At 49.2% G+C, this 143,800-nt stretch overlaps 1 protein-coding gene and 1 non-coding gene across 5 annotated transcripts; both read right to left on the bottom strand.

The window, feature by feature from the left end:
• Positions 1–50,982: 50,982 nt before the first annotated feature.
• CARM1 (coactivator associated arginine methyltransferase 1) lies at positions 50,983–129,656 on the bottom strand. Of its 4 annotated transcripts, none has more exons than XM_060236784.1 (16): positions 129,436–129,656; positions 103,151–103,276; positions 101,479–101,585; positions 100,639–100,743; positions 94,657–94,767; positions 89,814–89,991; positions 83,113–83,203; positions 80,246–80,327; positions 78,007–78,092; positions 76,927–77,016; positions 74,411–74,548; positions 71,130–71,219; positions 66,795–66,907; positions 63,808–63,885; positions 53,653–53,724; positions 50,983–52,531 (listed from the first exon to the last, which is right to left on the bottom strand). In XM_060236784.1, the coding sequence occupies exons 1-16, from the start codon at positions 129,584–129,586 to the stop codon at positions 52,395–52,397; spliced, it is 1,755 nt and encodes a 584-aa protein (XP_060092767.1). In that variant the 5' UTR covers positions 129,587–129,656; the 3' UTR covers positions 50,983–52,394. The 4 variants fall into 4 exon arrangements, with proteins under 4 accessions (XP_060092767.1, XP_060092768.1, XP_060092769.1 ...); XM_060236785.1 differs by having other exon boundaries at positions 53,653–53,721; positions 129,436–129,642; XM_060236786.1 differs by lacking the exon at positions 53,653–53,724 and having other exon boundaries at positions 129,436–129,642.
• On the bottom strand, positions 89,679–89,745 carry TRNAP-AGG (transfer RNA proline (anticodon AGG)). The gene has a single exon. It is a non-coding gene; the product is annotated as a tRNA-Pro (tRNA).
• Positions 129,657–143,800: the final 14,144 nt, after the last annotated feature.

Raw genomic sequence — 143,800 nt, 5'->3', positions numbered from 1 at the left:
AAGGGTGTTTGGGGCAGGGATGTCGCCAGGAGTGAGGGGGGGCTGGAGTGCCTGGGTGATGGCAAAGCAGCAGGGGTGCTGAGTCCACCACTCACTTGGTAGCCGCACAGAACTCTCACGGCACTGCAGATCCTGGCAAGCACTTCGGCTGTTCTTTTCCGCCCGGTGGTGTTCCTGGACCCCATCCACGGCATCAGGACCTGAGAAGAAGGAACCAACAAGGCTTGTCGGGGCAAACACCAAGAATGCCTCTCCTGACCTGGGATGGCCACGGGGAGCCAGGATGTGTCCCACGCATGAGCTCCAATGTGTGCCCCAATGGGCTGCCCTGAACATTCCCCGAAAGGTCTCCCCAGAGCATTTCCAGTTTCACTGCTTGCCTTCCCAACCCCGGTTAGGCCCCGTTCAAAGGATCCGAGTACTGAGAAAAGAACTTTCTCTGCTGGAAGCCCTCAAGCTTCGCTACCAGCCACACTAGACACCACTGGGCTGGGTGGACTGGGAGGGGAGTCTGAAAAGAGGGTGTTCCTATGGCCCCAGTCACATGGCCCTTATGCCCCAATAAACAAGCAGCATTCAGGTTCCAGCAGGGGTGGCCTCAGTGATCCTGGCCCCAAGCTCAAGTCAAGGATGAGGCCCCCAACCACTGATAGGGCAGAAGGAGACCTCCATAGCTCCCCTCTTGTCCCTGCTGCACCGCTCCTCAAGGGGCAGCAGTAGTGGCTTTGCCAGGATGTGGCCATCAGTGGTAGGGGTCCCCCCCGCCCAGTCTCTCGAGGCACGGCATCAACAGAGAGAGCAGCAGATGGCAACCAGGGCAGCTCTCTGCATGTGGCCGAGGGTCCCAGTATGTTCCCTGACCCAGCCTGGGTCCCTGGGCAGCTGCCCCGTTTGCTCCATACTGAAGACTCCCTTAAAACCTCAGAATTCTCCGCTGGTGAGAAAGAGAGGACCCCACCCAATGGCTCTGCTGGGACTCAAAGGACCAGCATTGCAACATTCAGGAGAGACGGAGTCTACTGTCAGGAGGAGAACTGGGGAAGACTCCATGAAAAGGCTGGCTGGATTCAGCCCCTGATCTGAGAAGGTGTCAGGAGACAGCACAAACTGATAGGTCAACAAGGACTTTGGAGCACCTCGCCTTGGGAGACCTGTCACTCACTCCGGAACGAGGAAAGGAGGACTCTCCTGCTCTCAAGGGGATTCTTTAACTGAAGAAGGAATGGGCCGTCAACATCTGAATGTGCTGCATGGTGCCTTGTAAGCAGTGGCGTCCCCAGGGAGCCAAGTGCATCTCTCCCTTTGCTACCGGAGGACTGTTTGCTTTTCATTTACTTTGCACATTCTTCAGTTCCTCCGTACACCACATCTATCCTTTCTTTTGCTCTTTCCTTGAGATTTACTACCTTGTATTTTTCTCAGGATTCAGCTCAATCGCTTGGATTTCTGTCCATTAAGCTGCAGAGCTTGGGCCTTCCTCACTTGCCCTACACTTGCCTGCTGAGGCACCATAAGGCCCTCCTTTTCATCCGGCATCTTTCCCTTGGCTAATGCCGGAGGGTCACCTGGCATCTCCCCTCCAGCAAGTCTTCTGCAGCTGGCCCTGCTCAGTGTGGTCCACGACTCAACTCGACTACCCGGATGAGCAGGTTGGAGAGCAGAAAACTGAAGCCATCGATCTCAGTGGCCTCGCAGAGGATGTCCACCTGCTCCATAAACATCATCTTCTGAGCAATGTCCTAAAGGCAAACTGAGGCAAGAATGAAATCACCATGGGAAGATTAGCCCAGAAAGGAGAAGGAAGGGAGACAGTCACAGGGGGATCAATGAACAGCCCCCTCTAGAGTCTGACCAGGATATTGACCTGACAACCTTCAGAACTGCCATAGGGTTGCCGGAACCCCCCCTTGCCCACTGGCAGGGGATGGGGGGGGGGGGTTGAGAAACCTCTAAAGATTTGGGGATGGGCCTGAGGAGGACAGGGCCCTCAGTCGGGTACCATGCCCTAGAGTCCACCCTCCAAAGTATCCATTTTCTCCAGGATGAGATTCTGGGGGATCCTCAGGATCTAACCTTTGCATCCAGAATCTGCTTCTGGGAAGCTTTTAAGCAGGGGCTGAAGAGGATGTAGCCATGAAGTGGCGCCGTGGCTTGAATGAAGGGGAACCCCGGGAGGTCTGCCAGAAAACTCTCGCTGACCGTTGGGTTCTGAGACATGTTTCTGAGGGGTCTCCCCCTTCCATCTCTCCCCGATTCCTGGCTCCTTCTTCAGCCAGCCCTACTTGGGGCTATGGGAAACCTACAGTCTAAACATCCCCAATGTGCATAGAAAGAGGCCAAGAATGTGAATACCTCCTTGACGTTGGCAACAAAGGAGCAGACAAAACTCAGGGCCCCCCTCTCCAGAGCCAGGTCTTCCACTCTTGTAACGGCATCTAATACACACATAAAACAGTTATGAGTCTTAGTGGCAAGGGAGGAAGGGAAAAAGAACAAACTGGTTCTGTCTCAGCTGGAAACTCCAAAAGGCTTTGGAAAGACCCACTTGCTTCTCACCCAGGCAACCGGAGTCTCTCTCTCCCCCCTCCCCTATTTGACTTATACCGGCCATCCATCGCTTTAACTCTCAAGGCTTCCTTCCACCAGAGAATTCTGGGGGATTTAGTTTGGGGAGAGGGCCTAGAGACCCCTGACCCCAGCTCCCAGAGCCCCACTTCTCAGGGTTTCCTGGGCAGAGAAGGACAGGGTTGGATCGGGGGGGGGGCAGGGGGGGTGCTTGCAAGCACGGAGGGGGGGGGAGCCAAATTGGGTATGGAGTCCATTGTATTCTATGAGACCATAAGATAGAATGGCCCATAAGGGGGCATCATTTTTTAATTTTGCCCCCCCCCTCAAAAAACATTTAGATCCGGTCCTGCAGAAGGAGCATGGGGCCAATTGAAGAGCTGAACTACACGTTACATGGGAGATCCATCTCTGGCTCACTGGAAGAGAAAGGGAACCTTAAAGAGTAGCTGGGGAGGGCTACTGTGAGAGGGAAGGGTATTTCAACCCATCCCCCCAAGCTGTCTTCCAAACAGAAATCTCTCACACACCCAGCTATCATTACCATCACCCTCGTGGCTTTTTCCTGAGCCAGAACACAGCTGACTCAGGGAAAAACTGGCTTGGCATCAGGGGGTGTGGCCTAATATTCAAATGAGTTCCTGCTAGGCTTTTTTTACAAAAACACCCCGGTGAAACAATGGCAACAGGGGTGTGGCCTAATATGCAAATAAGTTCCTGCTGGGCTTTTCCTACAAAAAGAGCCCTGAACAACATCATCATCATCATCATCATCATCATCATCATCATCATCATCATTTTATTAAACGTATGGCTTGCCCATCCCTGATTCCGCAGGGCTCTGGGCGATGTAGAACATATAATAAAAACATCAGAGCATTAAAAACAAAGCATACAAATAGAATTAATACATCAACATTAAAAGCCAGAGAGCAAATTTCAATTTTTTTCCCCATTCCAGAATGTCGACCACCTTGTAGGTGGGGGAAAGAGGAGCCAGCAATGCTGTCTGGAGATGGAGGGAGGGAGGGGGCCAGCTGGCTGGAAAACCACTGCTGCCCTCAACTGAAGCCTGGGGGAACCTCTCTCCCCCTAGCATGGCATCTGAAGCTGAGTCCTGGGACACTCCCTCTGTTGCCTGGACTTTGACAGTGGATCATGAAGGCCTGGGACAGAGAAAGGTCCCTCCGAGCTTTGCTGGGTCAGGGATGGTACCTCGGACTTAGGACCAAAGCAGGCGCCCAACTACCAGGGGTCAGCCCCAAAGCCCTCCGAGCTTTTCATGGACTGGCCTAGCAGCCTTGGTGCTCTGGGAGGCAGCTCCCATCAAAATGGCCTGGAAAAGGAGGACTTTTTGCAACACTGGGCCACTTTGGGGTCCAAAGGCTCTACTTTCTCAAAAAGGCAATGTCCACATACAAAAGAGAAGAGTTTCCCCAGAGACAGCACAGAGCTGGGGACAGACAAGGGGTCCTCCTCAGTCTTTGGGAAGGAGAGGCTGTTTTTCTGCAGAGCTCGCAGGGAGGACATCCCCGACAGCAAGGGCTGGCCTGGGAGCCATCCAAGGGCTGAGAGAGGTCTGCAGATCCTCTCCCACTGCAGAGCACCCCAGGGGCGTAGCTAGGGCTTTGGGGGCCCGGGGCCCAAGATTTATGTGGGCCCCCCTACGTGTGTGCACACCGCCAGAAACAGGATATGATGTCACTTCCGGTGATGTCACTTCCGCAAGATGGCCACCACTTGTGAGGGAGCCCTGCTGGAAACAGGAAGTGATGTAACTTCCCCAAAATGGCCACCACTTTTGGGGGGGAACAGGAAGTGGTGTCACTTTGGGGGCGGCACCCCTCCCAAGATGGCACTGCTGGTGCGATCTAGGTCATGTGATTGATAACCTGATTACCCCACCACACCATGTGACAGGGAGAAATGCCACAAGCAGCCTGCTGGCCCAGCTGTTCCCCTTGTGCCCTGAACTTGTGCCCTTGTGAACTTGTTCCCCTTGTGCCCTAAGGTTTTTAAATGTTTTGACTTTTTAACTGTAACAATTTTGCACTTTGTGTATTGTTTTATCGTTTGTTGTGAGCCGCCCTGAGCCATTTTATAGGAAGGGCGGGATATAAGTCATAGAATAAATAAATAAATAAATAAACTTGTGGGACTTCTATATTAAGCAAGCTTACAAGGAAAACAGGGAAAACAAAAACAGGCATACTGATGTGGTTTTCAACAAGCAAAGCTATAAGGAGGTCCCCATGGAACGTCTAATCACTTAGATTTTCTCCCAAGCTAGGATTTCCCTTCCCTTGCCTTTATGCTAGTTGCTACTATCAGATCTTTCCAGGGATCCCTGGATGTCCCATAAGTAAGAATAAGCCAGTCAGCTATTTGTTAAATGCAGTTCTTTATCTATAACTTATAAACATATAGATACACACAATGCAGGTTCCATATAAGAATATATAGGAAACCATATCAATGTTGCCAAACATTTTTTAGTGCCAAAGTCCGGCTAGGAAGCCAACTGGCATGAAGGGTGCTTACCTGAAAAGAGTGAACAGCCTGGTCATAGGAACGGACCAAGGCCCGGTCATCACAGGCTGCACAATCTGCAATCTAGAATAGGAAAAACAGAACGGCTTTTGAGATCAGCTCAAAAACTGGGGACCCAGCAGTTCAGAAAACCAGTATAATCACAGTCACATTTATATAGCGCTTTTGCACATCTAAAGCATAAGAAGAGCCCTGGTGGATCAGACCACTGGTCCATCCAGTCCAGCATCCTGTCTCATAAACTGACCAACCAGTTTCTTTGGAGGACAAACAACAGGGCATAGAGACAGAGACCTTCCCTTGATGTTGCCTCCCCTCAGTAACGGTGGCTAGTAGCCATTGTAGACTTACCCTCCATGAATCTACCTACTCCCCTTTTAGCCACTAAGTTTCACCAGCTGAGCAGAGCAAGCCTTTGCTGATGCATGAGAGCAGCACGGGCCAAAGTTTCGGAGGTCAACTGAAAACCCTAAAAACTCTTCCTCTTGTTCAAATTTCTACAGACACCTTCTTCTTTGCTTTTAAGTAGCAGATAGGGTTGCCAGTCTCCAGATGGGGCCTACAGATTGCTCAGAATTACAACTGGCTGCTTTGGGCTGTGGACTCTATGGCATTAAGGCAGGCTCCACCCTCAAATCTCCAGGAATTTCCCAACCTGGAGCTGGCAACTCTAAATACTATTAAGTCTATGTTGTTTGGCTGTACCCAAACCCGAGAAGCACGTGGACAGGGAACACACGATAACGAAACAAAAAATGTAACTATAAAAATAACTGGATATTATTTGGAAATAGCAACCCCGGCGGCATCCAGTACATCATCAAATTATTTCTTTTGTTGTCACCTAACGGGAGAGACCAAGAAATTCTATCTGGGCTGAAGTGCTTGGGCAGAAGTTCTCTTCTCTCCGTGCATTTGGACGGGATTTAAACCCTTAGGGAAAAAATAGAAGGTTGGCAATTCAAGCTACGGAAGAGGGAAGTCTGGCTGACTCACCCTGGATCCCTGGTCCTGAAACACAACCTCCCCCCTACATTCAGCCATGGCAAGACCCGGGTTCTCCTTCGGCTTTCAGTACAACTTGTTGAAAAGCAGGAGGCGAAAATTAACCGTGGAGAGAAAACTAATGAGTTTCCTCCACGTACGCGCTCAGCGGGAAATGTAGTTTCCGTTCCCCATTTACTACGCGTGAAGAAATAACATTGAAAAATATAGACTACAAATCCCATAATGCATTGCTTCCAAACCCATAGAGTTTCAGAGTAGAAGGGCTATTTTTAAAGTGGCTGCGCAGCACCACCGGGAGCTAGGTGATCGTAGCAACGTGAGTGGCGGCGGCGGGGACGCCAGGCAGCCGGCTTCTGAGGGGCGACCCTCCCCCCCTCCCTACGCCACTGCTGCAGCCACCTTCCATCAAGGAAAGGATTTCTCAAGAAGGCCGTGGAGAAGTCTTCCTAGGTTGGGATTCTTCGGGCACAGGGAGAGACTGGGAAGACTAGGCCTGCAATGCATCTACCAGCCATCTCCAGACAGCGGTGTCCTCAGGGGTGGACTGGCCTTTAAGACCCTGGGGAAGAGTCCGGATGGGCCAATGGCTGGCCACAGTCCCCAGCTAGGGCCATCCTGGCTGAAAGAGTACCATCACTCTGGGCAAGGCAGCTGGGAGTGCCCACTGCCACAATGGATCAGAGAAGCCAGAACACTGAGTGGGCAGGTGTTCCCTGGCAAAGCCCCTAGACCTAGGAGAGGTGGACGAAAAGAAGGGCTGCTGCCCACTGAAGGTGGGGGAGGTTGGCAGGTCCCGGCCGCCTTCTCCAGGGAGACGGGGTCAGGATGTCTCTGGCTGGGGGGACGGGATGTCTCTGGCTTTCCCCAGTGCTCTTAAGTGCCAATCCGCCCTGAGAACACCACTGCCTGGAGGGTGGCATTGTATCTCCCTTTGAAGAATCCAAACTTGGGAAGACTTTTTCCTTGCAGTGCATCACAGATCTACACCAGCTGGTCTTCAGCAGAACCCAAGAATAGAGTAAGAGGTGGGGGGACAGAAAGACAGACACACATGCAAATATTTACAGGAGCGCACCAGGGGTGGATTTTCTATCTCCTGCTAGGGTTGCCAAGCCCTCCCCACAGGCGGGAGAAACCCCGCCCTGGGGACCCTCCCCCAGCCTCCAATCAGCTGGCCAGCTGGGGGACTGACTGGGAGGAAAGGAGGCCGAGGCCGGTGGTGCCAGGAAGGAAGTGGCACTGTGCACTGGAAGTGATGTCATCACCTGGCCGATGCTGCAGAACACTCTGGTATTTGGGCAAAAGTGTATGGTAAAAATCACACATACAGGGGGGCTTTTGCCAAACACCAGAGTGCCTCTACGTCTCTGGCCACGTGATGAGTAACTTCCAGTAAGCACCTAAGATGACATCACCTGGACCTCCCTTGTGATCCCAGTAAGACCCCCCGCCCCCACCACCCATTGCCAGGGGGGCTTGGCAACCCTAGATGCTCCACCCAGATGTTCTTTAATCGCTCCGAAATACTCCCCTGCTCTTTGATGCTTCCGCTGGGGGATGCTTCCACTGCTGAGGTCCAGTCCTGGCCCTGGTGGTGAATGTTGCATGAGGGAGGTGACGAGGAGAGGTTCAGACATCTACAGAAGGGAGAGAAGGAGATGGAACTGGGGCGGGCTTTCGTGAACTCACAGGTCGTCTTGCTGATTTTGCAGGGAGTCACCCCTTCTCCCACCCCCCTGGCAAAGTTTACCTTCTGCGGATGAGCAGCAGGCCCTGAAGACCCGCCGCAGCCATGCCCAGAGGCTCCATCCGGGGGGGGGGCCTTCATGCAGAGCCTCCAGGAGGACGGTGGTGTGGGTGGCACAGCTGCAGATGGTCAGCAGCTGGGGAGGGAGACGACAGGGAGAGTTGAACTCCAGCTTTAGCTGTCCTTGGAATTCCGGGGCCCCCCAGACCCGCCAGACCTGGGGCGGCCCGCTCCCCCCGCCCCCCCCCCTCCCTACACCACTGCCCCTGGCTCACCCCCAATGTCCCCAGATATTTCTCAAGTTGGACTTGGCAACCCTAGTAGTAGTAACCTTAAAAGGGCGGAGCCGCCGCCTCTCACTGTAACAGCAGGCGCGCAGGAGATGGGGGGAAAGCCTGCCCCACAACCCCCCTTGAGCCTCCTTCCCCGGCTTACCCTCTTGCAAGCGGCTTCCCCCGCTACTTGGTCGCGGAGGCGGCGTCGCGTCCCTGCGCTCTGGCCGCGGTGGGGGACCCATTTCTAGGCCCAGGTGGCCGCGTTTCTGCCCCGCCAGCCTCACGCCGCTGCTCCCTTGCATTCCGCATTCTCTTCCTCATTCTCTTTTTCGTTGTTATTTTCTCCCTTTCCTCCTCCAATTGCACGTCCTCCCCCTCCTCCCAAGACCTCCGTCTTCTTTTGAGCCTGGATTCCTCCTCCTCCTCTTCCTCCTCCCATTCCTGATTATTTTCTTCCATTGATCCTGCTGCAGGCTTCTGCTGCTCTATCACCATTGCCTGTCGCTAGGAGAATGAACGAAGGCAGCCCGTTGAGGCTCTCCACCCGCCTCCGCGGGTTCTAGAGCGGAGAGAGAACAAAGGAGAGCAGAACTCGGCAGTGGCGTAGGGAGGGGGGTGGGGGGGCGGGTCGCCCCAGGTCTGGGGGGCCCCCCGCATTGCCAAGGGGGGTCCCGAACAATGGCCTCGACCCTCCTGCTTCCTTCCTCCCTGGCTTGCCTTCGGCCTCCCCGCTCGAGGCCCTCCCCCCCTTCCCCCCCCCCCGCGGAGAGGAGAGCGAGGCACCAGGCGCGGAGCTAGGAGCAGCCTGGCCGGCTCGGCCGAGGGAAGAGGGAGGCGCAGCGCTTAGGTAGGCGCCACGTGGCCCGGCGGGCGGGGACTTTCCCGGTTCTGGCCACCAAATCCCGCCTCCCGGGCTGCCTATACCGGGACCATTTAAAGGTCCCGGTTTAGCCAGCCCCGGAGGCGGTGGGCCGCGGGCGCCGGCGGGGAAGGCGGCGAGTGAGGGAGGGAGCTTTCCTGCGCGTGCACCCACCCTGCCCCTCCCACTTCACCCCTCTGGCCAACCCCAGCCCAGCGGGACTTACAGCGTCGAAGAGGAGGAGCATGCAGCCAGCCACATCCGCTGCCAGAGCTGGTCTGGAGATGTCCACCAAGCGGTGCAGCTGGCTGAGCAGCTTCTGGGCCTTGCGATGGTCCGACTTCCTCAAGCTTCTCACTGCCTCCGCCAGCAGAGGCAGCAGCTTCCGCACCTGAAGGAGACAAGACGTGGCTGGCTCCCTGAAGCTGCCCTGTCGGGGCTGCATGAAGAGGGCCCCACAAGGCTGGCGAGAGGGACAACCTCAGAAGATGCTATGCAAGTCCACATGGGAAGAAGCACCAGCCTCCTGGCAAAACCCAGCAGGAGCACGACAGCACGGCCAAGCCCTTGTTGAGCCTCCGGTCTTTCCAGGGCGACTTTGTGAAAAGCTCCTGCTGGATCATGTGCCGAAAGACACAGAGCTATGGCATCCCTCGCAACGAGGAAGAGGGAGCCTGTTTTTAGCCACTTAACTTCCAGTCATCTCTGTGATACGAGCTCCAGAGATGCCACATGAGTAAGAGCAACAGGAGCCCCACTTCTGCCCCAGCAGCCTGCTTGAGGGGCTCCCCAATGCAAGACTTGACTTCTAGTTCTAGCCTGTGAATGGCGAGGAATGAAAAGCACAGCAAAGAGTCGATGGATGTGAACGGCAGGGAGGGTCTCTCTCACCTGCAGTGGGTCCTCTGCCGCGTTGAGTACACCATCCAGGGCCAGCGAGTGCAGGGCAGCGTTGGAAAGCTGTGCCTTCAGATGGTGGCAGGTGTCCTCTGTTAAGACGGCCACAGAGGGGCGGCGGAGGAGCTAAAAGGAGCCAGAGAAGTGATCTGCTGCCCGACTTGAGAAAAGGAGTCCTGTCATTCCCCTCCTCTCCCAACGAAGACCAGGAGAAGGCAGAGCTCAGGGACTCCCAGGAAGAAGAGACCAACCAGGGCTCAGTCCCTGCTGCTCCCATCAAGCAAGACCAGGAGAGGAGCATCGATGGCCTGGCAGCACTAGGGATACTCAGAGGCTCCCTCCTTTGCAGGGGCTTCTCCTTTCACACAACACAGAAGAACAACAGGCTTCTCCCACAAGATCTCCTCTCGCTTGGACTTGGAAAATGTCCTCCCTCAGCTTCTGGGCAGCCTTTGCAGCCCCAAAGCCCACCCAACCGAGCAACACATGCCCTGGGGACTGAGCAGGGAAAGCCTCAGGTTTTCCATCTCCTCCTAGGGTTGCCAGGCCCTCACCAAAGGTGTGGGAAACCCTGCCCCGGGGAACATCCCCCAGCCACCAGGCAGCTGGCCAGCGGGGGGGGGGGGGTACGGATTGGGAGGAAAAGGAGGCCTAGGCCAACGTAACCAGGAACATGTCGATGTCACATCCACTGTGCCCCGGGAGTGATGTCACCACATTGCCAGCAACACAGGGTTGTCCTGGTATCAGTCAACACTCTATGGTAGAAATGACGTCTATCACGTCTATTAAATTAGATTGTTTTAAAACTAGATACTGTTTTTAAATACTTATTGTATAATTTATTGTATTTGATGTTGTTAGCCGCCCTGAGACTGCTTCGGCAGGGAGGGCGGGATATAAATAAAAAATAAAATGTTGATATCACATTATTTTTGCTCAAATACCTTGTATCAACATCAACATTGGAGAGGAGTGACAAGTGGAGTGCCTCAAAGATCTGTCCTGGGACCTGTTCTGTTCAACATCTTTATCAATGATTTGGATGAAGGAATAGAGGGAATGCTTATTAAATTTGCAGATTATACAAAAGATTTGCAGGGGAGGGATGGTGGCTCAGTGGTAGAGCATCTGCTTGGGAAGCAGAAAGTCCCAGGTTCAATCCCCGGCATCTCCAAAAAAGAGTCCAGGCAAATAGGTGTGAAAAACCTCAGGTTGAGACCCCGGAGAGCCGCTGCCAGTCTGAGAAGACAATACTGACTTTGATGGACCGAGGGTCTGATTCAGTATAAGGCAGCTACATATGTTCATACAAAATTGGGAGGGGTTGCAAACACAGAAGAAGACAGAAACAGGATACAAGATGACCTTGACAGGCTGGAAAACTGGGCTAAAACCAATAAAATGAATTTTAACAGGGATAAATGTAAAGTTCTGCATTTAGGTGGGAAAAATCCATTGCATGGTTATAGGATGGGAGAGACTTGTCTTAGCAGTAGTATGTGCGAAAAGGATCTAGGGGTCTTAGTGGATCATACGCTAAACATGAGTCAACAGTGTGATGCGGTGGCTAAAAAGGCAAATGCAATTTTGGGCTATATCAACAGAAGTATAGTGTCCAGATCACGTGATACAATGGTATCGCTCTACTCTGCTCTGGTAAGACCTCACCTGGAGTCTTGTGTTCAGTTTTGGGCACCACATTTTAAGAAGGATATAGACAAGCTGGAAAGGGTCCAGAGGAGGGCGACGAAGATGGTGAGGGGTCTGGCTCCACCCCCAATGTCCCCAGATATTTCTCAAGTTGGACTTGGCAACCCTAGTAGTAGTAACCTTAAAAGGGCGGAGCCGCCGCCTCTCACTGTAACAGCAGGCGCGCTGGAGATGGGGGGAAAGCCTGCCCCACAACCCCCCTTGAGCCTCCTTCCCCGGCTTACCCTCTTGCAGCGCCCGACTGGCGGCTTCCCCCGCTACTTGGCAGCGCCCCTGGTCCAAGAACTCGCGGAGGCTCCGGCCCCGGTGGGGGACCCATTTATTGGGCAGCTGCCCCACTCGGACGTCGACGCGGAGTAGGCGTCCAAGCCAGGTGTCCGCTCCATGCTAGCGTTGTCCCGCGCTGCAACAGGTGTTTCTGCACCATTGGCGAGCCCGCCAGCCTCACGCCTGTGGGATTGTTGTAGATAGGTGTCAAAGCTGCCTTGCAATCCTCATTAGCATTTTCAAAAGCCAGTTGCTTAAGCAAGAGTTTTCTAGCCCTTGTACTGTCAATTTGACGCTCAACTGCCCTCATTAGCCTATTAACAAATTCTGTATATTGTTCTGTGGCCCCCTGGCGAATATTGGCAAAACTGGACAAGGTATTGTCTCCAGCTTCTGGAATTTTCTTCCATGCCTTGATAACCAGGGCAGCTATCTGAGAGAGTGCTCTGTCCGTTAGCGCCACCTGCTGTACAGCTGTGGTAAAATTTCCTTCCCCAATTAGCATGCCTTGGGTAATATTAATCACAGGATTTGCTGCTGCATTGAGGGCTGCCTGTTCATTTGCAGATTGCCTCCACTCCTCGAGGCAGAGTAGGCCTTGGGCCGGGGGCAACAAGGAACGCAAAAGCATTTTCCAATCAGCTGGAGGGAGACGTTGGAGTGACAGGCTTTCCAGTATAGCTCTAGTATAAGGTGCCTGAATCCCATTGTCCCGGACTGACCTCTGTAACTCCTTCAGGGTCTGGAGTGGTAATGGATCATATCTGTCAGGGACGGGACGCAGTGAAAGCAGTCCTACGGGGCAAATGCATCTCCTTGAATTCGGCCTACAAAAAAAGGAAATTAGAACTCAGTCAACATATACTAGACAACATTAAACTGTTAGAACAGAAACACAAACAGACTTGCTCAAAAAAGATCTATCATAAACTCATACTCGAACGGAAAAAACTTGAGTTACTAGATACCACTACCATCAGGAAAAATCTTCTCTTTTTAAAGCAGAGATACTGGCACAACCACCCCCGTTCATTGAAACTCCTATCCTGGAAACTTAGAAAGGAACTAGGGGAGCGACAAATAAATCTCATTTCAGACTCCACGGGCAAAAGACACTCCTCTAATAAGAAAATCATAGAAGTTTTTCATAATTATTTTCAAAAACTATATACTTCAACCAATCCTTCTTCTCTCTCAATAGATCGCCTTTTACAAGATCATACCATTCTTAATTGCTTATCACAAGACCACCAACACTTTTTAGAGTCACCTATCTCTCCGACGGAGGTGCTGGATGCCATCAAATCCTCTAAACCCAAAAAAACGCCTGGTAGAGACGGTCTGCCTTCAGAATTTTATAAGAAATTTGGTTCTTCCTTAACCCCTCATATTACTTCGCTTTGTAATCTAGTGCTAGACACTGGCCTTATGCCCCCTTCTTAGTCTCAAGCGAAAATAATCCTTATACTCAAAAAAGAGAAAGGCCCCCTAACCACCAAGTCTTATCGCCCCATCTCTTTACTTAATAATGATTATAAATTATTTACGTCCATTTTAACGGCTAGACTGAATAAAATTATTGGCTCTTATATTCACATAAACCAATCGGGATTCATTCCCAACCGAGATATTACTGATAACACGAGACAAACTATTAACCTGATTCAATACTGCAATTTTCAGAAATTTGAGTCCTGCATTTTGGCCTTGGACATTGAAAAAGCCTTTGACAGCGTGGAACCGCTTTTTCTCCATAAGGTCCTACACTATATGGGATTCGGTCCGAAATTCAAGAAGGTTATTAGTTCTCTTTATTTAGATCCATCCGCTTTCCTACAAATTAATGGCCAACAATCTCCTGTGTTTCGACTCGAAAGAGGGACACGTCAGGGCTGTCCCCTCTCCCCAATTCTTTTTGCATTGACCATTGAACCTCTTGCCAATTTAATCCGTCTTTCTCCTGAGATCCCTGGGATTTCAGTTCAAGGCTCATCATTTAAAATCAGCTTATTTGCTGACGATATAGTTCTATATATTTCCAATCCATTGCAATCCCTAAATGCTATTTCCACTATCCTGGACAGTTTTGGGACGCTTTCCGGACTTCGGGTTAATCACTCCAAATCTATTCTTTATCCAATCAACGTCCCTCCCAATTTAAGGAATGAAATAACTACTAATTACTCCTTCCATTGGGTTACTGATAACTGGTCATATTTAGGGTTAAAAATTCCTCTAAACCTTTCCAATTTATTAAAGACCAACTATACTTCCACTTTCTCAGATATCTCCGCCAATTTGAAACAATGGGACAAATTGCAATTGTCCTGGTTGGAAAGAATCCATACCATTAAATCTTTTATTTTTCCACGTTTACTATACTTATTCCGGGCTCTTCCTATTGAGATACCTCAAGGACTGCTAAGCTCCTGGCAACAAACTCTGTCCGCCTTCATCTGGAAATACAAAAAAGCCAGAATTAAACTATCAACAATTTGCCGCTCTAGAGCTAAAGGCGGCCTGGCGGTCCCGGATATTACTCGTTATTACAAAGCCGCCATTCTCTCCCAAATGATCAGGATTTTATACCAACATCCTTCCCCCCCACCTTGGTCTCTCCTTGAAGAGGCCCATTTTACTCCCCTCAAATACTATGAGCTTTTATGGCTCAAAAAGCCAGACCGTCCTCCATGGCATTTTGTGAACCCATTTATTAGAGCACTTCTTTCGGTTTGGGACTCAGAACGCCCTTTTCTTGCTCCAGGCCTTTCCATAATTTCCTCATTTATGGGCCAAAAATGGTTTCCCCTGGCCCAACTCCCTTCTTCCTTTAAAACTTGGCGCGACTCCTCGAAGGTCTTCCTCTTTAACCTTCTCTCTTCCTCCAAACAAATTTTACCTAAAGACAAGCTCGACCAAGAATTATCAAACCCATCACCTTGGTTTCAATACTTCCAAATTAGACATTTACTTCAAGACCCCCAATTGAAACCATCACTTTCCCGCCCAACAACTGACTTTGAATACCTGATTCTCCACCTACAGGATTCCGAAAGATCAAAGGGTCTCATTTCCCAAATATATCGTATTCTCCTATCCAAACTGGAGTCCTCACTTCCCTCCTATACAAATTCATGGCATAAGGACTGTGGGTCCACGCTTTCTCCAGACCAATGGGAGGCTATATGGGAAAGTGAAATTCTACACTCTAACATTATAAATATATCACAACAAAACTTCAAACTAATAGCCTGCTGGTATCTCACCCCCATTCAACTTTCATACATGATCATTTCGACCTCCCCTGATTGCTGGAGAGACTGTGGCCTTAAAGCTTCCTATATCCATTGTTGGTGGGAGTGCCCTAAATTAAGACCCTTTTGGTCTTCAATCTGTTCTCATCTTTCAGCCCTACTGGGAATTATAATTCCTGAAGACCCTAAGATAATATTTCTCAATCACTGGCCTGGTTCCAAATTGTCATCCTCCAAAAGATCCCTTATGGCCAAACTCCTAACGGCAGCAAAAGCAACGGTAGCACAGTCCTGGAAAAACCCCAACAGTCCATCTCTCGACACCTGGCTCCTAAAAGTTTGGGATCACATCGCTATGGACAAGATCCAGGCATCACTTGATACTACTGACCCTTATCAAGCCTATTCTAAATATATAGCGATATGGCTTCCTATCCTGGAAAAAATTGATACAGACCCATTCTATATTAACTCTCATAACAAAAGTAAACTTTACAAAGATTTCCTGTGGTTATAACTCTTCTTATAGTACCGTATTTTGCAATTCTAATATTGGTCTATCCCTTCTCTTCCCTCTTTTTATTTATTTTTAGGTATATGTTTTTGTTGGTTAAGATGTTTTGTTTATTGTCAGTTGTTTTTCTCGCTCCCTTTTATCCCTTTTGTTGTATTTGATTGGTCAAATTCATCAAGTTATGTACACTTTTTTGCATTACCCTATGTTATGGTTGTACAAATTTTTTTCTAATAAACCATTTATTAATCTGAAAAAAAAATATCTGTCAGGGACAGCTGGACCCCCTCCTGCACCTGGAGCTCCTCTTATAACTGGAAAAACAGCTTGCGTTTGGCCCACATCCCCATTCTCTAGCACTGCAGTTTGGAGTGCTGCTGCCAGTTGTGCAGATCTTTGCATCATTGGAGCAAGCACAATGGCATTAGATTGTTCATCATTTATCTCTGGGCCATCTGGTGGCTTGGGAGGTGGTGCAAGTCTCCCTGGTGGGGCTGGAGGTAAGATCTGAGGTAGGGGAGCTGAAGGAATGAGTCCAACCTCCATCTGCTGATTGAATAGGATGTTGGTGGGTGTAAGCCCCTTTAAACAAGCCCTCACTTTACACCAGGTGAACAGAACTTTGGCAGTGACCCTGGGGTGCTCCTGGAAGGCAGTCCCAATTTTACACCAATCCTCCAATTTAAAAGTCCCAGATTCAGGGACCCATGGACAAATATCGTCAATGGCACGGACAAGATCAGAAACCTCTGTCTTAGTTACAGAATGTCCTTCTTTGGAGAGTAAATAATGTATATCTTGACAAAAATCGGCTTGAGCAGCACTTAACGTAGACCCCATCTTCACTACAGTGTGTGTGTGGTCTAACTTGACAATTTAACTCACCCAGGGATCTTGACCAGATGAAGGTAGGCGCCTGAGCCCTCGCCGGGCGTGGGTGGCTAACGAGCAAGCAGTAAATCAAATTATCTTGTCTTGCTATCTCTTCTGAGCCTCGCGCGGGAGCACCAAATGTAGGAACCAGCCTTAACACCTTGAAGTGCTGAAGAAATATTTATGAGGCAATAAATACTCGGGAGACGTCTGAGAGAAAGGATCCAAGTGCACTGGAGATTTGCATGGGAAAAGTCACTCCTCCCTCGCACCTCAGCAGCGCTTTTATTAGTTCTATTACATCACAACATTCCACAACGTTAGCCTATAAATCATCGTGTCTATTCTGCCCAGTGACAGCAGACGCATGCGTACATGGCACAAACATAGCAGGTTTCTTTGAGACTATAAATCAAACTAGGCTGCAAAACATCCCGTCCACATTCTTATCTCTCTCTGTTCTCAAGCTGCATTCCAACACATCTTTTCTGTACTTAAAGTGAATCCCACACACGCCGCTGCTGCTGCCACCTTCCATTCCTCCTTGTTGTTCTCTTCTTCCTCATTCTCCTCCTCATTGTTCTGTTCTTCCATTCCATTTCGCCAAATGAGGGAGACGACAGGGAGAGTTGAACTCCAGCTTTAGCTGTCCTTGGAATTCCGGGGCCCCCCAGACCCGCCAGACCTGGGGCAGCCCGCTCCCCCCGCCCCCCCCCTCCCTACACCACTGGAGCACCCCCTTCTCCATCCCTGTCACAGCCTGGCAGTTCGGGCAAGAGAGCGCTCTTGGAGGAATGTGGTGCTTCCCAGCCAGGACAGCCTCCCCTATTCACACAGGCCTTGGGGCAGCGGGTGTTTTCTGCCTGCTGGTGACAGTCTGGGCCGCAGGAGCTTTGCTCAGGTTCAAGACAGGAGGGGGACTCACCTTCCAGGAAGGGGCAAGGTGCTGGCGGAAAAGGCGCCTCTTCCACATTCTCTCCCCACGCATAGAAGGGGACAGGATTGGGGGTTGCATCTCCCTCAGACATATCTGGAAGAGGCAGGGAAGGAGGGTTCAGAAGGCTGTTGCCAGAAGAGGCAGGTTCACCCAACCAGCCCTCAGTCCCTCTGCCCGCAGAGCACCTTCCCATCTCACCCATCCTCCAAATAGCTCAGGGGGACAGACAGACGACATTCTCCTTTTCTCTCTAGGCTCCTCAAGACAACCCCGTCCGATTGGCTGGAGGAGAGAGAGAATGACCAGCCCAAAGACCCTCAGTCCCTGTCCTGGAAGAATGGGGGTCTAATCCTGGACCACCCACCCAACATTACCCAGTGGAAGGGCACTTCAGTGACCTACGGATCAAGGCCTGAAGGTCCCAGGACAGAGTCTCAGAGCGGCTCACAATCTCCTTTCCCTTCCTCCCCCACAACAGACACCCTGTGAGGTGGGTGGGGCTGAGAGGGCTCTCACAGCAGCTGCCCTTTCAAGGACAGAGTCTCAGAGCGGCCTACAATCTCCTTTACCTTCCTCCCCCACAACAGACACCCTGTGAGGTGGGTGGGGCTGAGAGGGCTCTCACAGCAGCTGCCCTTTCAAGGACAGAGTCTCAGAGCGGCCTACAATCTCCTTTACCTTCCTCCCCCACAACAGACACCCTGTGAGGTGGGTGGGGCTGAGAGGGCTCTCACAGCAGCTGCCCTTTCAAGGACAGAGTCTCAGAGCGGCCTACAATCTCCTTTACCTTCCTCCCCCATCACAGACACCCTGTGAGGTGAGTGGGGCTGGAGAGGGCTCTCACAGCAGCTGCCGTTTCAAGGACAGAGTCTCAGAGGGGCTCACAATCTCCTTTCCCTTCCTCCCCCACAACAGACACCCTGTGAGGTGGGTGGGGCTGAGAGGGCTCTCACAGCAGCTGCCCTTTCAAGGACAACCTCTGCCAGAGCTATGGCTGACCCAAGGCCATGCTAGCAGGTGTAAGTGGAGGAGTGGGGAATCAAACCCGGTTCTGTTGTTCTGGTCCACCTGATTTACTTTTTAACATGTAACATACATGTTCATTCTAGTTTGCCATAAGAAAAAAAGAATTCATTAAATATAGTGGAAGATGGGTTAGGTATATGTAATGTGATAAACAGCTAATATCTCTTATTTGGAATCACAGAATCGTAGAGTTAGAACGGACCTCCAAGGTCATCTAGTCCAACCCCCTGCACAATTTAGGAAACTCACAAATACCTCCCCCTAAATTCACTGGATCTTCATTGCTGTCAGATGGCCATCTAGCCTTTGTTCAAAAACCTCCAAGGAAGATCCAGTGGATCACTCTAACAGTCAGGATGTTCTTCCTAATGTTGAGCCGGAAACTCTTTTGATTTAATTTCAACTCAATGGTTCTGGTCCTACCTTCTGGGGCCACAGAAAATTCCACACCATCCTCTATATGACAGCCCTTCAAGTACTTGAAGATGGTGATCATATCACCTCTCAGCCGCCTCCTCTCCAGGCTAACCATTCCCAGCTCCTTCAACCTTTCCTCATAGGACTTGATCTCCAGACCTCTCTCCATCTTCATCGCCCTCCTTTGGACCCCTTGTTTATATCTTCCTTAAAATGTGGTGCCCAAAACTGAACACAATAGTCCAGGTGAGGTCTTACCAGGGCAGAGTAAAGTGATACTATCACATCACGTGATCTGGACACTATACTTCTGTTGATACAGCCCAAAATTGCATTTGTCTTTTTAGCCACCGCATCACACTGCTGACTCACATTCAGCGTATGATCCACTAAGACCCCTAGATCCTTTTCGCACATACTACTGCTGAGACAAGTCTCCTGCATCCTATAACTATGCATGGAATTTTTCCTACCTAAATGCGGAACTTTACATTTATCCCTGTTAAAATTCATTTTATTGGTTTTAGCCCAGTTTTCTAGCCTGTCAAGGTCATCCTGTATCCTTTTTCTGTCTTCTTCTGTGTTTGCAACCCCTCCCAATTTAGTATCATCGGCAAATTAAATAAGCATTCCCACTATTCTTTTATCCAAATCATTGATAAAGATATTGAACAAAACAGGTCCCAGGACAGATCCTGGAGGCACTCCACTTGTCACTCCTCTCCAAGAGGATGAGGAACCATCCACAAGCACTCTTTGGGTGCGATCTGTCAACCAGTTACAGATCCACCTAACGGTAACAGGATCCAAACCACATTTTACCAACTTGTCAACAAGGATAGTATGAGGAACCTTATCAAAAGCCTTACTGAAATCAAGATAAACGATGTCTACAGCATTCTCCTGATTCAGCGAGGTAGTCACTTTCTACCCCTATGCTGATCCTAGGTTGGAACTTCATACCCTCCTTATATGTTCCCTTTTTGCCATGTTGAGCACCGTTTCCCTCAGAAGAGAAGACTGAGGAAAAGTAGGAATCGAGCAGTTCTGCCCTCTCTTCATTACCTGTTACAATTTCACTTTCTTGCCCTCGCAATGGGCCTACCACATCTTTGCTCTTTTTCTTACTCTGAACATAGGAAAAGAACCCTTTTTTGTTGTTTTTAGCATCTTTGGCCAGCCTAAGCTCATACTGAGGTTTAGCTTTCCTAACTTTTTCTGTACAAGCACTGGTGATTTGTTTATATTCATCCATGGTAATAAGGCCCTCCTTCCAATTCCTAAAGGAGTCTTTTTTTATTTCCCGAGTCTTTAGAGAGCTGTTTATGGAGCCAACTGCATTGACATACTCAACATTTGAGTATGTCAATACAAAAAACATTATTCTGATAACACTATTCTAAAAGAGAAATACCTTGGAATACAGTATGGCTATGGTGAACTGGTGGAGACTAAGAGAGAGATCTTGGAGTTGTGGTAGAGAACTCACTAAAAATGTTGAGACAGTGTGCGACTGCAATAACAAAGGCCAACACTATGCTGGGGATTATCAGTAAGGGAACTGAAAACAAATCAGCCAGTATCATAACACCCTTATTTAAATTGATGGTGCTGCCTCATTTGGAATACTGTGTACAATTCTGGTCACTGCATCTCAAAAAAGACATTATAACATTGGAAAAAGTGCAGAAAAGGGCAACTAGAATGATTAAAGGGTTGGAACACTTTCCCTATGAAGAAAGGTAAAGCACTTGGGTCTCTTTTGCTTGGAGAAACATCAGCTGAGGGATGACATGATAGTAGATTACAAGATTATACATGGGATAGAGAAGGTGGAGAAAGAAATACTTTTCTCCCTTTCTCACAATATGAGAACTCGTGGGCATTCAATGAAATTGCTGAGCAGCAGGTTAGGACAGATAAAAGGAAATACGTACTTCTTCACATGGAATTCACTGCCATAGTAAATAGCGGCAGCTACACGCATAGGATTCAAGAGGGGATTGGATAAACATATGGTGCAAAGGTCCTTCAGTGGCTATTAGCCACAGGGTATAGATGGAACTCTCTGTCAGAGGCAGTGATGTTCTGTATTCTTGGTGCTTGGGGGAGGGGGGTGGCAACAGTGGGAGGGCTTCTGGTCTCCTGGCCCCACTGATGGACCTCTTGATGGCATCTGAGTTTTTTGGCTGCTGTGTGACAGAGTGTTGGACTGGATGGGCCATTGGCCTGATCCAACATGGCTTCTCTTATGTGACACAGAGTGTTGGACTGGATGGGCCACTGGCCTGATCCAACAGGGCTTCTCTTATGTTCTTCTGTGACACAGAGTGTTGGACTGGATGGGCCACTGGCCTGATCCAACATGGCTTCTCTTATGTGACACAGAGTGTTGGACTGGATGGGCCACTGGCCTGATCCAACAGGGCTTCTCTTATGTTCTTCTGTGACACAGAGTGTTGGACTGGATGGGCCATTGGCCTGATCCAACATGGCTTCTCTTATGTGACACAGAGTGTTGGACTGGATGGGCCACTGGCCTGATCCAACAGGGCTTCTCTTATGTGACACAGAGTGTTGGACTGGATGGGCCACTGGCCTGATCCAACAGGGCTTCTCTTATGTTCTTCTGTGACACAGAGTGTTGGACTGGATGGGCCACTGGCCTGATCCAACATGGCTTCTCTTATGTGACACAGAGTGTTGGACTGGATGGGCCACTGGCCTGATCCAACAGGGCTTCTCTTATGTTCTTCTGTGACACAGAGTGTTGGACTGGATGGGCCATTGGCCTGATCCAACACGGCTTCTCTTATGATCCTAACCCTACTTGTGCAGGGGAAGAAGCAGGAGTCTGGGGGAGCGTCTTTGATGCTCATGTTGTGTCCTGCTGGCTGGGCTATTCCTGTAAAATGGGGCGGTGGTGGTGGTGGAGGTATGGTAGAGGGAGGAAATTTGTTTCACAAAGAGCGACAAGACACAGAAATGCGTAGACCCCTTATAATCTCCGTCCACAAAACAGCCGCTGCAGGAGGTGGAGCCAACCTCACATAGAGAGTCCAAGTGCAGGGTAGAAGAGGGGTGATTTTAAAAATACACTTGGCAAGAGAGCAGCAAGAGAGAATAAAGCTGGCACGGTGGTGCCGGCTCTAACTGAAACAATGTTATTTTCATCTGCACAGCCAATTAGATTCCCATTGGCTAATTAGAAGCCCTGATGGGCAAGAGCCCCATATTTGCTCCATTCACTTGCTAAAAGCACTTGGTGGGCATAAACAAAGCTGTTGGCAGGGACCAGGTTGGGGACATCTGGTCCAGATGATGAAAATGTCATCAATAATTGACAGGAGGTGAGGGAGCTGTAAGTTAGTCATGAAAATAGTCAGCAACGTGCTCATGCTGGAATAGACATGGTTAGTCTTTAAGGTGTCACTGGACTTCTGTTTTATCTTACCACAACAGATGAACTGGGTTACCCCTCTGGAATTAACATAATACCGCATTCAATGTTTGGTGTTTCCAGTGTGCTTTTCACCATGAATTGAACATTTCTTTCGTGGGAAGAAGTAGCCAGTTTAGACTCCTTCAGAATATCTGTGGATTAAAAAAAAAGGTAAAGGTAGTCCCCAGTGCAAGCACCAGCCGTTTCCAACTCTGGGGTGACGTTGCTTTCACAACGTTTTCACGGCAGATTTTACAGGGTGGTTTGCCGCTGCCTTCCCCAGTCATCTACACTTTCGCCCCAGCAAGCTGGGGACTCATTTTACCGACCTTGGAAGGAAGGAAGGCTGAGTCAACCTCGAGCCGGCTACCTGAACCCAGCTTTCGCCAGGATCGAACTCAGGTCGTTAGCAGAGCTTAGGACTGCAGTACTGCAGCTTTACCACTTTACCTGTGGATAGGACTTTGCAGTATCTTCCTTGGGGGACAGGCCATAGCTAAGCAGCAGAGCATCTGCTTGGCACGCAGAAGGTCCCAGGTTCAATCCCCAGCAACTCCAGTTGAAAGGACCAAGGTGATGTAAAAGACCTCTGCCTGCAAACCTGGAGAGCTCCTGCCAGTTTGAGTAGACAATTCGGACCTTGATGGACCAGGGATCTAACTTAGCATGATACAACTACATGTGTTCAAATGCACCTGTTGAATCCCAACAGCTTCCTGTCGCTCATTTTCCCATTTGAGGGAAAATCTTTTTGGAAGTTCTCATTCTGCCTGGGATATTATCCCCATTTTGTGCTCATCTGCAAAGTCATCTGCCTCAGGGTTTTCTTTTTAACTTATTTAAATAGAATACTCCCTAGAGATTTTGGGAGGGACTTCACTTTTTATTTTGCTCTGGTTAGGAAAGTGTTGATACATTTCTACCCCAATTCTTTAGTCTTTAATCAATCCCTGATTCATACAATTGTCTACCTTCAACCCATTAATGCTGAGTTTCTTTAAGAACTGTTGGCAGGGGTTGTCAAAATTTTCTGAAAATCTAGACATAGAAGGTTGCCTGAATTGGACTTGAAAGTTAGTATCTGTCTTGCTGATACCTATCAATTTCTGGTCACTGACCATCGGACCAATCTCTCTCTGTGTTTACGCATCCTTCTAACAGGAATAAAGTTCATTTAGATCTGAGACACATGTACGCATAACGCCATCTATGCATATGATGCATTGCAACCAAATACCCCCTCCAAGCTGTGGAGTCTTGCGAGCCAAAACTCTACTTTGTGAATTCTACTTTTCTACTGGCATTAAAGCTGTGAGCTGCTGCATACATTAGTTTGCTCTGGGACCATTTTGCCTGTGCTAAGACAAAAATGTGTGAGCCAGAGGCTAAAACAACTCACTAAAAAAGCTCACACTAACTCAGCTTAGAGGAAACACTGATTGCAACTAATGCCAGGTTTTGATTGCCGTAGGCATTTTTTCCCCTTTGCCTGATTTTCCATTCTGTATCCCTACCCCTACTGCACTGTTTATTGGAGGCCTTTGCTGTTCGTTTGAATTGATTTTTACATTTTGTAATCCACCTTGAGCCTCTGTGACAAAGGTAGACTATGAAATGAAGCCAACAAACAAATGTGGCCTTCTGGATTAACATTCATGACTCAGGAGTTCGAGAGAGATCCTCCTTGGTCTGTCAGCCACACCCCCTACCTGATCACCTCCTTTTGCTGGTCCTCTATTCACCTCCATGGCTGATGGAGAGTGGCTGGTAGTGCATCATGTGCAGCCTGAAAAGTTTTGGGCTACACCCCATTTCCGCTTCATCCTGGACATCTGATTTAGCAGTAGGCTCCACATTCAAGCTTCTACCTAGCTGAGCTCTCAGAGTCTATGGCTTTGCCTATAGATCAGGTAGCTTGTGTCCTGGCTGTTGCAGAGAATTTCAAGCATCCCTTATAAGACTTGGGAAAAAATGCCCAAAAGATCAGCATTTAGCTTCCCTTAAAAAATTAAAAAAAAAAAAAGCTTATCTCATAGGATTTTTCTTTATGTTGTTCAGCTGATAGCTTGTTTTTCTAGCTCTCTTCCTAATCCACGTTCTGTATCTAGGAGGGAGCAACATCAGATAACATGTGGGGTGCGTGTGGAGTAGCTCAGGATATTTTTAATTCCTCAGAATTAAAAGTAAAAGTTTGGCCAATTGTGCTTTAGAATGTGAGGGAACCCCACATACCACCCTTCAGCCCCACAGAACAGTGAAGTTTCCAACTGTCCTTAGAGGCTGATTCTATATTCATGTTTGGGTCTGATTTTCTGAGCTCTGAAATCGCCTTCTAGAAATCCGGAGAATATTTTTTCATCTACACTCAAAATTTTGCTCCTGGACTTCCCTTCCACGTTTGCTTGCTTTACTGGAGGGGAAGAGGGGGGCAGGCTTAAGAGTTCTTCCTTGAGAAACGAGTTTATTGCCCTGTTTCCCAGGAAAGATATCATCTTTATGGTCCTGTGGAATGCGCTTCCTGGAAAACCCTCATTCAAAAGTAGTCTTGGAAAGTCAGGGGCAACTCCGTGCTGAAAACAGTGTCAGAGCCAATTCAGGAATTTAAATGTAAATGACAATCAAAATACTGGAGCAAGACAGAAGTCAAGGCAGATTGTAATGCAGATGATCACTTTTGAAAGCGCAGCATTACTGGATCTTTTGCCCAGTGTAAAATCTGCTAGAGTCATCTGCTTTTCTTGTCTGGCTGGCCTCTTCACCATGGGCAGACTTGTCAGGTGGGTAGATTCAGATGGGTAGCCATGTTGATCTGAAGCAGCAGAACTTTCATTTCTTCGTTGGAACAGCAGATTGGAATATAGGGTTGCCAAGTCCAATTCAAGAAATATCTGGGGACTTTGGGGGTGGAGCCAGGAGACATCAGGGGTGGAGCCAAGATCAAGGCTGTGACAAACATCATTGAACTCCAAAAGGGAGTTCTGGCCATCACATTTAAAGGGACGGCACACCTTTTCAATGCCTTCCTTCCATAGGAAATAATGAAGAATAGGGGCACCATCTTTTGGGGCTCATAGAATTGGACCCCCTGGTCCAATCTTTTTGAAACTTGGGGGGTCTTTTGGGGAGTGGCACTAGATGCTATACTGAAAATTTGGTGCCTCTACCCCAAAAAACAGCCCCCCCCCCAGAGCCCCAGATATCCGCAGATCAATTCTCCATTATTCTCTATGGGAATAAATCTCCTTAGGGAATAATAGAGTTCCTAGCAGACATTTCCCTCCCCTCCCCCCGCTTTCTGACGACCCTGAAGCGGGGGGAGGGCCTCCAAACCGGGGGATCCCCTGCCCCCACCTGGGGATTGGCAACCCTATTGGAATAGTAGATTGCGATGTAACGAGGAGGAGAATGAAACGTAATTTGGAGTGGTAAACTGGAATGTATTTCTTGAGTCTGGGGACAGAGGAGGTACACTAGACAGCTCTGCCTCAAAGAGGAGGATGCTGTAAAGTTGCCTCCATGCTTGGGGAAGGAAGAGACTTCAGCAGGGCTGTGATGCCAGAGTCCACCTTCTAAAAGCTGTATTTCCTCTGAGGAACATGGTCTCTGTAGACTGGAGATAAGATGTAATTCTAGGAGATCTTCAGGCCATACCTGAACATTGACAGGCCTACTGTATCCCCTAAATGGCTACAGTGACGGCAAGAAGAAGAGATTGGATTTATACCCCGCCCTTCACTACCTAAAGGAGTCTCAGAGCAGTTTACAATCTCCTTTCCCTTCCCCTCCCCACAACAGACACCCTGTGAGGTAGGTGGGGCTGAGAGAAGAACTGCTCTTGAAAGGAACAGCTCTGTGAGAACTTGTGACTGACTCAAAGTCACATCAGCTGGTGCATGTATAGGAGTGGAGAATCAAACCTGGGTTTCCCAAATAAGAGCCTGTGCACTTAACCACTACACCGAACTGGTTCAGGACAGGGGCTAATGCTGATTCGATGAAGGAAGACGGTCAATATTGACTCATCGGTCATTGACCTAGAGAAATGAAATACGTGCACCTTGCCGCCCATGTGTTCTTTGGGATAGAGGGATCTCTGCCAGGCTCTTTAGGGGCAATAATCAGTGCTGCCTGTGCACAGCTCCGGTGTTATTCTCACCTCTGTCGCCGCTTGCGGTTCAAGCCGTGGGGGCTGCCGTGCTCCTCTGGGCCCTGACTCTGCTCTCCATCACAGCTTCAGTAGTTCCAGAGGCGTAAGATGCTCATGTTTCTTTACTCTTTGCTCCGTCTGATCTATGAGGAGGAGCACAGGCGGCAGAACATAGCAATACCTTCAGTTTATCTTCAACATGGGATGGAGGAAGGTTTTGGTACATTTGCAGATACAAGGCATAAAGCAATTGATTTATTTATGCAAGTGTCTTGTCATTGTTCACACAGAAGAAAACGACAGTAAAAATGGGCTCCTGTAATAAAACTGTGCACAGCTATATAAAACACAGGAAAATGCACTCCTCGTACAATTCAATATCTTATATCACAGTGAACTTTATATATTTTGTACAACAAAAAATATGAAGCGATATGCAATTACAATGTATTATGCAAATGCAAATCATTCAGATCCTATGTCTCCAGCAGTAGCAAAGTACTGGTAAGTTACTCAGTCCACATCTCATTAAACAAGTCCACTCTACAAAACGAAAGTCCTTCAAACAGAGTCCTCAAGGAATTATTTAGCAAGACAAAAAAAACCCCTCTGAAAGACAATGAAACTCTTAGAAAGACGCTGAAATCTCTTGCTTCTAGAGTCCCTTCAGCATCTTTCTAAGAGTTTCATTGTCTTCCAGAGTTTTTTTGTCTTGTTAAATAATTCCTTGAGCACTCTGTTTGAAGGACTTTTGTTTTGTAGAGTGGACTTGTTTAATGAGATGTGGACTGAGTAATTTAGCAGTCCTTTGCTACTGCTAGAGACATAGGATTTGAATGTTTTGTATTAATGGAACAATTGCATATAGCTTCATATTTATTGTTGTACAAAATGTATAAAGTTCGCTGTGATATAAGATATTGAATTTTATGTGGAGTGCATTTTTCTGTGTTTTATATAGCTGCGCACAGAAGAGGAAGCAGTAGAGAGATCACCAGTAATGCGAATGAGCCTTTTGTGGGCAATGTCGAGTTTCTATCCCGCTACAAAGTGAATGAATGTGGAAATCTGGTAAACTTTTGTATCTATAAGAGGATGTTTTACATGGTTTGACCTAAGCTGAGGCATCCCAATACTTGGGTTTGAGTCCCTCAGATATTACAGTTATCTCCTTACCTGCTTCCCCCTTGTCTTAAGCTTTTATATGCACATTTCCTTCCTTATGTAAAGCATTTATTAGTCTTCTTTCTCCCTTGTGGAACTCAAAGCAGCTGATACATAAATGAAACTCAGTAAGAGAGCAGCAATTATAAAACCCACAGAAAGACACAAATTAAGAAGTCCTCCATAAAAAGTTACCTATGTTAGATGCCTCTGCCCCAGGATGGGAGACCCACACAACACATGAATACACAAAGCTGCCTTCTACTGAATCAGACCGTTGTGCGAGTGATTAAAATGAGAGTGATTAGAATGTGGGATTAGCTGCCGGAGGATGCTGCGATGGAATAAACAGCTTTAAAAGGGGATTAGACAGATTCTCTATGCCCGGCTCTTGGCTGTTCAGAGGAACTAGCTGGCCCCTGAGAGACAGAATGCTGGACTAGACGAACCAAAGTGGCCATGCTTGTGGCCGCCACAAGTATAATTTAATGTATTGATTTAATGTTGTTAGCCGCCCTGAGCCTGCTTCGGCGGGGAGGGCGGGATACAAATAAAATGATGACGATGATGATCTTGTCAACCTCTATCATGTCACCCCGCAGTCGACGTTTCTCCAAGCTAAGGAGCCCGAAACGTTTCAACCTTTCTTCATAAGGAAAGTGTTCCAAACCTTTAATCATTCTAGTTGCCCTTTTCTGGACTTTTTCCCAGTGCTATAATGTCCTTTTTGAGGTGCGGCGACCAGAATTGCACACAGTACTCCAAATGAGGCTCTAGTTAGGGCTGTGGCAATCGCCCTCAAAAGTCCCGCCTCTTCTCTGAGGCGCTGACCCAATCCTTGCGATGTTGGCCTTATTGTCAGCCAATCAGAGCCCATGGAACTCCACTGGGTGGGAGGGGGTGAGCCAGCCTCAGCTTCAGAAGGATGAAGAAAAAACGGTTTTTCTTTGGGGAGTGGGATTTTGCAGCTCTGGAAAGGAGTGTCAGCTTAGCTGGACTTTTATTTTGCTTTTTCTAGTTAGGAGTTGGGGATCTGTTGAGGGAAGAAACCTTGTTTCAGTGTGACAAATAAGCATTCCTCACTGATGTGTGCAGGTTCTGTGGAAAGGCGCTCTGTGAGAGAAAAGAGCAGCCTAGAACCTTCTGAGGTAACCTGGCCAGAGGAAGGGGAATCCAATCTCCCCTCAGGAGTTATTTATACCGTTTGAGAGCCAGCTTTACGTTATATGCGCTCCCTTTTCTGACAGACCAAGACCAAGCTAAAAGTGAACAACGAAGGTTTATTTGTTGTTCACCTCTAGTTTATTTATTTATTTGCTTTATTCGGTTTTTAGCCCGCCCTTCCCATAGAGCAGGCTCAGGGCAGGTTGCATCATCAACAGTTGCATCAATCAACAGTTAGGAACCACTTTAAAATATATAAAAATCTAAAATTGCACAGCAGCAGTGGAGACTGAAATGGCAAATTCTGCCTCACAAGCATGGCCTATTGAGGACCTACAGCACTGCGATGGAATGAAGGGGGGAGGTGATGTCCACCGCCTCAGCTGAAAGCCTGGCGAAAGTTTGGTCTTGTCCATCTAGGGTTGCCAATCCCCAGGTGGGGGCAGGGGATCCCTGGTTTGGAGGCCCTCCTCCCACTTCAGGGTCGTCAGAAAGCAGGGGGAGGGGAGGGAAATGTCTGCTGGAAACTCTATTATTCCCTATGGAGATTTATTCCCATAGAAAATCATGGAGAATTGATCCACGGGTATCTGGGGCTCTGGGGGGGGCTGTTTTTTGAGGTAGAGGCACCAAATTTTCAGTACAGCATCTAGTGCCTCTCCCCAAAATATCCCCCAAGTTTCAAAACAATTGGACCAGGGGGTCCAATTCTATGAGCCCCAAAAGAAGGTGCCCCTATCCATTATTTCCTATGGAAGGAAGGCATTGAAAAGGTGTGCCGTCCCTTTCAATGTGATGGCCAGAACTCCCTTTGGAGTTCAATTATGCTTGTCACAGCCTTGATCTTGGCTCCACCCCTAATGTCTCCTGGCTCCACCCCCAAAGTCCCCAGATATTTCTTAAATTGGACTTGGCAACCCTAATCTCAAATAAGCTTTGGCCTAGCAGGGTTTTTTTTAAGGGCGCACAAAACTTACACACTACTACCGATCTTTTATTTAGAGCTTGTGTTCCCTTTTTCATTTTTTGTGGGTGTTTCAGGTTTAAATATCCTATAGGAGAGGCCTGAAAAGGGGGGTGGGGCTGAGCAATCTATGAATATAGCAGATCATGAGAAGGAGGGCAGGAGGGGCTGCATCAGTGCTTCGTTCTTGTGGTCCTTTCTTACACGCCCCGGGAATGCTGTTCACCACTTTGGGGTCTGGTAGCAATTTTTCTCCAGTCCAGTTTGGCCAGGGATCCTGGAGGCTTGTGTTTTTGTTTTGGGGTTTTTTTTTGCCATCTTCTGGGTATGGAGCAGGTGCCACTGGGGGGGTATGTGTGGGGAAGGTATTTGTGAATTTCCCACACTGTGCAGGGGTTGAACTAGATGACCCAAGTACCTTCCAAATCTCTAATTGTATTAAATATGATTTCCCAAGGAGGAAATCCTAAAGCATGAAGGTGTTTGTGTCCTGTGGTATGTTAAAGAGGACACAAATAGAGTTGCCAAGTCCAATTCAAGAAATATCTGGGGACTTTGGGGGTGGAGCCAGGAGCAAGGGTGTGACAAGCATAATTGAACTCCAAAGGGAGTTCTGGCCATCACATTTAAGGGACCTTAATTAAATGCCTTCCCTCCACTGGAAATAATGAAGGATTGGGGCACCTTCTTTTGGGGCTCATAGAATTGGACCCCTGGCCCAATCCTTTTGAAACTTGGAGGGTGTTTTGAAGAGTGGTATTGGATGCTGTGCTGCAAATTTGTGCCTCTATCTCAAAAAAAAATCCCCCCTCCCGGATAACCACAGTTCAAATATCCATTATTTCCTATGGAAATTGGTCTCCATAGGGAATAATGGAGTGCCCAGCAGACATTTCCCTCCCCACCCCACCCCCTGCTTTCTGATGACTGAAGCGGGGGAAGGGCCTCCAAACCAGGGATCCCCTGCCTCCACCTGGGGATTGGCGACCCTAGATACAAAGGATGCTACAGAGAAAAGTATGAGGGAGAGGCCATCTGCCTCCTGCCATTGTTGGGGTGGAAGATGAAGGAGGTTAAAATGGCTGCTGGGCATGTAGTGGATGTGGCAGTCTAGAAGCCCAAATTGGTTCATGTTTATATTTATGTATTTACTTTATTTCTATCCTGTTTTTCTCCCCAGTGGGCAACCAAGGAGGCTTACATAATTCTCCTTTCCTGTGTTTTACCCTTACAGCAACACTTGCAAGACAGATTATGCTGAGAGGGACCGGCCCAAAGACCCCCAGCAAGTTTCCATGGCAGAGTGGGGTTCAAACCTGGCAGCCCTTTACAGCTCCAGCTGAGTCTGTGGGGAGAGCTTTCAGGCTCTGCTGGGCTGTCTGGCTTCAACTGGACAGCCCAGCAGAGTTCCACCTGAGCCCACAGGGAGACCCCTCTCCAATCTTTCTTCCCTTTCCCAGCTGGCATGCTAGGTATGGCTGGCTGGGGAAGGGGAGAGAGAAGGTGAGAGAGACCCCCCCATTGTACCCTATGGGCTCCTAGGGTACAATGGAGAGATTGTGGGATGCAGAATGGAGGGGAAAGCATTTAAATGCCCCCTTCCATTCCCCAGCCATGTGGCTGTTGCAGGCTCGCTGGGGGAGGGAGGGATGTCATTAATGCCTCCCCTTTCCTCCCCCCCCCCCAAGCCCAACCACGAATCCCCAAACTATGAACTTCATGAAAACCTGAAATCTTTCATGAACAATGTTCCATCACGAATGAACTGCAATATGCAATTCATAAAAAATTCAACAGGTAAAGACCAATATCTTATATACTTTTCCAACTGCAGGCAGAAACTGATAGGCAGAGTTCGTAGATAAGTTAGTAAAGAATCCAGCAGCACCTTTAAGACTAGGAAACTTTGTTATAGCATAAAGTTTCAAGAAATACAGCTGTCTTCGTCAGATTACACTTCCTGCATCCACTCTCCCCTCCCCTTATATATCTCTGGCCAGTTTCCACATACTCTCCATGCATCTGACAAAGAGAGCTGTGTTTCTCAAAAGCTTATGCTACAACAAAATTTGTTAGTCTTAAAGGTGCTACTGGACTCCTTCCTCTTTTGCAGCAACAGACTAACATGGCTAGCTCTTCTGGATCTATGACCATAGATAAGTTAGGTAGATTTCATAAATAATGTTCCAGCAGGAACTTCAATGTACAGCCCACCAAATAAAGAACATTCTCCTGTATTTTTCCAACAGGCAAAGACCAATCTTCTTATAATGGTTTCTTGATTTTGTAAGGTTTCACATCCCCTGTTCCTGTTCTGTATCAGTAACTCTACAGAAGGCAATAGTGGGTAATCCATGAGGGCAGATGGGGCAGTGCCCCACTCACTCTGGCTGTCCGCAGCACGAGGCCCCACCTGTTTGCCTTCTCACTGCCCTGCCCAGACAGCCCATTGCAGGCTGCCACCTGAGTGCCATGCAGCACCATTCCCCACACACACTAGGGTTGCCAGCTCTGGGTTAGGAAGTACCTGGAGATTTGGGGGATGGAGCCTGAGGAGGGAGGGGTTTGGGGAGAGACTTCAATGAGGTATAATTCAATAATAGACCCCACCTTTCAAAGTGACAATTTTCTTCAAGTGAACTGATCTCCGGCGGCTGGAGATCAGTGGTAATCCCAGATCTCCAGCCACCATCAGGAAGCTAGCAAACCTAACACACACATATACATATCCACATACTTATACATGACTATATTGCTGGGCTTTTCACCAGGGGTGGCCAAATTTGCTTAAGGTAAGAGCCACATAGAATAAACACAGATGTTTGAGAGCCACAAGACATGAACGTCAGATGTTTGAGAGCCACAAAACAAGAGGGAGGGAGGGAAGCAAATAGATAGAAAGAAATAGGTAGAAAGAAAGCAACTTTAATTTTATTGCAATTATCCAAGTGATTTAAAAAGACAGATGCCTTCTCCAAGTCAGCCAATGGTGTGGGGGTGGGGGCTTTGAAAGTCACACAATATGTGTGAAAGAGCTACAGTTTGGCCACCCCTGGTTTAAACAGAAGCAGATGTATCAAACTCCAGATAATTTTAAATGGCAAAAAGCTCACCAATGGTAAAGACAGTGGTGGGGAATGGCCACTGAGAGGAAGGCCCAGAGCCCCCCCACCTTTGTGTCTGTGAATGTAGCAATCAAAGCAGAATAGAGAAATGGCCCTGTATAGAAGCAACATATGACACCGTAGAAGAACTTTTGTGTTAGTGCAGCTGTCGACCTTTTCCTCCCTCTCTCTTTCTTTCAGGTCCCACTCTTCACTCCAACAACAGATCAATTAGTAAGTCTCACATCTCAGAGACCACAGGCTCCTCAGAATACATACCACAAGTTAGGAAATGCACAAACAGGTATAAGAAAAGGCCTGCATGGTTAACAAACAAAGTAATGGAAGCTGTTAAAGGTAAGAAAGACTCCTTTAAACGGTGGAAAACCAGTCCAAGTGAGATTAATGAAAGGGAACACAGGCTGTGGCAAATCAAATGCAAGACTGTGATCAGGCAGGCAAAGAGGGACTATGAGGAGCATATTGCAAAAAACATAAAGACCAAAAATAAAAATTTCTTCAAATATATTAGAAATAGGAAACCAGCCAGGGAGGCAGTGGGGCCCTTGGATGACCATGGGGTAAAAGGATTACTGAAGGAGGATAGGGAAATGGCTGAGAAGCTGAATGCATTTTTTGCCTCCGTCTTCACTGTGGAAAATGAGAACTTTTTGCCCACCCCTGAACCACTAATGTTGGAAGGGGTGTTGAAAGACCTGAGTCAGATTGAGGTGACAAAAGAGGAGGTCCTACAACTAATAGACAAATTAAAAACTAATAAGTCACCGGGTCCGGATGGCATACATCCGAGAGTTCTGAAAGAACTCAAAGTTGAACTTGTGGATCTTCTAACAAAAATCTGTAATCTTTCATTGAAATCTGCCTCCGTTCCTGAGGACTGGAAGGTAGCAAATGTCACCCCCATCTTTAAAAAGGGTTCCAGAGGAGATCCAGGAAATTACAGGCCAGTCAGTCTGACTTCAATACCAGGAAAGTTGGTAGAAACCATTATCAAGGACAGAATGAGTAGGCACATTGATGAACACGAGTTATTGGGGAAGACTCAGCATGGGTTCTGTAGGGGAAGATCATGCCTCACTAACCTGCTACATTTCTTTGAGGGGGTGAACAAACATGTGGACAAAGGAGACCCGATAGATGTTGTTTACCTTGACTTCCAGAAAGCTTTTGATAAAGTTCCGCATCAAAGGCTCCTTAGAAAGCTTGAGAGTCATGGAGTAAAAGGACAGGTCCTCTGTGGATCAAAAACTGGCTGAGTAATAGGAAGCAGAGAGTGAGTATAAATGGGCAGTCTTCGCAGTGGAGGACGGTAAGCAGTAGGGTGCCGCAGGGCTCGGTACTGGGTCCCATGCTCTTTAACTTGTTCATAAATGATTTAGAGTTGAGAGTGAGCAGTGAAGTGGCCAAGTTTGCGGATGACACAAAATTGTTCAGGGTGGTGAGAACCAGAGAGGATTGTGAGGAACTCCAAAGGGATCTGTTGAGGCTGGGTGAGTGGGCGTCAACGTGGCAGATGCGGTTCAATGTGGACAAGTGCAAAGTAATGCACATTGGGGCCAAGAATCCCAGCTACAAATACAAGTTGATGGAGTGTGAACTGACAGAGACTGACCAAGAGAGAGATCTTGGGGTCGTGGTAGATAATTCACTGAAAATGTCAAGACAGTGTGCGTTTGCAATAAAAAAGGCCAACGCCATGCTGGGAATTATCAGGAAGGGAATTGAAAACAAATCAGCCAGTATCATAATGCCCCTGTATAAATCGATGGTGCGGTCTCATTTGGAGTACTGTGTGCAGTTCTGGTCGCCGCACCTCAAAAAGGATATTATAGCATTGGAGAAAGTCCAGAAAAGGGCAACTAGAATGATTAAAGGGCTGGAATACTTTCCCTATGAAGAAAGGTTGAAACGCTTAGGGCTCTTTAGCTTGGAGAAACGTCGATTGCGGGGTGACATGATAGAGGTTTACAAGATAATGCATGGGATGGAGAAAGTAGAGAAAGAAATACTTTTCTCCCTTTCTCACAATACAAGAACTCGTGGGCATTCCATGAAATTGCTGAGCAGACAGGTTAAAACGGATAAAAGGAAGTACTTCTTCACCCAAAGGGTGATTAACATGTGGAATTCACTGCCACAGGAGGTGGTGGCGGCCACAAGCATAGCCACCTTCAAGAGGAGGTTAGATAAAAATATGGAGCAGAGGTCCATCAGTGGCTATTAGCCACAGTGTGTGTGTGTGTGTGTGTATAGCTGGTCTTGAGGACAAGAGGAGATTGAGGAAGAATCGCACTGCTACAGCACCAACCCGAAATCAGACTTTTCCCTGTAGCCACTGTGGCCGGATCTGCCTGTCCCGCATTGGTCTTGTCAGCCACCAGCGAGCCTGCAGCAGACGTGGACTACTGCACCCTTCTTAAATCTTCGTTTGCGAAGTCAAGCTGCCACCGCAACTGTATCCATTGCTCCACCTACGGTGACTACTCCACCCAAACCTTCTATCAGCCAATGTGTTAAATCTTCTAAGCCACAAGCGTCCACTTCGGAACCGGCCAGGCCTCCATCTTCTCCTCCCATGGAGGACTCCCACTCCGACAGGGATACCTCAGCTTCTTCTGACTCCGAAGACCCCACTGCCTCACCAGCTTCGGACTCCACTCCACAGGTCCGCCTTTCTCCTTCTGATGCTTCAAAGGCTTATCTAAACCTAATTACCACCATGGCTGAAACCTTTAAAATTGCACTCCCCTCAGATTCACCCAAGGTGTCTGACATTGTCCACGATCTAGTCCAAACCAACTTTCCACCGGGTTCCCTTCTTCCTATGCTGCCGGTACACCTGGAGGGCCTACGAGAGACCTGGGACAAGCCTGCCTCGATTCCACCCACCTCAAAGCGTTTCGACTCCCTTTACAGAGTGCACGCCCCCGACGCCTAGTTTCTAGCCTCTCACCCGGCTCCTAACTCCATCATTGTCCACTCAGCTACCAAGGCTAAGCCTTCCAGACACCCTACTCCTCTGGATCGAGAGGGACGTAAGTTAGACACCCTGGCACGGAAGATTTTCAACCTTGCTTCTACCAATTCGAAGCTGAATAATTATTTGGCCTATTTCACCGCATACATCTTTAATTTGGCAAACCAATTCACACCTCTCATACCGTCTCTTCCTGAGGCTTCCCAAAGGACAGCTTCCAGTCTGGTCTCCGAGCTGTCCAGAGTATCTAAGCAGCAAATCAACTCCATCCGTCATGCTGTCTCCTGCTCCTCTAGGGTATTTGCCTCCTCAGTGGCTTTACGTCGCCACGCCTGGCTAAGATCCACCAATTTACAGCCAGACATCAAACAGAAAATCGAGGACCTACCCTTTGACGGCCTAGGCCTTTTCCACGCTTCCACAGATGAGGTCCTGACTTCGGTAGACGATGGTCGCAAGAGGGCTAAACGCCTGGGAGTTTCCCAACCACCCTCCCAGCAATTTAACCAGCCCAAGCCCTGGAAGTCATCCTTCCAAAGACGTCCGCGTTCGCCCAAGCAAAATGACTACTGGAAGAGGAAACCCACACAGCAAAAGCCACCCTTCCAGCAGAGGTCTCGGTCTCAGCAGACCAAGAAGCCTTCCCTTCCTGCCAAGCAGTCTCTTTGACTTCCCTACACAACTAACCCATCAGATGCAGCCTGCCTACCAGACACGTCTTTCCCCCTTCTATCCCACCTAGAACTCAATCACAACCGACTCCTGGGTGCTAACCATAGTCCACCTAGGCTATGCAATCGAGTTCATTTCACCGCCTCACCACCACTTCATCATTACCCCTCCCTCTCCACATCTCCGACAGGAGATTCTGGACTTGCTCCAAAAGAATGCCATAGAACCAGTTCCTCCTCAACATCGAGGGACGGGTTTCTATTCGAGATATTTTCTAGTCCCCAAGAGGGATGGGGGCAAGCGACCCATTCTGGATCTCAGGAGGCTAAACAAGCGAATAGCCTACAAAAAATTCAGAATGATCTCCGTTCAATCCATCGTTCCTCTAATCCCCCAGGATGGCATCCCTGGACCTCCAGGACGCCTATTTCCATGTCACCATCAGACCTCAGCACCGCAAATATCTCCGCTTCGCCATGGGACATCACCACTTCCAATTTCGGTCTCTCCCATTCGGTCTTTCCATGGCACCCAGGGTTTTCACGAAGTGCATGGCGGTGATCGCGGCTGCCCTACGACTCCGCAACGTCCCGATCTTTCCGTGCATAGACGACTGGTTGCTCATCGCCCCATAGCACATCAGCTGACAAAAAATCTCGAAACAGCTCTCACTCTTCTTGCTTCCCTGGGCCTTTGTGTAAATGTCACCAAATCGCACCTCATTCCAGCTCAGGACTTGCAGTTCATAGGTACGCATCTTTGCACATTGCCTCATCTTGTCTTCCTCCCAGAGGATTGTGCTCACACCATCATATCATTGGCTCAGTTGATTCGGCTTACTCCAGAGCATCCAGCGATAATTATACAGCATCTTTTGGGGCTAATGGCTGCAACAACCTCAGTCCTTCAATTTGCGAGACTACGCATGTGACATCTTCAACTTTGGTTTGTTCGTGCTTACCATCCGCACCTACAACCACAAAGCACCGTTCTCACTGTGCCTCAGGATGTTCTACTCTCCCTCGCCTGGTGGACAGTACCAAACAACTTGCTTTGCGGGAAACCTTTCGTTCTTCTTCCTCCATCTACTGTGGTGACCACAGACGCCTCCAAGTGGGGATGGGGAGCCCACTTAGGAGACAAGACGGTCAGAGGGCTGTGGACTGCCTCCAAGAGGGCTAGGCATATAAACTGCCTAGAACTCATAGCTGTACACAGGGCTCTTCAGTCGTTCCTCCCATTGATAGTCAATTGACATGTCCAAGTCACAACCGACAATATGGCCACGGTGTTCTATATAAACAAACAGGGCGGTACCAGATCCCTCCGCCTATGCCATTTAGCCATACTTCTTTGGGAGTGGTGCATCGAGAACAACATCCACTTGACTGCCATTCTCCTTCCAGGGACAGCAAATGTCCTAGCCGTCTCCCTCAGCAGGGATCGTACAGACGACCACGAATGGTCCCTCAGTCCAATCTACTTACGCCGCATTTTTGCGTGCTTCGGGACTCCCAAGATAGATGTCTTTGCTTCCAAAGTCAACACGAAATGCCCGTTTTTCTATGGAAGAGGCAACGATGCTTTCCTGCACAATTGGAGGGGTCCCCTACATTACTTATTTCCACCGACCCCCCTGATCACCCGATCATTGACCAAGATTGCTCGGGATGGCACAGACTGCATACTAATAGCACCATGGTGGCCACGGCAACCGTGGTTCATGAGCCTTCTTCAGATGTCCCACCATACCTATCGCCACCTCCCCCTAGCAAGCGACCTCCTCACCAAAGCTCAAGGCCAGGTATGGCACCACAACCCCCAGGTTCTGGCCCTCACAGCTTGGAGAATTCGACCACATCCTTATCATCGGGAGGAGCAGAAGTTATTCTGAATGCTAGGAAACGGTCTACCAGGCACTCTTACCAATGCAAATAGAAGCGCTTCTGCTCCTTAGCTGCCTCCCACCATTTCCACCCAGAGACGGTACCCCTGCCTTTGATCCTGGAATACCTGCTATCTTTGCAAGGTTCGGGTCTTAGCTATTCCTCTCTAAAGGTTCACCTTTCAGCCATTTCTGCCTTCCACGAACTTATTGATGGCCAGACTGTTTTCTCACATAGGCTATCCAAATCTTTCCTAAAAGGCATACTGCATCTGCACCCTCCTGTTAAACCGTTTGTACCAGTTTGGAGTTTGTCGTTAGTGCTTTCTCAACTCATGAAGCCCCCGTTTGAACCCCTGGCCACCGTGGACCTTAATCTTCTCTCTTGGAAGACTGCCTTGCTAGTTGTGCTTACTTCAGGCAAGCAGGCCAGTGACTTGTGTGCTTTTCACTGACCCTCCTTATACTGTATTTCATAGGAATAAGGTGGTCTTAAGACCGGACCTGTCCTTCTTACCCAAGGTTGTGTCACATTTTCACCTTTCAACTTCTACTTCGTTACCTACGTTTTTTCCTGATCCTGAGGACTCTGGGCAAAGAGCTCTTCACGCTCTCGACGTCAGAAGAGCTTTGTCCTTCTACCTCTCTCGTACACAACCGTTCCGTAAGGACCCTAACCTGTTTGTGGCCTACGGCAATCCTCAAAGAGGACACAAAATTTTTACCCAGAGACTTTCGAAATGGGTATCCAGTGCTATTCGGTTGTGTTACGAAGTGGCCAAACAACCCTTGCCTGAGGGCCTTAAAGCTCATTCCACCAGAGCTGTCGCCACTTCCTCGGCCTTTCTTGAAGGCGTCTCTTTGGAGGACATCTGTGCTGCTGCATCATGGTCCTCGCCGTCCACGTTCGTCTCTCACTACGCCTTGGACGTTCGTGCTAGACGGGACGCCTCTTTCGGCCAAGCAGTCCACAGGTCCATCTTCCACTAAATCATCCCAGGTGAGTGCATGCAGTTGTAAGTATGATAATGTTTCTCTTGCCAGCACCCACCTTCCTTGGGCTCTCAGCTTGCTAGTCACCCATGTGTGGAACTGCACAGAGACCACGAAGAAGATAAACAGGTTGCTTACCTGTAAATGATGATCTTCGAGTGGTCATCTGTGCAGTCACACACGCCCACCCAGCCTTCCCCTCTGCTGGCTCTTTCTGGTTTGAATTTACCTCTGTAGACTGTCAGTAGCGGCTGGAAGAAACTGAGTGGGAATGGCGCCTCCCGCTCGCTCCAGGCATGCGCAGTCAATGCCTGCTCCCCAGAGCGAGTGGAAAGCGTGCCAAAAAAGCGCTCTAGGCGAGCTATTGGAGACTCCGAGGTATGGATTCGTGCCTGCGGCAAGACCCATGTGTGTGACTGCACAGATGACCACTCAAAGATCATCAGTTACAGGTAAGCAACCTGTTTTTTTGACTCAGAAAGTACAACTAGGAAATGATGCACAGAGGTGCACACCTGAGAGCACAAGCACCTCAATTTCCAATGAGCCAACCTTTGACTCTCAGAAGACCATGGTGGAGGGACTGGAGGCTGAAGTGGCACAGGAGAAGGCAAATATCAATAGGTTTGGGTTGGCCACAGGCTGCCATGGAAGAGGCGAAGTAACTGCTAATCAAAACACATTGACAAAAGAGAGAGGTCAGCATGTCAGGGCCAGGATTAAATATTCTCCAGCAACCTAGTGTCAAGCATTGTTTAATCTCTGTTTTATTGTATGAATAAAACCGATATATTATAGAGATGTTACTAACTCTAAATTAAACCTGGGCACATCAAAGCAGAAATGTAGAGACAGAGCTTTCGCGCCTCTTTCGCTTTCACTAACAAATGCAGGAATTTGCTCTTTGAAGATAAAGCCTCCAGGGACAATTTCCGAGGCTAGTCCTGGGCCCGGGAAGAATAACCACAGGGGAGATAAGGAAGTTACTGTATGAACTTTCACACGTGAATACCAGCTTGTTTAGAATGTGTAGCAATGTTTAGAGACCCTTTGATGTGCCATCTTTAAGTATGCATTCTACTGTTACTTTGTATCAGTTCCAATACCCCACTCAATAGAGGCACATGGATTATCAATAAACCATACTTTGTTTCAACTCAAGGACTGGTTCTGTTGAAAATTGCATGCTTGACACCTAGACTACAGTGATGTATGCTATGGGGGCCTGGCAACAACATCCATCAGTTTTCTCAGAGTTTTATATGAATGTTTTTTTCCCTCCAGTGTTACCTTCCCCTATGCCAATTAATCCTTCACATGTTTACTCTGTAGGTTAACTGGTCACAGTTTGCAGTAACTCAGGAAGGCAGAGATTGAGGAAATGCTATTGTAATGAAAAGCGTGGTTCTTTTTGATCAACTGTTCATTTTACAGTCCAATTAAGAATGGAATGAAGTGGTTAACAGTAAAATTGAATTTTTTAATTCAAAATAACGCTGAAAATATCAGAAACCAAACACAATTATCAACAACTAACACCCACCCCCGTCATCCAAACTCTAAAGAACATACACTTTCCAATGCCAACTCACTTCTATAGCTATAATTGAAGAAATTACAAGCCAAAAAATCCCAGTAGCACCCAAGTCAATCTAACTAAATTCGTGGTCTAAGCAAACTATGCCACCTTATAAATCTTCCTTTTAATGGCTACTAAAATCCTAATAGCACAAAAACTGAAATCAATAAAAATCCCTACACTGCAACAATGGCTTTTAAAAATCTGGGATAATAGACAAAATTGCTATGTGAAAATAGCATAAACTGCCTCAAAAATATATGGCGTATGTATTTTACTGAACCTTTACTATTAAGACAATTGTTTAAATTTGGTGGACTGTGCAAGCTTAGTTATGTTGTTTGTACCAATCAGTATTTTGTTAAGTTTTTTTTAATTATTAAATGTTGTTGATACTAGAGACTAACACTTATGTTGAGTTATAAATATTCTGTATCATATTATAATACAAAATAATAAAAAAGCTAAAAAGAAAAGAAATGGAAGCCATCAATGGTGGTGGCCTCACAGAGGATATCCAGAGGTAAACCAAAGTAAGAATGAAATCACAATCAGAAAATGAGCCCAGAAAAGAGAAGGAAGGCAGGCAGAGGGACCTATGAAGCTGCCTCAGATGGAATCTGACCAGGGGGCCATCTAGTCCAGTCCAGGCTCTCTAGTTCTTGACCAGGGGGAAATCTCTTCCAAATACATGAGAATTTCAGTGGAGCATTCCTGGGAATGAACTTGGAAGTTGTGCTATGCCAGGGGACCATGGCCTGTTTTTAATATTACACTCCTAGGAAAAGAGCCAGGGTATTGACCCTTTAGAACAGTCTTGCATAGGGCTGCCAAGTACCCCCTGGCCACTGGTAGGGAATTGGGAGATTTGAGAAACTCCTACAGATTTTCTACTTGGAGGCTTGGTCTTGCAGGCTCTGACCATTGCATTCAGAATCCTGCTTCTGGGAAGCTCTTAAGCAGGGGTTGATGTCCATGAGGTGGTGCAGTGGCTTGAGTGAAGACCACTCACTCCATCACAAGCCTTGGGGAGGGGCGACCCCTGGATTTCTGCCAGAAAATTCTGGCAGGCCACTGATTCTGAAGTACATTTCTGAGGAGACTGCTCCCCCCCCCTTTGTCTTTCCCTAATTTCTGGCTCCTTTTTCAGTAGGCTACCAGCCCTAATTAGGGAGATGAATATGTGAGATCTGCAATCTAAAAAGTTCCAATATGCACAGAGCAGGGGTTCTCAACCTTTTTTTTTGCTCATGCCCCCCCTTTTGAGCCTCATTTACCTCTGTGACACACACTCCCCCCCTTAGTTGCTGTTAGTTGAAATAAGGGCATTCCAACAGATTTAGTAAAAAGAGTTTTGAGTTAAATTAATTAGATAAAACACAAGGCAATTAACAGGAGCTAACAACAAAAAATCCCTCATGTGTCTCCTTTTTTCTTCACTAGGCTCAAGGCCACACTGGGTAACAGCTCACTCCAACTACAACCCCCAAACTCCAGCTCTGCCTCCTTCCCCCTGCTGCAAGGCCTTTTATGCTTTTTGCCCAGGCACCGCCTCTTCACCTGCGATTGGCTGCAGTTTTCCTTCCATTTCTCCCTTACCCAATTACGTCACAGAGGGTGTCTGGGAACTGTAGGCCCACAGCCTAATCCAGTTCAGGCTTTCTGTGGCCTGCAGGCCTCAATCTGCCTCAGCCCAGGCCCAGGATCATGACAGTAACTGTTAAGTTTGGTGCCCCCCTCAGAAACTTATTTGTGGCCTATCTTCTTCCTGTGGCCGCCTAGATATATGCCACTGCTCCCTGGAGGGGCCATATGGCCCATGGTGAGAACCACTGGTATAGAGGGAGGCCCGGAATGTGGACAAAGCTCAAGGCCTCAGTCTCCCTGGCTGGATTTCAGCTCCTGTAAAGGGAAATTCTTTGTTCAGGTACTGACAAGGTAGTTTCTAAAACAGACATAAAACAGTTATGACTCTTACTGGTATAGGGTTGCCAATCCCCAGGTGGGAGCAGGGGATCCCCCGGTTTGGAGCCCCCCCCCCCCGCTTCAGGGTCGTCAGAAAGCGGGGGGAGGGGAGGGAAATGTCTGCTGGGAACTCTGTTATTCCCTATGGAGATTTATTCCCATAGAAAATAATGGAGAATTGATCCGCGGGTATCTGGGGCTCTGAGGGGGCTGTTTTTGGGGGTAGGGGCACCAAATTTTCAGTACAGCATCTAGTGCCTCTCCCCAAAATATCCCCCAAGTTTCAAAACGGTTGGACCAGGGGGTCCAATTCTATGAGCCCCAAAAGAAGGTGCCCCTATCTTTCATTATTTCCTATGGAAGGAAAGCATTGAAAAGGTTTGCCGTCCCTTTAAATGTGATGGCCAGAACTCGCTTTGGAGTTCAATGATGCTTGTCACAGCCTTGATCTTGGCTCCACCCCTAATGTCTCCTGGCTCCACCCCCAAAGTCTCCTGGCTCCACCCCCAAAGTCCCCAGATATTTCTTGAATTGGACTTGGCAGCCCTATACTGGTAAGGGAAGAAGAAGAAAAGAACTGGCCCCATCCCTGCCAGAAACTCCAAGAGGCTTTGGAAATACCCACTTGTGTGTCATTCAAACAGCCAGGGCCTCTCCCCCCGCCAATTTGATTTACACTGGCCTTCCACCACCTTAAGTCTCAAGGCCTCCTTCCACCCAAGATCTCTGAGGATTGTAGCCTGGGGAGAGAACCTAGAGACCCCTGCTCCCAGAACCACACTTCTCAGGGTTTCCTGGGCAGAGGAAAGGGCCACGCGGCCAATTTAAGACCTGAAGCACACATAACATGGAAGATCCGTGACTTGCTCCACAGAAGAGAAAGCGAACCTTAGCAAGCGACTGGGGAGGACTGTGGCGCTAAAGAGAGATATTTTATCCCATCTTCCCCCCTCCCAGCTGTTTTCCCAACAGAAACTGCACACCCGCATGAATGAGTTGCTATTAGCCCCACTAGGGAAAGGCAGGCTCCTCTGTTGTACTTCTTTTCCCCTATGGTAAGGCGAGTAACTGCAGGGAATGCAGTTTCTTTTGAGGAACTGGTACAGTAGGCTTCCCTCTTCCTAGCTGTTGCCCCAAGGCAAATCAGCAACTGCTGCAATTTTTACAGCGACACCCCTGAACCGTTAAAGGTTGCAGCTCTTCCCTTTTAAGGTTCAAGTCCTGTAAGGAAATCTTCTGTGGAGTACACACTTTTTCCAAAGGGCAGAATGGAGGCAGGTCTTCTGAACTCAGAAGGGCAGGCAGTGACTGTTCGGCACCTGCTTGAGTCAGGAGGTTCCTGATTACTTGGCCAGTTTCGAGGAGGAGCAGTCCAGAACCAAGAGACTTTTAGTCAATGTTTTGGCCCCAGCCTTAGACAGTCTTTGAGGCCGTGGTGGCTGCCAAGTTCTTTGGCATGAGCCCTGGGTCACCTCACTGTGTTCTCTGGACTTTGACAGCACATCTTGAGGTAGGCTTCCCAACCCACCCCCCGCCCTGCCGGGGGACCCCAGAATTAGCAGCCTAATCCCCCTCTCCCTAAAAATCTGATAGCAGGGGTGGGAGGGGGGTGGAATGGCATCGTGTCTCTTTCCCTGCCTGGCTTCAGGCTTCTCCCTTCCTCCGAGTTGCAAAGACCCGCCCACCGCCGGCCTGCTATTCGCTCCAGTCTGGCCTCCCTTCGCGAGGTGCATGCTGGGACTTGTAGTCCTTGCATCCTCTCACGTCTGCTGAGCATTATTCTCTATGTGGAGACTGATTCTCATAGGGTATAATGGGGAATTGATCTGGAGGTTTCAGGGGCTCTGGGGGAGCTGTTTTTTGAGTTAGAGGCACCAAATTTTCAGTATAGTATCTAGTGACTCTCCCCAAAGTATCTCCCAAGTTTCAAAACGATTGAACCAGGGGGTCCCATTCTATGAGCCCCAAAAGAAGGTGCCCCTATCCATTATAAAAAGGTGTACGGTTCCTTTAAATGTGATGGCCAGAACTCCCTTGGAGTTCATTTATGCTTGTCACACCCTTGCTCCTGGCTCCACCCTGATGTCTCCTGGCTCTACCCCCAATGTCTCCTGGCTCCATCCCCAACGTCCCCAGATATTTCTTGAATTGGACTTGGCAACCCTATCTTGAGGGCTTTGGACAGAGAAAGGCCTCTGTGAGCCTTGCTAGGCCAGGGATGGAACCTCAGACTTATGAGGGTTAGGACTATAACCCTCCAATTCAAAACCAGGACATATTCATCAGGGGGTTTTTGTTGTTAAAAGAGCCCAAAAGATGGCATGTCATCTAAAAGAGGGCATCTGGTAACCCTACAAGATTGCTAAACTTCCTTGGGAGTCTGGTGCACGACCTTCTCAAAAAAAGCTTTTTGGAAGTCCAAGTCTACGATGCCCATTGGATTGCCCTCACCCACATGCTTGTTAAACCTCTCAAGGAACTGTAAGTGGTTGGTGAGGCAAGGTTGTTGTGAGGAAACATGTTCAGGACAGGCAACAGGAAATGCTTGTTTACTAGGGTTGCCAAGTCCAATTCAAGAAATATCTGGGGACTTTGGGGGTGGAGCCAGGAGACTTTAGGGGTGGAGCCAAGATCAAGGCTGTGACGAGCATCATTGAACTCCAAAGGGAGTTCTGGCCATCACATTTAAAGGGACGGCACACCTTTTCAATGCCTTCCTTCCATAGGAAATAATGAAGGATAGGGGCACCTTCTTTTGGGGCTCATAGAATTGGACCCCCTGGTCCAATCCGTTTGAAACTTGGGGGGTAATTTGGGGAGAGGCACTAGATGCTATACTGAAAAGCCCCCCCCCCCCGAGCCCCAGATACCCACAGATCAATTCTCCATGATTTTCTATGGGAATAAATCTCCATAGGGAATAACAGAGCTCCCAGCAGACATTTCCCTCCCCTCCCCCGGCTTTCTGACGAGCCTGAAGCGGGGGGAGGGCCTCCAAACTGGGGGATCCCCTGCCCCCACCTGGGGATTGGCAACCCTATTGTTTACTCAGAAAGCCGTCACACTGTGGAATTCACAGTCAATAGATGTACTGATGGCCACGTGCATAGACAGCTTTTAAGGGGGAGTGGGTGAAGACAGATTCATGAAGGAGCAGTCCGTCAGTTTCCGCTGGCCCTGGGGACTGAAGGGAACCTCCCCACCTTCTTTATTTGGCCCTCCAGAGCAACTTGTCTGACCACTGGGAGAAATGAGGTGCTGGACTAGACGGAGCAATGATCTGAGCCATTTAGGCTCTAATAACATTTGGTTCTCAAACCGACAAGTATACAAAAGACCAATTTAAGGAAGGGATTTACGTCAAGCTTCCCATTTTCATTTACTGTTATCTTCTCTAAAAGTACATATAACTTTTTTGCGATTGCCATTGCAAACAGAGCCTTTGCGCTACACTAGGGGGATACTGTAAATCCAGTTAATTCCTCATGCCAAGCTAATCTGGGCCATGTCAGGTTCGATTCAGGATATTCCTGCCGAAGGAAGAGATTTTCCATCAACAGAAGGGGCTTTTTTTTCCCTCTGCCCCAGTGCTGCCCAACATGCTGCTCTTGGGGAAGGAGGACGTCCAGGAATAGCATTAAGGGTGAACTGGCAAAAATCTACCACTGGATCCAGCCCATTACTTGTACGTGCTTCACCCACAGTTTGCACTTACATATGAACATATGAAGCTGCCTTCTACTGAATCAGACCCTGGGTCCATCAAAGTCAGTATTGTCTTCTCAGACTGGCAGCGGCTCTCCAGGGTCTCAAGCGGAGGCTTTTCACACCTATTTGCCTGGACCCTTTTTTTGGAGATGCCAGGGATTGAACCTGGGACCTTCTGCTTACTAAGCAGGTGTTCTACCGCTGAGCCACCATCCCTCCCCCAAAGGTTTTGAACATGAACATATGAAGCTGCCTTATACTGAATCAGACCCTTGGTCCATCAAAGTCAGTATTGTCTTCTCAGACTGGCAGCGGCTCTCCAGGGTCTCAAGCTGAGGTTTTTCACACCTATTTGCCTGGACCCTTTTTTGGAGATGCCAGGGATTGAACCTGGGACCTTCTGCTTACTAAGCACATGTTCTACCGCTGAGCCACCATCCCTCCCCCAAAGGTTTTGAACATGAACATACGAAGCTGCCTTATACTGAATCAGACCCTCGGTCCATCAAAGTCAGTATTGTCTTCTCAGACTGGCAGCGGCTCTCCAGGGTCTCAAGCGGAGGTTTTTCACACCTATTTGCCTGGACCCTTTTTTGGAGATGCCGGGGATTGAACCTGGGACCTTCTGTTTCCCAAGCAGGTGCTCTACCACTGAGCCACCGTCCCTCCCCACTGAAACGCATTAGAGGGTAATCAAGTTTACGACACTCTGACAATAACCAGTGATGTTTTTTATCCAAAATTGGAGGTGTACACAATGCAAGGCCTGACCTGGATGGGCCAGGCGAGCCTCGTCTCATTCAGATCTCAGAAGCTATGCAAGGTCTGGTTTGGTGGACGGGAGGCCACCAAAGAAATCCAGGGGTGCTGCACAGACAATGGCAAACCACCTCTTGACACCTCTTGCCTTGAAGACCCCTTGAGGGATCGCTGTGTTTCCGCCACCATGCAAGGCAAGAGCACCGGGCAAGCAAGTTCACCGTATGTGCACGCACCTAAACAATTCCAGATCCATCTCTCTGTAAAATGGAAATCAATGAGCGTGTTTGGCTGCCGTTTCAGAAGTGAGCACACTGCAGCACTCCGATGCTGTTCTGCTTCTTCCAGAAACCAAGCAGCACGCTCTCTTCTGCCAGTCTTTCATGCCTCAACCACCCAACCCTGCAGAGGCAGACAACGCCATTCAGCCAATACCTCAGCCTCCCCCCGCCCCAAATGCAGGAATGGAGGGGAAAGCATAGTGTTCAATAGGGGCTGGATACTTGGCTTTCAAACCAGCTGCTGCAGCAGTCCCTGCCCGCCCTCCTTCTCTGCTGACTGAATGGCAGAGACCATCTGGAGGGCCGGGGAGGCAGCACTGATTCACTTCTCACTCCTCCATTCATCTTCTTTACTTACCTTTAAAACTCTTCAAGAGAAAATGCTGAGAGATGTCCGCAGAAGCAGTGATGCACCTGTGTGTGTACAGGCCTATCTAACATGGTCTGTTGCAGGCTCAGGGTGCCAGTGTATTGCCTCACTTGCAGGCGCAGACAGCAGACGTTGAAGGAAGTCAATTCGAGAGGTACAAAAGTCCCTGCTCCCCCCACAACGCCTGGTAGCCCATAAAGTACAAGATGATGTGAGGTCAGGAGTCCCGTTGGGCCAAGGAGGAGCAGGAATTCTCCTTCGAGACTGTAGCTCTCTCACCCCTGCCAGCCAGAGAACATCACCCTCGCCAGCAAGATCAGGAAAAGAGCCCATCCTGAAAACGACTTCATCAGGAGCTGTTGAGATGGCTCCCTTCTATGTAACGGAGCACATTTTTTTTTAAACTGTGGTGCCAAGTAATATGAATGAGGAATGGGATCGTTTTAAAGCACAAGAGCATCCAAGCTAGGGCAAACAACTGGTGTGGTCATCACCTTTGTCTGCACTATGGAGAATCCAGATCACAGCTTGGTGCCAAAACACGGCCATCCATCGTTTCCCCCAATTTCCATGTTGTCCCCCATCTTTTGTTAAAATCTGGTTTGTGGCAAATATTCCTGGCTTGGCAAAGAACTAACGTAGTGCAAACTGGAGGTAATTGGCATGACCACTCGGTTGGTAACGCCCCAACATTTCCCGGTTGCAGTGCCCTTCTGAAATGTCCCGTAGTACACTGCCTTGTATGTAACTGAACACGTTTTTGGTTTTTTTTTAAAAAAAAAGTACTGTGGTGCCAACTTTTTGCTAACTCTGGGATTTTGAAAGGTTGGACAGAATCACTAGGAAAGGATAAAGTCTGAGTCCAGTGGCACAGTTAAGCCCAATGCTAGCCTAGGATAGTTAGATCCTAAACTAATGGTAGGAGGGCTAACATCTGTAGAGCCACCTCCCTTGCAAACTTGGAGGCTAACCAATGGTAACTGAAAATGGACCTTCCATGCCATTAATAGAAGATGAAGAAGATATTGGATTTATATCCCGCCCTCCACTCCGAAGAGTCTCAGAGCGGCCTACAATCTCCTTTCCCTTCCTCCCCCACAACAGACACCCTGTGAGGTGGGTGGGGCTGAGAGGGCTCTCACAGCAGCTGCCCTTCCAAGGACAGAGTCTCAGAGCGGTTCACAATCTCCTTTCCCTTCCTCCCCCACAACAGACACCCTGTGAGGTGGGTGGGGCTGAGAGGGCTTTCACAGCAGCTGCCCTTTCAAGGACAGAGTCTCAGAGCAGCTCACAATCTCCTTTACCTTCCTCCCCCACAACAGACACCCTGTGAGGTGGGTGGGGCTGAGAGGGCTCTCACAGCAGCTGCCCTTCCAAGGACAGAGTCTCAGAGCGGTTCACAATCTCCTTTCCCTTCCTCCCCCACAACAGACACCCTGTGAGGTGGGTGGGGCTGAGAGGGCTCTCACAGCAGCTGCCCCTTCAAGGACAGAGTCTCAGAGCGGCTCACAATCTCCTTTACCTTCCTCCCCCACAGCAGACTGTGAGTCTCAGAGTGGCCTACAATCTCCTTTCCCTTCCTTCCCCACAACAGACAACCTGTGAGGTGGGTGGGGCTGAGAGGGCTTTCACAGCAGCTGCCCTTTCAAGGACAGAGTCTCAGAGCAGCTCACAATCTCCTTTACCTTCCTCCCCCACAACAGACACCCTGTGAGGTGGGAGGGGCTAGAGAGGGCTCTCACAGCAGCTGCCCTTTCAAGGACAGAGTCTCAGAGCAGCTCACAATCTCCTTTACCTTCCTCCCCCACAACAGACACCCTGTGAGGTGGGTGGGGCTGAAAGGGCTCTCACAGCAGCTGCCCTTTCAACGACAGAGTCTCAGAACGGCCTACAATCTCCTTTCCCTTCCACCCCCACAACAGACACCCTGTGAGGTGGGTGGGGCTGAGAGGGCTCTCACAGCAGCTGCCCTTTCAAGGACAACTCCCGCGAGAGCTCTGGCTGACCCAAGGCCATCCCAGCAGGTGCAAGTGGAGGAGTGGGGAATCAAACCCGGTTCTCCCAGATAAGAGTCCGCACACTTAACCACTACACCAAACTGGCTCTCAGTTGAATAACTTGCATGACAACACTGGAGAGATCAATGCCCATCAGTGAACAGAGGATCTTACGATTTTATCAGTATTTGGACACAGAGCATACAGAGGACAACTGCATCTGGGCGTATTTTTAGATATCCGGAAACCTTTTACAGAAGCTCATGTGTGGAGCAGCCACCTCTGCTGCTATCTTTTTATTTCCACTCTTATGTGGATTTTTTCCCCTTTTCTTAAAAAAACCAGTTACTGGGTTTCTACTCCCCTCTTACCTTTCTTCCCCACCCCCCTTTGAAAGAACTAATTTTAAAAAAAATCTATAAGGCTCTTTGGACGACAGTGATCAGGGTCACCGATGTAACTGTGCCTCTTCGATTGCACCATCTTTGCAAAGCTGATTCCAAAAAGCTACCTTCTTTTCGACAGCAGACGGGGAAGACGACAGCCCGGACCATTCCCTTTCACTCCAGCCGTCCACAGGAGAAGGTGACAGAATCGTGCTGGAACTCGCAAGGAAAAGGTACGAGCCAGTCTGCGCTCTTGTTTACCGCGGTGGGACTCCGGAGGGCTTGCTGGAGCAGGAAGTTCCACAGGAAGCCCCTGAGAAGAGTAGCCAGGAGCAGAGCAGCACCTGCCCAGGGCTTGAGGGTCTTTTCAAGGGCACTGCTGCACCGAGGCCTGGCTTGCTGAGAAGGGCAGAGCTGAGCTGAGGAGCAAGCCAAGGCCCTGGGGGTGTTTGCATCCAAAACCTGGGGTGGGGCGAACGAGGCACTGCAAACAAAAAGCTTCAAAACCCTCCCAGTTTTATTTTAACAGTCACAAAATCATTGATCATCCAGACTTCACAATTGGCTCTGCGCAGACCCCCACACAATCCAGCCACTTATGGAGATCCTGTGTAAACGTCCCCCTCCCTCCCTCCCACAAATCATCCCTGCAGGCCCACGCTGGGAGGCAAAAGAAACCGCCAAAGGAAAACACACCTTTCCCCCCCCCCTCTCTCCATAAAAGGGGTCCCTGCCAAGTCCTTTCAAAAATGCCGGCTTGTGGCTCTTGAAGAGGGGAGGGGGAAAAAGAAATACTGTAAAGGGCTACAGGTGACACATACAAAGACTACAAAGGAGCAGGGGGCTTCTCCATAACAGATGCCAGAACAATCTATGCTAGAGTCCTTGGTGGCTAGTGCGGGGGGGGGGGGGCAAAATCAGTCTATGCCGTCATAAGCCATGAGCTACCCAGTCCCCGCTGCCTGCTCAGGTGAGGGGAGAGCAGCCAGAGGCAGCAGCCGGGACAGCCTGGAGGGCACACAGCAGATGATGGGGGAGGGGGGGGCCACCACCGAGCAACCCATCCAGATGAGCGACAGGAAATCGAGACACCATCCATTCCACTTCCAGCCAGTGACCATTTTTTTTTGGTACATTTGTCTTCTTAATTTTTTTTTTCTTTTAAACCTTTTGATGCTACAGCAAGGTTTCCCCCGGAGACAAACATTGATCAGACCTGCTGACTAGATGCTTGTGTCGCGCAAAGACTCAAGACCTACGGCAGTGAGAACCTCCCTATGCAACTGGGGAGAGCCTTTTCCCCCTGCTACGGGAGGGACACCTTCTAAGTCTTATTAAAGCAGTAAACACTAGCCCAGAAGCTGGGGCGGGTGAGAAACCAAGGACGGGCAGCTGGACGCTTGTTCACCGGGGCCTTCTACAGCTGGCTGCTGCCCGTGTCTTTCCCAAGGCCGGGCGCAACGCTAAAGGCTCAAGTGGCCACGGCTGAGCTGCTCAGAATACTGCTGAAGGCCCTACTGAAGTTCTGCTCCTATCAGCTGGGCCTGCAGCCCCGTCGGGCACCGAAGGCTCATCCCGTTAGCAACACGGCTGGTCGCTAAGACCCAGAGAGCATGGGGGACTCAAAAGTCATGGTTGAGCATGTCGAAGTTTCCGAGTCTCATTTTAAAAAAGTGTACAAGTCCACTATCAAAGGGCCACGGGGGCGGGGGGGGGGGGTGTCTTCTATCGTACAAGGGGAAGGACATCTCTGGCAAAGCCTAATGGGAGGTGGGTGAGAGAACAGAGATCCAGAGAAGTGATTGCCAAACTGTTGAGGTGCAGCAGGCAGAGGGGCGGGGAGATTAAACTTTTTGTTTTCTTCATTTGGTTTCCTGGTGCTGTGAGTTCAGAGATCAGGGATATGAGGGTCTCTTAGCTCCCGTAATGCATTGTGTTGGTGGTGATGGACATGGGCGAGGCCATCGAAATCGCCGGGCCCCCCATGGTGAATTGACTGTTGACGGGATAGTGGGAGCTCGAAGTTCCTCCGCTTTGACCGCTGGATGAGCCTGCAGAGGAGAAAAGATTCATCAGTCCCGTACCGCAGCGGGAAGCGACAGAGCTCTCCAGCCGAGAATCCTCACCATCTACTTTGTTTGGCAGACAGAATTCAAAAACTCCTTCACATTTTGATACCCTATCTGAAAATAAATTTCAATGACGAATTCCTATATCGCATTTCTTATTCCTGGATAGCCATGCACATCTGCAGCCGTTAAAAAGAAACCGAGAGAGATGACGCACCGTGGGGCCCTGAGATCTTGGTCTTAGGGCAGAAAGACCTTCCGAAGGCAAGAACCTTCTGCCTCCTGATGCCTGCAGATGGCTGAGGAGCTGGTGAGTGCAGCCAAGCGGATGGAAAAGGCAGACGGAGACCCGACGCACCGTCTTCTCTGTCCACCTCATTCATCGCAGGCGGCAGGACCTTGCCTGGGGAAGCTCCCCCCGCACTAAGATCAACCCACCTTCAGCTGCTACGAGGGCAACTTAGAGGCTGCCAAATTGTGATGCAAATGGATTTATTTGATTTATATCCCGCCCTCCCCACCGAGGCGGGCTCAGGGGGGCTTACAACATAAAATCCCAGAACAATAAAATTGATATTAAAATACATATTCAATAATTTACAATAATTAAAACAAAAAACCAGAAACAGTCTATTAATTTGGTGCTATTCTGACGGCCTTCCTCCGCAGTTCTTAAATGCCAGTCAGCTGCACGCCAACCGGAAGAGGGCAGTCTTGCAGGCCTTGCGGAACTGCCCAAGGTTCCGCAAGGCGCTCGCTTCGTCCGGTAACTGGTTCCACCAGCAGGGGGCCGTGACTGAAAAGGCCCTGTCTCTGGTGGATTTCAGTCGGGCCTCCTTCGGCCCGGGGACTACTAGCAGATTTTGAGATCCAGATCTAAGTATTTAAATCCCAAAAAAACGTTGCCGCCGTGGATACCCGGCACTTGCGACACTTGCATTTTTATTTTTGGAATTCCAACCTTAGTTCCAGCTTCTGGGATATCGTAAGCCCCAAAAATTGACATTCCTTCCTCCATCCCAGTGAGGTGCCTGCTCCCACCACAGCCAGCCCATGCACACACGCTCCTCTCCCCCAGTGGGGTCAGGCCAGGGCAGGTTTACCTTGGACAATCCCTGTGCTCATGATGGATCCCATCCGGGAATGGGTATGGTTGACAATCCCCGTGTTGGCTGCTTGGGAAGAAAGAAAAATGCTCAAACAGGCCCAGTCTTCTGCACTCTACTACGTTTAACTCAATCGTCATGGCTAATGAGACCCTGCGGCTAGTAAAACAAGTTAGGAAAACTACAGGCCGTGAAACCTCCTTCGCGGGAAGTCAAAACAAATCTGACTCCAAATGCAGAAGCCGGTTCAGCAGAAGAACAGCGAAACCAGAACTCAGCCTCGAAGCCCAGCCAGAGCGCTCCAAGGGGCAAACAGTGTTCCATAATTGGGTGATTCTATCAGTCGGGAGAAAGGACCTCGTTCTATCTTTCAACGCCATGCTGGGAATTATTAGGAAGGGAATTGAAAACAAATCAGGCAGTATCATAATGCCCCTGTATAAATTGATGGTGCGGTCTCATTTGGAGTATTCTGTGCCGTTCTGGTCACCGCACCTCAAAAAGGATATTATAGCATTGGGAAAAGTGCAGAAAAGGGCAACTAGAATGATTAAAGGGTTGGAACACTTTCCCTATGAAGAAAGGTTGAAATGCTTGGGGCTCTTAAGCTTGGAGAAACGTCGACTGCGGGGTGACATGATAGAGGTTTACAAGATTATGCAAGGGATGGAGAAAGTAGAGAAAGAAGTCCTTTTCTCCCTTTCTCACAATACAAGAACTCATGGGCAGTCAATGAAATTGCTGAGCAGTCAGGCTAAAACGGATAAAAGGAAGTACTTCTTCACCCAAAGGGTGATTAACATGTGGAAGTCACTGCCACAGGAGGTGGTGGCAGCTACAGGCACAGCCAGCTTTAAGAGAGGATTGGATAAAAATATGGAGCAGAAGTCCATCAGTGGCTATTAGCCACAGTATATATATATATGTGTGTATACACACACATATATTGGCCACTGTGTGACACAGAGTGTTGGACTGGATGGGCCGTTGGCATGAACCAACATGGCTTAACATGGCTTCTCTTATGTTCTTATCTTTGGAAAGAAAAACTAAAAGACTCTCTACTCCAGGAAGTTGCCAGAGAAGGGGAGATGGTAGTTGTGGGATTCGTAATTCTGTCCCCTGAATATACTCCGACTCCAAACACAAGAACCCCGTGAGAAAGATATGCAACAATAACGTTCAGCAGCGCCTGCTGCCTTTGGTTCTAGTGACCATGACCTTCTCAAGTTCTGCTATCAGTGTCTGTTCATCTCCATGGCTCCCATCAATGGCCATTCCTAACTCCAGCTTGCCCTCAGCCAGGATCCAGAAGCTATTCTTGATGCTCAAGCTCTCAGCTTGCTCTTCAGGAGCAGACCCCCCCCCCCACCCCATTCTGCAATGCAAACCATCAGTCCCTTCTGTTTCCTCACAGGACATACCCTTCTTCACTGGGACCAGGTAACAAACTGAAGAATAAGCCACAGGAAGGAACAATCCCACAAGCTTTCATGCACCTCGTCACTGACATAATCATGATCCACAGTCAGAATGCAACTCCTGCAGCCTGGATTGGAATACATATGGCCCATCATTGCTTCTCTCCCCCACTCAATTGTTCAGTCTACCACCTTTACTGGTTAACATAAGAACATAAGAGAAGCCCTGTTGGATCAGGCCAGTGGCCCATCCAGTCCAACACTCTGTGTCACATAAGAACATAAGAGAAGCCATGTTGGATCAGGCCAGTGGCCCATCCAGTCCAACACTCTGTGTCACATAAGAACATAAGAGAAGCCATGTTGGATCAGGCCAATGGCCCATCCAGTCTAACACTCCATGTCACATAAGAACATAAGAGAAGCCATGTTGGATCAGGCCAGTGGCCCATCCAGTCCAACACTCTGTGTCACATAAGAACATAAGAGAAGCCATGTTGGATCAGGCCAATGGCCCATCCAGTCCAACACTCTGTGTCACATAAGAACATAAAGGAAGCCATGTTGGATCAGGCCAATGGCCCATCCAGCCCAACACTGTGTCACATAAGAACATAAGAGAAGCCATGTTGGATCAGGCCAATGGCCCATCCAGGCCAACACTGTGTCACATAAGAACATCAGAGAAGCCATGTTGGATCAGGCCAGTGGCCCATCCAGTCCAACACTCTGTGTCACACAGTGGCCAAAAAAAAATTATATACACACACACACACAATAGCCACTGATGGACCTCTGCTCCATATTTTTATCCAATCCCCTCTTGAAGCTGGCTATGCTTGTAGCCGCCACCACCTCCTGTGGCAGTGAATTCCATATGTTAATCGCCCTTTGGGTGAAGAAGTACTTCCTTTTATCCGTTTTAACCTGACTGCTCAGCAATTTCATTGAATGCCCAAGAGTTCTTGTATTGTGAGAAAGGGAGAAAAGGACTTCTCTCTCTGCTTTCTCCATCGCATGCAGAATCTTGTAAACCTCTATCATGTCACCCTGCAGTCGACGTTTCTCCAAGCTAAAGAGCCCCAAGCGTTTTAACCTTTCTTCATAGGGAAAGTGTTCCAACCCTTTAATCATTCTAATTGCCCTTTTCTGGACTTTCTCCAATGCTATAATATCCTTTTTGAGGTGCGGCGACCAGAACGGCACAGAGTACTCCAAATGAGACCGCACCATCGATTTATACAGGGGCATTAGGATACTGGCTGATTTGTTTCAGTGATCTATCAACTGTTCTCCACTCTTCAACATCTGTGCGTTTTATTTCTGCTGTTATGTGCTGGGAGCTGCCCAGAGGCCTTCCGAGCCTGACAGCTGCGGGGGCACATCCTTTTGGTTCCAAGGCGAGTCTCCAAAGTTCACCCCTCCCAGGATACAGCCCCTGTCCGTATTTTCTCCTGACCCCGAAGACAACTGTGAATGGACTCTGTAGACCCTGGAAAAAAGAAATACCGTAAAGGGCTGCAGGGGACACATGCAAAGACTACGAAAGAAGCAGGGGCTTCTTCATATCAGGTCCCAGAACAATCTACGCCGGAGTCCCTGGTCGCTAGTGAAAGCTGAGAGGGCTTTAACTGCACAACTGTCACCTTCAAGACCAGCAGCGGTTTGTGTTTGGAAAAGGATCGCCCGCACATCGACAGCCTATTTTCCAAATAGCACAGACGGCATTCGGACAGAGAAATCTGCCCCTCCACATCTGGCAGAGCAACGGCGTTCATCCTGTTGGTCAGGACTTTCACCTGGATCAAACAGCCCCGAGCCCCACCTACAGGATTTCAAGCCATTTTCTTGGATTTGCTGATTTTCGAAAAAAAAATCACGCTTTACAAGATCCCCTGCCTTCTAGCTGTGAAGCACTGCCCCCCCCCACCCAAAGTGCCTATGGAAGCAACTGAACGTTCACCTTTGCTCTGATAGTTTAGCTAAGGCTTTTTTATAGGCAAGCCATCCTGATCTGAGGAAATCGGGAAAGCCTGGAACAATTACAAGTCAGTTTCAGCGGTAAACAAAAGCAACCAGCTGGAGGGACGCCGGCTGATCGGGGAAAACCTGGGGCATGCTGGGGACAGGTCTTTGCCAATTCCCAGCAGGAACCATCTCCCAAACCAAGATATCAGGGGTTTTTTAGAGCAGACGGAAAGAGGGTTTCCAGCCAACGTGTGTACAAATGATTATGTTTTTGAGGTATGACAAGATATAGGGAGTGGGTAAGCAAGACAATGAGATTAGCTGGCAAACGTTATGGGCTGGCGCAATTAGCTGGGTGATGTCCAGTTTATTCAGAACTTTTCTAAGGAGGTCTAGAAGGAACCTACAACTACCTACTGCAATAAGGAAGGATCTGCAATAAGGAAGAATTAAGGGAGAGGGGGTTCTACCTTAGCGAACATTTAAATCCACAAGACAGATTTTTTTTTTTCTTTTTGTGACTGTTATTCTCTGTGTTCCTGCCGATTATATTTTGCGCACCGCTTCTCTTCCTCTTGTCTGAGGAGGGAAGACGGCGCCTGAACGGTCTGAGCGGATGAGAACGGGCTAACTCGTGTTTGTTATTTTTGTCAACAGAAACGGATACAAAGGACTTTAGGGTTTGTTTTTATCATGATGGGCGCAGGTCAGCCTTACAGCATTGCATCGATACTTCAAGATGATCTTCTGTTGCACCAAGGGGTTCGAAAACAGACACTGCTGGATTAACTTCGACCCTGCAAGCCTTCGTAGAAAACAATTCTTTGGATAAGAAAACAATTCACGATGCATTCGACTGTCCACGTTTTTGCCTATCACGGCAACGTTTAAGGCCCCGCCCCCTGCAATCCAGCCAGGCTTGTGAGCTTGGAGCAGAATCCTCAAGAACTACAAATGTCATTAGCGCTGCTCGAACGCGTGTGTAGAGGCAACAAAGGCATCGCGTCTTCTGCTCCTCTTTTTGCCCGCGCACAGAGGGGAATGGCACGACAGCCGGAAGAGGCCAAGCTGCCCTGGAGAGATTTCCGCTAAAGCTTAGGCCCTTGGCTCGTGCATCCTACTAGCTGGCTTTTGTTCCCTGCCCTAGCTTTCTGGGTCTGTGGATCAGTCTCCTAGCCTCACCGTATGGGCTGGTCATAATGGGAGAGCCGGTTTGGTGTAGTGGTTAAGTGTGCGGTCTCTTATCTGGGAGAACCGGGTTTGATTCCCCACTCCTCCACTTGCACCTGCTGGCATGGCCTTGGGTCAGCCAGAGCTCTGGCAGAGGTTGTCCTTGAAAGGGCAGCTGCAGTGAGAGCCCTCTCCAGCCCCACCCACCTGTCTGTTGTGAGGGAGGAAGGGTGAGGGAGGTGTCTGTTGTGAGGGAGGGTGTCTGTTGTGAGGGAGGAAGGTAAAGGGGATTGTAGGCTGCTCTGAGACTCTGTCCTTGAAAGGGCAGCTGCTGTGAGAGCCCTCTCCAGCCCCACCCACCTCACAGGGCGCCTGTTGTGGGGGAGGAAGGTAAAGGAGATTGTAGGCCATTCTGAGACTCTGTCCTTGAAGCGGCAGCTGCTGTGAGAGCCCTCTCCAGCCCCACCCACCTCACAGGGCACCTGTTGTGGGGGAGGAAGGTAAAGGAGATTTTAGGCCGTTCTGAGACTCTGTCCTTGAAAGGGCAGCTGCTGTGAGAGCCCTCTCCAGCCCCACCCACCTCACAGGGTGTCTTTTGTGGGGGAGGAAGGGAAAGGAGATTGTAGGCCACTCTGAGACTCTGTCCTTGAAAGGGCAGCTGCTGTGAGAGCCCTCTCAGTCCCACCCACCTCACAGGGTGTCTGTTGTGGGGGAGGAAGGGAAAGGAGATTGTAGGCCGTTCTGAGACTCTTCGGAGTGGAGGGCGGGATATAAATCCAATATCTTCATCTACCTCACAGGGTGTCTGTTGTGGGGAGAGGAAGGGAAAGGAGATTGTGAGCCTCTCTGAGACTCTTCGGAGTGGAGGGCGGGATATAAATCCAATATCTTCAATATCTTCTTCTAGTCTCCCTCGTCTTCTTACACAATTGCGGTGCCATGAGGTTGTAGACGAGTGGGGCACACGTCACTGATCAGGAGCTAAAAGCGGGGCTTGGATGCAGACTAACGTTTTTACATGGAACTGCCTTGTACTGAATCAAGCTAGATGTGCGTCACGACCAATACTGACTACTCAGCCTGGCAGTGGCTCTCCAGGATCTCAGCCAGAGGTCTTTTGTATCACCTACGGCCTGGTCCTTCTTAAGTCGAGATGCCAGGGACTGAACCTGGGACCTTCTGCAATGGCGAGCAGATGTTCTACCACCGGGTCACAACCCCGCCCCCTGATACTGCACACCAACACTTCTGCCCGCAGAGTGACCTTCTCCCACTTCATCCTCCCACAGAAACCCAAAGTGCCCCAAGGAAAATGACCGGGGGGGGAAGGGGCTGCATTCCAAGATGCCTGGAGAGGCGGGACAACTGCTCTCTGTGGTTTTAAGTCTGGATCCATCCCTGGGTCTGGAAAAGCTGGAGACCGCTGTTCTAGAGGTGCAGCTTGCCAGGCACATCCTGTACTTTTGCAGCACCCTCTGCTCTCCATATCCGAGCAAGAGCACGACGCCTGTGGAAGGACTACCCCTGTGTTCCGTTTTCATGAGGACACACCTGCAGGCCTGGTAGCTTCCTAATCTTCCAAGTGAGCGGATGCAGAGAGGTCAAGGGAGCTGGTTGCCTGCTTCACGGCTGAGGACTGCTGAGCTGGTTATCAGCTCCTTTCGGCGGCGGAAAACTGGGAGAGAGCAAGCCTTATTGTTCCCAAACCCAGTTTTTCAGAGAGGCAAAACTTGTACAGGTGACCATTCGCCAACAACAGCCGCAGGTGAGTCTCCTCCCACTGCTTCTACTTCCACTGGAAGACAAAGCTAGTCCCTTTCCTAAAGCCTCTTGAGTGCCAGCGCTCGCTTGTTTCTGCATCCGTGTGCACACAATGTCCTTGGCTCAACATTAGGCAGAGCTTCCTGACCGTTAGAGCAGTTCCACATTGAACAGGCTTCCCTGGGGAGGTGGTGGGCTCTCCTTCCCTGGAGGTTTTGAAACAGAGGCTGAATGGCCATCTGACAGCGATGAAGACCCTGTGAATTTAGGGGGAGGTATTTGTGGGTTTCCTGCATTGTGCAGGGGGTTGGGCTAGGTGACCCTGGAGGTCCCTTCCAACTCTATGATTCTAATAATAATAACAATAATAATAATAATAAGATGAGGAGGGGGAGTCTGGAAACGAAGTCCTGTGAGGAAAGGTTGAAGGAGCTGGGGATGTTTAACCTGGAGAGGAGGCGGCTGAGAGGTGATATGATCACCACCCTCAAGTACTTGAAGGGCTGTCATCTAGAGGATGGTGTGGAATTGTTTTCTGTGGCCCCGGAAGGTAGGACCAGAACCAATGGGTTGAAATTAAATCAAAAGAGTTTCCAGCTTAACATGAGGAACAACTTCCTGACAGAGTGATTCCTTAGTGGAACAGGTTTTCTTGGGAGGTGGTGGGCTCTCCTCCCTTGGAGGTTTTTCAACAGAGGCTGGATGGCCATCTGACAGCAATGAAGATCCTGTGAATTTAGAGGGAGGTGTTTATGAGTTTCCTGCATTGTGCAGGGGGTTGGACTAGATGACCCTGGAGGTCCCTTCCAACTCTATGATTCTAATAATAATAATAATAATAATAATAATAATAAGATGAGGAGGGGGAGTCTGGAAACCAAGTCCTGTGAGGAAAGGTTGAAGGAGCTGGGGATGTTTAACCTGGAGAGGAGGCGGCTGAGAGGTGATATGATCACCACCCTCAAGTACTTGAAGGGTTGTCATCTAGAGGATGGTGTGGAATTGTTTTCTGTGGCCCCGGAAAGTAGGACCAGAACCAATGGGTTGAAATTAAATCAAAAGAGTTTCCAGCTTAACATGAGGAAGAACTTCCTGACAGAGTGATTCCTTAGTGGAACAGGTTTTCTTGGGAGGTGGTGGGCTCTCCTCCCTTGGAGGTTTTTAAACAGAGGCTAGATGGCCATCTGACAGCAATGAAGATCCTGTGAATTTAGGGGGAGGTGTTTGTGAGTTTCCTGCATTATGCAGGGGGTTGGACTAGATGACCCTGGAGGTCCCTTCCAACTTATGATTCTAATAATAATAACAATAACAATAATAATAATAAGATGAGGAGGGGGAGTCTGGAAACCAAGTCCTATAAGGAAGGAGCTGGGGATGTTTATCCTGGAGAGGAGGCGGCTGAGAGGTGATATGATCACCATCTTCAAGTACTTGAAGGGTTGTGGAATTGTTTTCTGTGGCCAGAACCAATTGGTGACCAGAACCAATGGGTTGAAATTAAATCAAAAGAGTTTCTGGCTCAACATTAGGAAGAACTTCCTGATAGAGTGGTTCCTCAGTGGAACAGGCTTCCCCGGGAGGTGGTGGGCTCTCCTTCCTTGGAGGTTTTGAAACAGAGGCTAGATGGCCATCTGACAGCAATGAAGATCCTGTGAATTTAGGGGGAGGGGTTTGTGAGTTTAGAGTGGTTCCTCAGTGGAACAGGCTTCCTCGGGAGGTGGTGGGCTCTCCTTCCTTGGAGGTTTTGAAACAGAGGCTGAATGGCCATCTGACAGCAATGAAGATCCTGTGAATTTAGGGGTAGGTATTTGTAGGTTTCCTCCATTGTGCAGGGGGTTGGACTAGATGACCCTGGAGGTCCCTTCCAACTCTATGATTCTAATAATAATAACAATAATAATAATAATAAGATGAGGAGGGGAAGTCTGGAAACGAAGTCCTGTGAGGAAAGGTTGAAGGAGCTGGGGATGTTTAACCTGGAGAGGAGGCGGCTGAGAGGTGATATGATCACCACCCTCAAGTACTTGAAGGGTTGTCATATAGAGGATGGTGTGGAATTGTTTTCTGTGGCCAGAACCAATGGGTGGCCAGAACCAATGGGTTGAAATTAAATCAAAAGAGTTTCTGGCTCAACATTAGGAAGAACTTCCTGACCGTTAGAGCGGTTCCTCAGTGGAACAGGCTTCCTCGGGAGGCGGTGGGCTCTCCTTCCTTGGAGGTTTTTAAACAAAGGCGAGATGGCCATCTGATAGCAATGAAGATCCTGTGAATTTAGGGGGAGGTGTTTGTGGGTTTCCTGCATTGTGCAGGGGGTTGGACTAGATGACCCTGGAGGTCCCTTCCAACTCTATGATTCTACGACATCCAGGGGATGAAAGACGCCCTAGGAGCCACTCCATCTCAGAACAGGTTTGCAAGCAGGCACTCACTTGTGGTGGGCAAGGATTCTCTCCAGGCAAACAGATGGAAAAGAAATGGTACACTGGAGTTCTCAGCAGGCTTTGGATATGCTTTGAATGACTTGATGCTATCCATGAGCATGGGCAGACAGGCGACTCATTTCCGTGTCGCCCCAACCCTGTGGAGGACTGGAACCAACAGGCAAAGAGGAAGCACAGGAATGGAAGTCAGCACAATACGGCAGGACCCCAGAACGTGCTTACGGCTGGCGACAGCGTGGAAGTCACGGCCAGACCCTTCAATAGCAAGTACACTTTCTGGGCTGGGAATGAATCTGTAAGCACCTTGGCTCCACTCTTATACCAATGGTTTTTTAGTCCTATGATATAAACCGGCCAGAACGGCATCTGCTGGTCTTGCCACATAACACAGAAAGAGCATTCTGGAGACGGAAATTCATTCAGTTTCCTCAGCAGTCAAGAATGTCTGTCAGGGTTCCGAGAGTTAGCGCATGCAAGCAGCGCCCTCAACGCTCCCGTTTCTAATTTTAAATGCGCCACGATTTGTAGATGACGATGCGCACAGCAACGGTGTCGCTATTCCTTCGGAAGGCGCTGAACCGCAAGCAAACGTAATCTGCCTGAAGCACAGTCGAGACGTGCGCTCAAACCAGCGAGCGAGCTGTTTGCAAAAGCTGGCATCTGAGTCAAGGGAACAGGAAGCAGAACGCAAAACGTATTTCTTTGTTTGCCAAAGGTAAGAAAAACAGTTTATCGGCCCACCGATTTCCGACACTGATCCGCCTCTGGCGAATCAGCTCCGACTTTTGCTTGGTGGCTTTGCTCTAACCATCACGGTTTCAGTCGTGCAATTCCTTCTGGGCGTGTTTCGATTTAAGAGACAAGAGGAGGATTTTAGGAAAACGGGAAACGACGTTTTACGTTGCGCACTTTGCGGATTCTAAACGTTTCGTTTGTAAAAATCTGCACAATCTCTATTACTGGCGAATTTTCTATTTCAGTGCCGTTTGCTGACGACCAAATGGTCTGTGAGCAATCGATATATACGAGGATGACGACGAAACGCAAAACGTTAGCAGCTCAACTCATTTCCTCGTACTAGCATGACTGCGCCCAAAAGGGTCTCCTCCTCCCACATAGCACAGGTAACAAACGTCAAACCCTCCAGGAGCCCTTGTGTGGCTAAGGCCATGCACACCTCACTGAGCATTCAGGGGGTCAGGCACTCGGATGAAGCAGGGCATGTCAATCTTTCAAAGGCCCTCCCGCACCCTGACAAGCCCTGAGAATCTGAGGCACCGTCTGTAATACCCGTCGCTTCGAATGGGGCTCCTTGACCCCTGATCCCTCGCGCTTCTTGGGAAGCTCCCATTGAGATACGATCTGCTTCGCAAGGCAGACAGACTCACCTAGAGGGATAAGGTTGTTGTGGCCAACGTTGGTGCCGCCGGCGATCACGCTGCTGAGGTCATAGGCTGTGGGCATCCCTGCGGCACAGGACAGAGAGGGGGAAGCGTGAGAAACAAAGAAGAAAAAATGTGGGAAGACACTCAGAAACGCAGGTACACGCGCAAGGACTCCGCCTGGCTCTTTCTGACTGCTTAGAATGTCACACAGGAAGCAGCCTTGCTAGTCAGACACACTAGTACCTGAGGAAACAATGCGCCCCCAGGTGAGAGAGTGGGCAGTTTTGTTCACACAGAAGTTATCCCAGCCAGAGGCTGCTGTGAGAAGACAAGCCTTAGCTGCGCTGCACTACTCTCTCCCGTCCCCTGCTTCGGGGCTATTTATTATTTTACTTCCTTTCTCTCCTGCCTTTCTCCCCAACGGGGAAACCAAAGCAGCTTACAGCAGGGGTGGCCAACGGTAGCTCTCCAGATGCTTTTTTGTTGCCTACAACTCCCATCAGCCCCAGCCATTGGCCGTGTTGGCTGGGGCTGATGGGAGTTGTAGGCAAAAAACATCAGGAGAGCTACCGTTGACCACCCCTGGCTTACAGCATTCTCCCCGATTCATCCTCTGTGTGGAAGCCGAGGGCGAGAGGGTACGCGGCTGGCCCAAGGCCCCCCAGAACACTTCCACGGCAGCGAGGGAAGTCGAACCTGGATCTCCCAGATCCTAATGCCAGGCTTTAGCCCAGGGGTCCTCAACCTACGGCCCGCGGGCCAGATGCGGCCCGCTGAGGACGTTTATGCGGCCCGCCGGGTTATGGCAAAATCAGACCGGAAGTGACGTTCGACCTAAACTTGCGTTAGCAACGCACACTTCCGGCACTGGGCTGAGGCGGCGGAGACAGAGTGTGAGGCGATACCGAGGTGAGGTGAGTTCCCAGGCCGGGGTGTGCGGTGTGGGGAAGGGAGAGAGATGCAGAAGACGGAGAACTGACGGCCCGCGGCCTTGTACAGTAACGGCAGTCCGGCCCTCCAACAGTCTGAGGGACAGTGAACTGGCCCCCTATTTAAAAAGGTTGAGGACCCCTGCTCTAGCCACTACACGCCTGTCTGCCTACGTGAGAAAGGCCCAGCTCCAACTTCCTCAGAAAAGGAGGATGGCCTTTTGGAGTTCTCTTGGCAAGCGGAATCCGTGAGCAGCAGGAGCAGCTGAGCTGCAGCCACTACCTGGGCGCAAGGGGACCACCAGGGGGAGCCCACTTCAAAACATTGGCAGGAAGGATGTGGGGAAACCTAATCCAGCCTAAGGGGTTGGAGAGGCATCACCTGACACGGGGCACCAAAGTGCCACCAGACTGGCAGGTCGCCAAGGGTCAAAGACTGACCCGACAGGCAAACCCCCTCTGGCAGAGGAGAGACAGGAAGGGTCTTCCCAAAGCTGCTACCTGCAGAGTCCTTAAGGACTCGATGCATTTCTGCAGAATTTTTAAAATCACGCTTCAGCCAGAAAAGAAAGCACAAAGCTCTTGCTGGACTCCTGTTCAGGTCGTGCTCAGCGTCGTACCTGAACATATGAACATATGAAGCTGCCTTATACTGAATCAGACCCTTGGTCCATCAAAGTCAGTATTGTCTTCTCAGACTGGCAGCGGCTCTCCAGGGTCTCAAGCTGAGGTTTTTCACGCCTATTTGCCTGGGTCCTTTTTAGTTGGAGATGCCGGGGATTGAACCTGGGACCTTCTGCTTCCCAAGCAGATGCTCTATCACTGAGCCACCGTCCCTCCCCGTACCTCCTTTGCTTCATCAGTACTACCGGGTTAGATGCTCCCAGATCATTATATCTAATCCTCAACCCGGCCCCATCTGTGGATACTCAAATCTGGAGACTGGAGCCATGAACGAACAAGACAAGTATTTGTACAAACCTGAGAAAAGACCCAGGTTTGCAGAAAAACCTGAAACTATGAAACACACATAGACCACACACAAAACAAAACACTGGGTGGTTCATCCCCCAAATAATAGCAGCGCCTTGAGATTTAAGGGGGGGGAATGCCCTCAGTGGCTGTTGCTAGGCAAGCACAACAGTATTGGCAGTGGAAGCCTTGTCTGTAAAAGGCAGAGGGAATGGAGAGGGCCTCTCCTGGCTGTTCTGGCCTCTGCGGGAGAAATCTTCAAACTCAGGCCCAGCAGCAGCCACTGGGGCGACTTTATACCAACCTGAGTTCCATGACCACAGCGGCCACCCCACGAAAGCCAGTGTGATGGAGGGGTTACAGCGATGACTACCCAGGGCAAAAGAAATAGTAGGTGCCATCTTCCCTTTACTACCAATGCTTAACTCACTCAATGCTCAAACAACAGTGTCAGTGGGGACACTCCCTGGAAGAGAAATGCGCTCCCTGTCACCCCTAAGTCAGGGCACCTACTCAACATCTTGGCCTATCTGTTGCCTTTGTAGATTACGAAGACTCTGGGGCAGTGTTCCTTCCAAGCTGAATTAGTGTGAGCCTCTGGCTCACACATTTTTGTTTTAGCTCAGGAAAAATGGCCCCAGAGCAATCTAATTTTGGGGCAGCAGCTCACCACTTTAATGCCTGAAGCTCACAAAGTAGAATTCTTTGCTCACAAGACTCCGCAGCTTAGAGAGGGACCATTGCCCTGGGGTGGTCAGAAAGCCCTCCCTCCTAAGGGAACGAGGCCAACGAGTTGCCTGCTGGGCCACCCAGAAGACAATTCAGGACGCTCAGATCAAGGGGTGCTACTGACTACCAGTTTAAAGCTTAAGAAGCCAGCGCCAAGTAAAACCAGCAGCCTGTCACAAGCCTTCTCTTTCCACGCAGGAAGCACTGAAGCCCAACTACCACCACAAGGGTCAAGTGCGGAGTCAGGCTCATGTCCTGTGGTCTTCTGGGCTCCTGCAATTATTCTCCAGCTCAGCACCCCATTGACAGGGGAAGGATGACCAGTTTTGCTCAGGAGCAACGAACAAGAAAGTGCAATACCAGCGACGCCCATCCCTGTGCTCATGTTGTAGGTGCCACCCGTGTTCCACATGTTTTCCGAAGGAGAGGTGTAGTGCGATCCCGGCGGGGGTGAAGGAGTTGTACCTGTATACCTGGAAGACAGACAGACAAACTCAGGGCCTGCCCCCAAGTCAACACGGTAGGGCGTACGTTCCCTCTAAGCCGACTTAGTGTGAGCTAGCTCAGTTTGTTAGCCTCCGGTTCACACATTTTTGTCTTAGCGCGGGAAATACAGCCCCAGAGCAAACTAATTTACGCAGTAGCCAAATCACCCACTCCCAACTTTCACGCCAGTAGCACACAAAGTAGCATTTTTGCTCACGAGGCTCCACAGGTTAGAGGGAACACTGATTCCCACCTGATCTTAAATGGGCAGTCTTCACAGTGGAGGACGGTAAGAGGGGGGGTGCCGCAGGGCTCAGTACTGGGTCCCATGCTCTTTAACTTGTTCATAAATGATTTGGAGTTGAGAGTGAGCAGTGAAGTGGCCAAGTTTGCAGATGACACTAAATAGTTCAGGGTGGTGAGAACCAGAGAGGATTGTGAGGAACTCCAAAGGGATCTGTTGAGGCTGGGTGAGTGGGCGTCAATGTGGCAGATGAGGTTCAATGTGGCCAAGTGCAAAGTAATGCACATTGGGGCCAAGAATCCCAGCTACAAATACAAGTTGATGGGGGGTGAACTGGCAGAGACTGACCAAGAGAGAGATCTTGGGGTCGTGGTAGAGAACTCACTGAAAATGTCAAGACAGTGTGCGTTTGCAATAAAAACGGCCAACGCCATGCTGTGAATTATTAGGAAGGGAATTGAAAACAAATCAGCCAGTATCATAATGCCCCTGTATAAATCGATGGTGCAGTCTCATTTCGAGTACTGTGTGTAATTCAGGTCACCGCACCTCAAAAAGGATATTATAGCATTGGAAAAAGTGCAGAAAAGGGCAACTAGAATTGATTACAGGCTTGGAACACTTTCCTATGAAGGAAGGTTAAAACGCTTGGGGCTATTTAGCTTGGAGAAACGTTGACTGCGGGGTGACGTGATAGAGGTTTACAAGATAATGCATGGGATGGAGAAGGTAGAGAAAGAAGTCCTTTTCTCCCTTTCTCACAATACAAGAACTCGTGGGCATTCAATGAAATTGCTGAGCAGTCGGGTTAGAATGGATAAAAGGAGGTACTTCTTCACCCAAAGGGTGATTAACATGTGGAATTCACTGCCACAGGAGGTGGTGGCGGCTACAGGCATAACCAGCTTCAAGAGGGGGTTAGATAATAATATGGAGCAGAGGTCCATCAGTGGCTATTAGCCACAGTGTGTGTATGTATATGTGTGTGTATATCTATCTATCTATCTATCTATCTATCTATCTATCTATCTATCTATCTATCTATCTATCTATCTATCTATCTATCTATCTATATGTATATATGTGTGTGTGTGTGTGTGTGTGTGTGTATATGTATATATATATATAAAAATTATTGGCCACTGTGTGATACAGAGTGTTGGACTGGATGGGCCGTTGGCCTGATCCAACATGGCTTCTCTTATGTTCTATCTTTTTGTACAGAATAGAGATGTTAGCCTAACATCTGACTCAGTAAACTAGTAGGAAGTGTTATTAATGATAAAATCATGGAGTACATAGAAAACACCCAGCCAGCTGAGGGGAAATCAACACAGCTTCTGCAAATTAAGGTTCTACCTTCCCAACTTTTGAGTTCTTTGAGGGTCTTAACAAGTATGTGCATAAGTGCTATCCAATAGACATCAAACTCTTGGACTTCCAAAAGGCTTTTGATGAGATAGCTCACAAAAGACTCCTCAGTAAGCTTAGCAGTCACAGGATAAAAGGATGGGTCCTCTTGCAGGTTACAAATTGGTTATATGGCAAGAAGCAGAGAGTAGGAATACGTGGACAGTCCTTGTGATAGAAGGATCTCACAAGGATGGGTATTGGTGAACTAGAGTCCCTCCTCCTCGAGAGGGGTGGAGGAGACACCAAGAACCTAATGATGTTACACTGTCCCCGGTAAGGGGATTTTACTCACAGAACCGAAACTGGAAAGTATATATTTGCAATATTACTATTTCCTGTATACGTAATTGCTGCTGACACAGGGTCAGATACATTTGTGACCTTCCAAAAAAATGTGTCATTCATTTCCAGATTGGAAGATTCCATTTTGGGTCCTATATTAATTGTTTATTGATTTACAAATGTTAACAGGGGGAGGGGTTTGTGAGTTTCCTGCATTGTGCAGGGGGTTGGACTAGATGACCCTAGAGGTCCCTTCCAACTCTATGATTCTATGATGTGTGTTGTAATTTGTACTATTTGACCTCTGAAGAAGAAGGCTTCTGCAGGCTGAAACGCATCAGGTCATGTATGGTTCTTTCATGTGCATTTGTCACTTGGATGATTTATGAGGCTTCGTTTGGGGCCCTAGAAGGTTTTTATATGTTTTTGTAATAAGCACGTGTACTTTTGTCTATAACTATTGACGTTTTTAACTTTTGTCTCTTACTAGCATGCTAAAATTCCTTTGGAGGTTTTTGCTTGGTTGGTTTCGTTTCTATTCCCCTCTTTTTTGTGGTTATCAGTCCAATGATCACAAAGAAGAAAAGTTTTTCCATTGAAACCAATGGGAAATTTCAAGATTACAGAATGTCGTTTTAAAAGGGTAGAATCTGCATACAGATTAGCAATGAGAGACAACTGCACTAGTTATGGCAAGCTGCTGTCTTAAGCACCACAGATGCTTGAGCCCCCACCTCCCTGTCGGGGGTGGGTGGGTATGAGTCTGTTAGCGCCATAAAACAGTTCCTCTGGAAGGGTGATGATTGTTTTTTATCTTTGGGGACGTCTGGGGCACACTGGAATTCCCCAATATGCTCATGGGACTTTTTATAGAATGGCAGCAACTAGACAAGGCCTACCCCATGTTCATCAGGAGCTCTTTCAGCATTTGTGTCAGGAACAAGTCCCCAACAGTTATAGCTTGAAATGACACTGCTGGTTTTTTGCTGGTATTATTATCCTTGCTCATTAACGATGAGCAAGGATAATAATACCTGTATTTGTACCTGTACGCTGTGTAACCCCACACTGTGATTACATCCATAACTACTAACCCCCATTAGGAGCCCCGTGGCGCAGAGTGCTAAAGCTGCAGTACTGCAGTCGGAGCCCTCTGCTCATGACCCGAGTTTGATCCCGGCGGAAGCTGGGTTCAGGTAGCCGGCTGAAGGTTGACTCAAGCCTTCCTTCCTTCTGAGGTCGGTCAAACGAGGACCCAGATTGCTGGGGGGGGGGGGCGGAGTGCAGATGACTGGGGAAGGCAATGGCAAACCACCCCGTTAAAAGTCTGCCGTGAAAACGTCGTGATGCGATGTCACCCCAGAGTCGGAGACGACTGGTGCTTCCACAGGGGACTACCTTTTTTACTAAACCCCATTGCTTTTTGTAGCTATTTAGTAGTTTGTGTGCACTGGGACATTACAGGCCCGCGGGTAGAAGGTGAGCTGGGGAAGACAGCTCTAATCTAGTCTCCATGGGTAACGCCGATAGGGGCCAACTGAAAAGGGAAGAGTATGCAGAATGTGACCTTGAAGGGAAGTAGCAGCGATGTCTGAGAAAGGACTTTATATTAATTCAGAAGATTTTTTGGGGGAGGGCGCAGGAGAAGGGGAACTGTCCTTTTGTAACTTATAATCGCCTGGTGACTTTTGGTTCATTTCAGTCTGGCAAGCCCTGGCCTTGCGAATGCATGCCAGTCATGTTTGCTGCGAGCCTCATCATTAAAGCTTCTTTGGAACCAACCGAAGGAACCTCGTGACGGAACTGGGGCAAAGCCTTACGATTTGGACCTGGCAGCTGCATTCTGTTTGACAACTGAAGCATGTTCATGAACGTATCAGACCACAGATCCTTAGAGGAAGGGGTGGGATGAAAACGCGATGGGAGAAACGGACATGTCATATATGAACAACATATGAAGCTGCCTTCTACTGAATCAGACCCTGGGTCCATCAAAGTCAGTCTTGTCTTCTCAGACTGGCAGTGACTCTCCAGGGTCTCAAGCTGAGGATTTTCACGCCTATTTGCCTGGACCCTTTTGAGTTGGAGATGCTGGGGATTGAACCTGGGACCTTCTGCTTCCCAAGCAGATGCTCTACCACTGAGCCACCGTCCCTCCCCGCCTGGCGCTATGCCACAGATGTCTCCCCACACATGCTCTTCCCTCCAGCGCCACAGACGTTCTGGCTACGGTCCTGGGGAGAAACCTTTGTGGTCTCGTTCTGACCTACCTGAAAAATGGGTTCTTCAGATCGAGGAGGTTGCTGGACTTGGAGCCTGTCTGGTCCACTTGAGCAACAATACTGATGTCGTAACTCTGCCTGAAAGACAAAGGGTGGGAGCGGGGGGAGGTACCAAAAATGAGCCAGCAGGTCCTCCTGAGCATTCAGCAGAACCCCTTCCACCCCAAGGACCTCAGGAACAAGCAGACAGAAAGGCAAGAGGTGGCCACTGCTCTAATGTTCTCATTCAGATATGGCATCCTGGATGGTGCATTTGTTGTTTTAGGAGTGATCTGGGTGGTTGGGTTGCTGGGTTCCCCTCCAACACAAATGCCAGGGCTTGGTTTCTGGGAAGAAGTCCCACTGATCCTCTGGGTTCCCCTTGCCGCAGACTTCCAACTCGCTCCTCAATACCGTTCCGATGGGGGCGGGGTGGCATTTTGGGCTGCAGTGGGAGGGGAGAGGTGAGGCAGCCCTACCCCTCCACTAAAGCATCCCCAGGGCAGTGGGATCCAAGCCCAGCCTCCTCCCCAATGACCCAATCAGAAACAAGCAGCTTCTCTTCTGTCCTGCCAACCACATCTGGCCAAGAAGCCCCGCCCCCCTCACGGGGTAATTCCTACGGGGAGGAGCCAGGACAGTGACTCAGGTGATGACTCAACTCGGTCACAGGAGGAAGGCAGGAAAAAGGGCGGGCAAAACCTTAAAACCAAATCCGCTCAGGATGCAACAAACGGTGCTGAACTCCAGAGAAGGTGGGGGCCAGTGGGGGCAGGGAGGATGATGCAAAAGAAGACAGGCCAGTGCAGCTTACGGGAGCTTTCTGAAAAACCACATGCTCCAGGAGCTAATCGGATGGCTAATTTTATATTAGTGTTTTCAACAGTTTTACACTCCCACTGAATGGCCTGTAAGACTGACTGAGGTTGGTCACCAAGTAAGCAGGGTGGGGATTCCAGTTGTAGGGGCCTGAAACAGACGGCCAAGATTCTCCCACAAGCCCCAGGGAACGCTTCGAAGATCAAGAGGGTGCCACCGATGGAAGGGGAGGGGGGAGCTTAGCCTGTCTCTCGGATGTCTCTGCTCTGATCTAAAAGCCCCTCCCTGCAAATCTATTCGTTTCCCAGGGGCAGAGAGAGAGAGAGAGAGATGAAAATATATTTTTCAGCTGACCCCCAGAGGACTTCCTTGATATCATTTGGGCCAGAAGTTCAGATAAATCCCCCCATGGCTAAGGAGAAGGCGGCATCATGCCAGGCTCGGGGGGTGGGTGGGTGGGAATTAGCCAACTATGAAAAAGAAGATGATATTGGATTTATATCCTGCCCTCCACTCTGAAGAGTCTCAGAGCAGCTCACAATCTCCTTTACCTTCCCCCCCACAACAGACACCCTGTGAGGTGGGTGGGGCTGAGAGGGCTCTCACAGCAGCTGCCCTTTCAAGGACAGAGTCTCAGAGCGGCCTACAATCTCCTTTCCCTTCCTCCCCCACAACAGACACCCTGTGAGGTGGGTGGGGCTGAGAGGGCTCTCCCAGCAGCTGCCCTTTCAAGGACAGTCTCAGAGCGGCTCACTATCTCCTTTCCCTTCCTTCCCCACAACAGACACCCTGTGAGGTGGGTGGGGCTGAGAGGGCTCTCACAGCAGCTGCCCTTTCAAGGACAGAGTCTCAGAACGGCCTACAATCTCCTTTACCTTCCTCCCCCACAACAGACACCCTGTGAGGTGGGTGGGGCTAGAGAGGGCTCTCACAGCAGCTGCCCTTTCAAGGACAGAGTCTCAGAACGGCCTACAATCTCCTTTACCTTCCTCCCCCACAACAGACACCCTGTGAGGTGGGTGGGGCTGAGAGGGCTCTCACAGCAGCTGCCCTTTCAAGGACAGAGTCTCAGAACGGCCTACAATCTCCTTTACCTTCCTCCCCCACAACAGACACCCTGTGAGGTGGGTGGGGCTGAGAGGGCTCTCACAGCAGCTGCCCTTTCAAGGACAGAGTCTCAGAACGGCCTACAATCTCCTTTCCCTTCCTCCCCCACAACAGACACCCAGTGAGGTGGGTGGGGCTGGAGAGGGCTCTCACAGCAGCTGCCCTTTCAAGGACAGAGTCTCAGAGCAGCTCACAATCTCCTTTCCCTTCCTCCCCCACAACAGACACCCTGTGAGGTGGGTGGGGCTGAGAGGGCTCTCCCAGCAGCTGCCCTTTCAAGGACAGAGTCTCAGAACGGCCTACAATCTCCTTTCCCTTCCTCCCCCACAACAGACACCCTGTGAGGTGGGTGGGGCTGAGAGGGCTCTCACAGCAGCTGCCCTTCCAAGGACAGAGTCTCAGAACGGCCTACAATCTCCTTTCCCTTCCTCCCCCACAACAGACACCCAGTGAGGTGGGTGGGGCTGGAGAGGGCTCTCACAGCAGCTGCCCTTTCAAGGACAGAGTCTCAGAGCGGCTCACAATCTCCTTTCCCTTCCTCCCCCACAACAGACACCCAGTGAGGTGGGTGGGGCTGAGAGGGCTCTCACAGCAGCTGCCCTTTCAAGGACAGAGTCTCAGAACGGCCTACAATCTCCTTTCCCTTCCTCCCCCATAACAGACACCCAGTGAGGTGGGTGGGGCTGGAGAGGGCTCTCACAGCAGCTGCCCTTTCAAGGACAGAGTCTCAGAGCGGCCTACAATCTCCTTTCCCTTCCTCCCCCACAACAGACACCCTGTGAGGTGGGTGGGGCTGGAGAGGGCTCTCACAGCAGCTGCCCTTTCAAGGACAACCTCTGCCAGAGCTATGGCTGACCCAAGGTCATGCTAGCAGGTGCAAGTGGAGGAGTGGGGAATCAAACCCGGTTCTCCCAGATAAGAGTCCGAACACTTAACCACTACACCAAACCGGCTCTCATCCGGCCAAACAACTGCTCATGGTTGAAAGAGAAGGGGTCCTTCTAGGAGAAAAAAATCTGTTTTGCTTTGACCTCCTGGTTGACGTTAGCAAAGGAGCCCCCAAAGCAGCCTAACCGAAGCAACCCCCTCCGCGCCCCCTGGACTGGGAGCAGCAAGGAGGCCACAGACAGGCTGGAGGGCCTCCGAAGAGAATCCAGATTGCCAGCGGGTGGTTAAGACCGCCTGAAAGAACGAGACTAATTCAGCCTAGAGAGGGCTGAGGCTGGCAGGGGGAGGGAGCTGGTGGATTCTTCTGAATGTCTTCGAAGACGGTGACCCATAATGGTGACAGAACAGTATCACACGGCAGGAGGGCCAATTCGGTCGAGATCGCTGTCCTCTCTGCCGAGCAGCAGCCAGCTTACCGCTTGTTGGCGATGAGAAGGCACGTCCCTGAGAGGGTGTCGCCAGCCTTAGCAAAGAGCGGAGACTGAAAGAGGCACCGCACTTGGTACCAATGCGTCAGAGGTTCCGTGGGAGCGGTCGAGAGCCAAACGGTCATTCTAGCGGAAGGAGGGAAACAATGAGAAGACGGGATGAGAAAAAAGCAGCCTTCCCTATGATTTCGCAAGCTCCGCCCCATCCTTCCCCGGGCGGCTCCGTCTTTTTTCAGCGTCCGTACATTCTCAGACACAGGTCTGGCCTGACATGTGCGGGTCTGTTTCCATTCAGAAAATATATGCAAATAAAAAGCAAAATGAAAGATGAGTTTTAATCACCCACTAATTACAATCAAATAACAACCAGTAGACCACACATGCATCGTTAAAACGGGCCTACTATGCTTAAATCCTTTTATCGATATGGCAGATGAATTCTCCAAGCGCCATACAAGCGGTTGGTCAAAAAATATGATTGAGACCAGGGATGGAATTCTAGCAGGAACTCCTTTGCATATTAGGCCACACACCCCTGATGCAGCCAATCCTCCTGGAGCTACAGCAGGCCCTGCGCTAAAAGCCCTGTAAGCTCTTGGAGGATTGGCTACATCAGGGGGGTGGAGCCTAATATGCAAAGGAGCCCCTGCTAGAATTCTATCTCTGGGCCCTGCGCTAAGAGCCCTGTAAGCTCTTGGAGGATTGGCTACATCAGGGGTGTGTGGCCTAATATGCAAAGAAGCCCCTGCTAGAATTCTATCACTGGGCCCTGTACTAAGAGCCCTGGAAGCTCTTGGAGGATTGGCTACATCAGGGGTGTGTGGCCTAATATGCAAAGGAGCCCCTGCTCGAATTCTATCTCTGGGCCCTGCGCTAAGAGCCCTGTAAGCTCTTGGAGGACTGGCTATGTCAGGGGGGTGGGGCCTAATATGCAAAGGAGCCCCTGCTAGAATTTTATCTCTGGACCCTGCGCTAAGAGCCCTGTAAGCTCTTGGAGGACTGGCTATGTCAGGGGGGTGGGGCCTAATATGCAAAGGAGCCCCTGCTCGAATTCTATCTCTGGGCCCTGCGCTAAGAGCCCTGTAAGCTCTTGGAGGACTGGCTATGTCAGGGGGGTGGGGCCTAATATGCAAAGGAGCCCCTGCTAGAATTTTATCTCTGGACCCTGCGCTAAGAGCCCTGTAAGCTCTTGGAGGATTGGCTACATCAGGGGGGTGGGGCCTAATATGCAAAGGAGCCCCTGCTCGAATTCTATCTCTGGGCCCTGCGCTAAGAGCCCTGTAAGCTCTTGGAGGACTGGCTATGTCAGGGGGGTGGGGCCTAATATGCAAAGGAGCCCCTGCTAGAATTTTATCTCTGGACCCTGCGCTAAGAGCCCTGTAAGCTCTTGGAGGATTGGCTACATCCGGGGTGTGTGGCCTAATATGAAAAGGAGTCCCTACTAGAATTCTATCTCTGGGCCCTGCGCTAAGAGCCCTGTAAGCTCTTGGAGGATTGGCTACATCAGGGGTGTGTGGCCTAATATGCAAAGGAGTCCCTGCTACAATTCTATCTCTGGGCCCTGTACTAAGAGCCCTGTAAGCTCTTGGAGGATTGGCTACATCAGGGGTGTGTGGCCTAATATGCAAAGGAGCCCCTGCTAGAATTCTATCTCTGGGCCCTGCGCTAAGAGCCCTGTAAGCTCTTGGAGGATTGGCTACATCAGGGGTGTGTGGCCTAATATGCAAAGGAGCCCCTGCTAGAATTCTATCTCTGGGCCCTGCACTAAGAGCCCTGTAAGCTCTTGGAGGATTGGCTCCATCAGGGGTGTGTGGCCTAATATGCAAAGGAGCCCCTGCTAGAATTCTATCTCTGGGCCCTGCACTAAGAGCCCTGTAAGCTCTTGGAGGATTGGCTACATCAGGGGTGTGTGGCCTAATATGCAAAGGAGCCCCTACTAGAATTCTATCTCTGGGCCCTGCACTAAGAGCCCTGTAAGCTCTTGGAGGATTGGCTACATCAGGGGTGTGTGGCCTAATATGCAAAGGAGCCCCTACTAGAATTCTATCTCTGGGCCCTGTGCTAAGAGCCCTGTAAGCTCTTGGGGGATTGGCTACATCAGGGGTGTGGGGCCTAATATGCAAAGGAGTCCCTGCTAGAATTCTATCTCTGGACTCTGCGCTAAGAGCCCTGTAAGCTCTTGGAGGATTGGCTCCAGCAGGGGTGTGTGGCCTAATATGCAAAGGAGCTCTTGCTAGAATTCCACCCCTGATTGAAACAACAAAACACCCAAGGTGTTTGGGCTGCTGCCTTCCTCAGTGGTAGAGGAAGGATTTATCAAGCTCATTCTGATTATCACAGTGGCCATCAGGTGACCACGGATTTGCTACTGCAAGAAGGACGCCATTCAAGTGCTACCTTCATTTCAGCTCTCCGTTTTATTACAAGGCCGAATGGGAGCAACAACCCGCTTCTCATACAAAACCTGGATGGGAGGAAAAGGGCCTTCCCCTCCTGCTACTTACATTGTACCAATGAAAGCTACGTCAAACCAGAAAGCCAGCCCGTGGACCAGACCCGAATGCAGCATGTGGAATTTGAATGGGATCTCTATCCTGGAAAACAAGAGGGAAGACATCAGCAGCAGGCCCCTTCTCAGTCCTCCGTGTGTGCTCTATGGCCGGTTGGTGCCTAACAGGCATTGTCGACAGACTCTAGATGGGACAGAGAGACCTTTTCTCCAAGGCTTGTAAGAGCCGGCAGTGGCCATCCCTTCAGACAGCGCCCTCTCCTGGCCTGTCACTGGCAAACTGGGTTTATCACAAAGACCCTGTCTGGTTAGTAGCAGGAGCAGCGAGCAGAAAGTGGTTTTCTCCTCCAGCTCAGAAGGCTCGACCGACCGAAACGCATCCCCCTGCTGGAGTCCTTCCCAGAGTCTGGAGACAGCGGAAGTTGGGCCCCTCCAGGAATGAGCCAACTGTTTTGCTTCTTCACTACTCCGTCAGGTAAAACGAGGAGCAGAAGACACAGACCAGAGGAGGAAGGCTGACAAGAAGGAATGGTGGCTCAGTGGTAGAGCATCTGCTTGGGAAGCAGAAGGTCCCTGGTTCAATCCCCGGCATCTCCAACTAAAAAGGGTCCAGGCAAATAGGCATGAAAAACCTCTGCTTGAGACCCTGGAGAGCTGCTGCCAGTCTGAGAAGACAAGACTGACTTTGATGGACCCAGGGTCTGATTCAGTAGAAGGCAGCTTCATATGTCCATGAAGCACCGCCCGCCTCACCGACTTACTTCATATCCCTGAATCCAAAGAACAACTTTTTGGGGAAAGGGCTCAGTTGAGTTTCTTCCTCAGCTCAGAGGCAGAACCCGCGTGAGAAGGAAAAGAGCTGGGAACGGCCAAAAGATGGCTGGGAAAGGAGAGCCAGGTGGCCTTTCATGTCTCCCTGGTACACACAAGTAAGACCAAGAGCCCTGAAGGCTTGTACGGTTGTATGGTGGCATGTACCTTTGGGCTCCTCCCAACCCCACAGTGCCAAACAGCTGGGGAATCAGATTGGACATTTCTCTCCCCCCTCTCTCTTAGCCGCTGATGAAGACGTTACCTGTGCAAATCCGCTTCTTTGGCGTCTAAGAAGTTCACTGTGTATTTAACAGATTTGGCCATTAGGATCCTGATGTCAAAGGTATCCTGCAAAAGAAAAAGAAAAAAAAAAACACCGGTGAAAACTCAGGGGACATGTGGGCGAGCGCCCTCTAGGGTAAGGCAGGAGAGCTCACCACCGCTCCTGGCTGGGCATAAACAAGGCAGGCAACACGAGGCCAGGATTCTGCCCAAGGCGATTAGAACCATGCAGATTATGTCACAGCAACAGGAGACTGGCAGTGGCGAGAAAGCCAAACTCCATCCTGGGGATGCTCAGGAGCGGGGACCGAAAATAAAACAGCCAATATCGTAACGGTCCTGTATAGAGCTATAGCGCAGCCTCATTTGGAATACGTGTTCTGGTCGCTGTATCTCAAAAAAGGATATTGCAAACCTGGAGGTAGTGCAGACGAGGGCAACCAAGACAACTAAGGGGCTGGAGCCGTTTTCCTATAGACGGGGCGGCGGCTCTGCTTTCTAGGGAGTATCGTCTGACCAAATTTTAGAAAAATCCAATGAAGAAACCGGAGGGGGGGGGGCAGCGTTTACTTCTTTTTCTCCGAGTCCGTGGGTAAAGTTGGCATGCATGTAGCTTGAGATCTCTGCCACCTGCTTTCAGCATGGGCAAAACCCGGAGTATATACCGAGGCTGTCTGATCGCACTTGACGTAAGAGCAGCCTTCCTGGATCTAACAGCGGCCCATCTAGTCCAGTGTGAGCAGTGGCCAACTGGACGCCCCTAGAATGTCTACAAGGATTCCACAAACCAACCCCTCTGCCTGTCACTCCCTCCGGCCTCGTGACTGTCTAGATTGGAACAGATGACATCATGAACTTGGCTGCAGTTCAAGGGAGCTGCTGCTGCCACCATTGCGAGTATACTTCAGTCCATCCAGCTTTGTCACCATTGGCTTAGAACCCATAACCAAAGGATCATCCAGGCAAGGTGCAGAGTTTCCACAAGCACTTAGAAAAGTATGATTGCCAGGTACATGATACGTGATCTGACTGACTTTTGGGCAAGAGCTGGGGTGAGAGTCACCCAAACCCTAAGAGGGAAGCTGCAAGGCATTCATTGGAGAGTCTGTGACTGAAATCGTTTGGAGATGTGTAATTATTTGCTACTTGGAGCTCACTCTACAAAGTTCTAAGAGAACATAAGAGAAGCCATGTTGGATCAGGCCAATGGCCCATCCAGTCCAACACTCTGTGTCACAGAAGAACATAAGAGAAGCCCTGTTGGATCAGCCCAATGGCCCATCCAGTCCAACACTCTGTGTCACACAGTGGCCAAAAAAATTATATATATATATATATACACACACACACACACACGTACACACTGTGGCTAATAGCCACTGATGGACCTCTGCTCCCTATTTTTATCTAACCCCCTCTTGAAGCTGGCTATGCTTGTAGCCCCCACCACCTCCTGTGGCAGTGAATTCCACATGTTAATCACCCTTTGCGTGAAGAAGTACTTCCTTTTATCCATTTTAACCTGACTGCTCAGCAATTTCATTGAATGCCCATGAGTTCTTGCGTTGTGAAAAAGAGAGAAAAGTACTTCTTTCTCTACTTTCTTCATCCCATGCATTATCTTGTAAACCTCTATCATGTCACCCCGCAGTCGACGTTTCTCCAAGCTAAAGATCCCCAAGCGTTTTAACCTTTCTTCATAGGGAAAGTGTTCCAAGCCTGTAATCATTTTGGTTGCCTTTTTCTGCACTTTTTCCAATGCTATAATATCCTTTTTGAGGTGCGGTGACCAGAATTGCACACAGTATTCCAAATGAGACTGCAACATCAATTTATACAGGGGCATTATGATACTGGCTGATTTGTTTTCAATTCCCTTCCTAATAATTCCCAGCATGGCGGCCTTTTTTATTGCAGACGCACACTGTCTTAACATTTTCAGTAAGTTATCTACCACGACCCCAAGATCTCTCTCTTGGTCAGTCTCTGCCAGTTCACACCCCATCAACTTGTATTTGTAGCTGGGATTCTTGGCCCCAATGTGCATTACTTTGCACTTGGCCACACTGAACCTCATCTGCCACGTTGACGCCCACTCACCCAGCCTCAACAGATCCCTTTGGAAAAATGGTACGGTGGCCAGGAAAAAAAATGCAAGAAGGGAATGCAACAGAAGCAGTGTGCACGTACAACCAGAGTTCTACGACAACCAAACTTACCACAACAGGCTGCCGGAAATATTCATCTACTGCTGCACCTCGAAGTGCTGACAAATCCACACCATGAAAGGATGGCTGATACCTGCAAGATGGGGGGAAAACACACACACACACATAGAGACGGCTGAGTGGTCTGTAAATACCGAGAGGAAAACCCACTTGCTGTCTTTCCAGGGCGGAAAAGATCTGGCCACCGCAGCGGATGCCCCCGTTACATCTAAATTAGATTACCGCAACGTATTCTACGTAAGGCTGCCCTCGAGAAGCGTTAGGAAACTTCAGTCGGTACAGAATGGTACAGACAGGATACTGATTGGAGATGGCTCAGAAATCGCAACACTGGTCCATGTCTGGGCTCAGCTACACTGGTTCCCAATTTGCTTCTCAGCACAATTCGAGGTGCTGATGCTGACCTTCAAAGCCCTATCTTGTTTGGGGCTGGCACACTTGAAGGACTGCCTGCTCTCTCATGAACCCACCCAACCACTGCGGTCATCTTCAGAAATCCTGCTTCAGCTGCCCCCGTCTTCTAGGACTGGGTAGTTGGCAACCTGGGTCAGCCATGGCACCAAAACTTTGGAACTCTCTCACTAGGGAGATTTGTCTCTCTCTTTCTGTTGCCATCTTCCGCCAGCAGGTGAAGACTTCTTTGGTTTCGTTGTCATTCCCACAGTGATCCCTCCTTCCCGGCCGTGGTTTCCATCATTGCTTTCACGTTTGCATTTCTTTTAGCTTTTAATCGCTAAAATGACGTGGATGCGGGGGGGGGGGGGGAGTTGGGGGGGGGGTTAATGGGTTTTAAACGTGATTTTATCATGCAAGCGTTAATTTGTTCGCTGTCTTGGTTGCCCGTGTGACGGTAGCTATAGATATTGTAAAATAAAAGAATGAATTGCTGCGCTGTTATAAGACTGAAACCTCGCCCCACCCGAGCTTACCAGCTTCTGCTGAACAGAGTGCATTCTGGGAACGCCAGTGGCATCACGGAAGGCTAACTGGAGAAGCCTAGAAAAGAAATGCACCTAAGGCCTGCCCCCACCCCGTCCTATCCTCTTTCATACGAGATCCTATAAGCAGCACATGTGCAGGTTTGACCTAGTTTATGCGCAGGGTGGGCATCTTCTTTCCGCACCACCACACTAGAAGAGGGAGAAGGGAGGACTTCTTCACTCAAGGAGTGATGACATTGTGAACTTCACTGTTTTATAAGGGGATTAGATGCATGGAGTACGGGCCCATCAGTGGTTGCTATCTATAACGGCTAAAGGGAACCTCCATATTTAGAGGCAGCAAACCTCTGCATGCAAGTTTCAGAAGGTGACAAGGGCCTCTATGCCCTGCTTGCTGGACCTCCAGGGAAACTGGTCGTTCGCTGTGAAAAAAACAGGATGCTAGGCTAGATGAACCCTCACTGGCCTGATCCAGTCAGAACTCTTCTTGGGGCAAAGCACGAGCTCTGGACCAAATTATGGTCTCTCTTCACCTGGAAAAGCTGAACATGAAAAATGACTAAGTAAACAGATACTTTGGATCTGAAAGGGTGACCCCTTAACACCAGAGAGGGATTAATTGCTAAGTGCCGCATAACTGAATATCCCTTAGAAAGCCTGCGTCTCTTCGCTTCTGTAATAAATTTTTTCCGGACAGGGATTTAAATTAAGCATCAAGTAAACAGGAAAGAGACAGCCAGTTTGGTGTAGTGGTTAAGTGTGCGGACTCTTATCTGGGAGAACCGGGTTGGATTCCCCACTCCTCCACTTGCAGCTGCTGGAATGGCCTTGGGTCAGCCAGAGCTCTCTTATCTGGGAGAACCGGGTTTGATTCCCCACTCCTCCACTTGCAGCTGCTGGAATGGCCTTGGGTCAGCCAGAGCTCTCTTATCTGGGAGAACCGGGTTTGATTCCCCACTCCTCCACTTGCAGCTGCTGGAATGGCCTTGGGTCAGCCAGAGCTCTCTTATCTGGGAGAACCGGGTTTGATTCCCCACTCCTCCACTTGCAGCTGCTGGAATGGCCTTGGGTCAGCCAGAGCTCTCTTATCTGGGAGAACCACGTTCGATTCCCCACTCCTCCACTTGCAGCTGCTGGAATGGCCTTGGGTCAGCCATAGCTCTCTTATCTGGGAGAACTGGGTTTGATTCCCTACTCCTCCACTTGCACCTGCTGGAATGGCCTTGGGTCAGCCATAGCTCTCTTATCTGGGAGAACCGGGTTTGATTCCCCACTCCTCCACTTGCAGCTGCTGGAATGGCCTTGGGTCAGCCATAGCTTTAATAGTTGTCCTTGAAAGGGCAGCTGCTGTGAGAGCTCTCTCAGCCCCACCTACCTCACAGGGTGTTTGTTTTGGGGTGGTGGGGGGGAAGGGGACCGTAAGCCGCTCTGACACTCTGAGATTCAGAGCAAAGGGCGGGGTATAAATCCAATATCATCATCTTCTTCAAATATACAGTTCATACATACATTTTTGCAGGACAAACAAAGCCTCAAATGCAAAGAAGTTATGGGGATTTCTTTTTATATTGTGAAAGAAATTTCCTTCATCGTAAAAAAAAATACATGCTGAATAGGCAAAGAGGTCAAATGTTGTAAACTAAAAATAATCCACATGCTCGTTAATAAGACTGGAGGTAGTGGGAGCGCTGAAGATGGGAGTTTCATTTCTCACTTTCAAAGAGCTGCTTCCCCTTCTACTAACGCAGTGACCATAAGGTCCAGTCGGCCACAGAAGTTATTTTGTCGTGGGAATGGACGTTAGAGGAGGCTAACAGAAAACAACTGTCGGCTACTGAGCTCTGGATGCCTCGTCAATGAGATCAATGGGAGCAGTCACTGAACGGGACTCCAAAGGTGTCAGAAGTGGAGGCTCACCAGAAGTTCGCCTTTGTGAACTGCTCCATGTAGAGCTGCTCATCTGTGAAGGGAGCCAGGTGGACATCGCCAATGGTTGGAAACATATTACCTGCAACAGAAAGGCAGAAGTCAGAGACTTGGGCTTACTATTACCTCTTCTTTGTTTTTTTCCAAGAACAGATGTTACAATACCCGTGCAGAAGACTCACAATTGCAGCCACCTCAGTTCTTCCTTCACTATCAGAAGTATCGCTTTGTATTATGTCAAGTGATCTCTGATATGTGGTAACCCTATGAATTAACAACTTCTGAAATCTTCTGTCACCAACAACCTTGCTGAGGTCTTGTAAACTTGAAGGCAGTGGCTTCCTTTATTGAGCTAACCCATCTCGTGGGGGGTCTTCTTCCTCTTTCCCTGCTGTCCTCAACTTTCCCTAGCACTGCTGTCTTTTCTAGCGACTTTTGTCTCCTCCTAACGTGACCAAAGTATGATAGCCTCAGTTTAAGAACATAAGAGAAGCACTGTTGGATCAGGCCAATGGCCCATCCAGTCCAACATTCTGTGTCACATAAGAACATAAGTGAAGCCATGTTGGATCAGACCAGTGGCCCATCCAGTCCAACATTCTGTGTCACATAAGAACATAAGGGAAGCCCTGTTGGATCAGGCCAATGGCCCATCCAGGCCAACATTCTGTGTCACATAAGAACATAAGAGAAGCCCTGTTGGATCAGGCCAATGGCCCATCCAGGCCAACACTCTGTGTCACATAAGAACATAAGAGAAGCCCTGTTGGATCAGGCCAATGGCCCATCCAGTCCAACACTCTGTGTCACATAAGAACATAAGGGAAGCCCTGTTGGATCAGGCCAATGGCCCATCCAGTCCAACACTCTGTGTCACATAAGAACATAAGGGAAGCCCTGTTGGATCAGGCCAATGGCCCATCCAGTCCAACACTCTGTGTCACATAAGAACATAAGGGAAGCCCTGTTGGATCAGGCCAATGGCCCATCCAGTCCAACACTCTGTGTCACATATGAACATAAGGGAAGCCCTGTTGGATCAGGCCAATGGCCCATCCAGTCCAACAGTCTGTGTCACATAAGAACATAAGAGAAGCCCTGTTGGATCAGGCCAATGGCTCATCCAGTCCAACACTCTGTGTCACATAAGAGAAGCCCTGTTGGATCAGACCAATGGCCCATCCAGTCCAACACTCTGTGTCACATAAGAACATAAGAAAAGCCATGCTGGATCAGGCCAATGGCCCATCCAGTCCAACACTCTGAGTCACAAAAGAGAAGCCATGTTGGATCAGGCCAATGGCCCATCCAGTCCAACACTCTGTGTCACATAAGAACATAAGAGAAGCCATGTTGGATCAGGCCAATGGCCCATCCAGTCCAACACTCTGTGTCACACAGTGGCCACCACCCCCCAAGTGCCATCAGGAGGTTCACAAGTAGGGCTAGCAGCCCTTCTACTTTGCGCCCCCCACCCAAGCACTAAGAATACAGAACTTCACTGCCCCAGACATAGGGTTCCAACAATATTCTGTGGCTAATAGCCACTGACGGACCTCTGCTCCATATGTTTATCCAATCCCCTCTTGAAGTTTAGTCATGTTAGTTTCTGGGAGAGTTCAGAGCAGCACCCCTAAATCTTTAACTTCCTTCACACTTTTTCTTTAAGGGGCCAATGAATTCTGAAAGACAGGACTTGCCAGTCAGCATCAAGAATTTACACAAGAAGGTCCTGCAGTTCAACGTGAGAGGAACGTAGGAATGAAAAATGAGCTGAAACGGACAGAATGTACTTTACAAGGGAAAGAACCAGATGCTTTAGTTAAGGTAAGAAGCAGAACCAGGTCTCTAAGAACCGTAGAACAGGTGTATTAGCCATTGTTATAATGCAGACGTGGAACTACTGTAGTAAAAAGGAATGACATAGTTGAACAGGCCACGACAACAGTAAAGATTAATAACAGTAGAGACTAATAAGTTACAAGTACGCAGCCGTAATCAAGTAATGAATATTAACCGACACACCCTGCTTAGCTAATAGGTACATTTAAATGTACATGCACTGTATGCAACAGGAGGGGTACATATCAAGGAGAGAGTATGAAGTAGGCGGTCGTGGAGGCTGTAACCTCTGACTACCTCAGCCAATGGGGAGAGGAGGAGGGACCTTTCGGCCGGGACTTAGAGGATAAAAGAGCATGGATGGAACTGTTCAGGGAGCTTGTTGCAAAGCAACTCCCCTCTTTCTTGATATCAATACAGTTGTATATTTTAAAGGAGACTCCCAACTGACAGCTCTTTTTCTTTGCATCTCCCAGAAGGGCTGGGAGAGGCGGACTCGTTGTCCCTGACAAACCTTGCCCAGGACTCTACTGATTCACCACACCAAAAGTTCCATCGAGATGTCTTTACAGCCATCTTCGACCCTGAACCCCAACTTGATTAGCATAACCTATAGGCTATAAAGTTGTTAAGACTAAGAGTACTATTATGTAATCTAATGAGGCAGGAAAAAATGCTGTTGACTCTATTTTACTTTTGCTCCTTCTCCCCTCCCACTCCTGTATTCCTTCGCCCCTCCCTTTTTTCAAAACTTCAATAAAATATATATAACCAAAAGTTCCATCGAGATGTCTTTACAGTTGTTTTCGATTCTGAACCCCAACTCGCAGCATGGGATCTATTTTCAAGCTTTTCTTTTCTTTTTTTTACCTTTAACACTAATACAGCATTTCAAAAGGGAGGGACGGTGGCTCAGTGGTAGAGCATCTGCTTGGGAAGCAGAAGGTCCCAGGTTCACTCCCTGGCATCTCCAAAAAAGGGTCCAGGCAAATAGGTGTGGAAAACCACAACTTGAGACCCTGGAGAGCCGCTGCAAGTCTGAGAAGACAGTACTGACTTTGATGGACCAAAGGTCTGATTCAGTATAAGGCAGCTTCATATGTTCAACAAACAATCACAATTTTGAGGGGAGGGACGGTGGCTCAGTGGTAGAGCATCTGCTTGGGAAGCAGAAGGTCCCAGGTTCAATCCCTGGCATCTCCAAAAAAGGGTCCAGGCAAATAGGTGTGAAAAACCTCAGCTTGAGACCCTGGAGAGCCGCTGCCAGTCTGAGAAGACAATACTGACTTTGATGGACCAAAGGTCTGATTCAGTATAAGGCAGCTTCATAGGTTCATATGTTCAAAACTTAAAACTGGAGATGTGAACTGAAAAGTTGTCTGTGCTTTATTTTTCCCACAGAACATTTGCCATTTCTAAAAATTTACTACGTCATAAAATTAATGACAACGAATGAATTCCACTGTTGTCACAACAGTCCCTGACCTTGTGGGGCTCTAAGCAAAAAAGTATATATCTGTAAGGGAGAAGGGCTAGATGCTATTTTTTTGGAGGGTGAGATACTCAGAGAACCTGTTTGACCTATAATTGCAACGGTATATCAATATACTGATACTTTAGATCAGGGGTCCTCAAACTACGGCCCGCGGGCCAGATGCGGCCCGCTGAGGACGTTTATGCGGCCCGCCGGGTTATGGCAAAATCAGACCGGAAGTGACATTCGACCTAAACTCGCGTTAGCAACGCACACGTCCGGCACTGAGCTGAGGCAGCGGAGACAGAGTGTGAGGTGATACCGAGGTGAGGTGAGTTCCCAGGCCCGGGGTGTGTGGTGTGGGGAAGGGAGAGAGATGCAGAAGATGGAGAACTGACGGCCCGCAGCCTTGTACAGTAACGGCAGTCCGGCCCTCCAACAGTCTGAGGGACAGTGAACTGGCCCCCTATTTAAAAAGTTTGAGGACCCCTGCTTTAGATCAATATTTTTTTTCAAAAAATTAAGCCACATCTTATTATTATTGATGTCCAATCATCAAAAAATAGGCTGGAGGTGGGTGGGAGTGACAAAGAAAATCACAGGAACTTTACACATGAGAAAAAAGACAACTCAAAATTGGCTTCTCGGGAAAGATCAGGGCAAAACTGGTCTCAACGAACTGGGAGGGGAGGGGGGGAACAAAAACTGAAGGCAAAAAAAATCTGAAGAAATCAGGATAAACCAAAAAAGCATGGGGACAGAACTGACACACACACACACACACACACACACACACCCCAGAAAAATTGCAGCATAGTGCATGGCCAGTAGGAAGCAAGTCCTTGGCCGCGAAGAACTTGAGGTATTGCCAATATAATGGACAGAAGGAGAAAGGAGAAGGGACACTGATTAAACAGGGGGCCCAGAAAAGGGTTAACAATCAAACCAGCCACAAGGCAAGGTGGGAAATAACACTCTCTCTCACATGAAGTACCCACAACTACCGTGCATTTTAGGAACACTTGGGGAGCAGTCCCAAATCAAAGGGAAGGTGGTTTACGGCAAATGGGAGTTTGCACACCGAACGCGGAACAGATTCTCTGCAGGAAGGGTAGAGAGATGTACGAAGAAAAAAACAAAGCAAAGAGCTTAAGGACGACGCTACACTTAATTAGATCATCCAGATCTAAAAACCTTCCTCCACCCAGCTTAAGTACAGAGTACTCAGAATAACTCTGTGCTCAGTCTCAAGGGAAGCAATAAACGGAATAGCTGCCTTAATAGGGAGGCAGGAGACTGCGGAGAGGAGAAACAGGGAAGGCCTGAATCCTCCAAAAAGACAAGATGGGGGGAGAACAGCAGGAAACAATTAGACCAAACAATGGAGAGGCGGCCCCAAGAAATGCTAGTTGAACTGTTTTTCAGGGGGGGGGGGGGTTGTTTGCTTTTTGCAAGCCTGAGGATTGTCCGAGGTCAGCAGAAAGATCTCCTTTGGCTGTACCTGGCCCTAATCAACAAATTTAACAATCCACTCCAGGAGCAAATATAATTATGTGGTTTCTACGGCTTGGTTTAAAAGAGATGTCTCAAGCTGGTCTCAGGGTGGAGAGAGGCAGCTTATAAATTTCCTAAATATGTAACCAGTTACAGGCTTGATTAGGAAAACAGGGGCACATCAGGAAACCGAGCATTGCTATTAATATATTCCCTATAAGGCAAAAGATCTGGGTTCATTTCACAAAGAGTTAAGGACCGCGGGTTGGGACCTGCACGGATCTCAGTGGCTGGAAAGCTTCTGGAACACCCTTTTCCTGAAGACTCCCTGGGAAAACACTGAGATTTATTGCATGCTCCCTAACAATCAATGGGGAAGCAAAGGCCACCTTTGGCAGAGCCTCCAAAGCGCAGGAGACAAGGATTCGGGTGACAACAAGGCTGCAGAACTTACTGTAAGAAATGACTTTGTGGAACATCTTTTATGGACATATGAAGCTGCCTTATACTGAATCAGACCCTTGGTCCATCGAAGTCATTATTGTCTACTCAGACTGGCAGCAGCTCTCCAGGGTCTCAAGCTGAGGTTTTTCATACCTATTTGCCTGGACCCTTTTTTGGAGATGCCGGGGATTGAACCTGGGACCTTCCGCTTTCCAAGCAGATGCTCTACCACTGAGCCACCGTCCCTCCCCATTTTTTTAGACAATTTATTTATTTAGACTATTTATATTCCACCCTATCCCAGAAAGGGCTCGGGGCAGACAACGACATTATAAAACAGTATAAATAACAATTAAGACATATCATATCAATAAAACAGTACAATTTAATCATAAACAGTTATAGGTGGTGGCTCAGTTGGGCGCATGTTATTTAGATTAAGGATCTGGCACAGCAAAGAGGTAGTCTAATATTACAACAGAGATGGTACCGCAGCATAGGGCCGGCCAATGGAAGGAACGCCCGATAAAGTAGGATGCCCACTGCCTCAACTAAAGGCCTGGTAGAATAGCTCCATTTTACAGGCCCTATGGAAAGGTAACAGTTCAGGGAGGGCCTGGATCTCCAAGGGGAGCTGATTCCGCCAGACTGGGGCCAAGGCTGAAAAGGCCCTCGCCCTAGCTGAGGCAAGACGGACGTCCTTCGGGCCAGGGATGGTCAGCAGATGTCGTGTGCTGGATTATAGCGATCTCTGGGGCATATATGGGGAGATGGGGTCCCATGGGTATGTCGGTCCCAGGCTGTGAAAGGCTTTCCTCCAATGTTTTTCCCTATCTTATTCCCATGCTTTTGGGTGCAAGCGTGAATATCTTTGCAAGTGTTAAAACCTCCAATGGAAACGACAAGGTCCTGCTCCGAAGACCGATGGTGCCAATTATCAAGACTTTCTTCACTAGCGTACAAGGATAACAAGGGTTAAAACTGCTTTGCATGACTCGTGGACGTGAGCAAAATGTAGAAGCCTCGGAAAGCCAGCTCCTCCAGCTCCCAAGACTGCTGCTCTGCCTTGCTTTAAGCAACTGAAATCCGTCAGCTTACCCAGAAACAAATGCTTGCACTAACTGGCTGGATCAGAAGCCGCCTTGAAAGACGTCCCCCATGAACATATGAACATATGAAGCTGCCTTCTACTGAATCAGACCCTCCTGGGTCCATCAAGGTCAGTATTGTCTTCTCAGACTGGCAGCGGCTCTCCAGGGTCTCAAGCTGAGGTTTTTCACACCTATTTGCCTGGACCCTTTTTTGGAGATGCCAGGGATTGAACCTGGGACCTTCTGCTTCCTAAGCAGATGCTCTACCACTGAGCCACCGTCCCATCCCCATCCCATCTCTCTTCGTACATGCCAGTTCACCACCACCTTGGGCGGAAGTTACTTACCGCTAGGCTTTAAATACTTCTTGGCGTGCAGGTAACTCTCCAGCATCCGTTCGTTGAAAAGCATGTACCCCATTGGCTCAGAGATAATGATGTCCACCTGTTCAGGAAGCGAGACCTCTTCCACCTTCCCAGGAATGACCACGATCCGGTCGGTGAGACTGTTGCTCTTCACTAAAACCTGTTCCGGGAGGAGAGAGGGGGAGGGTCAGAAAGAGACCAGCCGTCCGTAAATATGCCGCCTATTTCCTCCCACCCAAAGGAGACGGTCGTTTGAAGGCGTTTGTTCTAGCAGGCGTTTACAGCCAGTCTTATTGGTAGGCCAGGCCATCATCAAAAGCTTCGCTGGGCCAAACGGTTTCTTGTGTCACCTGATCCCAGCCAAAACGGTACTTGAAGCACAACGTTCTGGCCTCTCGCCGTAGTGGCCCCTTCTGCCACAGTGGCTCAGGGACGACACGCCACTGACTTCAGCAGACGCTGCCTCATGCAGAGGCGTCAACCACAGGAACTGCTCGTCCCCCTGAGCATTATATCTAAGTGAGGCTCACTGACGGATAGTCATTAGTGAATTCTGCTAGGAAAACCGGGACAGTGATGCCATTTGGAGATGTGACTCCAACGTATTCTTAGCACCTGGTCTATCTAAAGAATACCTGCGGGACCGTCTCTTCCTGTATATGCCCCAGAGGTCGCTTCGTTCGGCCTCTTAAGATAGGCTGACCGTCCCCGGCCCAAGAGATGCCCGTCTTGCCTCTACCAAGGCCAGGTCCTTTTCGGTCCTGGCCCCAACCTGGTGGAATCAGCTCCCTATGGAGATCCGGGCCCTACCTGGCTTGTTAGCCTTTCGTAGGGCCTGTAAAACGGAGCTGTCCCGCCAGGTTTTCAGGTGAGGCAGTGGGAATCTATTCACTAGATCGATTGGCCTCCTCTACTCTACTGTACTATTCTACCGCGCTGCACTGTCCTGCTATGCCATCTTATTATTTTGCTCTGCTGGACCATTCCAATGTACTTGATACTGTAATTGATTTTATTGATATGTCGTTGTGCTTTTATTGTAATTTTATTACTTATGATGTACTCCACTCTGAGCCCCTATGGGGGAATGGGCGGAATATAAACAAACAAATAATAATAAAAATAAAAGTGGATGGAACCTCAACTACTGGGCACAGAAGAGAGCAATCCATAGGGGACAGTTCTGGGGTGCATCCCCAAAACACAGTGGTAACTTCTTGTGGTCTCAGCAGGGAAGAGAGGCTGGAATCCTCACTCTCTGACATAGGCGCCCTTCTAAGGACGGCCACCATGAGGAAGCCGGCACATGGATTATTCCACAACAAGCGCTGTGGCTGGCTGGGCCTGATGCTGACATCCAAGTTTTTCTGTTAACTTGTCTCTGCTAAATTTCATGTTTTGAACCATGGCTCAAATGTGGGCACAGCCGAGAAGAGGAAGTGTATCCCAGAAATTACAATTTCAACATGATGCGCTGACCTGAAATCCAGGAACGGTTTCTATCCCTGGCATTGCCTAGCAAGAACTCATGCTGGAAAAGTCTCCCTGGAGCATCATGATCTCCTGAAATGACTGGGTGAGGGGAACATAAGGACATAAGAGAAGCCATGTTGGATCAGGCCAATGGCCCATCCAGTCCAACACTCTGTGTCACACAGTGGCCAAGACCAGGCATCATCAGAAGGTCCACCAGTGTTGCCAGGCCACGGGAAGCCCTCCCACTGCTGCCCCCCCAACACCCAGAATACAGAGCATCACTGCCTCAGACATAAGAACATAAGAGAAGCCATGTTGGATCAGGCCAATGGACCATCCAGTCCAACACTCTGAGTCACATAAGAACATAAGAGAAGCCCTGTTGGATCAGACCAATGGCCCATCCAGTCCAACATTCTGTGTCACATAAGAACATAAGAGAAGCCATGTTGGATCAGGCCAATGGCCCATCCAGTCCAACACTCTGTGTCACATAAGAACATAAGAGAAGCCATGTTGGATCAGGCCAATGGACCATCCAGTCCAACACTCTGAGTCACATAAGAACATAAGAGAAGCCATGTTGGATCAGACCAATGGCCCATCCAGTCCAACATTCTGTGTCACATAAGAACATAAGAGAAGCCATGTTGGATCAGGCCAATGGCCCATCCAGTCCAACACTCTGGATCACAGAAGAACATAAGAGAAGCCATGTTGGATCAGGCCAGTGGCCCATCCGGTCCAAAACTCTGTGTCACATAAGAACGTAAGAGAAGCCATGTTGGATCAGGCCAGTGGCCCCTCCAGTCCAACATTCTGTGTCACATAAGAACATAAGAGAAGCCATGTTGGATCAGGCCAATGGCCCATCCAGTCCAACACTCTATGTCACACAGTGGCCAAAACCAGGTGTCATCAGAAGGTCCACCAGTGCGGCCAGGCTGCTAGAAGCCCTCCCACTGTTGCCCCCCCCTGCACCCAGAATACAGAGCATCACTGCCTCAGACATAAGAACATAAGAGAAGCCATGTGGGATCAGGCCAATGGCCCCTCCAGTCCAATGCTCTGTGTCACACAGTGGCCAAAAAACCTAGGTGCCATCAGGAGGCCCACCAGTGGGACCAGACTCCAGAAGCCCTCCCACTGTTCCCCCCCCACAAGCACCAAGAATACAGAGCACCATACACAAGAACCTAAGAGAAGCCATGTGGGATCAGGCCAATGGCCCCTACAGTCCAACGCTCTGTGTCACACAGTGGCCAAAAAACCTAGGTGCCATCAGGAGGCCCACCAATGGGACCAAACTCCAGAAGCCCTCCCACTGTTCCCCCCCCCCCACAAGCACCAAGAATACAGAGCACCACTGCTCCATACACAAGAACCTAAGAGAAGCCATGTTGGATCAGGCCAATGGCCCCTCCAGTCCAGCACTCTGTGTCACACAGTGGCCAAATCTCAGGTGCCAACAGGAGGTCCACAAGTAACCTGGCCAAGGAGGGGGAATTGTTCAGCCGCAAAGTCTACAGTGTTCAAATCACACACACTGAGAAAGGCCCCTTTTACTGACAAGCCCCATGTGCCATCATCTCCCTCCACGTTCACTTTATCAGGAGCAGTGTGGCAATGAGCCTACCTCGAATGCCCAAAGCTGCTTCCTGAGTCTATGAAATGAGAAGAGAGCTCATTCATACCCACCCTTACATCTCTTCTTCCTTCTCTCACAAAGGGTTTTCAAAGGGAAAGAGACTGCTGAAATGCAACTGATAATGAAGCTCAAGACAGGGCATCCTCCTGGACTGAATCGAGACCCAAGCTTCCTGTCTCATTACCGATGCTCATTTCTCCAAGCCCACTACCCCTCTGCGTATCACACCTAAGCCAATCACACCTGCTATTGTCGTTCACCTGACACTGTCGTTCTGCATCCAAAATCACTCTACGCTCTCCAGTTCTTAGGACAGATGAACTCACACTCCAGCTGTCTCTGAAGAAGTGAATAGCGACTCATAAAAGCGCCAACCCTGCCATGAATTTTGTTAGTCTAAGGCGTTACTCTTTTCTACTGCTACAGATAGACAGACACGGCTACCCGTCTTGATTTATCTTTTCTTCCTGTCCCATATTCATGATAGCTTGCAAGGGCACTGTGTTGCCTGGAATGAGAAATACTGATTCAACCTCAACTGTAGGTGATGAGATTGCCCTTCATTGTTCCACCAGATGACACGTGCAGAAACACAGGCCTCGGCTTCCCGCAGAGAAAAGTTCATCTGGTCAAATATCCACGTTCAGAGATTTCTTAGCTGCTCCTTTTATTGTTATAAAGTGGCCCTCAAAACTGCGTGGCATTGCTGTCTTCTACGGGTGCAGCTGACCCACCTTTTGGGCAGCCGTTCTTCCGGGGCACATTTTGCAGCTGCGAACTTCCAGTGTACGTGGCGGCTGGACTCAGCACCCCGCTCGTTCAGAAAACGGGGGCTCAAGACTTCACTACAACAGCAGCACTGGGATTCTCTCGTCTTCGAATATGCCTGATTCTCAACAAGTGTGCCTGAATGCAACTCATTCTCGCTGCATGTGGTCTGCACCACTGTTGACTTTGCAGAGGAGCAACTCACAGAGGCCACGGCTGCCCCGTTGCAAGGGTTAACCGTCATAATGAGAACACTGCAGCCACGAGAAACAGATTCAAAATCACAAGATGCGTTAGAAAGCAGCATCTACGCGCCGCTGACGCAACGCGCCACCAAGGGGGCCTTGTTTTTCTTGCAGCCGTTAAGGTTTTGGGATCTTCAGGGTTAATCTTTTTAGAGAAATAAAAATGGATTGCGTAACCCATCAGGAAAAAAAAAATGACTTACTTTATATCTTACCTTTTCCCCCAGTGCCCTGCCCTGGATAGTGCAGGTGAGCCCGATCTAGTCGGATATCAGACTTTGGCCCTGGATAGTATTTGTCGAGAGATGTCCAAGGAATACCAGGGCTGTGGAGGCAGGCAATGGCAAACCACCTCTGAACATCTCTTGCCTTGAAAGCCCATGAGGGGTTGCCATAACCCAGCAGTGACTTGGTGGCCCTTTCCATCCATTCTCCCCAAAACAGCTGACCTCATGCTCCTCTTACTCAAAGATGCCCAAACGTTTTCTCAAAATCTCCCTGGGCAACATGCGGAGGAACACCTATCGATCCCACCTTTCCATCAAAGTCTAGGGGCTGACCCGAGCCTCCCTTCCGTCTATAGGGGTGCAGCAGCCAATGGGAAGAAGGCAGGACTCCTCCCCCCTCACTCCCCCCCTCCCCCAGCTTCAAAGCCTTTGTGTCCCGTCAGCCCCAAGACTGCACCGACCTCTGCATGTTGAGCCATCGTGCTGGCTTCCACTGCGTAGATTTTCCTTGCTCCGGCTTGAGCCGCAAAAAAGGACAGGATGCCAGAGCCGCAGCCGACGTCTAATACAATCTGGGGGACAGAAAAGGGTAGGTAGGCAAACGCACACACACAAAAAGCAGGTGAACATATGAACATATGAAGCTGCCTTATACTGAATCAGACCTTTGGTCCATCAAAGTCAGTATTGTCTTCTCAGACTGGCAGCGGCTCTCCAGGGTCTCAAGCTGAGGTTTTTCACACCTATTTGCCTGGACCCTTTTTTGGAGATGCCAGGGATTGAACCTGGGACCTTCTGCTTCCCAAGCAGATGCTCTACCACTGAGCCACCGTCCCTCCCCCTGCAAACGCTGGACAATATCGAATCCCATTCCTCCAAGTGATTTCTTCACGTGAACTGTTTTTTCCCTAGATGTGGCACGAAATTATAAACCGGCCACTTTTACTGGCAACTGCAACGGGTTTGAAAGAATGGGCAGACCTCCTCCACCCTTCCAAGCCTCCTTTCAATGTTGGACAGTAAGGAGGACGCCCAGTCTAATCCCCTCCCCTCCCAGGCAGCATGGTCCCTAGAAATTCAGTTTCAGCCCACGGAGGAGACTGGCCTGACTTGCGAATGCTTCTTGTTCAGCAGTCCAGACAATTCCGGGTGCTAACAAGGGGCAGCCCAGGTGGAGAGAGGACCCCGGCTGCAAGTCGGACCACCTCCACAGAGGAACAGACTTGCACCGCCTATTTGGGAGCTCTAGAATCCACCTCCCCTCAGGAAGCCTTTGTGGCAGGAAAGTCTACCCTGCTTCCCTGAGATGTCCTACGGATTGCCTGAAGCACACGGGGCAGACAATCCCGCTAACTCTGGCAATCAGCTTGCAGGTTTTTCTACCCCTCCCCCTGAAAAAGGGAGCCTCAGAAGTAGCTCCATCCCCGGCCATTAGTGGTCTCTTGAAGCAACGTGCTGGAGCGTTAGTCAGGGAAACTGTCCTATTGTTTGAACCAGGGGGGGACAAACTTGCTTCACTTAAGAGCCACAGAGAATAAACGTCAGATGTTTGAGAGCTGCAAGACATGAACATCAGCTGTTTGAGAACTGGGAGGGGAGGAAGAGAGAGAGATTAGATATAGATTAGGGAGATGGGATAAGAAAGATAGATGACAGAGAAGAAGAAGAAGAAGAAGAAGAAGAAGAAGAAGAAGAAGAAGAAGAAGAAGAAGAAGAAGAAGAAGATATTGGATTTATATCCCGCCCTCCACTCCGAAGAGTCTCAGAGCGGCTCACAATCTCCTTTACCTTCCTCCCCCACAACAAACACCCTGTGAGGTGGGTGGGGCTGGAGAGGGCTCTCACAGCTGCTGCCCTTTCAAGGACAACCTCTGCCAGAGCTATGGCTGACCCAAGGCCATTCCAGCAGGTGCAAGTGGAGGAGTGGGGAATCAAACCCGGTTCTCCCAGATAAGAGTCTGCACACTTAACCACTACACCAAACTGGCTAGATAGACAGATTGATTTTGAGGGAGGTGGAAAGAAAGCAACTTTCTCCTTTCAGCTGGCTTGGAGAATTGATTTAGAGAGAAATACCTTCTCCGAGCCAGCCGATGAGGTGGTGGGAGTTTTGGGAGCCACACGATATGTGCGAAAGAGCCACATGGGGCTTCCAAACTGCAGCTGAGCCACCCCTGGTTCGAACCGATTTTGTGCAGAATTGTATCCGGACCCGTAACAATCACCCTTTTAAAAATGGTCCAAGATGAGCGCTCCTACATCTCGAGACAGCGTGCGACAAAAGAGGGAAAGATTTCAGGTTTTCACGGCTGGCATCATCATTAGGGTTTGCAGAATCTTTCGGGCTCAATCTTTCGGAATCTTTGCCTTCTCCGGCCGCAACGCCACTGAGGATGTTCTCCGCAGCTGAGAACGAAACGTCCGGAAGAAAAACTTTCTCCAGCAGAACACGGCACTTGAGCCCGAAAGGTTTTACAAACCCTAATAAAAAAGAGGGAAACACAAGGAAAACAACATCATACAAACTGAAGGATCAGCTACATCCCAGTTGACAGCCTGAGGGTCTTGAACGCGTCACCTCCAGCTGTTCCCACTGCCAGCGGTTGCCATTCAAGCAACACGGAAAGCTCTCATCTTGGTTTTTACAAAGCGTCCCACAAGGTTCTCTCCAAAATGGGAGCACGAGCAACATAAATCAAATCCCAGTTACGTGTAAACTGACGCATGCCTGGGCAAAAAAAAAAAAATTCTAACTCTAAACGTAGTGCTGTTGTCCAAATGTGTGGCTAGTGAACAAGAAAGAATCGTTGCAATCACAGTACAGGAAAGCATCAGTTTGGTGAGAAGCAATGCGAAAGGCAAAGCTAATGCTAAGGGACCATCAAGCAGCCTGTAATCTAATGCCTTGTACAGATCTACACTGCACTGGAAACACTCGGGCAGCTCTGCTTGCTGTATCTCCAGAGAATCAGCAGAAACAGAAGGCAACCAAAGTTATCGAGGGGGTTGAAGAGCCTGAGGATTTTCCATTTAGAAACGAGATGAAAGGGATGCGGGAAAACCAGGACAGACGTTTATAAAACTGTGCAGGGGTCAGAGTAAATGAACACAGAAGAAGACGACGACGACAACACTGGATTTGTATTTCGCCCTCCACTCAAAAGTCCCAGAGCGGCTCACAATCTCCTTTATCTCCCTCCCCCACAATAGACACCCTGTAAGGTGGGTGGGGCTGAGAGGGCTCTCACAGCAGCTGCCCTTTCAAGGACAACCTCTGCCAGAGCTCTGGCTGAGCCAAGGCCATGCCAGCAGGTGCAAGTGAAGGAGGGGGGAATCAAACCCGGTTCTCCCAGATAAGAGAGCTATGGCTGACCCAAGGCCATTCCAGCAGCCGCAAGTGGAGGAGTGGGGAATCAAACCCGGTTCTCCCAGATAAGAGAACTCTGGCTCACCCAAGGCCATTCCAGCAGCTGCAAGTGGAGGAGTGGAGAATCAAACCCGGTTCTCCCGGATAAGAGAGCTATGGCTGACCCAAGGCCATTCCAGCAGCTGCAAGTGGAGGAGTGGGGAATCAAACCCGGTTCTCCCGGATAAGAGAGCTATGGCTGACCCAAGGCCATTCCAGCAGCCGCAAGTGGAGGAGTGGGGAATCAAACCCGGTTCTCCCAGATAAGAGAGCTCTGGCTGACCCAAGGCCATTCCAGCAGCTGCAAGTGGAGGAGTGGGGAATCAAACCTGGTTCTCCCGGATAAGAGAGCTCTGGCTGACCCAAGGCCATTCCAGCAGGTGCAAGTGGAGGAGGGGGGAATCAAATCCGGTTCTCCTAGATAAGAGAGCTCTGGCTGACCCAAGGCCATTCCAGCAGCTGCAAGTGGAGGAGTGGGGAATCAAACCCGGTTCTCCCAGATAAGAGAGCTATGGCTGACCCAAGGCCACTCCAGCAGCTGCAAGTGGAGGAGTGGGGAATCAAACCCGGTTCTCCCAGATAAGAGAGCTCTGGCTGACCCAAGGCCATTCCAGCAGGTGCAAGTGGAGGAGGGGGGAATCAAATCCGGTTCTCCCGGATAAGAGAGCTCTGGCTGACCCAAGGCCATTCCAGCAGGTGCAAGTGGAGGAGTGGGGAATCAAACCCGGTTCTCCCAGATAAGAGAGCTATGGCTGACCCAAGGCCACTCCAGCAGCTGCAAGTGGAGGAGTGGGGAATCAAACCCGGTTCTCCCGGATAAGAGAGCTCTGGCTGAGCCAAGGCCGTTCCAGCAGCTGCAAGTGGAGGAGTGGGGAATCAAACCCGGTTCTCCCAGATAAGAGTCCGCCCACTTAACCACTACACCAAACTGGCTCTCACAGATACCTTTTTCTCCCTTTCCCATAAAACGAGAAATAGATGGCGGCAAAATTGGAGCAGACAAAAGAAAGGACAGTATATCATGTATATGCTGTTAGCCACCTGTGGCCCCTATCTGCAGCTAGGGGCCACCCGGAGGCTAAACGGATTTTCATTTATTTATTTCTATTCCCTCCATTTCTATCCTGCCCTCCCCACCAGAGCAGGCTCAGGGCGGCAAACAAGGCCGACACGCCTACATTAAAACATTAAAACCGTTTAAAATTATAACACATTAAAAGCGCCATGTTCACATCTACCAATTATCGATCGGATCAAAGGGCCAGACGCGACGGTGACCAGTTCTATTGAGCTCAGGCACAGCGATCAAACACTTGGTGGAAGAGCTCCATCTTCTGCGCCTCGCAGATTTGTAAAAGATCCCGCAGGGCCCTGATGTCCTTAGGGAGCTCATTCCACCAGTGCGGGGCTGCAACCTGACATCTCTGGAGCCGGGGATTGAAAAAAGGCCTGGCGGACATTTGGGGACTCCCCAAATTTGCAGATGGAATCTGTAAAAATCCATACGGAATGTGCTCATTCCCCCAAAAATAAAGTAGCGTTCTCTGTGCAAAGGAAGAAGAAGATGATGATGATATTGGATTTATATCCTGCCCTCCACGCTGAATCTCAGAGCGGCTCACAATCTCCTTTACCTCCCCCCCCCCCAACAGACACCCTGTGAGGTGGGTGGGGCTGAGAGGGCTCTCACAGCAGCTGCCCTTTCAAGGACAGAGTCTCAGAGCGGCTCACAATCTCCTTTACCTTCCTCCCCCACAACAGACACCCTGTGAGGTGGGTGGGGCTGAGAGGGCTCTTCACAGCAGCTGCCGTTTCAAGGACAACCTCTGCCAAAGCTATGGCTGACCCGAGGCCATTCCGGCAGCTGCAAGTGGAGGAGTGGGGAATCAAACCCGGTTCTCCCAGATAAGAGTCCGCGGACTTAACCACTACACCAAACTGGCTCTTAGAGAAGAAGAATTGCAGATTTATACCCCGCCCTTCTCTCTGAATCAGAGACTCAGAGCAGCTTACAATCTCCCTTATCTCCCCCCACCCCCAGTGAGGTAGGTGGAACCAAGAGGGCTCTCACAGCAGCTGCCCTTTCAAGGACAACCTTTGCCAGGGCTATGGCTGACCCAAGGCCACTCCAGCAGGTGCAAGTGGAGGAGGGGGGAATCAAACCCGGTTCTCCCAGATAAGAGAGCTATGGCTGAGCCAAGGCAACTCCAGCAGCTGCAAGTGAAGGAGTGGGGAATCAAACCAGGTTCTCCCAGATAAGAGTCCGCACACTTCACCACATGGAGGGAAGGAATATTTTATTTATTTATTTTGTAATCTTACTTTCCACCCTTTCCTGTAAACGGGCTCAGGGCGGATCGCATCATAATTTAAGTAACAATAAAAAACCCACCGATTGAGACTAAAAATAACGCAATCAAATTAACAAAACCAGAAACAACAATTAAAGTGCATCACAGGCGAGAAGGCCACATTTTACAGCCTAAAGCGCTATCGGCCCAAGAATAAAACAACGGTAATAATAAATAAGACAGCGCAATAGTACAGCACGATGTCACAACAAGGGAGGCCAACAGATGGAATAGTAGCTGGAATGGGACGCCCGCTGCCTCAACCAAGAGCCCGGCAGAACAGCTCCGTCTTGCAGGCCCTACAGGATGCTAATAGTTCAGGCAGGGCCCGGATCTCCATAGGGAGCTGTTTCCAGCAGGCTGGGGCCAGGACCCAGAAAGCCCCGGCTGAGGCAAGCCAGATGTCCTTTGAGCCAGGGGTGGTCAGAAGGTGTTACGGAGCAGATCTGCCAGAACACCCGCCCTCCACAAGTATTGTGAGCTCACACTTGAACGGCTCCCGGACGATGCCACAGGGAGAGGGCCTTGGGTCAGCCTGCCTGGAGCAGCTCCGGGTGAGCCGCCAAGAGCGGAAGAGGTTTCCAGCTGCCCTTTCAGAAGCCCAGGTCAGTAGCAGGAGCCTCCGCACAGTCCCGTCACAAGAGCCGCAGGGCCTCAACGGGGGCTGTTGGATTCCATCCACTTACTTTGTCTTTAAAGTCGCTGTGGTTCTGCAAGATCGCTCGCTGGTAGGTGCCCGTTCGGACGTAATCCTGCATCATATTTTGTTGCTGGGATAAGTAGCCGTAAAACTAGGAAAGGAAACAAAAAACAGCCCGTTGAACCAGATCAACCCTACCACCGCCAACACCTCACTGGGAAAGGAGCGTGCGTATCGTGCACTTTAGAAAGCCACTGCTAAAAAGCTATGTGAAATGTCCCCCGTGCCAACCAGGCTTTGATTAATTTGTTCCAAGAGATGCCAAGAGAAATACTCACTCATCCCCTCTCTCTCTCATTCCATTCCACACCATAGGGGGGAACCACCCAGAAAGAGTACATGCAACTACACTGGCAGCATACAAGAGATTTATGCTGAGCGCTGACAGCGATAAAGATCCTGTAAATTTAGGGGGGAGGTATTTGTGAGTTTCCTGCAGTGTGCAGGGGGATCGACTAGATGACCCCGGAGGTCCCTTCCAACTCTAGGATTCTATGTGACCCAGTGTCTCCTCGATGGCCGGGGCTTCAGCCTGCAAACTCCTACCGTTATCACCGAAACCTGTGCTGTCACTGTGGAGAAAGCCACAAATACTGGTAACTCCCTCTGACCCTTTGCAGCACGCCAAAGGCGTATGGGATTACAGACGCCTGGAATCCCAGAATTCCTCCCAAAACCCAGTCCTCAGAACTCCGGCCCTCCTCCCTAAATGCCAAAAAATATCCGAATAGGTTAATTTGCCGATTATCGGTGGTGAACAGGCACACTCACACGGGCGTTTGTTCTGCCTCCCCCTAACCCGAAAAGCAGCATCGATCCCACCTACCTGGAAGTACTGCACGGCAGACGATTCCTCTGTACGCTCACTGAACACAGACTGCTCCACATTGTGGCCCCGGCAGTTTTTTAAGATATTATAAAAAGAGCAGAAGTCTAAAAACAGAACCAAGCAGTGCCGCTTTAGCATTCAAACGTCATCGCCGAGACCCAACCCAGAACCTCCGGATAGGGAGCAACAACCTCTCCGGTTCGGAAAGAGAAGCGGATGTGGAGGAGGGGAAGAAGGGAGAGAAAGAAGCACAGGAGCGACACCCTTGCGACACTCCTTTGTACAAAGACAACACGCAAATCTAGACGGGCTGGGGGGGGGGGGCGGGGGAGTCAACTGTTCAACCAGAAAGAACCTTTCCTCCTTGAAGACGGCAGAGGTTTTTATGAGCGGGAATGCACAGGAACACAGTTTCGACTGGCTTGGCACCAAGGCCTGATACACAAATGCATTTCTGCGGGGCTTTTTCTACAAAAACAGCCCTGTGTGAAACAATGGTGGTGTCCAGGGGTGTGGCCTAATATGCAAATGCATTTCTGCTGGTGTTTTCCTACAAAAACAGCCCTGTGTGAAACAATGGTGGTGTCCGGGGGTGTGGCCTAATATGCAAATGCATTTCTGCGGGGCTTTTTCTACAAAAACAGCCCTGTGTGAAACAAGGGTGGTGTCCAGGGGTGTGGCCTAATATGCAAATGCATTTCTGCTGGTCTTTTCCTACAAAAACAGCCCGGTGTGAAACAAGGGTGGTGTCCAGGGGTGTGGCCTAATATGCAAATGCATTTCTGCTGGTCTTTTCCTACAAAAACAGCCCTGTGCGAAACAACGGTGGTGTCCAGGGGTGTGGCCTAATATGCAAATGCATTTCTGCTGGTCTTTTCCTACAAAAACAGCCCTGTGCGAAACAACGGTGGTGTCCGGGGGTGTGGCCTAATATGCAAATGCATTTCTGCTGGTCTTTTCCTACAAAAACAGCCCTGTGCGAAACAACGGTGGTGTCCGGGGGTGTGGCCTAATATGCAAATGCATTTCTGCTGGTCTTTTCCTACAAAAACAGCCCTGTGTGAAACAACGGTGGTGTCCGGGGGTGTGGCCTAATATGCAAATGCATTTCTGCTGGTCTTTTCCTACAAAAACAGCCCTGTGTGGAACAACGGTGGTGTCCGGGGGTGTGGCTGAATATGCAAATGCATTTCTGCTGGTCTTTTCCTACAAAAACAGCCCTGTGTGAAACAATGGTGGTGTCCAGGGGTGTGGCCTAATATGCAAATGCATTTCTGCTGGTCTTTTCCTACAAAAACAGCCCTGTGCGAAACAACGGTGGTGTCCGGGGGTGTGGCCTAATATGCAAATGCATTTCTGCTGGGCTTTTCCTACAAAAACAGCCCTGTGCGAAACAACGGTGGTGTCCGGGGGTGTGGCCTAATACGCAAATGCATTTCTGCGGGTCTTTTTCTACAAAAACAGCCCTGTGCGAAACAACGGTGGTGTCCAGGGGTGTGGTCTGATATGCAAATGTCTTCCTGTTGCACTATTTCTACCAAAAAGAAGCCCCGGAGGATGCTATGTACTGGAGGGGGTGGAGCATTCAGCATCTCTGCCGCAGCCGTGCTCTTTATCCCCTAGCCCCGCATCTCCGCGCCAACCAAACACAAATCTACAGGTGACATACCGCTTGGAGTTGCAAACTGTATAAGGACACTATTACATCCCAGCGTGATAATGAAGGACTGCTTGCCGACTCGACTGCACTCCGTCTCCTTTGATACAGAACACTTGAATACGCAAACGTCATCTTCTGCGGAGGGAAAAGAAGAAGACAAAGAAGTCCACCACGTGACACGTTTTGCATGAACTTATTTCTAAAAAAGATAATCGATACCCTGTAGAAATCTACAGTAGGGCGTCATTTCAAATACTCTACACCAGGGGTCCTCAAACTTTTCAAATAGGGGGCCAGTTCACTGTCCCTCAGACTGTTGGAGGGCCGGGCTGCCGTTACTGTACAAGGCCGCGGGCCGTCAGTTCTCCGTCTTCTGCATCTCTCTCCCTTCCCCACACCACACACCCCGGCCTGGGAACTCACCTCACCTCGGTATCGCCTCACACTCTGTCTCTGCCGCCTCAGCCCAGTGCCGGAAGTGTGCGTTGCTAACACGAGTTTAGGTCGAACGTCACTTCCGGTCTGATTTTGCCATAACCCGGCGGGCCGCATAAACGTCCTCAGCGGGTCGCATCTGGCCCGCGGGCCGTAGTTTGAGGACCCCTGCTCTATACGGTTCTGGTCACCGCACCTCAGGAAAGATATTATAGCCTCAGAAAAGGTGCCAAAAAAAAAAAAAGAGCAACTAAAACTATTAAGGGGATGGAACACTTTCCCCGTGAAGAAAGGTTAAAGATGTGAGGGCTGCTTAGCTTGGAGAAATGTCGACTGAGGGGTGACGTCACAGAGGTTCACAAAATTATGCATGGGATAGAGAAAGTGGAGAAAGAACTTGTGGGCTGTCAATGAAATTAAGGAGCAGTTTAATGAACAGACAAAAGGAAGGACTCCTTCACCCAAAGAGTAATCAGCACATGGAATTCACTGCCACAGGAAGTGGCGGCGGTTATAAACAGAGAAAACTTCAAGAGGGGACTGGATAAACATATGGAGCAGAGGTCTATCAGTGGATATCAGCCACAAAGTACAGATGGAACACTCTCTCTGGGGCAGGGACGCTATGTATTTTCTTGGTGCTTGTGGGGGTCACAGTGGGAGGGCTTCTGGAGTTCTGGTCTCACTAGTGGACCTCCTGATCATACCCTGTTTTGGGCCACTGCGTGACACAAGGGTGTTGGACCGGATGGGCCACAGGCCTGAGCCAACATGGCTTCTCTTATATTCTTATCTCCCCTTTCTCCTGGCATATGTAGCTGATAAGATACACAAAGAAGATGAAGAAGAAGATATTGGATTTATATCCCGCCCTCCACTCCGAAGAGTCTCAGAGCGGCGAACAATCTCCTTTACCTTCCTCCCCCACAATAGACACCCTGTGAGGTAGATGAAGATATTGGATTTATATCCCGCCCTCCACTCCGAAGAGTCTCAGAACGGCCTACATCTCCTTTCTCTTCCTCCCCCACAACAGTCACCCTGTGAGGTGGGTGGGGCTGAGAGGGCTCTCCCAGCAGCTGCCCTTTCAAGGACAGAGTCTCAGAGAGGCTCACAATCTCCTTTCCCTTCCTCCCCCACAACAGAGGTGGGTGGGTGGGGCTGGAGAGGTGGGTGGGGCCTGTGAGGTGGGTGGGGCTGGAGAGGGCTCTCACAGCAGCTGCCCTTTCAAGGACAACTCCTACAAGAGCTCTGGCTGACTCAAGGCCATTCCAGCAGGTGCAAGTGGAGGAGGGAGGAATCAAACCCGGTTCTCCCAGATAAGGGTCCGCACACTTAACCACTACACCAAACTGACTCTCCATAGCGATAATCCTGCAACAAATCAACGCACATTCTAAAAACAACTCCCAGACGACAGGGCTGTGCCCTTAGCGGCCTCAATAAGCTCCCGGACATATCCAACAGCAGCCTTGAGAAAAAGGATCTCTGAGAGAAGGTGGGCTTGCGTGGCTGAGATCAGAGGCAAAGATGGAGTACCAAGACACAAAAAGCAGGCTGAGTCTAACCAAGGGGGGAACATACAACTTTCTAAGAGGGCACCAAAAGCAGATGTTGAGCAGAAGAGCACAACCCCCTCACAGGTTCATACGGGAAGATGCTGGAGGCACCTGTGTGGACCTTTGGTTATTCAGACACAGGGTGGAGGGCAGAGCTACAAAATGGCTACTGCGGTTTACCTTCAATCACACTGTGAAGATCCTTGTGTTGTGCTGGCAGTTACTGCCACACCAGCGTTTTTTAAAAATCTGAACAACCAATCAAATCTTCAGCAGCCAATCAACAGCCTTACTGGGGAAAAGCCCCACCTGGCGAAGCCCAGTTTCTAAAAACACTGGATAGGTGTCTTGGTGTAGTGGTGAAGTGCACAGACTCTTATCTGGGAGAGTCGGGTTTGATTCCCCACTCCTCCACTTGCACCTGCTGGAATGGCCTTGGGTCAGCCATAGCTCTGGCAGAGCTGTCCTTGAAAGGGCAGCTGCTGGGAAAGCACTCTCCAGCCCCACCCACCTCACAGGGTGTCTGTTGTGGGGGGAAGGAGATAAAGGAGATTGTCAGCCACTCTGAGATTCTGATTCAGAGAGAAAGGCGGGGCATAAATCTGCAATTCTTCTTCTTGGTGCCTGCGGTCACCATGTTGGGGCCTGCTGGCTAAAAGCATAAAGCGCAACACGGTGAGGCGCTTCAGTTCTCCCATCTGTTCCTGCCCCTAAAAGTCCATTTCTTCTCTCTCCCTCTGTTTTTTAAATTCACACCACTCTGAAGAAAACAGAATCAATATCCATAGAAGAAGAAGAAGATGATATTGGAGTTATATCCCGCCCTCCACTCCGAAGAATCTCAGAGCGGCTTACAATCTCCTTTACCTTCCTCCCCCACAACAGACACCCTGTGAGGTAGGTGAAGATATTGGATTTATATCCCGCCCTCCACTCCGAAGAGTCTCAGAGCGGCTCACAATCTCCTTTCCTTTCCTCCCCCACAACAGACACCCTGTGAGGTGGGCGGGGCTGGAGAGGGCTCTCCCAGCAGCTGCCCTTTCAAGGTCAACGTCTGCCACAGCTATGGCTGACCCGAGGCCATGCCAGCAGGTGCAAGTGGAGGAGTGGGGAATCAAACCAGGTTCTCCCAGATAAGAGTCTGCACACTTAACCACTACACCAAACTGGCCATAGTATCCCCTTCCCCCTTTTCGGTCAGACTAAGACCATCACACCAGCGGTTCTCAAACTGTGGAACAGGACCCCAAAGTGGGTCACCACTCCCTCACAGATGAAGGTGGAGGAGGCCCAGGGTCATAGAGGACATAGAGTTGGAAGGGACCTCAGAGTCATCTAGTCCAACCCCCTGCACAATGCAGGAAACTCGCAAATACCTCCCCCTAAATACCCCCACGGCACAGAGAGGTAAAGCTGCAGCACTGCAGTCCAAGCTCTGCTCACGACCTGAGTTCGATCCCTGGCGGAAGGTGGGTTTGGGGAGCTGGCTTGAGGTTGACTCAGCCTTCCATCCTTCCGTGGTCGGTAAAACGAGTACCCAGCTTTCTGGGGGGCGGGGGGGGGAAGTGTAGATGACTGGGGAAGGCAATGGCAAACCACCCTGTAAAAAGCAACGTCACCCCAGAGTCGGAAACAATGGGTGCTTGCACAGGGAACTACCTTTACCTCTGTAAATTCACAGGATCCTCATTGCTGTCAAATGGCCATCTAGCCTCCGTTTAAAAACCTCCAAGGAAGGTGAGCCTGCCACCTCCTGAGGAAGTCTGTTCCACTGAGGAACCTCCTGAGGAAGTTCTTCCTAATCATAGAATCGTAGAGTTGGAAGAGACCTCCAGGGTCATCTAGTCCAACTCCCTGCACAATGCAGGAAACTCACAAAGACCTCCCCCTAAATGCTGAGCCAGAAACTCTTTTGATTTAATTTCAACTCACTGGGTGATCTAGGACAGACAGCACTGGGAGGGTGACAAATCTGAGTTTGCCTTTGCACACCAGGATGGCCATGCTGCTCATCACTGCTAGATATTTATAAATGCTGAAACGTGAGAACCTCTGCATTGTATTGACCCCAAAATACACCCCTTGACATGCAAAAGGATGACTTCTACAGAACTCAGAACCTGTATCTCATCATCTCTATGTTTGTGGGAAGTTCTGATCAAAGTTTTGAAAGACTGGGTGCCTTCTAGTAGGTCTGGACAGTCAAACTTGCCCACTGATCATTTAGATCTTCTATGTCGCCTGTTGCTGCCACATCTCATGTCCAGACAAAGGAGACCCAATAGATGTTGTCTACCTTGACTACCAGAAAGCTATTGATAAAGTTCCTCATCAAAGGCTCCTTGGTAAGCTCAAGAGTCATGGAGTAAAAGGACAGGTCCTCTTGTGGATCAAAAAACGGCTAATTAATAGGAAGCAGAGAGTGAGTATAAATGGGCAGTCTTCACAGTGGAGGACGGTAAGCAGTGGGGTGCCGCAGGGCTCAGTACTGGGTCCCATGCTCTTTAACTTCTTCATTCATGATTTGGAGTTGGGAGTAAGCAGCGAAGTGGCCAAGTTTGCAGATGACACTAAATTGTTCAGGGTGGTGAGAACGAGGGAGGATTGTGAGGCACTCTAAAGGGATCTGTTGAGGCTGGGTGAGTGGGCATCAACGTGGCAGATGAGGTTCAATGTGGCCAAGTGCAAAGTAATCCACATTGGGGCCAAAAATCCCAGCTACAAATACAAGTTGATGGGGTGTAAACTGGCAGAGACTGACCAAGAGAGAGATCTTGAGGTCATGGTAGATAACTAACTGAAAATGTCAAGACAGTGTGCGATTGCAATAAAAAAGGCCAACGCCATGTTGGGAATTATTCAGAAGGGAACTGTAAACAAATCAGCCAGTATCATAATGCCCCTGTATAAATCAATGGTGCGGTCTCATTTGGAATACTGTGTACAATTCTGGTCACTGCACCTCAAAAAGAATATTATAGCATTGGAAAAAGTGCAGAAAAGGGCAACTAGAATGATGAAAGGGTTGGAACACTTTCCCTATGAAAAAAGGTTAAAACGCTTGGGGCTGTTTAGCTTGGAGAAACGTCGATTGCGGGGTGACATGATAGAGGTTTACAAGATAATGCATGGGATGGAGAAATAGAGAAAGAAGTACTTTTCTCCCTTTCTCACAATACAAGAACTCGTGGGCATTTGATGAAATTGCTGAGCAGTAGGATTAAAACGGATAAAAGGAAGTACTTCTTCACCCACAGGAGGTGGTGGCGGGTACAACCATAACCAGCTTCAAGAGGGGGTTAGATAAAAATATGGAGCAGAGGTCCATCAGTGGCTATTAGCCACAGTGTGTATATATACGTATGTGTGTGTGTGTGTGTGTGTGTATAAATAATTTTTTTGGCCACTGTGTGACACAGAGTGTTGGACTGGATGGGCCACTGGCCTGATCCAACATGGCTTCTCTTATGTTCTTATGTGAAACAGGGTGTTGGACTGGATGGGCCACTGGCCTGATCCAACATGGCTTCTCTTATGTTCTTCTGTGACACAGAGTGTTGGACTGGATGGGCCGTTGGCCTGATCCAACATGGTTTCTCTTATGTTCTTATGTGACACAGAGTGTTGGACTGGATGTGCCATTGGCCTGATCCAACATGGCTTCTCTTATGTTCTTCTGTGACACAGAGGGTTGGACTGGAAGGGCCATTGGCCTGATCCAACATGGCTTCTCTTATATTCTTATGTGACACAGAGTGTTGGACTGGATGGGCCATTGGCCTGATCCAACAGGGCTTCTCTTCTGTTCTTCTGTTCCTCTTTATCCTTCACAACAGTCCTGTGAGGCGGGTTAGGCAGAGAGAGTGTGCCTGGCCCAAGGTCACCCAACAAGCTTCCATCGCCAGGTCTTTGGCTGAGGACTTGTGGAGATTCGGGCTTCCGTCAGACACTCTTAACCACTACACAACACTGTATCACACCTTCCAAACACTTTCAGTCCCAGTCTCTCGGTCCTGGCCCAGCTGTTCTGCTCACAAGCTAACATTTCAGTGAATCAAAAGGAGTTTCCAAAATGGCTCTCCCAATATTATACCAGAAGCTGAAGACGGCTTGATCAGGCACTTAAACCTGAAGTGTCCAGGGAAATTAAGGGCCGTGCCCTTTCTCTTTCCCTTTCCCCCCAGCTTCTGAAGTGCATTGTCAGTTCTGCCGCAGAGTCTCAGGTCTTGCTTTCTGTAGCCGAGCTTTTAGCCTGCTTAGCAACTCAGGTTTAACAGAGGCTTTCCGGAGCTTCCTTCTGCCCACTTCCACAGCCAGAGCCTCGTAATTAACAAGCTCGTAAACCACGAAAGAGCAGCGAGCGTCCCACGAGAAACGGCAAATAAAAGCTCCAAGAAAGCTGATGATTGTGCTGGGTGGCTTGCATTTAAGGAATGCTTCGGAAGCGTTCGACACGGGCGTGACTCTGGAAACGGGATTCCAGCACGGTCCAAAGCTTAGTCTGAATCCTACAGGGGAATCTGTCAACAGTGCTCTCTTTCTCCTCTGCCAACTGCAACTGCTATTAGGGATGTACGCATTCAATGGATGATGCAATTAAAATGTTAAGGATTCATTTCTATGTTGCGGAAAACATTTTAAGGGTCCCCCAACGCGGTCCCTTTCGTGGCTTCTGCCAAGTGTTTCGAGCAGATGGGTGGGGACTTCTGACTGGCCACTGGAGATCTGACTGGCTGTGCAGGTTTTAAAGAACGTTGTTTGGCAGAGCATCAGGGGTGGGAGGGGCTGTGGCTCAGTGGCAGAGCCTCTGCTTGGCATGCAGAAGGTCCCAGGTTCAATCCCCGCCACCTCCGGTTAAAAGGACCAGGCAGCAGGTGATGAGAAAGCCCTCAGCCTGAGCTCTTGGAGAGCTGCTGCCAGTTGGAGCAGACAAGACTGACTCTGATGGGAGGTAGGTGGTGAACTTCACCTCACCTTTAAGCAGCGGTTGAATGAACACTGGTCAGGGATGCTCTAGGATGATCCTGCATTGAGCAGGGGGTTAGACCAGGATGGCCTGTATGGCCCCTTCCAACTCTATGATTCTATGATGGACCAAGGAGCTAGATGGCCTGTATGGCCTCTTCCAACTCTATGATTCTATGATGGACCAAAGGGTTAGATGGCCTGTATGGCCCCTTCCATCTCTATGATTCTATGATGGACCAAGGGGCTAGATGGCCCATATGGCCTCTTCCAACTCTATGCTTCTATGATGGACCAAGGGGCTAGATGGTCTGTATGGCCTCTTCCAACTCTATGATTCTATGATGGACCAAAGAGTTAGATGGCCTGTATGGCCCTTTCCAACTCTATGATTCTATGATGGACCAAAGGGCTAGATGGCCTGTATGGCCTCTTCCAACTCTATGATTCTATGATGGACCAAAGGGTTAGATGGCCTGTATGGCCCTTTCCAACTCTATGATTCTATGATGGACCAAAGGGCTAGATGGCCTGTATGGCCTCTTCCAACTCTATGATTCTGTGATGGACCAAGGGTCTGATTCTAAATAAGGCAGCTTCATGTGTTTATGTGTTCTCTGCCTGACCGAAGATTTGCTATATGCAAGCTACAGATCAAGAGAGAGTACATTTCTCTGTAAAGGGGCCAGGTGTCTCACAGCCACAGGCCTACTCAATGTGGGAATATAAGAATGTGTTCAAGAGATCACCACAACCTGCAGATAGAGTGTTTGGGAGAATGTGGCATCCTTCTTGCCTCCAGCCACCACCACCCTGCACCCCCCCCCCCCCAGGCCTGTAACGTTATCTTCTTGCCCAAGTTTTCCAGCTCCGTACAACCCCTCTCACACAGTATGGCAAAACTAAGCAAGAACGTTTAATAATGGATGCAACTGAAGCACAGTTCTCCAAGAAGCCCCTCCTGAGACTCCGAGGTCCATCCCTTTTCATATTCCCTTCAGTGGAACAAGACCTACAATGCTGGGAAGACGTGTCTTGAGAGAAGGATGCAGCTGATGGAGGCCCAGACCCAAAACTCCACCCGGCAACCTCCCTGCTCTCCAACCAAAGAGCTGCCAGTTCAAGGAAGGGTCAGAGACAAGTCCACGAGCTCAGGGGGAGTCATTTTATTAGGGAGAATCAACACAATGAGGCTTTGTCTCCTGAAGGCACAAGCGGCCATGACAGGACACGAAGAATGCCTCGGGTGGAATGTGACTGGAAGGATGAGGGCTGGCTCAATACGAGAAGGGGGTTTAGACACACACACACACACACACTCTTGAGGATCTCATAAAGAGCACAATTCGAGACTTAGAAAGGAGCGCTCGGCCTTTTCAAGACGCTGCCTTTTGAAAGTGCGCTTCAGCGCAAACCGTCTCCCATGCACATTAATTAGGCTGTCAAGCTGGGCCTCCGAGTCCTTTGTGCACGATAAAAGAGCAGCAGATGTGCCCTGAGCTCCCCAGAACACGGCACAAAGGGCTGAATGCTGGGGAGGGGGGATTCAAAGAGATCTGGAAAGGCTGCAGGAGAGGCGGGACCTCGGAGCCGGGTCCACCAGCTGAGACGCCTGTCCCCACCGTGCCCTCGGAGGTCACCACCCTTCCAGCGGATGACTTCTTTTCAACGGAGCGACCTGCGCTCCCCTCCCCCACCCCCCCAGATTTCCAAGAAGGCCCGCGGCCGGCGCCGCGAAGCCGGAGAAAAGGCTGCTGGGGTGGAACACGGCCTTCCCGCTTCACCTCCTGCCCAGGAGCTTTGCCGAAATCCCTTCCGCGGTACGAAGAGCACTTCGATGGCCGATTGCTCCCATCCGATTCCTGGCCCGGAGGCTGCGCGCGAACACTTGCCCTGAGAATGAGCATTCTGCCCAAGCCAGATGTTCGGTTTACCTGATCGACTGCGTGACGCAACAGCTGCTTTGGGGCTACAGTTTCTTGGGAGCATTCCGTCACTGTCTTTCACAAGCATGTGGAAACATTCCTGTTTCGCCCGTCCGCCCCCCCCCCCCATATATGTTTCCGCATTTTGTTGTTTATAAGTATATTTCTATATGAGTTTGCATGTTTTTAACGCTCGCTTTAATCTTTTGATTGCTTGGCACCTTGGGGAAATGAAGATGGGCGGAAAAGCAGCATAGAAATGTTAGATAGATGTGCCGAACCCGGAAGCTGCAGCTAGTGCAGAACGCGGCTGCAAGACTGTTGCTGGGGCTCCCAAAGCGGGAGCACATACAGCCGGGGCTGCGTGAACTGCACTGGCTGCCAGTTATATGCCGGATTCGTTACAAAGTGCTGGTCATCACCTTTAAAGCCCTATATGGCCGAGGACCTGTCTACCTTAAGGACCGCCTCTCCCCACATGAACCCCAGAGAGCACTGAGGTCAGCAGGGAAGAACCTGCTGACTATCCCCGGGCCAAAGGAGGTAAGACTCCAGAGCACTCGTACTCGGGCTTTTTCTGTCATGGCCCCACAGCTCTGGAACCAGCTCCCAGAAGAAATGCGGGCCCTGCGAGACTTTGAACAGTTCCGCAGGGCCTGCAAGACCATCCTGTTCCAGACGGCCTTCACCAGCTGAAACTATTAAATTATCAGTAAACGTGGCAGCGATTGTAGCACAAAGTATTAATGTTTTTAGAATTTTAATGGATTTTAATTAACTGTAATTATTTGTTATTTATTATCTTGTATGTATTGAGCTTTTGCTGTTAGCCGCCCTGAGCCGCTTGGTTGGGGAGGGCGGGATACAAATAAAATATGAATGAATGAATGAATAAATGAATGAATGAATGAATGAATGGATAGCTAACATGGGTCTGATTTCCGAGCAGATCTGCTTTGCGCCATCCCCTAAAACCCACATCTTAATATACAGACTGCTCCTCCAACCCTGAGTCTTCTCATGTAACACCATCAAGAGATGGGCCATGTGCTCCGCTTCCCCTAAATAGCACCTACAGCTCTCTGGGCAATCGTATCTGTTTCCTGACAGCCAGGGCAGTCCAGTGGACTGCTTAGAATCTGAAAGAAGAGAGTTAAAGTTTGTCTAACTGAACACAAAACGAGAGATTTCTCAAGACAGGACGCCACACTTGCAATAAGAGCAGCAGCACGGACACAGGTCCACTGGTCACCGACTAGAAGTTCGCTCTTGCTGACTTGAGTCCAAAACCACGCTGCTGTAAGCGGGCAGCCTGCCTTTCATAATCGTGTCACGGTGTCGTCTGATTTGCAAAGGGCTCCTCGGCTGCACAGCACAGGTGCACACCCGTACAGATCTCTATCTGGCAACTTCCAGGCTTTGCAACAGTAGACAAGTCAGGCCCGTTGTTTCAGCAGGCTCAATTCCATCGGAAATCCCAAGATTAAAAACATCCTTCAGGTGTGGCACTAAGGAAGTGGCCGAGAAAATGGCAGCTTTGGAGGGCGGGATCTATGGCATTCTACTCTGCTGAAGTCCTTTCCCTCCCTCCTCTGGGCCTCACCCACAAATCTCCAGGAATTCCCCAACCTGCAGTTGGCAGCCATCATGATAAGTATACTTGGGCTTGAGTCCCACAGGTGTTGATCCCTGCACAATGCAGGAAACTCACAAATACCTCCCCCTAAATTCACAGGATCTTCATTGCTGTCAGATGGCCATCTAGCCTCTGTTGAAAAGCCTCCAAGGAAGGAGAGCCCACCACCTCCCGAGGAAGCCTGTTCCACTGAGGAACCGCTCTAACGGTCAGGAAGTTCTTCCTAATGTTGAGCCTGAAACTCTTTTGATTTAATTTCAAACCACTGGTTCTGGTCCTACCTTCCAGGGCCACAGAAAACAATTCCACACCATCCTCTATAGGACAGCCCTTCAAGTACTTGAAGATGGTGATCATATCACCTCTCAGTCACCTCCTCTCCAGGCTAAACATCCCCAGCTCCATCAACCTTTCCTCATAGGACTTGGACTCCAGACCCCTCACCATCTTCATCACCCTCCCCTGGACCCGTTCCAGCTTGTCTATATCCTTCTTAAAATGTGGTGCCCAAAACTGAACACAATACTCCAGGTGAGGTCTTACCAGAGCAAAGCGATATCATCACTTCATGAGATCTGGACACTATACTTCTGTTGATACAGCCCAAAACTGCATTTGCCTTTTTAGCCACCGCATCGCACTGTTGACTCATGTTCAGCGTATGATCCACTAAGACCCCTAGATCCTGTTCCGCACATACCACTGCTAAGACAAGTCTCCCCCATCCTATAATCATGCATTGGATTTTTCCTCCCTAGATGCAGAACTTTACATTTATCCCTGTTAAAATCCATTTGATTGGTTTTTAATTTTAATTATCGGGTCGTTTCATTCGTTTCAGCAATAGTTGTCTTTTGAAAACAACCCAACTTAAAATTAAAACTGAACTTAACGCAAGCTTAAAACGACAACCTTAAAAGCGTGTGAGTTTAGGAAGGGATGCCTTCTTGCGTAATGAGAAACTGCGAAGGAAACGTCTCTTCAGGCACTCCTCCTACGACTGGAACCCGGGGCCGGAGAGTGGGTCGCCCCCTTGCTGATTCAATATTTTAACTGTTCTATTGCATATTATATCTTTCGGAAGTTCATCAATATATGGGGGAAAGGGGCATAAAAACCTGTTAAAGACAAAAGAAACATGACTCCCGGTTCATTTTCAGCCTCTGTAAAGGGGCTCAGTATGACCATCAACATATGAAGCTGCTTCATACTGAACTCTTTGGCCATCAATGCCTCTCTGGGATTTCCCGTTCAAAAAAAGTTCTGCATTTGATAAATGTAACCATGGCACATACCGTTTTCCAACTTTATGTACATCTCGTCTTGGCCAGATCAAATCAGTTTTTTCCAGTGTAACAGATCCAATGGAGACTGTTTTCTACTTCTGCCATTCAGGGTGGGTGCAGGTGTCTTTTTTGCGGAAGCACCCAGAATTAGACTTTTACATCAGCTGCTCTTCCACCCCATTGAGCGGTTTACAAAACTGGATTACAGTTAGCATATTAAGGATAGATCCACTTTCAGGATGCAGACGCTGTCTTCTATGAAAGCAAATATGCTATGCTGTGAACAGCCTTTCAGTAAGTAACCAGGGCTTCAGTAAGCAACCAGCCAGTTTGGTGTAGTGGTTAAATGCGTGGACTCTTATCTGGGAGAACTGGGTTTGATTCCCCCCTCCTCCACTTGCAGCTGCTGGAGTGGCCTTGGGTCAGCCATAGCTCTGGCAGAGGTTGTCCTTGAAAGGGCAGCTGCTGTGAGAGCCCTCTCCAGCCCCACCCACCTCACAGGGTGTCTGTTGTGGGGGAGGAAGGGAAAGGAGATTGTAGGCCATTCTGAGACTCTGTCCTTGAAAGGGCAGCTGCTGTGAGAGCCCTCTCCAGCCCCACACACCTCACAGGGTGTCTGTTGTGGGGGAGGAAGGGAAAGGAGATTGTAGGCCATTCTGAGACTCTGTCCTTGAAAGGGCAGCTGCTGTGAGAGCCCTCTCCAGCCCCACCAACCTCACAGGGTGTCTGCTGTGGGGGAGGAAGGTAAAGGAGATTGTGAGCTGCTCTGAGACTCTGTCCTTGAAAGGGCAGCTGCTGTGAGAGCCCCACCCACCTCACAGGGTGTCTGTTGTTGGGGAGGAAGGGAAAGGAGATTGTGAGCTACTCTGAGACTCTGTCCTTGAAAGCGCAGCTTCTGTGAGAGCCCTCTCACCCCATCCACCTCACAGGGGGGTCTGTTGTGGGGGGAGAAGATAAATGAGATTGTAAGCCGCTCTGAGTCTCTGATTCAGAGTGAAAGGCGGGGTATAAATCTGCAATTCTTCTTTTTAAAAAAACATCACTAATGTAAAAGAACATTTATCAGCTCCAAAGCTGAGAGCCAGTTTGGTGCAGTGGTTAAGTGTGCGGACTCTTATCTGGGAGAACCGGGTTTGATTCCCCACTCCTCCACTTGTACCTTCTAGCATGGCCTTGGGTCAGCCATAGCTCTGGCAGAGGTTGTCCTTGAAAGGGCAGCTGCTGTGAGAGCCTTCTCCAGCCCCACCCACCTCACAGGGTGTCTGTTGTGGGGGAGGAAGGGAAAGGAGTTTGTAGGCCGTTCTGAGACTGTCCTTGAAAGGGCAGCTGCTGTGGGAGCCCTCTCCAGCCCCACCCACCTCACAGGGTGTCTGTTGTGAGGGAGGAAGGTAAAGGAGATTGTGAACCGCTCTGAGACTCTTCAGAGTGGGGGGCGGGATATAAATCCAATATCTTCTTCTTCAAAGGTACACAACGTGCTTAATGTTGCGGGGTCCCTGATTGGTCTTCAGGAGGAGAACATCTCAAGAATCGAGGAAAACAACAGAGGCTGTCCAAGATTTTCTGCCAGTCAACAATATTTCTGTAGTCTGAGAGGGGAATCGGCGGGATAACATGTCTGCTGGAATGTTTTGGGCAGGAGGATAGAATCCTCCACAGGAGCAACGTTTTGATGGGGTTTGTTTAGCTTCGCAATCTTTAATAGCCTTATCAGAAGTTTAAAGAACGCTTCTTCATCATTAAGGTCTGTAAAGATCCAAGTCCCCAAATGATCTCCCATCTAATTTATAGAGAAGGAGATCTCTCCAAGGTCGAGCCGTCAGTTTTTTATAACCGAAAAAGAATTTTTATTTGTTTCTGGCCTGCTGTCATGAGGGATTCAGGTAGTTAAACCCAAATTTGTGCTGAATGCAGAAACGTCACTAAACTGTGCCGATCTTCTGCAAATACCTGGGGCTACCTTCCCGTGAGTCAGACTGCTCATCTATTCAGGGCAGTGTTGCTGGACTCTGTCAGGCAGCTGCACTACTCGAATCACAGGCAGAGGTCTTTCTATCACTTCTCTATCTGTTCCATTTAAATGCAGATGTTGACGATTGAGAGCCCCTCCCTCCCCTCCTTTCAGGCTCAACAAATAGCTCAATAAACAGTGCAGAAAGAAGAAAAGAGAGCAGACTTAGTCTAAATCCTGCTAATCAGTAAACAATGCATTCTAACTTTTAGAACTATAGTTTGAAAATATTTACGGGCCCTCGAGCACCCACCCAAGCTTCACTAAGCTAAGCAAACCGAGAACACCAGTTTCCCAACAGGCAATCAATGGCCTCCGCATTTAGAAATGAAACCTAAAGTGATTGTTCCCACAGGCTTGTAAATAATTGGTCGCATACAAAAACCTAAATGTCAGCAACAACTGGTTAGCTAGGGATACAGCCACTTTGATCATATTTAAATCCAGAGACCAAGAATGGTATTGAATTGTAACACAAGTTGAACAGCAAAAACACTGCAACTTGCTTTAAGAATGATATGGGGTTTTATATATTAAGAACATAAGAGAAGCCATGTTGGATCAGGCCAATGGCCCATCCAGTCCAACGCTCTGTGTCACACAGTGGCAAAAAAAGGAGGTTCACAAGTGGGGTTAGAAGCCCTTGCCCCCCCGCCCCCCCCAGCACCAAGAATACATTGACAGGAGAGATCTTTCCTGGATTTGTTCATGAAAAATACCATGCATCATTCCAACAGCACTGAAAACCTACTGTGTTTTCAGTAAAATATGTCCATAAATACAATTATAGCTGGAATTCTTATTGCTTTTCAATTACATTTAAGATTACTTCTGTTGTGACATTTGATAACACTCAAACAACCTTGTGAAAGAGTTGTCTTGATGCTGTCTTGCAGAAATAAGATGCGAAGGATGAGGAAAAACCAAATTGGGGGGAACCCCCCCCCCAATTCCCCTCCCTGAGCACCTCCCCCCCAAATTCTTCTGATAGCAAAACTGGGAAGTTTTAGAGACTATCCCCACCCCCCAAAAATAGATAACTTCTGTGAACTGTTTTTCGGAATGAGTAAAATGGAGTAAAATTGGGGAGTAAAATTGGGGAGGGACGGTGGCTCAGTGGTAGAGCATCTGCTTGGGAAGCAGAAGGTCCCAGGTTCAATCCCCGCCATCTCCAAAAAAGGGTCCAGGCAAATAGGTGTGAGAAACCTCAGCTTGAGACCCTGGAGAGCCGCTGCCAGTCTGAGAAGACAATACTGACTTTGATGGACCGAGGGTCTGGTTCAGTATAAGGCAGCTTCATATGTTCAAATGCTTCTTAAAAACAAGCCATTTAAAACAACCTGACCTGCTTCACTGGCCTGTTGTGAAGATTCAGTGGCGGGTTCAGGAAGACATGGTTGCAATACAGAATAGTTTAAATTCACTGGGAAAGTACAGCGATGACTACAGCTTTAGGTGACCAAATCCCTCCTGATCCAGTTGTCTTTTATGAGGATATATCAGAAAATCCGTGAAGGCAGCACACACACGATTGTTTATTGCTGTTAATATGATGACTGTGGCAAAAATGTGGGTTGCCTCCTTCGGGAAGCGGAATGGTCTACCTTCAATAGTTGTAAAGGGACACAGAATCCAGAAGACGGCATGAATAACCTGACAGGTTTGAAGCACCTTTGAGGCAGAGGGATAAAGCAGAGGCGGTCTTATAATCGCCGGCATACGAGATCATGGCATTTTTGTTAAAGTCCCGAGGCTGAATTTAGAGTTTGAAAAACTGCTGGATGTCTGTTTTTGCTGTCTGATGATATAATTAAATCTTGTTTTCCTGCTAGACAATGAATTGTTTGGCCATCCATTTAATTAGGATTTTTTTTTAAATTTAAAAAATATGGAGAAAACAAAAGGGAGAGGAGACAAGGGTGGCAAATGATTGGGATATGGAGGTTCACAAGTGGGGTTAGAAGCCCTTCCACTTTGCCCCCCCCCTCCAAGCACCAAGAATACATTGACAGGAGAGATCTTTCCTGGATTTGTTCATGAGAAATGCCACGCATCATTCCAACAGCACTGAAAACCCACTGCGTTTTCAGTAAAATATGTCCATAAATACAATTATAGCTGGAATTCTTATTGCTTTTCAATTACATTTAAGATTACTTCTGTTGTGACATTTGATAACACTCATACAACCTCGTGAAAGAACTAGAACTAACTGAGGGTGATTCAGAGCCTCAAGGAAAAGGTGGCTTTTAAGGAGGAACCTGAATTGTCACTACAGATGATATGCACAGGGAGAAAATTCCACACAGAAAGGAACAAGGGAAAGTGGGCAGTAATGATAAAGAGAGCTATGCAGCAGCTGGAGGAACGGTGGTTGCAGACTGTATATTAAAAGGAACAAGGAGAACTTTAAGAGCTTGTACTTCATGCAGGAGGAGATGGGAAAGAGAGTTCTAGAAGTGACATTATAAGCAAGACAAGAGTTGGGGGCTTCCTTGTAAAATTAGCAGAACGATGAAAAGGTTGAAGTAGGTTAGAGAGAAGATGGTTACAATCAGGGCTTTTTTTGTAGCAGGAACTCTTTTGCATATTAGGCCACCCGCCCCTGATGTAGCCAATTCTCCAAGAGCTTATAGGGCCCTTTAAGGCCTATTGTAAGCTCTTGGAGGATTGGCTACATCAGGGGCGTGTGGCCTAATATGCAAAGGAGTTCCTGCTACAAAAAAAATCCCTGGTTACAATGATTCAAAGCAGGATATGGCCAAAGCAGAATCCTGGGTTTTAGCTGAAGGAACGACCGATACATAGCTCAGTCTTGGGTGTACGGAGAACTACACAGCAATGCAAGATCCAAGTTGCAAGTCAGTGGAGATACAGAACTAGGCTGAGAGGGAGGCAGAGCTGAATATAACCTGATAAACGTTTAGAAAAAAAAAATGAGACACATGCATCTACCCAGGGCAAAACACCCCTTAAAAGCAGAACACCACCCATGGTTATAACAGCCTTTATTCACTGGGACTTCACCCACAACACACGCTCTAGACCCAGGTCTTCTCTGGCACTTGACATCCAAAATTCTCTGTCAAACTACATCCCTGGGCACCAAGTCGCATGTTCTAAAAAACAGAAACTATTTCTTGAACACGTAGGCACGAGGAGAGGAACATCTTCCCCGGCAGCCTATGGCATCAGCAGCGGCGCTGACTCAGTACAGCCCAAAGAAAAACAAAAGCTTCGAAGGAGGCAAGTTTCTGGAAAAGAAGACAACAACAAAGAAGGGTTCTATACCCCACTTTTCTCTACCCTAAGAAGTCTCAAAGCGGCTGACCATTGCCTTCCCTTCCTCTTCCCACTACGGGCACCTTGTGAGGGAGGTGGGGCTGAGAGAAAGAACAGTGACTGGACCAAGGTCACCCGAGCTGGGTTCATGTGGAGGAGGAGTGGGGAATCCCACCTAGTTCTTCAGACTAGAGATCACCGCTCTAAAGCATTACACCACACTGGCTGCCCAAGGTGACCGCTCCTGCGCAAAAACCAGCTTGCAATATACAACGAAGGAAGAAAAGGGGATGGTGAGCAGGCGCTCAGACCAGATCTCAATGCACAGCAGCCAAGAAGGTCTGAGCGCCTGCTCCGGCTGCAACGCCACTGAGGATGTTCTCCGCAGCTGAGAATGAAACATCTGGAAGGAAAACTTTCTCCAGTAGAACACGGCACTTGATCCCGAAAGATTCTACAAACTCTCATTACTTTGTTCTCCTTCCAAGAGCTCCTGGCTCTCCCAAAACAAATCTGACCTGAACTTCGTTCTAAAAGACCACAGAAATGACAGAGGTAGGCTGGTGGGAGAACAGCAAGTCAGACTTGCCCTAGGAAGAGCAATTAGTACTGCAGTAAAGAACAATGACTTTTTAGGCTGCTTAGGAATACCTTTTTTTAAAAAGACGGCCGCTACGTCACCCAGTATTGGCCCTGTCTTCTTCAAGGGACTTGAGCTCTCTTGGGCACCCTTCGACCTAGATGCTGAAAAGCTGAGAAAAAGATTTAGAGGAGACCTGCAAGACCAAGGTTGTCTGGAAGGAAAATCCAAAGGACCTACCAAGAAAACTGAGGAAACACAAACTGGCTTTTATCCACTTGCCTGTTTCAAGCAACGGAAGGCTGTGCCAGACACCTGAGGGAATGCGGCACTGCTTGCAGATTCTGCCCCCTTGCCAGATCTTTACTAGTTTATGCTGAAGTCCTCTGACCCTCAGGAATAAAGTGGGAGGCGGGAGTGGGGGGAGACCTCCATGGATTGCAGCAAGAGGCAAAAGAAGTCAGTATTTCAAAGAACGCAAGCAATTCTTCAGCGACTTCACAGAAAAGCAAGTTTATATTACGACGTTACACAAAAGCAACAATCTGAACCTTTCGCTTCTTTTTAATCCAACCTGTTCTCTTCTTCCTTGGAGATCTTCAAGAAAGGCTGAACGGGCACAAGGATCCATACGGGGCCTTCCGACAGTACAGTTCTGCAAGCTGTGATAACTCTGGAAAGGAGGATGAGCATCGGCCGGAGCGTCGGTTTAAAAAGCCAGACTGCAGAAGCGGAACAATGTGAAAATGAAGTTGTCTTGTACTGAATCAGACCTCTGGTCCAGCAAGGTCGGTACCGTCTACTCAGAAGGGCAGTAGCTTTCAGGCGGAGAGGTCTTTCCCTTTCACTCACCACCTGGTCCTTTCGACCGGGCACGGCAAGGGAGTGAACCCAGGGCCTTCTGCATGCAAAGCAGATGCTCTACCACTGAGCCTGTCCCTGAACACGAAGTTTGCAAGGTTCAGCTGCTCTACTACTCAAACATAACTCCATACAAATCAGTGGAGGGGACAGGGTAGATATATTTTCAGTTGCATTGGTAGGCAGGATGCATATAAACCACAGCAAAGGAGGTTTTATCTACATTTGAGGAAGGATTTCCCAACTGTGCGGTGTGTTTCACACTGGAAAAGTCTGCTTTGCAAGATTCGTTATCGCTGGAGATTTTTAAGCACCGACTGGATACCTACGTGGGTCAGGATATCATGATGTCGTTCTTGTGTTAACGCTGGGTTGGACTAGATGACCCGGGAGTTCCCTTTCAACTCTAGAGGCTGAATAAATACTAACAATAGATTTGGTCAAGCACAAGCAATTCCTTTTAGTGGTAGCCTGGGTTACCTGCTGAATGAAACAGAAAAGGCCATTCTTGAGAATTCAACTGATGGCTTTTGTTCAGGATCTACAATATTTGGAGAAAGGAAGGAGCCACGGGCTGGGAAAGGTAGGTGCCTCAAACTATTTATAAACACCAACAAAAAGTTTATTAGGAGCAGAGTGTCAACGTAATGACGCAGCTTTGTAATCGCTCAGAAATTTTCATATTCAACGAAATCAAAGAAGAGAGGGAAAGATACATTTTGCCATTCACTTGTTCTGTTTTTTTTTCTCTCAGTAACCAGCAAGATGGAAAAATTCTGGCCAACTCAAAGGCTTGCTAATTAAGACAATTTGTCCAGTTCTAATGAAGGACACTACCCCTGATTTTTAAGACAGGAGTCCAGCAGCACCTTGAACATATATGAACATATGAAGCTGCCTTGTACTGAATCAGACCCTCAGTCCATCAAAGTCAGTATCGCCTTCTCAGACTGGCAGCGGCTCTCCAGGGTCTCAAGCTGAGGTTTTTCACGCCTATTTGCTTGGACCTTTTTTAGTTGGAGATGCCGGGGATTGAACCTGGGACCTTCTGCTTCCCAAGCAGATGCTCTACCACTGAGCCACTGTCCCTCCCCCAAGATTATGAACATATGAAGCTGCCTTGTACTGAATCAGACCCTCGGTCCATCAAAGTCAGTATCGTCTTCTCAGACTGGCAGCGGCTCTCCAGGGTCTCAAGCTGAGGTTTTTCACACCTATTTGCCTGGACCCCCCCCTTTTTTTTTTTTTTGGAGAAGCTGGGGATTGAACCTGGGACCTTCTGCTTCCCAAGCAGATGCTCTACCACTGAGCCAGCGTCCCTCCAATTCCATCACCTACTGCCTAGACCCTTTTTAGTTGGAGATGCCAGGGATTGAACCTGGGACCTTCTGCTTCCCAAGCAGATGCTCTACCACTGAGCCACCGTCCCTCCAATTCCATCACCTACTGCCTAGACCCTTTTTAGTTGGAGATGCCGGAGATTGAACCTGGGACCTTCTGCTTCCCAAGCAGATGCTCTACCACTGAGCCACAGTCCCTCCATCTCCATCACCTACTGCCTGGACCCTTTTTAGTTGGAGATGCTGGGGATTGAACCTGGGACCTTCTGCTTCCCAAGCAGATGCTCTACCACTGAGCCACCGTCCCTCCATCTCCATCACCTACTGCCTGGACCCTTTTTAGTTGGAGATGCCGGGGATTGAACCTGGGACCTTCTGCTTCCCAAGCAGATGCTCTACCACTGAGCCACCGTCCCTCCATCTCCATCACCTACTGCCTGGACCCTTTTTAGTTGGAGATGCCGGGGATTGAACCTGGGACCTTCTGCTTCCCAAGCAGATGCTCTACCACTGAGCCACCGTCTCTCCATCTCCATCACCTACTGCCTGGACCCTTTTTAGTTGGAGATGCTGGGGACTGAACCTGGGACCTTCTGCTTCCCAAGCAGATGCTCTACCACTGAGCCACCATCCCTCCCCTTAAAGACCAGCAACATTTATTCCAGCATGCGCTACTTTTGAGTCAGGGCTCACTTCTTCAGAGGTTTTCAGCTTTGCTCAGATTGGCCCAGAAGGAGGAGTCCCTGGACAGCACTTGAGGGGCGCAAATAAATGGGACCAAGTCACTTATAAATACTGCAGCGTTCACATTACACAACTCCGCAGCTATAAATGTAATGTGTTCCAGCCTCTCCTCTCAACCGTCCCATTTCCACCTCCCACGTGAAAGTCATCATCAAGAAGGAACGCCACTTAAAAAGCACATTTCAGTGCTTGTGAATTAAGGAATAACCTGCTCTTCTTCCTAAGGGCTAGAAGAAGTTGTTTATAGAAGGATACCCTTTTCAAGACTGTCAGCTATAGAGCCTATAAAACAAAGACGCCCTCCTCTCACAGATGTGTCATGTTAAAGACACACAACAATCTCGGGAGTTAGCAGTAAACTGCCATAGCTTGTTTTCTCCCACTTGAGTTACACACACATTTCCTTACGGAAGATGCACTTGAAACAATTCAAGAATTCCAAAGCCATTTACCCCACCCAAGAGATTCACAGTTTCTGCAAATGCTTAAGCCTGGGGGGGGGGGTTCTGATTTGGTGGGGTGGAGGGATATAGAAGAGACCTGATCAGGGCACAGAATTGGAATAATGCTCCCCATGCTTTCGAAACTATGTAAACTTCTCATCAATATAGCTAATTCCCAAAATTCCCAAGGTGTGAATAGAAGACGACGACAACATTGTATTTATATTCCGCCCTCCACTCAAGAGTCTCAGAGCGGCTCACAATCTCCTTTATCTCCCTCCCCCACAACAGACACCCTGTGAGGTGGGTGGGGCTGAGAGGGCTCTCACAGCAGCTGCCCTTTCAAGGACAACCTCTGCCAGAGCTCTGGCTGATCCAAGGCCATGCCAGCAGGTGCAAGTGGAGGAGTGGGGAATCAAACCCGGTTCTCCCAGATAAGAGTCCGCGCACTTCACCACTACACCCAATTGGCTCTCTCTCTCTCTCTACTTAAATTCAGAAACTGGAAACATGAACAAACGGATAGAACTTGCTACAAATCTGAAGAAAGCCACAGGTTTGCACAAAAAATTTGAAAATTTAAAAATAAATAGGTTAACCTCCCCCCCCCCTCAAAAAAAAAAATAGAAGCGGCACTTGCGGCTTTAAAAACTAATGCTTGCAGTAATCACTGGGGCTGTTGTTAGGCAACCACTACAGTACTGCAGAGTTCAAGCATCTTCTGTCAGAAAAAGGCAGGGGAAGAGGGCAGAGAGCCCTTTCCAGGGTGGTTTTGGCCTTTAAAGGGGGGGTCAGGTCTAGTGACAACCACTAGGTGAACTGCTGTCACCTGAACCGCATGACTCACTCGGGATTGGCTGCTTACTACTTTTCATCAGCAGCTACACATGGAAGCCAGTGTGGTGTAGTGGTTAGAAGCTCTGGATCTGGGAGATCTGGAGGGACGGTGGCTCAGTGGTGGAGCATCTGCTTGGGAAGCAGAAGGTCCCAGGTTCAATCCCCGGCATCTCCAAAAAAGGGTCCAGGCAAATAGGTGTGAAAAACCTCAGCTTGAGACCCTGGAGAGCCGCTGCCAGTCTGAGAAGACAATACTGACTTTGATGGACCAAGGGTCTGGTTCAGTATAAGGCAGCTTCATATGCTCATATATGAGACCTAGGCTGGATTTGCCACTCTGCCATGGAAACTCACTGGGTCAACTTTGGGCCAGTCATACACTCTCAGTCCAAACCAACTGGATTCTGAAGAAAATATGGAGAAAAACACAAAATATGGATTTGGGTGACTACCATTTCTCCCCTGTGGAGAAACTCAAGGTGTAAATGAAATATAACTGAAGATGTGGAGCGATAAAAGTAGGCTGGTTGGTGGGAGAGAAAAAGGCAGAGAAAGGTGAGGAAAGAGATATAGAGGAAAAGTTCATTTCCCCCCAAATACCCTTGAGAGTTCCCCACTGTGCAGCTGGGCCTGGCCTAGCATCTGGTACTGTAGAACTGGACCACAGTTTTCCAGGATAGAGGCTGCCAGGGTGAGAGTAAGCGGGAATGCTGAGATGAAGGCAGGTAAAGGCGGATGGGCTGGTACAGGGGAAGGATAGAAGGAAGCGGGCAAAAGGGAGCAGCTATTGGGGAGGGGAAATGAGATACGCTCCTGCAAGTCCTTGTTTTATTTCTTTCACAACATAAAATGTTATTGTATAATTTCTAGCTTCTGTTTAAAAACTACTGTATAAAACGGTACCGTTTTGGCACATTTAAAGTATAAATGCCTCGGTTTTCTAGAAGTCAGTTTGCAATATATTTAATACTCGAGAGAAAACGGCAAACTGTTTCACCCTATGCTAGTACAGTGTGTTAATCTTTGCCATCTAAGAAGCAGGGAACAAAGAAAAGTAGAACAAATTCTGGGGTAAACAAAAGTGAGCATATTATTTGGACAGAAACTCTCTCAAAATCTTAGAACAAAACTAGCATATCAAACACTGGCTTCTTTAGTCTTGCATTATAACTAAACACAGCATAGCACATTAATTGCTGCGTTATTCACATTCTAAAAATAAACACTGTTGAAAATATGTTCTACAGTAAGTTTAGGAATTGCCATCACTCAACACTGCAATCCATGAAATTACACGTAAGTTTTCTTACCGCACATTGTGAATGAGTAACACCTAAAAATGTATTATAGCATTGGGGAAAAGTGCAGAAAAGGCCAACTAAAATGATTAAGAGGGTGACACACTTTCCCTATGAAGAAAGGTTAAACAGATTAGGGCCCTTCAGCTTGGAGAAACAAAGACTGAGGATGACAGATGACAGAGGTTTACAAAATTATGCACAGGTTGAGAAACAAGGATTTTTCTTCCTTTCTCACAATACAATAACTCGTGGGTGCTCAAGGAAAGCAAGGAGCAGTTTAATGAACAGATTAAAAAAAAGTATTTCTTCACCCAAAAAGTAATTAAGAATTTACTGCCACAGGAGGTGGCAACAGCTACAAGCACAGACAGCTTCAAGAGAGGATTAGATATATGGAGCAAAGGTCCATCAGTGGCTATTAGCCATAAGGTACAGAAAGAACACTATATCATTATTAGAACACTATATCATTATAATTAGAACACTACATCATTATAATTAAGTATATCATTAATTATAAAAGAGAAAACATTTCACAGAAGCTTTCTCCCCCCCACCTCCTGTCTGGGTTCTCCAAGATCTCACAATTTTTCCATTGGTAAGAAGTCCCTGACGTCTTCTGGTTCTTTGCCTCTACTTCTACACTACCCCTCCTTCTAGGAGTAATTTTTGCCTGAAAACTAAGGGCTGCAATCCTGTACTTGCTTATTTGGAATTATGCCGCCTTGGATGACACGAAGCTTACTTCTGAACTACTTGGCCAAACTGTTGCTAGGTTTGCTGACGGCTAAAAACGAGGGCTCTAAATTAGGAATTCCAATCCCATTTAAATCAAAAGATCATTAGAATCAAATGCATCCCATCCTGACTTAAGTTTTAAAAAAGCAAAATAAAGATAAGACTCTAGATTTGCTCCATTTATCACTCAAATTAGCCTCCCCCATCATGTACAATATGCGGACAACTCATCTACTAGATCAGGTTTTCTCAACACACGTGTGAAGGATTTTTATACTATACAATATCTAAACATCATTTCTATCGTTACTACGACAGTAGCAGAAATATTTCCAAAAGAAAGTACCCTTAAAGATGCTAATTTATACACAAGACAGAAAAGACTTGCTAGCTACCACCGCAGTGTTGAAAGACCGGCAGGAAGCACGTTCTTCCAACAATCAAAACTAGACCTTTTGGAACATCTGTCAGAAATGACCCTGTTGGCCTTCCAGATCAAAAACCATCTTCAACTGTTTGCATTTATGTGCACAACGGTACTTTAAAGACGTTGCACCCCAGTTCCTCTCATTAACTGAGCTACCTTTTTAAAGTTGCCCTGCTTTCGGATCCGTTCTAGTCCCATCCACTCTTGTCTGTCAGAAAACCACAGTCATTCATTCACACCACTAACGGATAACGTGCGTCTAAAACACATTTGAACGCATTTCCAAAAAAGCAGCTGGGTTCCTAGCAGCCTGCCTTTGTATTAAAGAGCGCGAGAGAACCCCGGGGCCACTGCGTAGCGTTACCAGAACCGGAGCTGCAAGAAAGTTTGCACAATCCGACGCCTGAACGGCGGCAGTGGGGGGGACGGGGGGAGAGAGAATCCAGTTCCTGAGGTGAGAAAAAGCAGTGACCCCCCCCCCCCGAAAAAAAAAAAAAAGCAATACTCCCTCTATGCTGTGAAGTCTTGAGAGCAAAAATTCTACTTTGTGAGCTACTGGCATTAAAGTTGTGAGCTCCTGCAGAAATTATTGTGCTCTGGGGCCATTTCCCCTAAGCTAAGACCAAAATGTGTGAGCTGTTGGCTAAAACTCTGTGAGCCAACTCACACTAACTCTGCTTAGAGGGAACACTGCTGGCTAGGAATATTCCTAATTCCCCAACCCCACATTTGCATGAGGTGTTTTTTTTTCTGTTAAGAACCCCCCAAAAGCGGACACCTGCTACCCAACGTCCCCTCTAAATTGCAGAGTCCTGTGAGACAAAATTCTACTTCGTGAGCGACTGGCATGACAGTTGTGAGCTCTTGCAGAAATTATTGTACTCTGGAGCCATTTCCCCTGAGCAAAGACCAAAATGTGTGAGCTGCTGGCTAAAACTCTGTGAGCCAGCTCACACTGACTCAGCTTAGAGGGAACACTGCTGGCTAGGAATACTCCTAATTTCCCAACCCCATATTTGCATCAGGCTTTTTTTTTTTTGTTAAGAACCCCCCAAAAGAGGCCATGCCCTCTAAGAAGAGGGCATCTGCTACCCAATGTCCCCTCTAAGCTGCAGAATCCTGTGAGCCAAAATTCTACTTCGTGAGCGACTGGCATGACAGTTGTGAGCTCTTGCAGAAATTATTGTACTCCGGAGCCATTTCCCCTGAGCAAAGACCAAAACGTGTGAGCTGTTGGCTAAAACTCTGTGAGCCAGCTCACACTGACTCAGCTTAGAGGGAACACTGCTGGCTAGGAATATTCCTAATTCCCCAACCCCACATTTGCATCAGGTGTTTTTTTTCTGTTAAGAACCCCCCAAAAGCGGACACCTGCTACCCAACGTCCCCTCTAAATTGCAGAGTCCTGTGAGCCAAAATTCTACTTCGTGAGAGACTGGCATGACAGTTGTGAGCTCTTGCAGAAATTATTGTACTCTGGGGCCATTTCCCCTGAGCAAAGACCAAAATGTGTGAGCTGCTGGCTAAAACTCTGTGAGCCAGCTCACACTGACTCAGCTTAGAGGGAACACTGCTGGCTAGGAATACTCCTAATTCCCCAACCCCACATTTGCATCAGGCTTTTTTTTTTAAGAACCCCCCAAAAGAGGCCATGCCCTCTAAGAAGAGGACATCTGCTACCCAATGTCCCCTCTAAGCTGCTGAGTCCTGCGAGCCAAAATTGTACTCCGTGAGCGACTGGCATGGCAGTGGCGAGCTGCTGCATCCCCGGGTGTGCTCTGGGGCCATCCTTCCAGAGCTGCATGCCTGTGAGCCGGCTCACCTCCGCGGGGCCACTGAGCCCGAGTTCTGCAAGCGGGCCAAGGATGCTGCTGCTGCTGCCCCTTCCTTCCCTCCCTCCCTCCCAGACCCTCCGTCCACTCACGGCTGTAGAGGGCCAGGCAGGCGGCGTCGGGGCCGGTGCGGGCCTCGAGGCGCAGGGCCTGCTGCTCCTGGTGCCGCTGGATCTCGCCGTTGGCGTCGCCGATGGTCAGGAGCCGCACGCCGGGGAAGACCGACACCGCCGAGGCCGCCATCTTGACATCCCAGACTCGTTCAGCGGCGGCACACACACACCGCGCGGAGGGCGGAAGGCGTCGCGCCGGAAGGCCCGCCCCCTCGGCCCCGAGCGGCGCAAGCGCAGTGGCGACAGCGAGAGGGCGACAGCGCCCCCTCCGTGCGGGAGGCCCAGCCGGCTCCCGCGGCGCGTTGCCGCCCCCTCGGCTGGAGGCAGGGAAAGGCGAGGCGGAGCGGGGACGGGGCGGCGCTTCTCCGGTTCCCCAAGCGGGGCAGAGAACCGCCCTCGTCCCTCGCAGGGCCTGAGGAGCGGGGCGCCCTCAAAGGCGCAAAAGGGGGTTGGAAGGAAGGAAGGCAGGCAGCCGCAACACGCTGCTCCGGGGCTGGCCGGCTAGGTCTAAAAATAATGGTTGCCACCTGCAACTATAAGACGATCATTTAACTTTTGTAAGAAACAAATGACATTTTCAAAAAAGTGGGAAAAAAGTAAAATTAAAACTTTTGCGAAATAAATGTATATGCGTGTGTGTATATATATATATGTACACTGTTAATTACTAAACATATATATCTATAGATATAGTATCTATAGCTACACTGCTGGCTAGGAATATTCCTAATTTCCCAACCCCACATTTGCAGCAGGTGTTTTTTTTCTGTTAAGAACCCCCCAAAAGCGGACATCTGCTACCCAATGTCCTAGCCAGCAGTGTGGGTGGATGGATGGAGAGAGAGAGAGAGAGAGAGATATCTATATATATACACACATATATAGATAGATATATAGATATATAATATATGTTTAGTAATTAACAGTGTACATATATATATATATATATATATACACACACACACACACATATATACATATACATTTATTTCGCAAAAGTTTTAATTTTACTTTTTTCCACTTTTTTGAAAATTTCCTTTCTTACAAAAATTAAATGATCGTCTTATAGTTGCATATAAATATATATATATATATATTTAGTAATTAACAGTGTACATATATTGTACATTTTACTGGCAGTAGGCGGTAGAAATTAAAATGCAGATATAGATTGCATCTTCTCCAGGGGAGCTGATCTCCGCCAGCTGGAGATCCGTTGTAAAAGCAGGAGAAAGCTGCTTTGAAATGTTTTCTCTTTTATAATTAATGATATCCTTTTAAAGAAAAGGTGTTATATCTGAACATGATAAACCCTGTTGGATCAGGACAGTAGCTCATCCAGTCCAACGTAGTGGCCAAAACCCAGGTGCCATCAGGAGGTTCACTAGTGGGACCAGACTCCAGAAGCCTTCCCACTGTTGCCCCACAGGCACCAAGAATACAAAGCATCACTGTTCTATCTGTACCTTATGGCTAATAGCCACTGATGGACCTTTGCTCCATATATCTAATCCTCTCTTGAAGCTGTCTGTACTTGTAGCTGTTGCCACCTCCTGTGGCAGTGAATTCTTAATTGCTTTTTTGGTGAAGAAATACTTCCTTTTATCTGTTCATTAAACTGCTCCTTGCTTTCCTTGAGCACCCACGAGTTGTTGTATTGTGAGGATGGAAGAAAAATCCTTGTTTCTCAACCTTCTCAACCCTAAATACAATGTCAATTTTAGTTGCATTACAGTAATAATATCAGAACTTCTATTATATTTTACTAAAAGGCCATTAACATTCTTAACATGTGGTCTAATGTTTAAGGGGGCCCACTTCATCAGGGGCCCACTTGCCATCAGGCAAGCTGACACCCTGGCCAGTCCGCCAAACTTGCTTAATGTAAGAGCCACATAGAATGAACGTCAGATGTTTTGAGAGCCACAAGACATGAACGTCAGATGTTTGGGAGCCTCAAGAAAATGAACGTCAGATGTTTGGGAGCCACAAGACATGAACGTCAGACATTTGGGAGCCTCAAGAAAATGAACATCAGATGTTTGAGAGCCAGGGGAGGGAGGAAAGGATGGATGGAAAGAAAACAACTTTAACTTTAAATGAATTCTCCAAGATGCCAGCTGGCTTGGCTTGGAGAAGTTATTGAAGGAGAGAAATGCATTCTCCAAACCAGCTGGGTGGGTGGTGGGGGCTTCAAGAGCCAACAATATGTATGAAAGAGCCACATGTGGCTCCTGAGCCTTTTTGGCCACCCCTGCACTAGTCTCATAGGGGCCTCGGTAGGAGGCGTGCTGGAGGAACAGCAGAAAAGACTCTTCTAGTAGGCTGTCCTAAGTGGGGCCTGGAGAACTCCTGGAAATACAGCCTACTGAGATCAGTTCTCCTGGATGAAATGGCAGCTTTGGAGGGAGGACGCCTCATCTCCCCCAAGCTTTGTTCCCCGATCTCTTTGAGAATTTCTCATCCCAGAATTGGGAACCTTCCAATCCTTTTAAATCCATTTAAGTGAAGTTGTAACTCTGCTTGGAAAGGTGCCCTGCAAATCTAGCTGAAGAGTTCTGTTCCTGCGGAAGAGACAAAGAAACCTGAGACTTGTTTTGCATTCAAAAAAATGGTCGCCAACCAACAGGCGATGCCTGGAGATCCCCTGGCGATTACGTATGAGCTCCAGACTACAGAGATCGGCTCCTGTGGAGAAAAATGGTGCCATGGAGGGTGGACACTTTCCACAACACATCCTCCCCAGGCTTCACCTCCAAAATCTCCTGGTATTTCCCAACCTGGAGTTAGCAACACGAATTATGGAATGGCCATGGAAGTCACACTTTCTCTGTTTTCCCTTTCTTTCTTTCTTTAAATTTTTTAACCGCGCTTCCCAGTAGCCAGGCTCAGGACATTTCACAACAATCACAATTCAAACCCATTATAAGCCGCTGGTGAGACTCCGACTGAAGGGCGGGGTATAAATCCTATCTCCTCCTCCTCAGAGACCAACAAGAGTTTCAGAGTACAGGCTTTTGAGAGTCAAAGCACCCTTCGTCAGACATAGTAGGGTCAACATATGACTCCTCTTTTCCTAGTCAGAAGGTGGGAAGGGTGTTGCAAAGGATGTATGCAAAGGATGCAGAAGAGCCCCGTGGCGCAGAGTGGTAAAGCTGCAGTACTGCAGTCGGAGCCCTCTGCTCACGACCTGAGTTCGACCCTAGTAGAAGTGGTTCAGGTAGCCGGCTCCAGGTTGACTCAGCCTTCCATCCTTCCGAGGTCGGGGAAATGAGCTCCACCACCTATTTCTCTACAAAATGACCCCTGATGTCCATCCGGTCACATGTTGGGTCTTCCTCCTTTCCCGCCGCCTTCAACTTTCCCTAGTGTTAAATACTGGGTTCGGTACATTTGGAGTTCACACAGAACTGGCTTTATCGGCAACTGCATACTAAGAGAACATGGTGGGGCCGTGCCCCAGCTTATATGCATGCAAAAAAGACCCCTCCCCTTCCCTACCATATCCCGGCAGTCAAGTTTAACAGAATCCAGCTCTCAGACGGAAATATTGCATTGCTAGCGTTCCTGCAGTTACCCACAAAGGTTTCCCGCCACACGTCAAGTCCAATACATAACACTTAGCATTCAGCATGAGTAGAAGATGGTTTTGGGGATGGAAAACCAACCCAAAGAGTGGGGTAGGGCTTAAAGAAATGCCCCTTTTCCTGACTAATGGAAGGTAGTGAGCTGGGGTGGTCTTTCTGCCTTTGGCTAGGAGCTGTTGTGGGGTCCTTCCAGTGGCTATTTTCAGGGGAGAGGCAGTTTGGTGTAGTGGTTAAGTGTGCAGACTCTTATCTGGGAGAACCGGGTTTGATTCCCCACTCCTCCACTGGCACCTGCTGGAATGGCCTTGGGTCAGCCATAGCTCTGGCAGAGGTTGTCCTTTTAAAGGGCAGCTGCTGTGAGAGCCCTCTCAGCCCCACCCACCTCACAGGGTGTCTGTTGTGGGGGAGGAAGGGAAAGGAGATTGTGAGCCGCTCTGAGACTCTGTCCTTGAAAGGGCAGCTGCTGTGAGAGCCCTCTCAGCCCCACCCACCTCACAGGGTGTCTGTTGTGGGGGAGGAAGGGAAAGGAGATTGTGAGCCGCTCTGAGACTCTGTCCTTGAAAGAGCAGCTGCTGTGAGAGCCCTCTCAGCCCCACCCTCCTCATAGAATGTCTGTTGTGGGGGAGGAAGGGAAAGGAGATTGCAGGCCGCTCTCTGTCCTTGAAGGGGCAGCTGCTGTGAGAGCCCTCTCAGTCCCATCCACCTCACAGGGTGTCTGTAGTGGGGGAGGAAGGGAAAGGAGATTGCAGGCCGCTCTGAGACTCTGTCCTTGAAGGGGCAGCTGCTGTGAGAGCTCTCTCAGCCCCACCCACCTCACAGGGTGTCTTGTGGGGGAGGAAGGGAAAGGAGATTGTGAGCCGCTCTGAGACTCTTCGGAGTGGAGGGCGGGATATAAATCCAATATCTTCATCTACCTCACAGGGTGTTTGTTGTGGGGGAGGAAGGTAAAGGAGATTGTGAGCCGCTCTGAGACTCTTTAGAGTGGAGGGCGGGATATAAATCCAATATCATCTTCTTCTTCTCTTCTTCTGATGGCAATGAGGATTGTAACATTGCAGCACGGAAGCCAAAGGGCTGATGTGGAGACCCACAGATTAAGAACTTTTGATCCTGAGGAGCTAGCTTCTGCAGCTGTCAGGAACGCTTTGAGGTTGTGGTGGTGGCTTCAGTTTTTAGGGTCACTGTATTTGTAGCTGACAAATTCAACCTCTGGACTACAGAAGTGATTGATTAGAGAAATTTTCAAAAAATCTCCTCACCAGCCGTGCTTTGTGAGCTGCTCCGAAAGGCTTTTTCCTTTGGCCAAGCAAGCTTTCAGTCACAGCAGATGCAGTGCTGGTGTTCTTGCTCTTTCCCACAAGCTTGAAGAACTTCTAAGGCCACTTTTTATTTCAGTTGAGAGACTTGTTTGCTGAACCTGGAAAACCAAGCGGGTAGTCTTGGAAAGGGTGCTGGGTCGCATCTTACGGTGACTCACTGTTGTGCTTTTTATGGATTGCGACAGCAGAAGAAGACAAGTATACACATTTGCCTTTTGAAGCCACAAAGCAGCATGTTTCTTCCCACTCAGTACTGCAAAAGCATACTCTTTGTCTCTTGTCGAGTTGCCTGCTGTGACAGAAACCCTGAAGCTCAACAGTGCCGCATAGACTCGAGTGTCTGAGATCTTGGACCCCTGGGCTTTACATTGGAATAACCCATTCATTTCCATTCCACATTGGACTCTTCTGCCAAACAAAATCCATTTTGGACCAAGGACAAACTGGTGTGGGCTAGACCATCTGTTTGTCATAGAAGTTCAAGGTCATTTACAGATTTCTGTGAGTTGGACTATAATTATTGCTATTTTTAATTAGTAAGGTGAGCCTTTGATTAGATTAGATTAGATTAGATTAGATTAGATAATTTTATTTATATCCCGCCCTCCCCGCCGGAGCAGGCTCAGGGCGGCTAACAACATCATTCAAATTACCATTATACAAAAGACAAAGTTATATTTAACATTAAACATTAACATTAAAATTTTGATAAGTTTAAAATTAATTAATTAAATTGATAAAAGTGCTAATGCTATTTGTTCTTTATGATGGCAGTAATCATTAGCAATTTCTTTCTACGTCAGCGAAAGCCAGTCGGAAGAGGAAGGTCTTGCAGGCCCTGCGGAATTGTTCAAGGTCCCGCAGGGCCCGCATTTCCTCTGGAAGTTGGTTCCATAGGTTCGGGGCTACAGAGGAGAAGGCCCGATTGCGGGTGCATTGCAGCTTCACCTCTCTTGGTCCGGGGGTGGTCAACAATTTTTTTCCAGCTGACCTCAGTGCTCTCTGGGGTTCATATGGGGAGAGACGGTCCCTAAGGTAGACAGGTCCTCGACCATATAGGGCTTTAAAGGTAATGACCAGCACTTTGTAACGAACCCGGTATATAACTGGCAGCCAGTGCAGCTCGCGCAGTCCAGGCTGTATGTGCTCCCATTTAGGGAGCCCCAGCAACAGTCTGGCCGCTGCGTTCTGCACCAGCTGCAGCTTCCGGGTTCGGTACAGAGGCAGCCCCATGTAGAGGGCATTACAGTAATCCAGTCTCGAGGTGACCGTTGCGTGAAGTACCGTTGCCAGATCTTGGCGCTCTAGGAAGGGAGCCAACTGCCTTGCCCGCCTCAGATGGAAAAAGGCTGACTTGGCAGTGGCTGCAATCTGGGCCTCCATTGATAATGAAGGCTCCAGTAAAACTCCCAGACTCCTAACCCGGTGCGCCGCTTTCAGCGGTGCCCCGTCGAAGACCGGGAGAGGTATTTCCCCTTCCCGGGCGCCCCGACCCAGACAAAGGACTTCTTCGCTGGATTCAGTTTCAGCCCGCTCCCCTTCAACCACATTGCCATATCCTGCAAGGCCCGGTCTAAATTTTCAGGGACGCAGTCAGGCCGGCTGTCCATCAGCAGGTAGAGTTGGGTGTCATCTGCATATTGATGGCACCCAAGTCCATATCTCCAGGCAATCTGGGCAAGAGGGCGCATATAGATATTAAATAACATTGGTGAGAGAACTGCCCCTTGAGGCACTCCACAATCCAGTGTGCGCCTCCGGGACCGCTCGCCACCAATTGCCACCCTTTGTCCCCGATCTTCGAGGAAGGAGGAGAGCCATTGTAAGGCAGACCCCCTCACCCCTATATCGGCGAGGCGGCGGGTCAGTAGCCGATCGTCGACCGTGTCGAACGCAGCCGACAGATCTAACAACATCAGCACCGCCACACCGCCCCGATCCAGGTGCCGTTGGAGATCATCTACCAGGGCGACCAGTACTGTCTCCGTCCCATAACCCGGGCGAAAGCCGGACTGGCAAGGGTCTAGGATGGAAGCGTCATCCAGAAAGCTCTGCAACTGCGACGCCACTGCCCTCTCTATTATTTTACCTAAAAACGGTAAATTAGAGACCGGTCGGTAGTTTGCCAATTCGGCCGGGTCTGCTGTACTTTTTTTCAAGAGGGGTCGGACCAAAGCCTCTTTCAGGGATGATGGAAAGCGCCCCTCCGAGAGGGATCTATTTATGATGTCCCGTAGAGGACATTCAAGCTCCCTCAGGCAGGATTTAATTAGCCAGGAGGGGCATGGGTCCAAATCGCAAGTTGTAGGGCGCGCAGAGGAGAGAATTCCGTCAACTTCCTCCAGGCTGAGCGGGTCGAAATGATCCAGAGTTAAATCAGAAGACAGGCATGGGGCCTCGGGCTCATGTACTGTATCTAAGGTGATGGGCAGGTCCTGGTCCTTTGATGATGATGATGATGATGATGATATTGGATTTATATCCCGCCCTCCATTCCGAATCAGAGTCTCAGAGCGGCTCACAATCTCCTTTATCTTCCTCCCTCACAACAGACACCCTGTGAGGTGGGTGGGGCTGAGAGAACTCTCACAGCAGCTGCCTTTTCAAGGACAACCTCTGCCAGAACTATGGCTGACCCAAGGTCATACCGGCAGGTATCAGAGATACAGCATTACATTTGATATCTGAGATACAGCATCACATTGGATTGGCTCAACCAGCTAGTTCAGGGGTGTCAAACATGTGGCCCGGGGGCTGGATCAGGCCCCGGAAGGGGTTCTATCAGGCCTGCGAGCAATTGGCTGTCATCTGCTTCCTTCTCCCTCTCTCTTGCTTCCTTCTGCATCACAGCTTGCTTTGCCAGGCTTGCTCAATCACACAGGAGCTATGGAGCAAAGCCTCTATTTTCTCCATTGGCTGTGGGTTCTCTCTTGGGGATGAAGCAGGGAAGGGAGAGAGTGCTTTGTCAGGCTCGCACAGCGGAGCTACTAAGCCAAGCTGCTCTTCTTTCTATTGGCTGAGGCTCCTCAGAGCAAGAGTTGCCAGTTGTCAGAGACTTTTATATAAACAAAATACTGCAAGAGTGCTAACGCTTTAAGTTTTATTTCAGGGGTTTAAAAAAAAAAATCTTTAATTGCGTTTGTCTGTATCTTTTATAAAGTTTATATGTTCACTACCTGGCATTACTTTTTATGACAGACATGGCCCGGCCCCACAATGTCCCATTTTTGTCAGATCTGGCCTTGTAACAAATGACTTTGACCTCCCTGAACTAGTTGGTCTTGCATATGCAGCTGTCTTAGGCCATTGGCCTGGGAGTTTGTTCCAGTGTGAAATCTGCTGATCCACCAAGAATAGCGGGTAGGGGTTAAGGACTCCTCCGCCAATTGGCCACTGCAAGGAACTCTCCGATGCTCTGAGAAACTTTATAGCCTAGGTGATCTGTACTTAGCTGTTAGACCAACATTATGGCTTTCATTTGAAAATATGTGTGCTATGTTGTTGTATATTCACCCACACACACCCATATTTTGTTCTACTTTTTTTGGAAGCCACCCCCCCTTTCTTCTATAATATTTATTTGTATGAAGAAGAAGAAGATATTGGATTTATATCCCGCCCTCCACTCCGAAGAGTCTCAGAGTGGCTCTCAATCTCCTTTCCCTTCCTCCCCCACAACAGACACCCTGTGAGGTGGGTGGGGCTGAGAGGGGTCTCACATCAGCTGCCCTTTCAAGGACAACCTCTGCCAGAGCTATGGCTGACCCAAGGCCATGCCAGCAGGTGCAAGTGGAGGAGCGGGGAATCAAACCCAGTTCTCCCAGATAAGAGTCCGCACACTTAACCACTACACCAAACTGACCTCATCACACCGGCAATGTTGCGCGCCAGCTACTCTTGGAGCTTCCGGGGAAAGTCTGTGGTTCTCCTGGGCGTTCTAGCAATTCAAGAGGGAAAATTCTATGGTACCAGCTGCCCAAATGGCTACCCACCTCAATAGATGAGGAGTTGACCACACTGGCTCTTTCCCCTTCCTCCTTAAAAACTATAGAGCTGAGTAAAACTGTTTTGTAATTAATGACTGTATAAAGGATATTCACTATTAAGAAATGGTGGTTAAAGCCTGTGAAATATATTCTCCTGTCTTATTCAGTTTCGCTCCAATGATTCCACATTGATTCCACATGTATGCTACTTACCAACTATTCCAAGATATTGCCACTCTTATATGCTGGCCAGATTTAATACTATGCAATCTGCATAGATTACAGGAAGTCATAAAAATATTCCAGGTAATTGAAGATTTTTGTCCTTGCTCTGAGAATTTGATTGAATCACTAGATCATGTATCATTTCATTGACATTCTGTAGTCAGGCACATCTAGTTTTAATGGAACCCATCCGATATATTTAAAATACCCTATATTTTGAGAAAAGTCTTAAAAGGTTTTACTGGCTGAGGTTGAATCACTTCTGCAATGAAAATTCAAGTACCCCATCTCCAGGGTTTTTTGTTAGCAGGAACACACGGGGACGCAGTTCCGGCTGGCTTGGTGCCAGGGGTGTGGCCTAATATGCAAATAAGACCCTGCTGGGCTTTTTCTACTAAAAAAGCCCCGCCCATCTTGTCTCCCAGGGTCCTCAGGGGCAGCTGGACATGATCCATTCTTTCCCCAATGTCTTTCCCTCTTTGACCAGCAGCAGTGGCACTCCCAGCCCCAGCAACCAGGGGGGACACACGGCACTCTCCCTCCTGCCTGCAGTCCTTGTGGCCAGGGCCTTTTTTGAGCAGGAACACACAGGAATGGAGTTCCGGCTGGCTTGGTGTCAGGGGGTGCGGCCTTATATGCGAATGCGTTCCTGCTAGGCTTTTTCTACAAAAAGCCCTCTGTGAAACAATGGTGACATCAGGGGGTGTGGCCTAGTATGCAAACGAGTCCCTGCTGGGCTTTTCCCACAAAAAAGGTCACTAGCGGCCAGGGGAGGGGGCTTAAAGTGACACCCAGGCACCGGCCGGCTGGCCTCATCCGTCGGCAGGGCTCCCCCTGCACAGAACACAGTGGTGGGTGGGAAGTTCTGAGCGAGGACACAGGTTGGCTGAACTTTTTTTCACTTGCAGGAGCAGATCACCCGGATGTAGCTGAAGAAAGTCTCCCCCCCAGTTGGTGCTGGTTTGGCTTAAGACCAAAAGAAGTGAGGAAAGTCAGAGTTCAGTGCCGGGGGCGGGGTGGTGGTGGCTGTCTCGGAGCATCACAGTGTCAGTGTGCTAAATGGCGACCCTGTGGCACTCCCCTGTGCCCGCCAAGCTGTCAACAAGGGATGTTGGAGTCTGCTGCACAGCTCTGTGTTTCCCTCCTTATGCAGGTGCCAGTCCAGCAGACAGAGCTGTCAGCCCAACCGCTGAGCAACCAGCCTACCATGTCCCCCGTCCTCAGCGGAAGGCGGCCGACAGAAGGCCGCATGAACATCCAGATCCCTGGCATTTCAGTTCCTCCGGCAGGCAGACCCTGGAGGGAATGCAGCACTTGGCACTTTGCTCCAAAGCACTGTGATCTGTCCCTGGTCACTCTACTCCATTTCATCGTCCAAAGAAGTGTGCATGCACATGAAAGCTTACATCCTGGGGAAAACGTTGTTGGTCTTAAAAGAGCTACTGGACTAGGGTTGCCAATCCCCAGGTGGGGGCAAGGGATCCCCCGGTGTGGAGACCTTTCCCCCTTCAGGGTTATCAGAAAGCCCGGGGGGGGGGGGGAGTGAGGGAAATGGCTGCTGGGCACTCCATTATGCCCTAAGGCAATTGAATCCCATAGAATTGATCCCTGGGTATCTGGGGCTCGAGGGGCTGGTTTTTGAGGTAGAGGCGCCTAAATTTCAGCATAGCATCCGGTACCTCTCCTCAAAACATCCCCCAATTTCCAAAAAGGTTGGACCAGGGGGTCCAGTTCTATGAGTCCCCAAAGAAGGCGCCTCTCTCCTTTATTTCCAATGGAGGGAAGGCATTTTTAAAAGCGTGCGGTCCCTTTCAGTGTGAATGCCAGAATTCCCTTTGGAGTTCAATCCTGCTCGTCACGACCTTGCTTCTGGCTCCACCCCCCCCCCCAAGCCCCCAGGTATTTATCGAGCCGGACTTGGCAACCCTCGACTGGACTCCAACTTCGTTCTATATAAATTTTATTTCATTTCCGTTCATTTGCACCCCGCTGGCTCCTCCCGCGTTGGGGGTCAGCGGGCCTAGCCACCTCCGTCGCGACACCACGTCGCCGCGCCCCCAGCCGCCCCTCGCTCGAAACGGGCTTGGCGCCGGAGGCCCCGACTAGGCCGCGCCCCCGTCGCTATAGCAACAGCAAGCCCTCTCCGCGGAGGCGCGCGGGGGGGGGGAGGCGGAGGTCACGTGCCCCGGAAACGTCGCCCGCTGGCGCCCCGCCCCGGAAGTGGCGGAGCAGAGGAGGGAGGGAGTCCCCCGGCCGGAGAAATTAAATCCGCGGCGGCAGGAGGGGGGCGGAGAGCGGCGGAAGGAAGGAAGGAAGGCGGGCGAGGGGCGTGTGGCGGCGGTTCCTCCCCTCCCTCCCTCCCTCAGCCCGGCCGCCTCCCCCCGGGGCACCCCGGCCAGGCCCAGGCGGAGGGGAGGCAAGCGGGCCGCGCAAAGGGGCTTCCCTCCAGCTGCGGCGGAGTCTCCTCGGGGGGCGTGACGGGCCCCGCCGGCCTCTGCGGGAAGCGGCGCTGCAGGTAGGGCTTCGCGCGTCGTGTGGGAAACCTCGCGGCTTCACGTGTCTGGGTTTCAGACAGACACGTGTAGCTTTTGGATGTGGGGATTTGCACGCTTTCCCTGGGGGGTGCCAGCCTCCAGGTGGGGCCTGGAGATCTCCTGGAATGACGGCTCCTCTCAGCTGCAGACGGCGAAGATCCGCTCTGCGGGACGGGCCTGCTTTGGAGGGTGGGATCGGTGGGGTTGTCGCTCGCTGGGGTCCTGGGCCTCCCCGGGCTTCACGCCCAAGTCTCCAGGAATTTCCCGACCTGGAGTTGGCAGCGTTATCTCCTTGCTGGTTTGGGGGGGGGGATCTGACCATTCGTCGTTCCCTCCAGATTTGGGTCATCTGTGGTTGAGAGGAATTATAATTTGTAGATTTGTGTGCACATGTTAGTGTTCTGAGCATGTCAGAAGGAAATCTTTTCTAAGTATTGTGGGTGAAAAACCCTCCGAAGAGCAGGTGGGGGGGGTTGTTTTTGAGGGTGGGCTTTGGCCTTCATGCCTTCTGTTTGGCTGTTCTGTGAAACAGGATGCTGGGTTAGATGCACTGCTGGTCTAATACAAGAGAGTTCTGATATAACAACTGACTTGTTACCATAGATAAAGTTCTTTGTGTGTAAGAGCTGACTGATCGGTTTCAGTTGGGACTTTATGATCGTGAATAAAAATTGAACCCTGCGAACGCCCATCTTTCGAGTTTAAAGCAATTCCAGTTTGACAGATGGCTTCCACGTTGCAAGAAATTCTGTACAGATTCCACCAAGTTCCCTTCTGCGTCTTTCGGTGTGCTGGGCTGAGATATGTCCGTCGAGATGTTATGTTTCCAGAGTTTTTAAATTACCTAATGCATCTTTTTTTTTTTTGTATTGGACTCTGCAAATAGTTTAACAAAATGTACTGTAGCATAAACTCTGACAAAGAGAACTGTGTTTCTCAAAAGGTGATGCTGCAGTAAAACTCTGTTAGTCTTAAAGGTGTCACTGGACTCTACTGTTCTGCAGCAACCGTCTAACATGCCTAACCCCTCTGGCTCTACAAATAGTTGGTTTGTGATTCACCCTTTCTGAAATCGCAGAAATACTAAATGAACATGTTACTCTATGTATTCAGTCCATTATGTTTGGTAAGACCTTGACTGACATGTTTTCACTAAGCAGAATTGATTGAAAGGGCTAATTGTTTGAGCCAGCCAAAGTCCTGACAGCCAGTACTGTTCTGTCATGCCTAGTGGGGTTCCTGTGCTTTCTCAGCAGAAAACAGCTTCTTTATTACAAAAAAAAAACCCACCCTAGGCACAGAGCACATAACTGCACCACAGTCCATGCCAACACTGTTGACGCTCGCCTCTCAGAGGGTGAACATATGAATTTATGAAGCTGCCTTCTACTGAATCAGACCCTGGGTCCATCAAAGTCAGTATTTTTCTACTCAGATTAGCAGCGGCTCTCCAGAGTCTCAAGCTGAGGTTTTTCACACCTATTTGCCTGGACCCTTAGTAGTTGGAGATGCCGGGGATTGAACCTGGGACCTTCTGCTTACCAAGCAGATGCTCTACCACTGAGCCACTGTCCCTCCCCTAACATATGAAGCTGGCTTCTACTGAATCAGACCCTGGGTCCATCAAAGTCAGTATTTTTCTACTCAGACTGGCAGCGGCTCTCCAGAGTCTCAAGCTGAAGTTTTTCGCGCCTATTTGCCTGGACCCTTTTAAGTTGGAGATGCCAGGGATTGAACCTGGGACCTTCTGCTTCCCAAGCAGATGCTCTGCCACTGAGCCACCGTCCCTCCCCTGACATGCTAACGATGCTCTGGTGTCTGTCACGTATGGCAGCAGCCAACCAATACCTGTTGGTGTGCCTTCCTGATGCCATTCAGTGTGCAGAACACAAGGAGGGAAAGTGTATAAGAACAGACATCCCCAGCCTCTTTGAACCTTTGGGATTCTGACACGGCGTGGTGGGTGCAGCCACTAAATGGCTACATAGTGGCTCTTGTAGCTGACCTTCATGCACAAAGTGAAGATCCTTGTGCTGTGACAGCAGCTGCTGCTGAAGGAACGTTTTTAAAAAATTGCACAGCCAATCAAATGTCCAGTGGCCAATGAGAAGACTTGCTGGGCAAAAGCCCCACCTGACTCCACTCACTTACTGAACACCTTTGGCAGGTGCTGTGATGCCACGAGCACCACGTTGGGGACCACTAGATTATGGTATGATCCAAAGGAATCCAGCCTGCTTCTGGTAACTGCAGGGGGGAGCTCCATTCCCATTTAACAGCTCAGCACACCGGGAAGCAGTCATGGCTGCTCCCTCCAGATCACCCAGGTGCCTCCACAGTTCAGTCGCCTGGGGAAGACACCCAGAGAAATCCCGGAGCCAGGCATGAGTCGAAGTCCTTGGGGAAGGGGGAAGGAAAAGACCCCCCAAAAGCAATATTTGGCAAGGCGCACAGACCGTAACCCAACAGCACTGGAAAACACAACTGTGCCTTTGCAGTCATCTGTCATTTTCCCAGTAGCTCACTGGGAAAACCTGCTCATGTAGGAAAGACTTACCCCTCCCACTTGCTACAGCATAACTGTGCAGGCAGTGGACGACCCTCTCCGTCCTCTCCCGGTGCAGGCTCTGTGCTGAAGATAGCTCAGGTTAGTCCTGAAGTTAGGTGGGAGTTGATCCCTGTCTCTCAAGCAA

The sequence above is a fragment of the Heteronotia binoei genome, chromosome 4, assembly GCF_032191835.1.
Source record: "Heteronotia binoei isolate CCM8104 ecotype False Entrance Well chromosome 4, APGP_CSIRO_Hbin_v1, whole genome shotgun sequence".
NCBI classification, from domain to species: domain Eukaryota; kingdom Metazoa; phylum Chordata; class Lepidosauria; order Squamata; family Gekkonidae; genus Heteronotia; species Heteronotia binoei.
The sequence above is the reverse complement of the archived record's forward strand: the minus strand, read 5'-3'. Positions and strand labels throughout refer to the sequence as shown.

Bases quoted from the DNA above. Each gene is read 5' to 3' on its own strand.
- CARM1 (XM_060236784.1), bottom strand. From the start codon at position 129,586: ATGGCGGCCTCGGCGGTGTCGGTCTTCCCCGGCGTGCGGCTCCTGACC. The intron at 103,277-129,435 runs GTGAGTGGACGG...TTCCCTCCGCAG, and splicing joins CTGCCTGGCCCTCTACAGCC to AAGATGACGTTTGCGTATTC. The intron at 101,586-103,150 runs GTATGTCACCTG...TTCTGTTTTTAG, and splicing joins ACAGTTTGCAACTCCAAGCG to ACTTCTGCTCTTTTTATAAT.